Source organism: Amaranthus tricolor, chromosome 4 (genome assembly GCF_026212465.1).
Source record: "Amaranthus tricolor cultivar Red isolate AtriRed21 chromosome 4, ASM2621246v1, whole genome shotgun sequence".
NCBI classification, from domain to species: domain Eukaryota; kingdom Viridiplantae; phylum Streptophyta; class Magnoliopsida; order Caryophyllales; family Amaranthaceae; genus Amaranthus; species Amaranthus tricolor.
The window spans coordinates 28,971,782-29,098,069 of NC_080050.1; the positions used below are offsets into that span (position 1 = coordinate 28,971,782).

Genomic DNA, 126,288 nt, shown 5'->3' on the forward strand with positions numbered 1-126,288 from the left:
AAAAAAGTACAAAATGAAAAAATATATTTGTAACACTCTGAAATTTTCTAACGTTATTAATTGATATTTTAATAGCTTTTGGGAGATTTTATAATTATATTAAATTGTTTTCGAATTATTTTTAATTAATTTCTTTCATATAAAAATTTAAATGTTAACTATATATATAATATATATATATGTACGATTACTTTAAAAAAAGGGGTTTGAATTATATGATTACAATCACATTAAAAAAAGTATGAACAAAATAAATATGAGTTTTTCTTAGTTAGGTTTTGTGAGAAAGTTAATCTAAAAAATAGATAAATAAAATAATAAAATGAGTTATGGTTTTTAAGTGAGGCCAAAACCCTTCTCTTACATCACAGAAAACGCACGCTTCCCTCTCCTCTTCTCCTTCTTCTCTCTCTTTCTTCCTCTTCTCCCCTGTGAAGACCCATCTCCCTCACGGCTCACTCACGGTACACGGCAGCAACCACAACCGGCTGCTTCTCCTCCACCTGCAGCTGCCTCCTCCTCCACGAGCAGCAACCGACACCTCCCCGTCTCCAAAAGTAACAAGCGGCAGCAACCAGCCGTGCTTCACTCTTCAAGCAGCAGCAATTGCCGCATTTTGCCCCCCAACAACAGCAGCAAGCTGCTGTGACGCCAACTGCAGCAACCCACGTAGCCTTCCTCCACCATTTTCGTGCTTCACACCACTACAACAACCACTTATACCCTCACCCTTTACTAGTTTCCCATTTTAAGCCATTTCTTCTCTTTTCTCTAATTAATTTTCTAGTTTTTATTTGGAGTTTTATTAAGTGTATTGAGTTTGATGTTGGTTTTGTGTTAAGTTCGTTGAATCATTTTGTGGGTAAGAGTTTGATGGATGAATTGAACATATTTATGATTTTGGGTTTAAAGTGTGGTTAGAAATTATGGGTTGTGTGTTGATTGTGGGTTAGTTTCTTTGAATTTTTATATGAGTAATAATTAAAGGTGTTATCTTTGAAATTAGTAATGGTGTGGGCCTTTATGTTACATTTTGGTGGTTTATTAGTTCTATTGATTCTTGCTATAGATAACGGTTAAAAGTGTTATCTTTGAACATGAAATGATTAGGATTTGGATTTAGAGATGAAATTAGTAATGATGTGTGTTTTATGTTATATTTTGGTGGTATGATGATTGATTAAATAACCTTAAAAGTTGTTTTAAGACTTAGTCAATTGGTTATTGTTGTGATAATTAGTAATGGTGATGATTTTACTTGATTACGGAAGTGATTTTGGTTGTTAAATTGGGAATAATAGTTTTAATTGTTGTGGTATGATTGTTGCAAATTACAAGTACTCTTATTAGGTTGTCATTGAAGTCATAATTCATAATGTTAGTAAGCCAAGAGCATAATGTCAACTTATCGTTGATGGTTGCTAAAGTTACTTGTCGTGTTGTTTTGATTATAGTTCTTTCTAGCTTTGGAGAAAATACAAAGGATATCGCGATTCAATAACTCTAAGATTTGCCTTATCGTTGTATAAGTGTTATATTAAAATTGTAAGGCTTAGTTGTGATTAGTTACTTTTGGGTAACGCGAACCGATATACTCAAAATTAGTTGATAAAAAGGAACGATTCACATATGCTTTTACTTTTAAATTGGTGAAAAGATTTATGTTGTGTTGAGCTAATGATTATGACTTGTATTGAATGAGTTGTGTGCGTGCTAGAGTAATCGAAAACTCATGTTGCATGGGTGATAGTGGTTACTTGGGCATTTAGTTGGTATGACAAAGTAGTTAAGGGAACTTATTAGTTGTATTCCTAACTTGTATAGGTTCCCAGTTCATAAGAGGAAAGTAGAACCTTAGTTGGGTGACTTTTGTAACTTTTGGTTGTGCAGTGACGCTTGTAGGTACGTACACGCAGTAATTAATTATCATATTCATCGTTTCAAGGTATTATCAATATTTCATGATTATATGCATCGTATTATAGAGCGCCAGAAAGTGGACTATGCTATTCAATAGTCATAATAGTGGTATATGCAAGTAGAATGAAAACATTAAGAGACTATGAGAATAAATTTCTAAATAATAGAGAACGCACTATGGTTGTATATGGTATCGAAATGATTCCCTAGTTATTGAGCCTTGATTATGATTAGTTGGCGTGACTCAACTAAATTATATCTGGTTAATTTAGTAGTCCCCTAGGTGAGATCCGACGGGATCACTGTAAGGGGGTATGAGAATACTTTTGTCATTGGGCGCCAGGTGGCCGATACCGCCTCTTGATGGAGGTGTTACCATGCGGGCCTTGCAAACCCCAATATGGTGGCCTCCTCACTGGATTGGTACCCCAGTTTGTTAGTTTTCCCAATGTAGGACCCGAGAGGGTCAGCTAGAGGGGGTATGAGCTCATACTTTGCCTTGGGCGCCAAGTGGCCGATAACGCCCTTAACCATGTCACTATGCCATGAATAGAGAAAAGATCCACTACTTTTGAATACACTTCTAGGGATTAGTAGCTTGAAAGAGAAACCATGATTAAATAGAAGTGTTTAGACAAATAAGTAGATTCGTATTTGCTGTGCTACGTCGTTGTCTATCCCCTTGTTCTTTTACTCTATTCTTTATAAGTTCTTTAATTACTGACGTGTATTTGTTTGTATTCATGGCTCTCTATGATGTTCCTGTTATGATACATTTGGCTATGGTCATTATGTTGAGCAGCAGGAGGATCATAGTTTGACATAACAGGTATAGGAGCTTCTTTTGCATTACTTTGGGGAAAGAGTGGAGTACGATTGTAGCAATTGCTATAGAAGTAGTCTGATGTTTTGTAGCTCTTATGTTGCTTGTAAAGTTTTTGGGTTGTACAATTCTTTTTTAGGGATCCATGAGACTCCTTGTATGATTATAGTTCCGCTGCGTTTTTTTTTTTTTATGTATGACCATAAGAATATTCCTTTTGTGGCCGTCGAAACCTATGCGTTGACACTGGAACCACGATTCGTGTTGGAGTTAACGATTTGAGGGGCCGACGAGGATTCATTCCGTCGTGACATATTGTTGAAAGGCATTGAAGGCCTCAAATTAGTTTAGTGTTGTTATTCATCTGCGTATATTTGTCATATCTTTAGTTTTTTGTAGAGATGTTGCCAAAATTTTCACTCACCTTTTTAAGTTAATCTTTAATGTTTATTTAAATTTTTTCCCCTATCTTTTTTGTAACACCCGAACTTTCTTCCGTTACTCACGATTTTGGTTTCGTTTAAAGAATTGAAAATTCAGAGATGTTACGATGTTCTAATAACAAGAAAAGATAAACTTTCAAAGAAAGCAAATTATTGTACAATTATTTGACATTTATCAAACTCTTTAAAAATACGTACTCAATAAAATTTCATCAAATCATCTTGCTTTAGGAGACAATCATTGTAAAGAAACAACGTCCTTATTATATTGCATGATCATTTGTTAAAAATAGTTGCAACTTGCAAAGTGTGAGACTTTTATAAATTATAGCCCATAAAATTGTTTTGGGAGTTATAGCCACTCTATATAAAAAATTTTGGTGCTATGAGAATTGCGTGTTGGCTGTTGATTTTTTTAGTTGGTTTATTTGACTAGTTGAAAATATTAGCTGTTTTTTGGCTTTTAAGCTAGTTGAAAAAGTTAGCTGTGTGTGTGGAGATATTTGGTAAATTTGAGTATTGGTTGTGGCTATTTATTAGAGAAAAAGTGGGCCAACGACCTAAAAGCCAACTAAAAAAGCTAGATGGAGCAGCTTTTTTATTTTGGCTTAAAAGCCAGCTTTTCAACTGCTTTAAAAGTTATTTACCAAACACTTTTTTTAATTGTTTGACTAACCAACAAGCTAAAAATCAAAAGTCAACCAAAAAACTAAGCAATAAGATAAGAATCAAACACACCCTAACCAATTTTACTAAGTTGCTACATTCTAGTACCTTTGATCAAATATGATTTATTTGACTTGAATTTTTCCAAAGTGACCTTTTACTTTATTTTCAAATTTAAATCTTTTTATAAAACAAAAGTTATATTCATTTTAATTTATATTTATTTGATAATTAAACTAACGTAAACCTAAATTGACCATAAAAATATAACAAATCGTTTTGTGAATGTCTTTTTTATATAGAGAGATTTAGTTCGCTCTTGTTCTTATTAATGTCCAATATTAACTTCTATCTTAATCTTAGCTTTATTATAAATTGTTTACCTTATTTTGTTCATAGCTATGGGCCTATGGTATTGATTATGATTTTGAGTTTGATTTTTATTGTAACTATATCCTAAGTAAGGCCCTTAGTTACAGCTGGATTAGCTTCACCATGTAATCAATTTAAGTTCACAAATTGTGGTGAGAGACGATCTCTTTAAGTGACTATTTTTAATTAGGCAGATCCAAAAAGAAAAATATATAGTAAGTTTTTCGATGGACATTAAGAATATTGTAGAGAGGCATTTAGAATATTGTAAATACTTAAGTACTTACTCGGTGGGTATTAAGTATATTGTAAGTAGACATTAAAGATATTGTGAGTAGACATTAAGGATATGATAAGTAGACATTAAGAATATTTTAAGTAGGTATTTTGAATACATTTTAGGTGGGCATTAAATATATTGTAAGTAGACATTAAGGATAATATAAGTAGGTATTAAAGATAATGTAAATAGACATTAAGAATACAATAAGTGGACATTAAAATTCAAAAAAGTTGGGCTTAAAAAACGTCTATCAGGAGACCGACCGATTTTAGTTTGCTAATTCTTTTGGCATGATTTGTGACTATAGTTTAGAATGGATTGTGCTAATTTATTAATGTCATTAGGTTGAGTATGATAATCAATGTTTTATGATAGTCCATACATACAAAATGAATTATCTCCCTGAAAACTTAATACACACTTTTTTTAACAATCAATAAATAATAAATATTTAATCAGAAATTTTAGGGATATTTAATACGATAGTACTTAGTTTTAAGAAACATAAGTGGTGACAATTTTTTAAAAAAATTCCACAATGTAACATCGTATTATTGTATGTAAATGACTAGTAACATTATTACTTAGAACTAGATGTTTTTCCGTTAAATTTGTTTAAAAAGTAATGTTAAATTACTGAAGTACCCTCATCCATTCACATTCTCATACTCATTCATCCTCTTCAATTAAGTCTTTTTCGCTCATGCCCTTCCTTAAGTTATTGAAGGTAATAGAAAACTTAAGGAAGTCCAATAATTGTATTCGTCCTCTTTTTCTTCCCCATTTTTACTGTTTTAATGGAAAAAAAAAAAATGCTAAACTCAAGGTTTATATTCTTTGTCGTTGGAATACCACTGTCGAAGAGTCTACTTAATCTGCATCCTTCTAGTCGTTTATAAAGACTCAAGGAGAAGCAAAAAAATACAAATGAAGAATTGGGGATTGAAAACTTTGAGCTCTTACACAACAGATTTTAATGGAGGATTTTCATGGGAAGAAGAAGTATAACTAACGGTCATATATTGATCAGCTGCACAGGCCTACTCTAAAATTTTAAGATCCCTCGGTGAAACTTAAATTATAGCCTTCACTATGTAATTTTTTTTTTTTTTTTACTTGCAACTTTATGATAAAAAAATGTTATAAAGAGGTATAACTAAAAAAGAACATATAAAATATAGACTAAAAAATTATATATCTATAATATTGAATGTACATACCAATAAATATGAAGTTAACACAAATAAAATTAGTCAAATAAACACATAAGCAAAGCACAATAAAAAAGGAACCTAATCGAATATAAGAAAAATTCATATACTTATTAGATTTATATTGTAGAAAAAAAAAAAACTCACAAAAAATAAAAAGTATTTATTAGGAAAATTAAATAATGTTTAATGAATTAAAGTCCACTTAAAATCTTGTGTATGTCCAGTTGTGCACACTATAATATAATTATTACAAGTACAAAATATTTAAAATAATTAAACATTGTACTTAACATAAGTATTATGATCTAGCTCAACGGTTAACAATCCTATCTTTCACGCTATAGGTATGTGTTCAAATTCTCATAAAGGCAAATTACAATATTTTTAGTAGGCCCGTCCTGCCCTTGCCCAGGACCGGCCCAGCTACTGCAACATGTTGCTTCAACGTATGCCACTAGAAACAAGCACCAATACATGAGATTATTCATGGTTAATCAATACTTGAAATTATTGTAGGGAATTAGACAAATATTAAATTACTCTATGCAATTTTTTCTATATATTAAAATATTCGAGCGAGCTTATGAGCAGCCCAAACCCAACAATATTATAAAAATCTTTTAAAAATAATATCCATATACACTAACTCTTTCAAGTTGAATAAGCCGAACATGACGAACAATCCATCTCGGCTTCCACAAACAATTTCTACAAAATCTTGGGTGAGACCGTCTTATATGTAAAATGCATCTTATTGGCCGATCTAATTATAATTATTATTTTACCAATTTCAATTCTTAAAGATAAATTTCAAGACTTAAGATAAATTCGAATGCTTAAAAATTAATAGTACTTTTCAAGATTTTAAAAACCAATTCCAAGACTTAAAAGAACAATCACAAAACTCAAAATTCTTATTCCAACTTCAAAATAGGGTGACTCATTCATTAAAATAAGTATTTAAAACTTTGTAATTAGCTTTTTAAGTCTTAAAATTGACTTTTTAAATCTTAAAATTGACATATCAGAAATAATTTTTTTACTGAACCAGACTAGTCACTCAATTTGGGCTGTGAAGGCTAGTCGCACTATTTAGACTGAAGACTAATCGCACAGCTTAAGTTGTGGAGACTCGTTGAACAGATTTACCTTTTACCACGAACCTATCAAACAACTAGAAAATCTTAGTGAATCATAGTTGTAAATAATAATCATAAAAAGACAACAATAACTAATAAAATACTCAAAATAAATAAAAAAATTATAAAAATAATAAATCTATATTATAGCGTCACATACTAAGTGATTTACAATTGATGCAAGCAAACAAAACAACTAAATGTATACTAGTATAAATCTTCAGACAATCCAATGATTTTTTGGACTCATTACAACCTATTCTGACTAGAGAGCGAATCCATTTTACGAAAACTATACTCTTTCAGTTTCTCTAATCCTCCGTAGCTGAAAGAAACAACAGCTGATCAACTTGAGAAGAAGAATGGATGCTTCTGGTAATCTCACTTCTTTATCAGAGGAGTCGGAACAGGAATCTGTACATCCTTCTTCGGAGTCGGTCTTCTCTAATGTTCCTCCTCTTCCTCCTCTCGAGTAATTCTCTATTTCTCTCTTATGACTATTTTTTCAAGATTTTGTCATGATCATCGATAGGTTTATCTATTAAATTGATCGAGTAATAGAATTTGATATCTTGTTCTATTTTGATTTTGATTATATTATAAAGTGTTATATATTTTTCGTCTTTGATGGATTCTGTCATTCTGTGATGCTTTGAAAGTTTCTGGTTGTTGCTTATTCGTGTCCATGAATGCAATAATTATTATTTGCGGTGGAATTTAAATTATTAACTTAACCAAGGTTTTTTAGGTCATTAATATTCCGGTGACATTGACAGTTTTTTCAAGAAAACGATGTGAGTTAAGAGGAATTCTAGGTTGATAGAAGTAATTGTTATTGATTTAATCGATGATCAAGAAACATGAATATCAAGATTGAAGCATCAAATACGATCAATTAATGAATATTGAGTTTTACTGTTGATGACTCAATACTGATATATGCCGATCAATCAATGACCATAGAGTTTTTCGGTTGATGTATTCAATATTGATATGCAAGATCAATACAAAAATTTCCGTGATTTTAATGTCTTGTTATAATTGTAGTCTGAAGTATTTCACATTGGGGGAGATCCATGAGATGCGTTGAGGTAAAACATCAAATATGATCAATTAATGAGTGAAAGAGAACAAAGTGAATTAGTAATTATAAAATGGAGGTGGAAGAAGCTTCTTTTTGAGGTTTAGAGATTTCTTTACGACATGAGATTAAATTGGTTACCTAATCTCTTGAACAAGATATGACAAAAAAATTTGATACCGGATTCTTAGAAGACAAGCAATAAGCACTATACAAAAAAGGGGGATACATAAGATTTTTCTATTTTAAACACCAAGAAATTAAGCTTATAAATTATAAGCCACACCTTGAAGCTTTTGAAGAGGGTGATAGAACACTGCCACAAGAAGGTGCACAAGTATTTTCCAAAACCAATTTGGAGAGCTAGTGAGGCTACAAATGGATTACTGCAAGGTTGATATTGCGCATATTTTGTATTGATTTGGAGAAGGTTTATGATAAAGTACTAAGAGAAGTACTTTGGTGGGCTTTAACGAAGAAAGGTATGCCAAATACTGAAGTAAGCATAGTTACAAAGCAAGGTGCATCATATCAATATTGTATCCTTTGAGCTCTAAATGTTTTAAAATCTATCAAACCTACAGTATACACATCATAGAGGTGTAAAAGTTGCATTTGAGGGACATCCCATGGTTTCGGCTAATATTTTCTGGTAGGACAACCACGTGAGCTTGCCACCTTATCATTGTAACGATCATTGTCTTTAACACAATTGTGTTCAAAATCACGTTTTCTTATATGCATTGAAGTATATCTGTATAAACCAAGATATGTATGGAGAAATACAAACCAATATTAATATATTATGACATGTGGAGGAGGCTAGGAGCGATACAGTTTTACTTTTCACAATTGTTCTAAAGGTTATGCTTTGAGCTTATATTTAATGTTTGATGACATCGTATGAGTGAGGGAAACTAGTGATAAGGTTAATGTTAAGCTATGTATGTTCAGACACGTGTTAAAGTCAAAAGGGTTCACTCTTAGTTGAAGTAAGGCTAAGTATGTGAAATGTTTGTTTTTGTACGAATGATCTTAGAACATGTGTTGTATATTTGGATACAAAGGAGCTCATTTCAAATGAGTGTTCAAGCATATTGGCTCAAATTTTCACAAGAGATATTTATCAAGAGGTAAAGTATAAGAAAAGTTGTGGTTGAAATATGATGCGAGTGAGGTGTGCCACTAAGTTTGTAGAAAAGTTCTTCAGGTGGCTTTCGAAACATATTGTAGATTGTAGATGGATAGGGGTACGGGGGCTAAAATGCATATGTTTATAAGAATAAATAGGCACACCCTAAGAATAAAATTCAAAATGAAATACAGAAAGGGTCTTTGAGTTGTAGATATTGAAGACCAAATACGAGAAAATTGTTTATGTTGGTTTAATCATGAGGGAAAGGATTGAAAAAACTTTTAGTTAAACAACTAGATGCTTAGAACTTTGAGTAGCTTTGAAAAAAAAAAAATAAGGTTACCGATTATCTTGGTAATAAGAGTGAAGAATGACATAAAAAAGATTTGTAAGAGCATATGACAATAGATAGGAACAGATGAAAGACGAAAATATATGTGGATGATCTTTGGATTGATTTTCTTAGTTATAAGTTACTATTAAACATGGTCGATTAAAGTATATTTGCTGATACCGGCGATCTCTTATGTTGATTTTTTTGGTTCATGTAGCCAACTCCATATGTTAGGATTAAGGCTTTGGCATTTTTGCTGTTGCTGCATGAGTTACCTGCCTATTAGAGTTCTTTTGCATTGTCACTTTAAGAGCTGAAAATCTGTGTTCGTGTGTTTCTTCCTCTCAAGCCTGTTTCTATCTCACTAATATTTGGAAATATATACTATATGTTAATGCAGGTTTTCTTTGCAAAAATACTCGCAGTTAGATTGGACAAGTTATTTTGACCAGGAAGATGATATTTGCATACCAGAAACTGAAAATGTAGGATTGACTCTTTTTTCTTTATGCCTTCTATTTTATGATTGTATCCCTTATACGTTTTCTATTTTTAATTTGATAACAGGTGTTTCATGTATACAAGGCTGGTTCAGAAGGTCCTGTTGTATTTTGTTTGCATGGATGCGGATACGCTGGGTATATTCAATTTCTCGTATTTTGTAAAATGCTTATTTTAATGAATTCTTTGCAATGTGATGACGCCTTTATATTCTACGTAATTTGAGTTTTATCTATCAATTTTTTTAATATACTCCATTCTTATCAAATGCTGTATTCATTTGTTATTGGGGCCTTCAATTATAATAAAGATAAAACTTGGACAACTTCTTTTTGACATTAATTAGGATTAAAATATGCAAAATCCTCTGCCTACGAGAGATTTTGCTGTTAAGCCATGACTAATTGGCATTGAGGTCTTATGCTAACCTTGTTGGGGCTATGGCGGGATAAATTTTCTCCATAGCAGGCCTAAACCTGCACTTGGGCACATAGTGTCACAGCCACAGGTCCTGTTAAAAGGTACTTGTGCACTTTAATTTCATGTTCATCTTGTTTGTTCTGCTGTGCTCATTCCTCTCGCTTCCTACCATTAGATAAGTAGTATGTTGTCACTTACTGAATTATAGTACTGGAAATGGATCTGAGGATTATTTATTATTTTTTCTGTTTTTTTTCTCTTCATTAAAGTTTGTGAACACCATAAATTCTTCTCACATGATACATTATCGGAATACAAATTTTGCATTTTCAGAAGTCATAACTCATGATGTTCAATAGGAGAATAACCAGAGAAGGTCTATCTTGAATAACTTTCAGCTTCCAGGGTAAAGCACAAGTTTATTCATTTTATGTATTTGAATTAAGGTTTGATGGCATGCATCGCCGAAAGTCCAGTAATTTGACTTACCTTTGAGTGAATGTAATCATTTATTAGATTGCTAAATCTTCTCAAGACAGAACATGTTGTGTTTAATGTCTATCAGACTATCCTTGTGCAATTTGTTCATTCAGATATGAATCATCTGAAGTTTTCATATCAAACAATGTTCTCTTGATAGGATGATTATATGATAGAAGTATATTTCTATTTGAGTTTTTCCAGTCCTGATCAATTCTTTGAAAAACCAAAGTTTCATTTCTATTAGATAATATGCCTATGGTAGGGGACTGGAGGCTTTTTTCGGGTGTGAGATGGGGTGGGGTGGGGGTGGGGATGGGAAGAGAATGGGAATAACCTGGACACACTTCAGGTGAAAAAACACAACTGCCAATTCCTTCATGTCGTCCTCTTTCTGTTTTTAATTACATAGTGGTGTCATAGTCTAGTTCCAATCAATGCCTTAAGCACCACCTGCACTTTTCTTTCTGCAGTACCATCCCTTAAGCTAGAGTAATTTTTATTCAAACCCTGTATCTAACGGTGTATGCCAAATTTATATGTGCTTCTTATGATTGTTCCTTTGTCACAAACGCCAAAGAATAGATTGGCTTTGTTCTTTCCATCTGAAATTTGCACAAGTTGCTGCTAGTTTTTACACTTCCTCTCCTCCAATCATTCCTCAATGATGATCATCTTTGTCATTGACGATTTGGCGAATTAACCTATATTCTCTGTTCCATGCAAAAATACCACAGTGAGGATTTTATTGCTTTGATAGACTAGCTTTTCTTTTCTTTCTTTTGTTCTTAGTGGTCCCCGTTCTATTTTATTTTTATTTACTTTTGATTTCTAATTCCTTGGTTGCAACTTGCAGCAAACTTTTGAGTCCCAATTTTCATTTGTGGTGTAATAAGCATTAAGCTCTCCTTTTTCAATACATTAGGTTCACACTTTATTTAGAAGTTTATTGAAGCAAATTATTGTGTTTAACATATTTTCCTCTTTGAATCACATACATGAAATTTTTTTAGGTATAATGTAAACTTTTGGAGATAGAAATTGAGTAATTTTCTTATTTTCCCAAAACAAGTTCCTTTACAGAGCATATATTGATTTGTTTTGGTTCATTTATCGACCCCATATATTAGATTAAGGATTCGGAATTGTTGTTGTTAATTCTTTTTTAGAATGACAAGTTATACTTTGCTCAGGCCTACTATAAAAAAATGCTCTTTTTTTAATTTGGCTTATCTGATATTTTCTTTTTGTTGATCAGGCTTTCATTTGCATTGTCAGCAAGTAAGATTAAGGAAAAAGTTCGGGTTGTCTCAATGGACTTAAGAGGTCATGGAAAGTCTATTACGGATAATGATTTGGACCTGTCAATTGAGGTGGTTAATAGATTAAGCTTAAGATATTCTCTCTAGTATCTTATGAAAGTTATGGTTCTACATGACAGTACCACATTTGAGATATTTCGCTTTTGATGACACAACTTTCTTGTATTAAGTTGCATGTCTTATCTGCAGACTTTATGCACTGATGTGTTGGCTGTTATAAAGACAATGTATGAAGATTCCCCCCCTGCGATTGTACTCGTTGGACACAGGTTTTCCCTTGAATATGAATTTTTTTTTTTTTTTGTTTTTTTTGAAATACCTTGAATATGAACTTAGCTTCTTATTGCTTATATTTACAATTATTGTTGGTGTTCTAGAACTGCATGGTTGGCTTCTTCATCTTGTGTCTTGAGATTCATTTCTGCTGAAAAGTCATGTAAAATGTTGATGTAAAAGTTAGATTCCTATTGCATTGACTAGTCTTTTGAATTTGTAAATATATGATTAACTTAGATTCATTTGTAAATAGGTAATTAACTTGGAATTTCAAGTGTCTTGCAACCAGCATTTTATTTTCTGTTTATGCCTTGGGTTGTAGCTTGCCAATATTTGTTATCAGTACATTTAAAATCACCCCTTGCCCTTTTACAATTCAACTATTCTTCTAATTTTCAATTTTTAAAAATTTTTAAATCTTAATTTTATTATAAAAATTTTGTTATTCTGTTTCTGATTCAGAGATGAATTGAGAAATCAGATAGCTTGCTAGTTGATACACGTGCTCCCTGCTTTTGTATCAACTAATGAACAGAATTTTATGGTATATTTGAATTTGTGTGCTTCATAAATAATAATATCATTGATATGATTATTGATTTTGTGACAGCATGGGAGGTTCTGTTGCTGTGCATATTGCTGCTAAGAGAATATTACACAGCTTGGCTGGACTTGTAGTTGTGGACGTTGTTGAGGTGTGACAGTTATGACACACTTTTTTGTGTGACTTGCTCTGAATTTTTTATTTGTTTCTGACTTAAAATCACCTCATTCAAGGGAACAGCCTTGGCTTCATTGATCCACATGCAAAAAATTTTATCCAGCAGAGTGAAGCATTTTTCGAGCGTGGAAAAAGCTGTAAGTAGCTGACCATCTTAGAAGATCATTTTATAAACTAGAGTGCTTCCCTTTTTTGTAATACATCGACCTAAAAACTGGACCTAATAAATATTAATACAGTGGAGCTTTTATGGTCCCTACAAGTGGACATTGGTGTCTTTATAATTACCCGAATACTTATTGATTTAGCAAGGTTTATCATGAGATAATAGAGATAAAGTAAAGTGGGTGTGTAATAATTTAATAGCTTTTGGACACTAGAAATATACAGAAGTGATCTTGCCTCTGAAAAGACATTTGGTTGAAATAGCAGTTATTCTTTGTTATATTGTTGCTTGGATAGTAGGATATTTTACCTAAGCATCTTTCATGGACATAATCTTGGTGTACATCTTGGTGTACTTGTACCGCATTCTGTTTCCGGATCCTTCAGAAATAATAAAATAATTACAAAAACTAGACATATCTGTGTTTTATACTGTATTATACTTCGGCATCTTTGGTGAGTCTTTACTTACTAAGAACAAATATGTTTCTTGTTTGGATAAAGGTTTATCATGTCTCTGTTGAAGTGTTGATTAGATAAAATGACGAAGTCTCATACATTATACAAAACAGTGCCAAAGCCTTATCCCAACAGATCAGTAACATGTTGAAATTTTAAAATGAAAGAAAATCTTATGAACAAGATCATTAGAGATTGTGATGCACTGATTTAAAACCAGCTAGTATCTGCTTAAACTTTCTTCAGTTATTCTAGCTAAATTGTTGTAGGAATGAACTTTAAGTTTTTTCTGAAGTTCATTCTGCTGGATTTTGTCCTTAAGCTTCTGTTCTAGTTTTTATCATTATTAGTAGTTTCGAGTAGAACACAAGAAAGTTTATAAAAAGATTTTTAGATAGATTATCAAAGAAAAACCATAGATTGGTTGTGTTTACATATCATTAAATAGCAGTGTCATACTTGTATTCTGTTGTTACATTTTTTCTGCTTTTTAAGTTTTAGTTCTCATCTTAAGTCTCTATTCTATTCAGATTGAATGGAGCGTCAAAAGTGGTTCCTTGAGAAATATTGATTCTGCCCGTGTGTCAATCCCTGCGACATTAAAGTATGATGATTCAAAGAAATGGTAAGTATGTTGGAGAAGTTTCTGTCACCTTGCTCTCTATTCCTCCAACAAAAAAAATGATTGCATGTTCTATTATCAGCTTAAAAAAGGAAAGAAAAAGTTGTATGCAATAATAGATGAAAAGGTGCTTAAATGCTATTTAATAGGGTGTAGTTATGTCTTATTGTGTTCTTGTGATGCTACATTGTAGTAATCATGTTTGTTGAAATGATGCTCTGATCTTATGATCATGCAATTCAAAAAATTCAACCTATCAGAATGTTGAGTGAGATTTGATGTGAGTAGGATCTTATGAACCTAATTGGATCAAAGTTTTTGAGTGTTGGGATTTTACGGTCCTACGGTCTTACAATAGTACTTTGAATGTTGTTTTTTACTAGTTAACATGATGTCTTTAAATTATCAATCACTACAGCTAATAATAATGCAAGTAAACCATTTACTTTGTCGATTTAAACTTTTTTGAAATCAATTATTGGGCTTTTGTAATACTTTTCTAGTAACTTGAAATATATAGCAAAAATCATTTTTACTGCGAAAAACTTCCAAAATGGACATTACTATATGGAAAATTATTGTAATATTTCTAGCCTATATACATAGGATTTTACCACCTGATAATTGTTCCGATCCTGCCTTACTATCGGTTCTAGGTGGATCTAAATCTGGACAATCTTGTTTGGAGGATTTTTTATTTTTTTTGAAAGGATCTTGTTTGGAGGATCAACTGAAAGAAAATAGCAGAAAACCTGATTATGTTTAAACATGCAAAAGATGTATGATGATTCGTGTGGGGCATCAACAGATCTATAAAAGTTATTTTATGAATTGCCTATTTACTCTCGTATATTCTATGAGAAGTTTCATGATTTTGGTCTGAAATAAACTGTCTAAAGTCGAAATCATCATTGTGTTGTTGAGTTCTTTAGGATCTGACACAGTGAGGTAAATCAAGGAGTTCAAGTAACCCAGCCTTTACTGTCTACTGATATGTGGTTAGATTCTAAGGCTGCATCATTGAGTTGATATACTTTCAGTGACTTCTCTTGGAGTGCTTGAACTTGCCATGTATACCTCATTGGCGTTGATCCAACCTAGTCATGGACACTGGGTATGGGTGATACTTTGATAAAGAGCGCAAATGCTAGAAACCACAATAATAGTTGCAAGTTTTCTGAAATAAGATCTGGTGAGTTTGGCTAGGTCCAGTCAAGCGACCACAAGACATATCACATAAGGAAAGGAGAACGTTTAGTGTCTATTAGCTACATGAATTAGTATTTATGTATGGAAGTTTAATTTTTTTGTGCTATAAGCCTAAAAATTTTGTTGTCTAACTTGCTGGTTTGGCACTTGAACTTCTTTGCAGTTACATTGCCCAAGAGGGTCTTGAAGAAACAGAAAAATTCTGGCGAAGCTGGTATGGAGTTTTTATGCTTGAAATATCAAATCCTCCTGTTTCAAAGTTCATTTGTTATAGTTTGTGCATTTCATCCTATGTGAAGAAGCATATCAATTTCTATCTCTGTGGTGCTCTTTTTATGATGATTCTAAATTTAATACGAACCTATGTCTTACTCACCTAACTGCAACTAAGAACTGAAGCCTGAAGGTATGTTTAGGGATGGAGATGGAGTATAGTTTTGAAAAGGAGTTAGCTTAAGTTAATTCTTATTAATTTGGCCAACTGTGTCAGGTACTACACCTCAGTGAGGACAGTTCCTTGGGGACAGAGGAAGTTTGAACTTTTGTTTAAAGGGGGTACTTTTATGGAATTATGGATGAATTGGTTGCACATGATGTTTTGCATTGAGTTTTGTTTTTTAATGTTTTTTTGTTGAGGCAATGTGTATAGAATATATTGGTACTTGGAAGTCATAAATGCGTTTAGTATAATGGTTATATAATAGAGATAGAAGTGAGAAACAAAAGAAATGCAAGGGAAGGAAAGTTGATATTTGACCGCAAAATAATTTATGTGAATAGATGACGAAAGAATCAAACTATTGCGATTGATTCATGTCATATATTTTTTTGTTACTCTACAAGCTGCCAAGAATAGACGAACTATGCTATATTTGACTTAGAAAGGGGAGAGAAGAGAGAGAAAAATGGAGAGGGGGGAGAAAGAGAAATTGGTAATTGTTCACGAGAAATAAGAGAAGGAACAAGTAATTGTTTGACTGTTATGCTGTTATTTTCTATTTTGTGCCAAGCCTTTAAAAATTAGATCTGTTTTTAAGAATAAAGGGTTAAGCCTGTTTCAATGGTCGGATCAAAGGCTTTGATGGGGCCTTTCCCCATTGAATACCTCTCACCACTACCAAACATAATGCAAAATCAGCCCATAGGACAACATTATAAAGCCACTAAACCCAAACGTTATACATATCAGGAAAATCGCCTCTTCAATCCTCACCTAAATCACCCCACACAGGAGGCCTTGTTTAGGCAACTGGCATCCTTGCTATTGTAATCTCTTCTAAATTTTTTTTTATCAAGCCTCCCCTTTTTTCATGTGTGTTGGGTAGAGGTTTGTAATGCGGATTAGGGGAATGAGAGAGTAGCAAAGCACTGGCAGTGGGGAATCTAGGGGAGAGATGGTGAGAGGCATTTGCAGGATAATTGGAGAATTAGAGGTCTAACGGCCTGCCTGGTTAGTGGTACTAAATGGTGGTAATGGGAATGATTTATAGTGTAAAATTTCATCAAAAGTTCCATATTATTCCCATGGTAATGAAACTTTGATCACAATTTTTTTTTGTTTACAAATTTCCATTACCACCTAATACCACCTCTCCCAATAGTAATGCATTGAAATGAATTTTATGAAGAAAATGAGATGATTGAAGTTGGACAAACATGGCCATCAAGGTAGCCAAGAGATTTTCAACTAAAATTACACTAGTTTTTCATTTCCATTATCACCATTTATTACTACCTACCAAACGGGTTGTAAAGGGGCAGGGAAATACATGTGAGAGAGAGAGAGAGTAGTAGTCAAAAAAGGTTACATAGAACTTTCAAGTTAGGGTGAGTTCATACTTAGTAGTTGAAGCTTGAAGGTAACTTATGTGTGGCAGACAAGGTGGCTAGAATCTGGATAGGTATTTTGGTGAGTGGAGAGTGTGGAGAGGGATGTCATACTCGGTATATTTATAGGGTCTTAAGTAAAGTAAATAAATAAAAGATTAGTTAATGTTGTTATTTTAGGTTGTTATGTTAGTTTGTCTTTTATTAGCTTTTATTCTTGTTTGTATTTCCCCTCCCATATTTTATAAATAGAGGGGAGTATGGGATGTTTATTGTCATACTTGGTATATTCATAGGGTCTTAAGTAAAGTAAATAAATAAAAGATTAGTTAGAGTTGTTATTTTAGGTTGTTATGTTAGTTAGTCTTTTATTAGCTTTTATGCTAGTTTGTATTTCCCGTCCCATATCTTATAAATAAAGGGGAGTATGGGATGTTTAGGATAGGAAATAATTTGAGAAAGAAGTGGAAACACATAGGAGTATTGGGAGACTCGAACATCCCATTGTATGGTTCTTGTAATTCATCAATAAAGGTTGTTTTTAATTACTGAGTTGGGCTGATCTGTTACAAGGGAGTATTATGAGGGAAAGCAGTGGCGAAACTTAGGTAGTATATACATAATGATACCTTATAATTCAAGTAAAAATAGCTACTATTATAATAATAAAGAGGCCATGAGTTAAAGTTTGAACCATGCCCCTATTTTCGTATCTCAAATTTATATTGTATATTTCGGCACCGCGGGAAAGAGAGAGAATGATATCTTAAAATATGCGTTATAAATAAGCGTTATGTTTAAAATGTGTACAGAATAATACCATTAGCTTTGGGCATGCGTTGGTGTATTTTTCAATGGCCATGCGTGCATCTAGAAAAGTTGAGGGTATGTGGCAACTTTTCTCAAACTTAAGGTTGCCATGGTGAAGTTTCCGCTTTTCTCTCTTTCTTCATGGTCATGCTTCAAAATCCTAAAGAAAATTAATAGTTTTGAATTTGAATAATAAAATGGATTTATCCACTTTAAAGATATGTATAAATATTTTAATATGCTCTAAATTTATGGTGAAAATATTTGTTTATATGCTTAAGTGGCCGATCCAATTTTTTATTTTTTGAAAATGTTCTTGTTTTGCTTTAAGTTATGTTTTCACATTCGCTTCCATATTTGGGAATTGGGCTGCTTTTTTTTTATATATAATGTTGAATCAACTTGACGATGCTTTTATATTGTGAATACCTAAATTCTTTTAGTCCTAATTTGAATGGGTAAGTTTTATTTGTTGTATATTGAAATTCACCAGTTCAGACTTTCTAATTACCCTTGTTACAAGATGCATAACCTCACGAATTGCATGTCCATCTTTGTGTGTCACATCAACTTTTATGCGCCATCTAGTTCAAGCTAATAAGTATTGATGTCTGACACATTCTCAGGGGCCGTGCTAATCATTTTTAATTTTGTCACCAATCACCATTAAATCTTGAAATCCAACAATTTATTACCCCAATACCATTAAAACCATGTTTGGATTAAGGGACTTGGAGAAAAAGGAAGGGAAGAATTTGGAGGGATATATTTTTCTTTGTTTGGATGCCAATATAAGAGGAGAGGGATTTGAATGTTTAAGATTTTAGATAACATTTTAGGAAGGGAATGAAAGGGAAAGAAGGGAAGAGTAGGAGAGAGAAAAGGAAGTTAGATTGGTGTGTTTTCCTTCAGAATCTTTTCTATTTCCCTTTTATTTCCAAAAATAAGTGCAATATCTTTCCTCCATTTCTCTTTCCTTCCTTTCACTCTATTTTCTTCATATCGAACAGAGCATAAATCCTTAATTTTGTTGAAAATGAAATCTCTCATAAAGTGACAAGATTTGGAAAGAAGATGGTATATTGACCAACTTTTCTTATACTTTTTCTTCCCGTTCCTTGCCTTTCCTTACCTTCCCTTCTAAACAAATAAGGGGTACTCCATCATTATTTCTTACCTTTCTATGCGTCCCCTGTCTACCCCTTCTCTTCCACTCCGTTCCTTCCACTTTTAACTTTATCCAAACACAGTGTGAATGACTCCCACTTAGGCTTCTACCTTGGCAGGATTTGGGGGTCAAATGCACGCAAGCTTGCCCTTGTTAGTGATAGCAAAGAGGTTGAATTCGAATGATACTAAGTAGCAGACATTATACATAAATGATTTGAAAAATGTGGCTCACCTTCTACAAGAGAGGTTGAAGGTCATGCTATGCAATAACTTTGTGTAGGAAGTAAAATCATACTTTGTTTGGTCTTTTTAAAAGTTTTATCGTATCTTGAATGCCTTTTGTCTGCTGCTCCTAATTAATAAATGTAATTGATCCTTTCACCCAAGTTTCAAGTATTGAACTGAAATATTTACGGCCCGTTTGGTACATGGTATTAGAGGGCGGTAATGGTAATAAAATTAAGTAATGAAAATTTTGGTTGTTTGGATGCCTTCAATGGTAATGGATGATAATAAAATAAGTTAATGAAATTACCAAAAAGGGCCATTTTCATTACCATCAAACAACATGGTATTAGGCGGTAATGGTAATGAAGTATTACTGTGGTAATAAAATAAGGTAATGTTGTTTCGAGCTGAAAAAAAAATAATGAAGAAAAAAAAGGTAATGTATGTAATTATCCAAAAAAATATTATTATTAAAAAAAGAATCATTACATAGAAAAATTTAGATACAATAATGCTTTTAGATACAAATATACAATAATGAAACTAAGAGTCATTACCATTTTTTATTACTAACAACCAAATGCAATCAATGGAATATTATCTTCCATTACCATTCTTTAGTCATGCACACCAAACAAAAGAATCTTCATTACCAATTCTCATATCCATTCCTTCATTACTATTGCCATTACAACATTTCATTACCATTACTTCATTACCATCAACCAAACGGGCCGTTTAAGGTTTTTCTGCACACTGTCTCTTTAATTTTGATTATATGGGTAATGATTGAATATTGTGTTCCGATTCCTATTGCAGGTATGCAGGCCTTTCAGATAAATTTTTATCTTCTCCTGTCCCAAAGCTTTTGTTATTGGCAGACACCGATAGACTTGACAGGTTTTCTTCAGCTGAACTTCAGTGATGACTATTTTTAAAATATCACTTATGATATCTAGTTTGGTGTTAGCATGCTTGTCAGTATTTATTTTAGTTGCATTTCAGTTTCCAGTTTACAGGGGAAGATAGTGAACCTGTAAGAGACTGAGCTAACAACTTGTTAGTTATTGTTAGGCTTGCGCTACCTGCTTACTTTTAGAAGTATTGCTCCTTCAGCAGGTTCTGTTTATAAGGTTTCCTATCAAAGTTTCTTCAAGCCTTCTTTAGGGATGATCTTTGAAAGTTTTAGGCAAAGTGATTGCAAAGATTCCCAAGAGATTGGATAGGCAGAAGAGTTTTTTTTTGGAAACATTTTCAAGAATGTATTCCCTTTTCCACTTTGCTCTTCCAAGGTGCCATTAGGAGTAGCTTGAAAATTGAAGTAAGCTCATGTCAAACTTTCTTCGCTGGGATGAGAAGGCATCTTGTCGCATTTTATTGTCATGACACGTAAAAACATTTGGAGCATTGAACCTCCACAAAGAAAAAAGGAAAGAAGAAAGATAATAAAAACCAACCAATTTAATTTTCAAGATGAAAATAAGGGTAGAAACATCTTAGCTTCGATTAGGTTAGTCCTGAATCGGAAAATGATTTTCTTTACGCATATATTGCTGTAGGAAAATCTTGTTATTTCTTCACCACTGTTTCTCTTTTATGTTTCTTTCTAATATATACATCTATGTGGGAACTTTATGCTATGTGGCATGGGTACTTCATTTATGCCTGTCCCCATACCCACAATGTTCCCTGACAAGGTACTTCTCTTCTATTAAGAAATAATAATGCAAATACAAATTACAATATGGGAATTTATACTTCCCTTTGTTGATGGCTAAAATAAACTTACACAAAAAACACTAAGAAATAACTTGAAGATGATCTTTGTAACGACAACTATTACCCGGAAACATGATACTTGTTGTAGGCGTGTAATCACTTTCCTTTTGTGATATTTACCCCACAAAGGTACTTGGGTTTTGACTTGGAAATTCACAATGAGATACAAACAACACAACACACCCTTAGTACTTAGGGTATGAAACTTAACAACAAAGTGTTTGATGAATTATAAACTTCGAAAGTTCTAACAAGAAATTTATAACTCTTTTTAAAAGAACACAAGTAAGAAAGAAAACAAGGATAAAGAATTCAAAAAATTGCTGTAAGTGACATTCTTCCCCAAGCCCCTATTTATATTAGTTCAAGTATATCTATGGGTCATGGACATTTAATCACCCGTTGATGATCAAGTATAATGACCATCAATCAATACCATTATAATTGGTATTCATGAGCATTATTCACACAATTAAGTCACATGTAACTCCATAATCAAAGTTGAACAAGAATAGAATCCAATGCTCATTGATCAAAGAATACGAAAAGACACATATTTGTTCCAATTTGTCTTTTGTCCTTCCCTTTGACCCCTTTGGACCTTGTATGTTTAGTACACTTTTTCCCACTATTATTTGTAGTATTTTGTGATAATTTTTAGGATTTAATATACACTAAATCTTAAACAATCCTTACCCATTTAGAGTAATATTAAAACCTCTTTCTCAATTACAAAATAAATTTTATAATTCCATTTCATGCATCAACGCTAATGTCCCTACGGATTGATCTTGAGAACTTTCCAAGGAGGACTACCGCGTTCATCACGGTCCAAAGCAACGATGGGCCATTAGAACTTGTTGCTTACAAAAACCAAAAGGAATTTTACCACATTGAACTCAAGACACGATGTTACTCATGTGTGAATTGGGCTTTTCCAAATGACTTTTATTGACATAATCCGATTGCAATTGACGCTTGTTCTATTGAATCCTTACTCATGGCTTTCGTAAAAGAATCAGCCACATTGAACTTAGTGTTCACATAGTCAAAAGTTATGACCCCATTAGTGATAAGTCCTTGCACTAGGCTGTGCCTGAGAGCAATATGACGAGACTTACCATTATACACTTGACTATAAGCCCTACCTAAAGCTATCATGCAATCCGCATGAATCGCCACCAGTGAAATTGGCTTAGGTAACAAAGGTATCTCAAAAATAAGAGCTATGAATTCCGTTGATATAGTGTTATCAACTATACATGTTTGTTTCTTAGAATACCATGATATGGCACCTCCCCCATAAACAAACACCCAAAAATAATTGAAATTTGGTTTTCTTTTTGCACCAATGTTCATAAGGAGTCTCCTTATTTGTTCTCGTTGGAACCCGGTTAAGAATGTGACAAGCCGTCAACATTGTTTCACCCAAAATCCTTCACTCAAGCTTGAGTAGGATAATATGGAATTTAACCATCTCGCATGATCTTAATACCTAAGATCACATCGACCTACTCCATATCTTTCATTTGAAGGTCCTTGACAAAAAATCTTTTGTCTTTTGAACTTGTACTAAACTAGTACCAAAGATGAGCATGTCATCTACATATACATGTCATCTACATATAGACAAATGATAACCCCATATCCATGGGTATCAAAGTTACTATATACATAACAAAACATTGAAAAACATCAATAAAAGTTATGACATATCTCTTATTTACCAATGATGGTGTACTATGAAAGTCACAAAAATCACTATGTATTAATTCCAAAATTTCAGATTTTCGTTCAACACTTTTAAATGGTGTTCTTGTGATCTAATTTAACATGCACGTTTTGCAATTTTTAGACATTTCAGTGCACATAGGATTCAAGTCATGTTTAGACATAAAAGCAATTTTATCAAAATTCACAAGTCCTAGTCTAACATGCCACAAGTAATGCAAATCAATTTTTTCATTACTCAAATCATGTGAAATATTACATATAACATCTTGATTCAAATCCAAAGATAACTTAGAAAGATTATTACATAAATAAGCACGTCCTACAAACAAGTTATTCTTAGAGATAATACACCGAGGGATGGCAACGGGTCGGATCTGCACCAGGTCCAGGTGTACTCGAATCCAGATCCGTTTTCAAGAGAAGGACCCAGATCCGGACCCAGATCTGCGGGTCCAGTTTTGCAAGACCCATATTACCGGATCCGGGTCCAAGAAAACCTAAGTTGTTAAAAATTCTTTCTGGTGGGTTTATCTTTTTGACTAGGTGAAGACTCACCTTGATATTTTTTGCTTTCTCATGATAGTCTATCCTTAATTGCCATGGCTAATGAAGTGAAGTTTTCATTGCATCTCAATACATCCTAAAAACTGAGAAGTGGAAACTCCACTTTTCAGTACCGTCTATTTCTAATCCGCAACACATTCATGCCTTCTCAATTAATTACTTTAGTATAGTTTCTTGTGAGGAATTATTTGGATCTCTAACTTTTTAGGATATATCCTGATTCTTTCATATCAAAGTTCATTCGAATCTTCATTCTACTTTAGATTGAAACATGGTTACCAATGATGCCGGCAAAATTATCGTGTTTGTTACTGCAATCTCAACCGTTACCACATTTTACTTTATGATGATCATTATGGAAATATGTCCTTTATGTGTGCTAATGGAAGCTTTGAGGTGAATAACTGAAACTGTTCCATGCTTGGTTGTTACAGAACTCTCACTATAGGTCAAATGCAAGGCAAGTTTCAGATGGTGGTAGTCAGACACACCGGACATGCCATACAGGTCCAACGCTAATAATGTTTGCGTTTTGGGTTTTGACTGTTATGGAAATAGAATTTTAGAACTGTTTAATTTTTTATGCAGGAGGATGTCCCTGATGAATTTGCAACACTCATCCTCAATTTCATCTCTAGAAATCGGATAGGCCCCCATGGCATTGAGGTATCAAAACTGTCAGACCTTTTTGGCTGCTCAATTATTGAAATTGTTTCATCTCTCAAAACCTAGTTATGCCTATGAAAAAGGGGCGAAAAAGCATACTGAACTTTCATTTAGCCTCAATGAAAAATCACTTGCCCGAATAATTCTCCGACAAGCAGTTCTTGTTTGAGAATAATACTAGCTGTTTGTCTGAATTATTGTTTGAGAGTTATAATTACAATTTACAACATAGGAGTAGCATTTTGAATCTTCAAGTGCTTCATTGGTGCCTACTTTTGTTTTGTTTTTCCATTTTCATGGCTGCGTGATTAATAACCTTGCTTGACAAAAGTGTGTGGTTGTTTTACTTGCAGATACCTGTTCTTCGTAAGCCATCTAAATCGGATGCTTGAATTTCATATGTTATTAGACGAAAGAAGACAGATACGTATATAAACCTAAGCATGGCATGTCGGCATTTGAGCTGAACCAACATCGAGGGAAAAATGTATGGGTAGCATGTGTACCAATCTTTACGGTTTTTCAAAAATGCCCTACTAGCATTTTCCATGCAGTATACATGTCATCTTAGTTACTTTATGCAACTCTAGCTAATTGTGAGAATAAATAAATTTTTGCTCCTAGGTGATGTAATTCTTTTCCCATGGATACATCGCTTATAAGATTTTCGTAACTTCTAGTTGTTTGTTCGTGATAGTTTGAGATGGTTTCTGTGTAGGATATATGTGATTTTGGTTGCCCTTATTTTTATGTTCCTTAAAGTGTATTTGTGGAGCCAAAAATAATGCCAATCTGTCTGAACTGACAATGCCATCCGAAAGAATCGGAATAACTTGGTGCAGGATGCTTCTTCCTGGTTATAGTATTACAGGTTCCTCATTGTTGCAATTGATAATCCATTAGGTATAATTGGAGGAGCCTACTTTTTGGGGATAATCTAAATGTGCGCATTTTTCCTTGCCTACTCATTGGAGGAGTCATAAGTATAATTTGTTTGTTACCCTTCTCCCCATCAGATCCTAACTTGTGAGATATTGTGTTAGTGACTCTGACTTTAAGTATAATTGGAGGAATAGAACAAATTTAAAGTTATTCTTATTATTAAGATACTTCTATAAAACAAATTCATAACTCATCTTTGGAATAACTAGTTTATATTTAAATGAAAAATAATTAAAAACAATTAACTTTGTACGATACTTTACACAAATTTCAGTATGTGAAACATGCCCACTGCCCAGGTTTCGTTGACCTTCGGTCAAAATTTACCCAAATATGTTGGGCCATAGATATTGTAGCGTTTATTTGTCCTGTTTTCCCTATTTAGATAAACATTACGAAGATTAGCTTATTAACAAAGAAAAAAAGAGATTGTATTACTCAATACATTGCCAATGAACTCCTGGACAATTCAGTCCAGTTTGGTTTCATCACCAATAAACAGTAAATGAATTAATGTGATAAATAATAAAAATGAGATTGTAATAAACAGACAAATGCAACAATTTCACCTTTTCGTAAGATAAATCTGCGGCAATGTTACTCATTTTTACTCGACAGTGGAAACGGGGAGGGAAAATAAAACAGTTATGAGACTAAAGATCTATACTTTTATGTACTGTCAACTGTGAAGGCTGTGTTACAATCAAAGTTGTATGTTCTGGCGTCTCGAAGTCTAAAACATCGCCAAATATATGCCATTCAAGGGCTTTATGGTTTTCACTTATCAAAGCCGATTGGGTTCAGCCATTCAGATAGCATTCATCTAATGTACCGATTCAAAACTATGGATCTATATTTTGATCCCCTCCAACCTTCATGGATGATAATCTGACAATATCACTACTCTTGAGTTGATCAAGCTGTTTTTTACCAAGTCGAAGCAAGTATTCTATGTAAACAAAATTCTTACGATCAATTTGCTTGGAATTGCGGTGGAACTCTTCAGACACAATTGATTCGATCTGATGACGATGTTCAGGTGATTTAGAACGGGCTGCTCGCAGAAACCCTCTGTAAAGAATAAGGACTTCCTTCTGTAACCCTGAAAGCCTTTGTCCGCTGGTACCTCCCATGGTATTCTTTATATGAGGTATAAAACAAATGCTGTACAAGAGTCATAATGATGGCATTAATAACTTACATGCCACTATCTAAAAGCATCAGGTAGAAAATTCTCACATAGGTTCAATCTTCAAATACTCTTCTGTCCCCGCTCATTTTGCAACATTTAGGTTAAAATCTCACATGGAAAACCGAAATGTAGCAAATTGAGTTGGATGAAGGATTATGACGCTAATTTATTTCCAAAGCATAGATAATATCAGTTGACAAACTCAAGATGTACAAATATGACAATCATTTCCTAAATTTAAAAAAGGTCATATTGTTTCCTTGATAGTATACTAATACTCCCTCTAACCCCAAGAGATTGTTACCGATAATGACAGTGAGGGGAAATGTCACTACTTATAGCAATCTCAAAGGCATTTAGGAATATTAGATATGCCCACAATATATGCAAAACCATACTGTGGCCATCCCAAACCAATTCCCTACAAGTCTGCTTTTGTGAATAATACTCACGAAATGAAAGCATCTCTAACTTGAGCCATATATAACTTTGCTTCTTAGGAAGAGATTTGAATCAACAAAGACAAAAGGCAAAAAATAGAACGAGTTGGGAAACACTAAAAACTACTTCATGATCAAGTTAGCGATCAAAAATCAAGAATCATAAAGAAAAAAGTGGTAATAAATCCAGTGAGTGTAACACCCCTGAATTTCAGACCCTTCAAGGGTGTCACTTGTAGAAATAAATAATTATTTAAATAGGGAAAAGAAAGAGATGACGTTTGAAAACTTCCAAACAAAATCCTACGGAAATTTCGGCAGCATCTGCCTTGAAATTTGACGCGCCGAAGATTTAGACAAACGATAAATCATCATAATGAAGAGGCATCAATGGCCTCGTAACAGAATCACGGCGGAAAGGTCATCGCCAAAACCTCTGTCGACATGCTAAGCATGGATCGTGGTTCCCATGTAAACGCTTGGGTTTTCCAAGCAAAAAGATAATCCACTGTACAAGCCATTCAAGATACTATAACAAAATATAAAACGATATAAATCTTTGCAGCGGAACGAATTACATCAAAAGGAGGACTCATGCCTCAACCAAAACATACACACTTTCAAGTCGAAATCACATGTAGCGTCAAAAATGGTTCGAACAGGGCACGCGTCAAGGTTCTCACTCGATCCCCCCCCCCCATATGCAATACAAGGAAACTCCAAAACCTGCAAGACCTATCTACGACGCCCCTGCTGCTCAACGTAAAGTCATAGACCAAACGTGTCATAGCAGGGCCATCAGAGACAAGCCGTCAACAAGGAAACAAGCAGTACACGTCAGTATCTAGCAACAAGTTATACATGCAACCAACAATCAATTCAACAAAACGAGGGAAGAAAGACACTCCAATGTATAAAAATCTACTCCAACCATTCCTCACTTCTGTGCACTTCTCAATGCCTTCACCATTTTCTATTTCTTCCTTAATTCCACGTATCATCTTTTGTGACTAGAGGCCACCATATTGGGGTTTGCAAGACCCACATGGCAACACCTCAGCCAAGGGCGGTGACGGCCATGCCGGCGCCCAATGGCAAAGTATGATCATACCCCCGTACAGCGACCATATATAGATGATCCATGCCTCCGGGAACTAAACCAACTGGGGTACCAATCCAGTGGAGTCACAGTAACATCCAACTTAATATCTCATCAATAAGGGACTCATTCCCATTCCATCTCATATAATCCAACATTCTACTCTCGCGATATCAGAACTCAATCTCTACCATCTTGACAACTGATTTTCACTTGTAACACAAACTTAACAGTATTTAAATAGCAAATCATATTCAACCTAGCTCGTATAATATTATCACGCAAGGAAAATATATTGAAGATGCATGCAAGAATTAGTTACTGCGTGTACTTACCTGCACTGCAAGATGACAAGCCACAAAAATCGCTTCGAAGGGGTTCTTACGCCCCTCTTATGAACCGGGCACCTATACACGTTTAAAGTAAGACTAATAAGCCTACTTCACATCATTTACGAAGCACCGACTCCATACAAGCTACGCTATTAGCCAATTAAGTTTCGATTCAAGCTAATACGCATTCTACGCATACTCATGCAATAAATTCAACCCATGTTCATACATGAACTACGCCATCAATTCCAATCAAACCATAACATTAGATTCTAGTCAGGTTTATATCAAGATATGTTCAAGAACACGTAATACATGACGTTACACTTAATAACAATCATATCACCTATGATAGTAGTGGTTTTTATTATTTTTCCAAGGTTTTTAGAGTGAAACGATTAAGAATAAATTAGATTTGTAGCTTGGCGAATCAATAACGATTCGTATAATTTGGGTCAAAGTCACCCAACTTAGCGACACAATTGAACATATCAGTATAGCAACCGAGCTCAAAACTAACCACCTCATCAACGACTATAACCACGATAATACTTTCATTAATGACAATCGCTACCTTAATCCGTCTCAGTAATTATTATTATCGTTTACTCTACAACAATGGATATTAACAATACTAGTCACCATTCATCCAAAGTGTCACATACACAAGCTTATACAAGATTTCCAATACAAAACATCATCCAAGCCACAAAAATAGTATATACTACTTTTAATTCATCCACCCCTAACTTATTCAAGTTCAATTCACACTTTCAAATGCTTACCCACTTTAAATCCTATTAAGATATAACTTAATCCAAGCTAAGATTCATGAATTTACCCAAATTACTACCTTTAAATTCATCATAATATAAACCCTAACTTATCTAATTTCAGATCACCATAATAATCAAACCCATAACAAAATCAAGATATTCATACTCCAATTTAACAAATATGAACTCTAAATAATAAGAAATCAAATATCAACACATACAAACTTAATTTGGGTAAGAGATTGCTCACAAGGGGAACTAGAAATGGGTGAGGGTATAAGTGGTTTTTGTAGTGGTGTGGAGCACGAAAATGGTGGAGGAACCACCTCTTGCGGCTGCTGTACCTGCTGGTGGCTCACGAAACAGCCGCTGCTGTGGTCGTTCGTGGTGAGGCTGCTGCTTGTAGTGCGTGGGGGAGGGAAAACGCGGCTGTGCTGCTGCGGGCTGCTCACGGTGGTCTGCTGGTGGTCTGGTGTGCCGGCAGCTGCTGTGGGCCGTGAGGGAGAGGGAATTGAGAGAGGGAAGGGAGAAGAGAAGGAGGGGAGGGAGGAGTGACGGCTCAAGCAAGAAGAAAAAAAAAAAAAAAAAAAAGGGTTTCATGCCTTTTATCCTTGTTATTATTATTATCATGTTTATTTATTTATTTATTTAGATTTATTTTTTTTTCTCGCGAGGCCTAACTAAGAGAATCACCTTCGGGGGCTTAGACGTTTTAATAAAATAATCATTTTAATTCGAACCTCTTTATTTTTGAATCGTAATTATATTTTTAATATATATATATAAGTTAACATTTAAATTCGTATACGAAAGAAATTTATTAAAATAATTTCATAAATAATTGTAAAGTCTTTAAAAACTATTAAAATATTAAATAATTACTTCATTAAAATCTCGGGGTGTTACAGTGAGACTATAACTCGATGACTGATACGTTATGTAGACTCGTACTGTTCCTCAAACTTCCTCATAATTCAAAATGACGGAGAAAATTACAATGTACATGGACCAAGAGTACCTAGATTTTGTTTTAGTACAGTAAACACACAATGGCTAAATGCTCTTTCCATTCATGTCAAAAACACAATGTAGTGCCCTCCGATTTGATCTCTAATCCAATTATACGACCCGATATCATCATCATGGAAATGTATACAATTGTTTCTACTTCCTACATCATGTGGAGATGATGTTATCACCCACAGGCCACTAACAAAGAGATATCATCCAAATCTTGGAACTTCTCACATTCTTTGGTGAAAGAATCAAGCTTGAAGCCATAAATTGAACACTATAAAAGTAAAATGCTAGTACGATAGAGAAGATTTAGAAACTTTTACTCACTCCCCAATGATAATTACAGGATCAAAATCACCTTTGGATTGTTGGGTTTCCAAAACCAAAGCTAAGTTTGTGTGACAAACACCCTAATTGTAGAAACTAGAAACTTCTAATAAAGTCAAAATATAATTGTATGACTCAATGATACTCGATTTAATTGAGTTCGAATCTGTATCAAATACCACTAATTCAAAATTTTAATATACCGATTTCAATTCCTCAAAAACTAACAGAAACAAAGTATAATCAAAAGTAAAATTAAACCCTATTTATGAATCCAATGTAACATTTCTTCAAAATTATAAGAGAACATGCATCCGAAATGAGTAAAATGGAGAAGCAATTAGCCAATTACACAGCATCATTAAAAAAATTCAAAACCCTAATTTTAATCAATACAATTGAAAATTAATGAAAAAAATCACCTGAAAAGAAGTAGATAGGAAATCGTGTGGGTTAAATTCAAAGCTTATTTGTAAAGACTGCAAATGGAGGAAGCCTGCTTCCGTTCTCTTGTGTAGAGTCTACACCCCAATTCTTTTTTGTTGTTTTTTTCCTTTCTTGTTTCATATTAAGTTAGTAAGGTCAATCGTGGAAGAGAAAGTTTTTTTCTTGGGCCACGGCTTAGGTAGACTTGGTTAATGGGCGGGCGGGCGGGCGGGCTGGTGGGCGGGACAAATGCGGGTTAAAGACAAATTACAAGTTATTTACGAGTTAAAGACGGATTGTAGAGCAAGTTAGTTGTGATTAGCGAAATTCTAATTAATAGCAACCCAATAACATAGTTATAATTCAAATTTATAAAAAAATACGAATTATATGAGTACTAATTAAATTACTATATTTGATGCATAACTTTACTGGTTGGAAGAGAAGGAGCACTTCATAATATTATCCATTTGTTGATCACTTTAAGTAGCACCATTTAGGGTTTCAATAACATGGTTATATGCATAAAAAGTACAAATCATCGGATGATAATCTTTAACGCATGACTTGACTGGTCTATAGAAAAAGAGTACTTCAAAGTATTATCAATTTGTCGATCACGTTAATTACCACTCATTTAGGACTTCAATTGTAGTCCCTCTAATTAGTTCACTATTTTACTTTTATGAAAAATGAAATATGGAGTAATATATTAGGTTTTCCATGGACTCCATCAATTTCATAACCCTCTATATATAACTGTAAAAGATATTATAAGGTTAGGAATAAAGCGGTCTTACATATAGCCTAGTCGAATAATTCTTAGAATCAATATAATTATGTGTGACCTCTTAAAAAATGAAAACCTTAGTTATTCACCAATTTAATTGGTCAATTATAATATATTTCTAATTATATTTTGTAATCCTCGAGAATAGTTATTGATCACTTTAATTGGCCAATTATAATATATTTCTAATTATATTTAGTAATCTTTGAGGATGTTAAGTTGCTTAATGTCAGCATTTGACAACATGTTCACCGTCATTGTTGTTTATGATGTTTTCCCAAATTCTATTTCTCGATATTTACTTGTTAATTATAATGTAACTCTTTTATCAGTTAATTAATAAGGTCAATTACTCCCAAATTTTATAAAACTTAAAAGGAGAAAACTAATATTATTTACAAAAGTAATAATATTTTACGCATTTTTTTGTTATTTTTCATGTAAAATCAATTTACTGAAATAAAACTGTTAATTTTCAAAAAAAAAAATAATAATATATCAATAAATCTAACAAAAATCAATAACATTATTAGAGATTTTCTTTAATTCGTCATTCCACTCAAATACCTACAATTATCTTAATGTATGTTACATGATGATACTCCCTCTTGTCTTATAGGTATTTGGTGGGAATACAAAAAAAAATAAGTAAATTATTCATATATATATTCACCATCTAAAAGATTCTATTTTTATTAACTCAATTTATTAAAATTAAATTTATTATTTAATAAAATAATATATTTACTATCTAAAAAATTATATTTTTCTTATTTTCTTCAATATTTTTTATGGGAACAACTTTAAGGAACAAAAAGAGCAATATTTTATAAGGAAATGAAATAAATGTGTGAATGCCATGAAAATATAACTTAAAATGTAGATAAAAATTAAAAAATTAAGATTTAATGAGACTAATAAATAAAAAATTACAGAAATTTTATGGTACAAACCAATATTGAAAATTAAAGTTTTTCATTTTTGAAATTTGATTAGAAAATTAAATATAAGTTACTTCATATAGTCCAAAATAAGATGTACAAGAGGCAACAGCTACTGATTGGATGCATTGTCCATAAAGGTCCCACCTGTTCTCCTATAATTACCAAAAACGACAAATCAATCCATATTCCATACAACACTCGGATGCAAGGGAAGCTAAAATTTTGGATAACTTTAGTTCTGAACATGTGTAAAATGTCTGAAATGTATATTATTTTTAAAATTAAAATGACTTAAATTATTTTATGAAGTATATTTTGTAGTATTTTTGATTTAATTTAATTATTTTTTATTTATAGATTAGATCCTAAAATATTAAAAGCATATAATATAAATATTACCTAAATTTTTTGAGAAATTGTGCTCCATCTAAGTCATTAGTTTAGTAACATAATTTTTGGTTTTTTAGAACATCTCATATGTATTGCTTAGTAAATAAACTCATATTTATCTTTTTATATCATTCAAAGAAAATCATTCTCACCGATTTGTGGTATATATAAATTTTCCCTACACTTATTTTCAAGGCATTAATCTAGTAAATGTGAGTAGTTACATATAGTTGTAGCAAAGACATAAAAATTATTAAGAATATAATTTAGAATAACATCATAGAATTTAAAATTGGGTGTTTGCTAAACAGTTGATAGAATTTATTAGTTTATTGGATGAATCAAACTAGTTAAACATATTTGATAAAATAACTTATTTAAACAATTTATTGAAATCAATTAGTCGAATTTCTTCTAAAAAAAATCAATTAGTTGAATTATATATTAATATCATTTGGTCAAATTAATTAATTACTTTAATCAGCTATTAGCTATTAGCTATCTCTATATTTTATTCTCTTTTTCTCAACACCAAACTTTAACACCAACATAGATTTATCAATGGAAAAAACTTCATTTTCATAAACCATGTTACCTCAATATAATAACACCCAAGTTATCCATTGCATTTTCATACATATATATATATATATATATACATATATATATATATATATATATATATATATGTATATATATATGTATATATATATATATGTATATATATATATATGTATATATATATATATGTATATATATATATATATATATATATATATATATATATATATATATATATATATATATATATATATATATATATATATATATATATATATATTTTAAAAATTTTCAAAACCAAAACGTCATTTTCACTTTGCCTATATGAAGACAAAGTATTTACCTTGGAGTTTGTTTTATTTTCTTTTTTAATCTATTATTTTATTTTATATTTTCTCAGTTACTCTCACTACTATACATATTTAATGTAGTGGACAAATTAACGTTTTTTATATGCATATTTCTCTAAATTTAGTATATATTCTACTTCTCGTTTCATTATACTTGCTATTGATAGTGATATTTCCTTATACAACATGTCACAATTCAACATGTTACAATCGGATGCGAGTATTTCAGAATGAAAGAGGTGTATTTCTTTCTTGCATGCCTACTTTTTTTTAAAATTCACTTTCTCTTCCTTTTAGAATAAACACTCAAATTTTTTAGTGTAAATTTTATTTTGTAATTCAAAAACAAGAAAAAAATATAAATGACTGAATCAAATAAAAAGAATGAAAGTGAAACTTCTAAAAAAAATAAAAGCGTACAAATTGAATACAACAAACTAATTATTCTCATAATGACAGAGGGTATATAAATTTAAATTTTAAGTCATTGAGAAAGATGCTTCCAAAAATAATTTCTTTGACATGAATGTAAATGGGTGGACAACATCTAATATATACAAACAATAGAGAAAAAAAAGATAAATTAAAGAATTTAAATACTTGAATTTTCACAATTCTACGCAAATTTATTTATTTATGATTGAATCAATTAAATTTATTTTATTTATTATTTTATATCGTTCGGTTTGCTTTGCTACACTTTTGAAGTCTTGAATAAGTTGTCACTGATCTCATATTTACTTTTATAATCTTATTTAAAAACTAAATTTTAATTTTTGGCATTGATATTGTTCTTCCTTTTTATTATTTTTTTTCGTTCTTTTGCTATTTTATACCAAATTAAATAAATAAACAATCTTGAATTCTAGCAGTTTTATAAAGACAAAGAGTACCATCTTATTAATTAATTCGAATGATTTAATTATGAAATTAAAGTTGTTTTTGGAGATGAAGTAGTTCTTAGTTCATTTGATTTGCTGATAACCAAAAATATTGGTTGATTTGGTAATAACAATTGTTGATTGTTTAATAAAAACTTTTTACTGTTTAAATAACCAAAAAAATAAAAAGTGAACTAATAAATAAAGGGAGTGATTGACAAATAACTTTTTTATACTTATCATTGACAAGTTTTCTTATTTTTTTGTTGGTTAAATAACTAAAAAAATATTGTAAATGGCTTTTAACTAGTTTTAAGCCACTAAAAATAGATTTTTAAGTCAAAATAAAAAAGCTACAAATTACTCTCAAATTTACTCACTCTGTCAATTAACATTTTGTAAGAATCCCTTTTCGGGAAATGTTCATCTATTAATTTTATTTGTATTTTATTTTTAATTAATCTATAAGTTAATTAAAACATAATTAAATAATATCTTATTTAATTCATCTCTATGTAAGAATTATTAATATTAACTTTTTATTATATATATTTAAAAATATAATTAAAAAATTAAATTAATGTATTAAATAGTGTAGCATAATCTGACTACATTATTAATATTCTATTAAAATATTACCAAATAAATGTTTTACTACAACAATAATGGCATATAAAAGGACCATATGTAGTCCTCCTTCACTTGACAAACCAACGGCTGAGATCCACTCTTTGATTCTTTCATTTTCTCACTCTATTAGACTACTCTGTATCTCCATTTCCACTTTCTCTCCCTCTCTCTCTTCCCAACCCATTGCTTTAGAGAGAGAAAGTGAGGATCCAAGATGATGCTGGGAAAGAGGCGGCGCTACCCTATAAAGAGGACTACCAGTATGACCAACTTCTCTTTTGATGATCTATCTGTCGTGCTCCCTCCACCATCAGATCAAAATCATCATCATGCAGTTGTAGATCATCAAAAGGTGATGGGATTTGCTTCACCAAGACCCATACATAGACGAAATTCAGCTGATTTTAATATCAATAATCATAGTTCGTCAAATACTTTTCTCAGAACTTGCTCGCTCTGCAACCGTATGTTGGCACCTGGCCGTGATATCTTCATGTACAGGTATACTCCTACTAGTTACTACTGCTCTGTATGTCAATTTGATTTGAATTTATGTTTAGCATATGGATTTTATGCGGTATACCTCCATTACTGATTGTCGATTTGATTTTTATTTTTTATCTTTTATTTTTGGTGTTTGTTCGATGCGTAATGATTTGAAATTTCGAATCCATGATTGTTCATGTATTTATTCATTCACCTGCAGACTACAAGTATGTTATATGGATTTGAAATTTCGGTAAAAAAAAAAACTCCGATGTGGTTTCTGAAATTTAATTTTAAGGAGTTTACTTCTGTTTTGCGAGGGATTCTGTAATGATTTCTTTTGCTAGAGTATTTATTAAAAAAAAAAAAAAGATTTTAATTGTTGATTTTTTTCGACGTTAAAATATTTTTTAATTTTACAATTAGATTTTTGGAAATCTACTACTCAAAAATAATGGACAATAATTTTAAATTTGATGATAAAATTTATTAAAACGAATATATAAATTTTTTTATTTGATTTCAAGACAGATCACTATAGAATTTTCGGTGCTGTAAATGGTTGCGATTATTCCTTGATTTTTGGGTCAAATTATGCAAAGGATTCCTATTGGTTAGCTTTAGATTCCATGATTCCATCCCTATATTAAATAAAGAAAATAAATAGATTAATTTCGTCGTTTTGGGGAAGAAATAAATAAGTAAAACTCAAAGGATTAGAGTATTAAATTTGGCCTGATGAGTTCATTCATTGATTCTCTCTGTAACAAGTGGAGTGATTTTCATGTTATTGATTTGTCTTCGAATACACAACTTCTTGTGAGACGGGATCTCTTTGTGAGATTATCTTTAATTAAGTCGTGTTTTTAAATATTGTATATAAATATTAAGAATGATGTAAATTGACATTTAAAATATTAAAAGTATACATTAAAAATAATATAAGTAGGTATTAAAAATATAGTAAGTAGGCATTAATCTTTAATGAGTTGGACTTGAAATACGTCTCTCAAAGAGACGGTCTCTCAAGAGATTAGCTGTTTTGAATATTAATGACTTTATTTTGATTTTGCTATATAATATATAAAATTTTAATTTTAATTTCAATACTTTAAATAATTCTGCAAATAAAAATATTTTGGAACTAACTTATTTTCTTTGATTAAATAATGTAAAACAAATATTTTAGTCCTATGGGGTGAATGGGTCTAAAACGCAATAATTAGTGTGATTTTAATGGAAGAATGTATATTAATTTGTAAGTGTCTTTATGTGCCAAAAATTAGGAGTCATTTTCTCACTCTCAATAATTTCAGACCCCATTAGTTTTGATTTGTACAAAGATTCATAAATTGCTCATTATTATTTTACCAAAATTATGATTCATTATTAGCTTTTCTTTTTCCACAAATCACAATACTTTCCCATTCATGATGTCAACTTTCATTGGAGAAATTATGTTTTTTTTCCTTAAGTTTAAACTAATTTTTTGTTTTTATAAATTTAAACATTCACTCCTCTTGCTTGGCTCTTTGTGTAATTTTTGTTTGCAATACCAAAATAAGGGAGGGTATTTTCCAAATTAGCAATCATATAAATGTCAAAGGCCTAAGGTTAATATAAAATAGAAGTACAATATTATTTGATAAATAGTATTTCCGACATTCAATATTCAAGAAAGAAATATAATTATTTGTTTACTTCTCTTATTGATTATTTGAGATTATGTTGATTAATTTAAGATTATAAAAAATTACTTTAAGACTAAAAAATGATTATTTAAAAACTTACTACTGATCAGGATCACTTTAAGACTACATTAATTCTTAAATGAGACGGTCTCAATGTAAGATTATTTTTATTGGGCCGAGTCAATACACACTTTTTGTTTTAAAGTGATCACTTATAACGTTAGAGTGAACACTAATAATTTTAAGAAAATCAATTTTTATAGTTTTAGAGTGATTACTTATAACCTTAAAACGATCACTTACGATTTTAAAATAATCAATTAAAAAAAGGAAAATTATCAGGAATAATACAACTTTTTGCTTATTTTCCTACAATAATACTAACTTTTGATTAACCATGAATAATACCAATTTGAGGGGTGTTTTCCTAGAATATACCTAACATGTTAAAAATCAAACTATAGGAGATTATATGACAAAAAGATTTTGTAAATTAGTTAATAAACTAAAATTGGTATTATTCTAGGAAAAAAACCCTTAAGTTGGTATCATTCATGGTTAATCAATAGTTGGTATTATTGTAGGAAAATTAATAAAAAGTTGTATTATTTACGGTAATTTTTCCTTAAAGAAATGAACTAATATATGGGTCATATCATGGTGAGACAGTCTCATAAGTGGTTATAATTTTTAAGTGATCACTTTAAGACAATAAATATATATTGAGTCAACCCTATGAAAATTGTCTCACCATAACACTGTCTCATTTAAGTGATTACTTTAAGACAATAAATACACCCATTAATTTAACCAATGTTGATTGCATCCAAATTTTGTATCCTTTGTCTCGTCTTTTTTTTGTTTGCTTCCAATTGCATTAAGTAAATTATAGAATATAAAATATATCAAATTAAATAAAATAAGGACGTCCATTTACTTACTCTATAAATTGCTACAATAATATTGAACACAAAAATTCACACACAAAGGTACTATTCCATTGAGTCACCTATTTTAATTTTTAGCCATAAATCAAAATTTTTCTTTAATTTTCATTTACATATTTAATTTATATTTTTATTTCATCTCTATATTTCTCCATCCCGTTTTCACTCTATTTGTAATCGTACAGAGGGGATACTGCATATTGCAGTCTGGAGTGCCGGCAGCAGCAAATGACACAAGATGAATGGAGGGAAAAAGATTCTAAGTCTGCAACTAAATCTCACCATCCTCCTCCAGTCTCTTCTACTACTGCCGAGTCCATCGCCGCGTTGTAGGCTTTTTTCTTAATAAAACGACGAGTTTCATTCTTACCTTTTTTTTTTTCAGAATTATAAATCAAATGTAATGTACTCAATGTTTCAATATTTGGGAAGTTTGGGAGGGACAAATTTGTCAAATATCATTGGCATATGGTCCCTTAAACTTTGGCCAAGCCTACTTCATTACTCATTACTCATTATTGTATTTGTAATGCATGATTTTTGGATATATTTTTTAGGTTTTATTTTGTGTATATATTTATGCTCAATTCTACTTATTGCTTTGCTACATACTAGAATAAACACTCTAATAAATAAAGGTCTTTCTCTTCTGAAAAGGCCTCAGAGATATTGAATTTATTACTGAATCGGTTTAGTCACGTGTGAGGTTGCTGGACTTGATGTTAGGTACCGACACGTCCATTTAAGTATATATAAATAAATTGTAATGTGAAAACAATCATTGGACGTTTTTGGGCATTATATACCAAAATTATATAGCTACTAACTTACTATGTCAATCGTAACCTAATGAGCACCTTACCACCTAGTATATATACTCCAATAATGCAAAGTTTTTAGGTAAAAGTAAAACAAATTTTAAATGCATTGTAACGGAGAGAAGTAAAGAAAGTAGTAGTAAGTAATTTAGTATATATTTTTTGAATATATTATTATTATTATTATTATTATTACTACTATTATTATTTATTAAAAGATAGACTGAAGAAATAAAATGATTACATGAGAATTAAATATATGATCTTTCCTAGAAATTTAGTAGCTACGTCTCTTTTTTTTCTCGAGTCGGGGGACTCCTTTGGCCGCGCTCTCCTTTATGGGTATGAGTTGCCTCCGCCCTACCCTCTTCAGACTCTGTCCATAGTTTTTCTAGGTATCCAAAAGACATAACAAATGCAAATTCCATAACACATGCATGTAATATTAAGTCATACATTTCATCCAAATAAAAGGAGAGTATTAGGTTTAGGTCATATAATGTAACCCTACCATCAACCCAACGGTTGCTTAGCTAATATTAGTAGGACCAAATGAGTATTACCATTAATTAATTCCATGTCATCTATGATTATTTTGCTAGGAACATATTAAATTTTAAAAATAGGTCAGTGCAATTCAAATTAGGACAAAATTAATATGTATCTTATAAATTACTATTAAAATCAATTATACTGAAATAATAGGCATAAATTACTCCATAAGTTTATAAATTAAGTAATATATTCTTTTTATTCTTTGTTGTGAGACAAAACACATATGGAAGTCAATAGACACTTTACCACTTCTCCTCACATTTGGGTATCTAAGAATTTTAGCCCAATAGAAAAATACAAACTTATTGAAAAACACAAATTGTTGTATGAGAAGGTCTGATCGAGAGAGACGCCTTATATATGTGTTGGGATGAGTTATCCCACATCGATAAATTGAAAATGGTGTGCACCCTTTATAAGCTATTAGAGACCTTTTTCCCATTGCCATATGGTTTTGGGATGGTATATATCTCCTTGGCTTATGAAGTGTGTGCACTTGTGTCCCCCTGTTAATATGCTGGCATTCACAATAAGTCTAGCCTAATTTAACATGGTATCAGAGCTGATGGTTCGATCAACAATTAAAAAAATGGTAGGTTCCAAAAGAATGGCGTTCCTACCCTAATTGATTACTCCCACATGCGAACTTGACGGGGGTTCGCATGTGAGGGGGGGTGTTGGGATGAGTTATCCCACATCGATAAATTAAAAATGGCGTGCACGTTTTATAAGCTATTAGAGACCTTCTTCCCATTGTCATATGGTTTTGGGATGGTATATATCTCCTTGGCTTATGAAGTGTGTGCACTTGTGTCCCCCTGTTAATATGCTGGCATTCACAAGAAGTCCAGCCTAATTTAACAATATGAGTTAAATAGTCTATCTAATACATATTATATACATATACTCTCACAAGACTAGCTTTTGAAACATTCAATTAAAGGAATCTTAACTAGTGATTTGATTAAATGTCGAGTTATAAAGGCCTAATTAAGAACAAATCGAGCTTTGACATTATGCTAGAATTTTAAATAGACATCTGGGTAATCAAAACAAGAAGGAGAATAAAGAACCCACTTACAAGCCTAAAAAAGATTCACAACAAAAATTAATTTATAGTAGTATAACTTCTCTTTCTCCGATATATGATAATTCAAATATAGGCAACAATAAACATTTTAACGACAACAACAAAACCATGCATAAATTTCATTATAATTTTCTAATTTTAGATTATTTTTAGAGCAATTTTTGTTGACAATAATCAGGATTATAATAAACATAAATTACTATATGCTATACGTTTTGATACATGTATATTATAAAGTCAAAAAAGAACACTGAATAACAAGATTTTAACCTGAATCTTAAATAGTATCTCCAAATAAAACTTGTTCAATTACATAATCAGATAATATTATTGATTTAAAAATGTATCATAATTCATATTTTAACTAATATTTTCAATTGTCTCCCTCTATTTCTATCTTAAAATAATATTGGCTTTTATCAACTATTTTATTGTTATTTAAAGGGTGTTTGGTTTGATGAAAAAAAAATTTCGGTGAGAAAACAAATGATATTATTTGGTTTTCTTTTGTTTAATTTTTTTTTTTGATAGAAAACCTTTTAAGGAAAATAAATTGTTGAGAATGGAATAGTGGAATTATTAATTTCCTTCGGAGAAAATTGTTTACAAAGTGATAAAAATACTTTTTTACATATTAATTTTTTCATTAAAACGTTTTCTTCGAAATTAAACACTCCTCATGAGCTGATCCCATAAACTAGTTGCCATTTCCTTTGAATACAATCTAGACGAAGCATTAATTTTTGTACTTTCTATTTCTTTCTATTTGTCCACTAAAATAATTTTAACGCAAGGAGAGAGAAAATTAAATATAATTTTTGAGGGATATAGTGAAAATAATATATATTTTCAAATTTTCATATAATTAAAATATTTTTTTTATGATACATGTTTATTGATATTGAGGTGCAAAATTTATTACTTAAAAAACGTAAAAAGTAAGGTGAACAAATAAAATGACTGAAATATTATTTTATAAGGGGAAACAACTTTATTCTGAATTTGCTTACATTTGACAATTTCATAAATCTTTAAAAAGATGGTCTATTAGGAAGCAACTTAAAGCAAATTAATGGTGATATTAATTATATGTTTGCTTGTAATTGCTGAAATCACATTCTACTTTACTTTAATTAAATTAATTAAGCATGATTAGTATCTAATTGTATACTCAATCATCTTATCTTAACTTTAAGAAGTCATCAAAGTGACTCAGCTAAGAAAAGGAAACATTAAAAGGCTTTTACTTGAATAGAATAGTAACCACTATTCATCAATCAATTTTATTTTTACAATTTTTTTCGATAGGCGACAACATAAAGAAAAATATAATTAAGCGGAATCTTGTATGTAATTTGCAAATATATATAAAATGTAATATAATTTCCAACAACTAAAATGGTCGAAATTATGTACTTTAGCCTGATAGCAATAGGTTTTGATACTTTGATAGCTGTAATTTGCAAATTATTAAAAAATATTTTATAAAAATAAAATGACGATGTATGCAATTGTCTCCTGATTCAATAGATTCTGATCCTATTAGTTGTTAATTATATTCCTATGAGCTAAGCACAAATTAACTTTAGGGTTTAAAAAGGATTAATGATGTTGAATCAACTATATAAGTCTTGATATATGTATTTAAAAATCCTGTATTATTGGAAGTATGATGTCAACTTTGGAGGAGATTTTGTATTACTATTAGGAAGTGGTGTTAAGTCATAAACCTAAATTACAAAACTTAATTGTTGCTAATTTGATGGTTAATGATGTATGAACCGAAAAAAATAGTATCATATGTCGACATTTACATTAACATAATTTATATCAAATATAATTTACAAATTAATTAAAAGTATTTTAAAATAAATTTATTAATATTATGATGTAACATTGGGCCCTAAATTTAAGATTTGAACAATGCAAGGCTTTCAAAATGTGGTTGTATGACTAATCAAAAGTTTATAAAAATATTTGGTAAATGACTTTTAAGTCAAAAATAAAAAACTTAAATTTTTTTCTAATAAACATATTACAACTCAAAAATATTTTTTACCAAACATCCTTAAACAATTAGCTTATACAGTTGGCTCATCAGCCAATACTTTAAGCTGATCAAATAAGCCAAAACTTTTAGTTAATAGCTTCAACTAATACTTCAATTAATAGTCATTTGTCAAACAATCAGTAAATGTAAGTCTCCTTCCTCAAATGATATAGTTAATGGATTTTTATTTAACTTTATTTCTTTAAGCTAAGCATAATAAAACTAATTAGGGTTTAAAAAGGATTAAAGATGTTAATCCAACGATTAAACTTGTCCTATGTATTATTATTTTTTTAACTTTTGATAGGAATGTAATTATATGTATTTAATAATCTTCTACTATAATTGGAAGTATGACGTACGTCAATTTTGGAGGAGGTGGGTATTAGCCTATAAACCTAAATTACCAAAATGGATGGCTGTTATTTTAATGGTGAAAGATGCGATGATGCATGCATGCATGCTTACTAGGGAACAATATTATGTCCACATTTATATGTTTTGAATATATATAGAGATTAGAGATGATAAAGAAAAATGATGGAGATAATTTTAATGAATTTTTTTAATACCATTTTTGCATTTAAGGAAGATAAAAGTTTGAATTTAGACATTACACAAGAAGATGAGAAAGAATGAAATGATCTAAAGGGCAGGCGTGGAAAGAGATATGAAAATTTTAGATTTATATGTTGAGATGAAACATTAATATGAATGGAGAAGAATTCATATGAATGACTACTGGAGTCTGGAAATGATCTATTGGATAAGACAAAAATCTTGGAATGTCGAGTTAAATTATTGACTCATTTAACCTAATTCAACACGACCGATTTTGTATAGTGTATTTGAAAATCGAATTTGAAAATATTATCTAGAATTAATATGAATCTAGAATAATAATCTTTTAAGTAAATCTAGTAGAATAATATTTATTAGATAATAGATTAGATTAAGGAAATGAAGAATATGTGAGAATTAAACTAAAAATCTTATAATTTTCTTTAAATTAAGGAAATAAAGAACAGGTGAGAATCAAACTAAAAATCTTATATAATTCTCTGGTGGAAAATTCAAACAATCGTTAATATATATGAACAAACCAATACACTCCGATGACATGAGCTGTTTTATGAAGCATATGATCATTTATATCAATTGAAATAATTACAAAATTGTTAATAACTATAATATATGAGATAGCGTCGAGGCTAAGAGAATAATGTTGATGTATATTAAGGTTGTACAAAATATGTATTATGGAGAAATAACTAGGATTCAATCATCTTAGGGGTAACTAAGCCTTTTTCGATTTAAGATGATTCGCATCATAGATTGACATTAAGCATTCTACTATTTGCTATAATACTTGATGAGTTTTCCTTATTCATTTGCGAAAATGTTCCAAGTGCATGATATTCACGAATGATATTGTGCATGAAGCGAAAACTAGTGAAGAAATCAATATCAATCTAGACGATAGGATCAGGGCGATTCTAGAAGGAAAAGGGATGCAATTTGTCACTCTAAAATAGAATACTTACGATGCAATTTTAGTTGGGAAGAACATATAGAAGAAGCTCAAGTGACCATAGAGGAAGATGTTGTTGCATCAAAGACCAAATTTATATATTTAAGATTAATAATCCACTGAATTCAAGTTGAATTGCTTCAATGGAGAGCAACCACTTGGGTGATGTGTTATAGGAGAGTAAATTCTACGGAGTTCTACTCCGACCTCCCTAGTTGTATGGGACAAAGTGTTGACCACTTAAGAGGATATATAAGCATAAATCAAATTGAATGTTAAAGTGAATGTGTGGACACATAATGATGGATAAGGTTACCTATAAATCTATTTTAGATTCTAATTAGTAACTGAATATGTAAGCAAATAGTAGAATAAAAATTATTAGATTTAATTTTATTCAAGATCCTTGATGCACCAAACTTGTTGGGGCTAAGTTTAAAATTTTCAAATTTTATACATTGGAGTTTGAGTCCGAGTAAAATAAAAAAGTCTAGATATGCCTTAGTGAAACAGTTTTAAATTTTGGAGAAAGTTATGCTTAGCTAAATTCTTCATCATTATACCCAATGTCCCGCTTGGAAGCAGAGTATGAATGAGGGGAGATGACGTATAATCGATACCCATACTCCCTTTACATGAAGGACTAGAGGAAAGCAGTCGATTTTACCCCAAACATGTAGAAGCCCTACATAAAAGGATATGAATGACGACATTTTCACAAATAAACAACTGCTGAAAAGAAAAAAAAAGAAGGTAAGAAGCAACAAGAAGACAACTAAAGAAACTACCAGTAATCTAAAATATGAATCTGACGTCTCCAACTATTCCTATCCCTAATCAGGTCTACGGAGAGAAGCATCTCACTTATATGATATGAAATATCAAGAGTTGGTTTAGGTTTTGGAAAAACAAAAATGTTGAAATGTGTAAATGTGTGAAAAGATATGAAATGTGTGAGAATTAGTGGAGACTAACTGACTAAGAGTGTGGGATGATTTTTCAAAAATAGAAATGTATTAGTTATTTTGAAGAAGGCTATGCTTAGGTGAGTAATATCTTACAAATTAAGGTACAGTCAGTCTCCTGAGACGTCTCTCAGACCTAATCTATCAAAACTTATTGCCTATTATTATTTAACATTTTCTTTTATCGGCCGATCAAATTAGAGATGGTCTCTCAAAAAGAGCGTCTCTCACAAGAATTTGTGTTTAAGGTATACTCCTTAATGCGTGCGTGAGCCTCGTGTATTCTTGATTCTTGGGACAAGTTCTGTCATAAAGTCAGGCCTTGCAATATTGAGTTGAGTGTTGATTATACAAATAATAACTTAATTCATTACATTGACATGATTCATCAACACACCAAAACAAAGGGTCATGGTGTAGATTTAAAGCCACATCCTATAATCTAGAGGAGGAAATCTACTACATGCCCCAGACTCCGCGTGCCATTCCTTGTTTGTTGTTTGGTCGAGATGTCAATTCGTACAATATCCTTGCGAAAGTATCAGCATGCTTACCCTCCGAGAAAAGAATCTCTGCAAACGCGTTCTCATATGCAAGGAGAGGACCTCTGTTTTGTGGTTCAGACACGAGGCTTTCTAAAATCGTAGCTGCCTTTCGACAAATTTCTGGTACAGGGTGTGGCGTTTTGATAACTTTCAACAATCGATCCACAGCCCTGGAAGAGAAGTTTTATTAAAAACACCGTAAAGAGATTAAGGAAGCTGTTGACGGAGATAACCAAAAGTAAACTCACCATCGTTCACTTGCTAATTTTAACCTGCAGTCCATATTGACTTCCACGAGATTATAAAGTGCACCTACAGCAGCTGCCTGAGCATCAGACACCGGTAAGCTCAGCAAATCAACTAAACGCTGGTAAATCTGTAATAGATAACGAGTAATTAAAATCTTTCAGAAACTTCAATAAGAAACTAGGGTTAAATCTGTTTTTTTTTTAGTCTAGTAGCGACCTGTGTGGCAAATGGAAGAAGAAATGTTTCATTGTCGGGATTTATAAACATACGGCCAAGGAGTTCTGCTGCAGCACAATGCCATGCTTTGACCTGAGAATCAAGCATGCCCATGATAGCTTGAACCGCACGCTTTTCTCTGATAGCAAGAAGAATATTAGTACTGTGGATTTTTCAGCACTCAAAACAGCGAATTTTACAAGCATAAAAACTCACGTTATGTTAATATAAGAAGGCTTCGATGAACTAAATATTCTCAGATCAAGCAATGGGCCCAAATTCACAATTGTCTCGACAGCATTTGTGACAAGTTCTTCATCCTCTGAAAAATACAATGCAGCTAATAAATTTCACAGCAGTACTTAAATAAAACTTCACAGAGAAAACTACCCACCAATCTTTGGAAAACAGAACAATAGCGTCATTTAATAGATAATTTTTCCTGAGTGGAAAAAATGTCTTACAATCACTATTATTAAACCATGGATCAGATAGTAGGATCATATGGTTCTAAAATTCAAATATAGGAAAATGATCTGGATTGTGTCAAGAATTGGTCAGTTACAAGGACAATTCAAGACCACGAAGGATTATTCAAGTTCAATTATAAGCATAGGATAACACAGATTATTGATGATGGGTCGATCCTACATTTTATATCATTGTTATTAATTAGAACTTAATACTTGGGAACCTCAATTATTCGGAAAATGAATACTGCTAAAAACAAAAGCACCTATATTTTGCTATAAAAAACCAGTGCAATCTCTCTCTGGTTAACATAAGTTGACATCAATTTTATGCCTCCCTCATTCGACACATTCTTGTCACTTTTAGATCTCCATCAAGTTTCTTTTCACATGTTACGATCCAAAGTTCTGTAGCTATCAAATAAGTTGTTATACTGTATTACATACCTGACATACCCAGTGAAGTGTTTGTTGATAGAAATTGTAGGAGTTGACATGTTCAATTGTAAGTGGAAAGCAAACAACAAATTTAAAAGTTGTTAATACAACATGGGCCACAGACTTATGTTATCATTTTCTGGAATGCTTATTAATTATTTGATAGCATTATTACAATCTGATTCTACCATCCTTGTGGATCAAAGGTAGGATCTGATTTTTTAGCATTGCTTATAATTGAATTGATCATGAACAAGCACACCTTAACATATTTTTTCTCATCTGAAGAAATTACATCAAGTCTTATATTTGATTTTGGCGACAGATCTGAATTCATTCGCAAATGTGTAAAATTGTTACTCATACTCACCAATAATCTGATCTTCTATACACTGGAATACCGTTTCCAAACAGTGGCGGTGTTGAGCCATGATGACTTCATTTTCAGGCATGAATGAGAAGTTACGTAGGATATTAGATGCAGCAACAGCACACAGCTGCTTTTCTGCACGCCCATCATCATCTAAATTAAATAAGCCATCTTCCTCAAACCACCAATCAGTAGGTCGATGTCTTGCTGCACTTTTTTGTGATGAAGGATCAATACCAGAACCAGAAACACTACACAAACATTTTTCACAATCAGCTGTAGTCTTAAACTCGAAAATGAAACTCAAAGTCAGTAAGCACAGGGGAAATAACTAATAACATTGAATTAAAATTTACATTGATTGTGAGTTATTGTCATTGGAGGCCAAAGCGTCATATTCATTTCCAAAACCTGTTACAAGAGCATTCGATCCCAACAACCTCACTCGTCGATTCCTTGAAAAATCCCTAGGTACAGCTATGTCACGCCAGTCATCAATCTGTAAAATTGAAAAGCAAGGTTCCAAATCGCCATTATTGCCTTTGTCAGAAGCCAGAAAGAAAGCAGAATTCAAAACCTGAAATTACATACAATTTGAAGAAGAGCATCCAGCAATCCAGGTATCTTAGCAAGTGGGGTAGCATCTTTGCGAATTTCATCCTTTTCTTTGAAAGAGAGTACAGTAAGAGTATTTAGTGCCCATGTAAGATCACTCTTTAAGCCACTTTGCAGAGCTAAAACAATCCTTTTCTGGTTTTGATCTGAGAATGAAATATAAAATATTCACATATATATTACATTGACAAAAAATAGGATATCACTATTAAATTTTGTAATGCGTGAAGTTTCCATGTTATTTGAGGAAAAGATGCATGCTCTAAACCTTTCCAAAATTTCATTATTAGCATTATACAATCACTACATAAAAAAAGCTCTCACATTAATATCGAACTAAGTGAAAGGTGTGAATCCATGAAGAGATGCACTCCAGATTAGATCAGGCACTTCTTAGAGCATTGACTTGCAGAGGCAAGACTCAAGCTGTCTAATGAGTGCGTGATGCAATTCTTGCTAAGGTGTATATTAAGAATAGTGCAAAAATACGATTTCAGTCACTGTCACGGTAACCGGAAGTTTCACGGTCAATGCAGATGATTTTGCGGTCAATGCGGCCTATATTACAATTGCGGTAAACTCAAAAACCTTTACAATACGGTCGCGTTACGGTGATTCAACCTTGTTTTTGCACTTTGGTAGTAAGGAAATGGTAACAAAAAATAATTGTTTTAGAAAGATGGAGTAAGGAACTGAAACCCTCATCCTTGATTCTCTTACAAGATAGCATCACAAAACCAAGTGTGAGCTACTATGTCTTCTCCATTAAAAGAAATTCCTACTTTTGATCTTACAAATAGAACACCTCCTAGTCTCTGTGGAATTCTAGAGCTTACTGAGTCGCAGATATTGACAACGACACTTCTTGTTTCTCAGATTCCCCCCGCCTCTTGCTGGTTTGCTCTCTAACCGATTTCTTTCTTTCTTATCATCTTCCTTATGTTTTTCTCTGTTCAATTTTCCTTTCTTTCTTATACTATTCATCTCTTTTAGGCTCTTTCTATGCTCTGCTCTCGGGATATCTCTTCAAGTAACATAACTCTTATCGATGATTCTCCCTAATCAAGTTGTAAACAAGTTATGTAGACTACATGATGGAATTGCAAGGTTGGTTGTTCATCATTCAATATTTTAAAACAAACTTAATGCAATATTGGTATGCACATGAAAATGTAAAGAGGCTATTTCGTCAATTGTCATTCTCAAGGTAAATATGCAAAACAAGACAACATCCAAAAGAACAAAAATTAGAATTCAAGGAATATCTAAATTTCCAACCATTATTGTGAAAGTAATTGTGTAAATGGCAATGTTTTCTTTACACAAAGGTAATTTACATATGGGTCTCCACCTGTTGTACTCCAAAAATTTGTTGTAAGGGTTCTCGTTCAATCTTAGATTGAAAAAAAGTTAGGCACACCAAACCCCAAGGTTGCCCAAGCTTAAGCGCAATGCACAAGCAAAATCATGGTCACTTTGTAGGCAAATTACACACCTATTGTTTATTTATTGGTATATAGTAATTTAAAAAATATGTGCCACAAATATAAGATTCTCAAGGCATGAGGGAGGCAGACACTCGATTCCTTAGGTTTATACTTTAAGATCATTTGTAGAGCTTAAAATTCATGGAAGAATTTTGGTCACATATGAGCCTCAAAGCTTGAGTCAAAATTATGAAGATATTATCTTTGATTTTCTAGGTTGAATTACTCAGTTGTCTCTTAACTACCAAAAGCACAAAAAGCTAAAAGCACACTTTTTAGACCTTCTTGTGAGTTGGGCTTCTATGCTCCAAAGCACAATTTTGTGAGCCTTGGTGGACTTTGAGCATAGGCTTCTTTAACAAAGTTAAGCAAACATAAGTAGTGCACTTGCTGAAGGGTTGATGAATAGATAAAAGAGTATCAACAATCAATCTCGCTAGACTGACTTTATATTTAAAAGATGATAAATGGACATAGATTGTAATGGGTACTATATTTGAAGTCTATGATCCAAGTTATGTCGAGCACAGGCTTAATAAACATGGGTACAAGTGCATCAAAAGCTAATGAAGGAAAGGATCTTGTCGGTAAATCCAATTTCAAAGCATCTCAAAAATCCATGGCAATATTTGGTGGATTGGTGAATAAAGGGATGAAAGAGCGCATTTGGAGGGATTTAGTTGATGTACTTGCTAGCTGCTACCAAGCCCTTTCGTCTAGATCCCAAATTAGTTCCAATGAAAGATCTTGAACATCATCTAATGGGGACCAACAAAATTCTAAAATGACATACAAAGACCACTAACTTAATATTAAAAAGCTAAATACTTTATAAATTTGAGGAGAAGAGTAGATATGAACATTGTTGGATCAATAAATATATTTCATGTAAATGAGAATTCTTCCAGGAATATATATATCAAGGGTTTAAATATATCAAAGTACAAGTTAAAAAACAGGTCACTATTATTGCTCTTCCTGGCCTTCCAATTTTGACCGTCATAAAAAACAGATGTTCCTTCCAACCTCTTCTTTTCCCAACTCCCTATCTATTCATTCTTTAATACTACTATATCATTAAACTTATACAGTTACAGTAAATTACATGTGTCGAATCCTTAAGAGTATACAAATTGATTTACACATCTATACACAACAACTCAGAGTGCCACATTTTGAAGTCGTTTTCCAGTCCAAAACCCTAATTCCAAACCTATAGTGATAAGATACACAATGCCAAATGATTCAAAAGCCTAAACAAAACAAATACACAAAACCATGACTATGCGATATGTATATGACAACAATATACTATTCAAAGCACTAAAAGAAACTAAAATTAACAGCGGCAGAAACTATATTTGTAAGAAATTGAATTCAAAGATGAATTAGCTCTTGTTTGATTAATAAATTATGAACAAACTCACGATCAATTAGACAAATTAATAGTTCAACAAAGAGAAAAGAGAGGCAAAATCAAAATTAAAATGTGAAAGAAAAGGGAAAAGGAAGGAGAAGACAAACCAGCAAAAGCGCTATGAACCTGAAGGGTAGGGCCAAGGAGAGTATGAGGTGCGGCTGAATCTGCGGCGGCAGCTACAGCAGCGACAGCGGCACTGTTGGTACCACTTCCGATGGGACGACCTCGTTTAGGCGCTGGAGTCGACGCTCCCCCTCCTCCTCCTCCTCCTCCTCCTCCCCCTCCTTGTTTCCCTTGTTCTCTTTTCTGCATTTTTTCTTTCTTTCTTTCTTTCTCGTGTTTGATTTTTTACTCGGAACTCGGAAGATTTGGATGGTTTCGGAGTTTTTGTTAGTTATGATTTTGTCTATTATTTTAATGTACATCAATTTAAAAAATATGTTAAAATAGTTTGACGGTCTTTGGACCCGGATTCAGATCCGTTTTCAAAAACAAGATCCAGATCCAGATCCAGACCCAGATCCGCGGGTCCAGTTATGCAAGACCCATATCCGGATCCGAGTCCAAAACGGGTCTAACTTGTTTTTGCTTTTTTTTTTTGTATTTTTGAATGTGTTGAGATTGCAATAAAGTGATATTTATAGACTAATGTTAATAATATATATAATTTTACAATCAATCACCCAAAAAAAAGGGTTTATTACCCTCAAATCCGCCACTCCAGCCGCCTGTGAGGAGAGGAGAGAAGATCTGTCGCGGTGGGCCGATGGTTGTCGAGTGTCGAGTCGGTGGGAGTGGGAGGCAGTGTCGAGGGTGATGATGATGAGTGATGTTGTGCTGTTGATGAGTGATAAGTGAATTGATGTGAGGAATTGAGGTCGTGAGGCAGTAGCAGACTAGTAGAGTAGTAGTATTCAAGTGAGGGAGTCTGGGTAATCTATATTTTAATATATTTTTTAGATAAAATAATAATAATAATAATAATAATAATAATAATAATAAAATGGATCCTCCAGATCCGCGGGTCTGGATCTGGGTATGTTTCTCAGATCCGGATCCGGACCCGTGAAATTTAAACGAATTCGGATATGACTCGGATCTCGGATCCGACGGGTCCAATTTTTTAGGACCCAGATCCGTGAAAAAGGATACGGATTCGGGTCGGGTCCAATACTCATTGCCATCCCATTTATATCTAAAGTATTTGAGAGTTCTCCATCTGTTTACTCCCATATCATACCATTTGTCCATTCATCAATGATTTTATAAACCATCCATTTTGATTTGGACATTTGGGGAGACTTGTACCAACAAGTTATGATCTTCCAAGCATCTTTGAGGAAGAAGTTCATAAACCATTCATTTAAGGGCGAAGTAAAAATATTTAATAATTTTAAGATTCTATTTAATTTGTAATTTTCTTAAAAATTGGAACTTAAAAACTAATAATAAAATTCAAAAAAAGAAACTAACATAAATACACTTTAATTTATGGGCTGTGTCTAAGCAGTTTGATGCCTTTTGCATGACTAGAACAACTATGCAGAGATTTTCTCCTAAATTGACCAAATGGCTACAACCTAAGTGGAACGAGGATTTAGACACCAAGATTAAGAATTTAATTTGTGGTTAAATAATTATATAAATGACTATAATTTTTGGATAAAGATTCTGACATTTATATTGATGATGATGAAGAATTACACCACAACTAGAGTGTGGTTGTAGTTGCCCTATAGTTTTAAATACAGCTTTAGTGTTATAAAGTGGCCATGTTGGTAGAGCTACGCAATAACTTCTATCTATAAAGTTTGGACCTCATAGGACGACCATGCTTGTTATTCCATGTCTATATCATTTTATTATATAATAATAACTTGAATAATTTATTCATGCAATTTCTTAGGGGTGGATATGGATCTCAAAGCCCTTTACATGACTCTCATTTATTTCCTCATAATTCTTTAATTAGGCAGGTCCAAAAAAAATATAGAGTAGGTTTTCAATTGACATTAAAAATATTATTAGTAGGTATTTAAAATATTGTAAGTACTTGAGTACTTACTCGGTGGACATCAAGTATAGTGTAAGTAGACTCTAAAGATATTGTAAGTAAACATTAAAAATATAGTAAGTAGGCTCTAAAGATATTGTAAGTAAACATTAAAAATATAGTAAGTAGGCTCTAAAGATATTGTAAGTAAACATTAAAAATATAGTAAGTAGGCTAGTAGGCTAAGTTTATCGAAAAGCATTAAGAATATTGTAAGTAGGCTCTTTAAGTACTTTTTCGGTGGGCATTAAATATACTGTAAGTAGACATTAAGGATATTGTAAGTTGGCATTAAGGATATAGTAAAGGACATTAAGGTTTAATAGGTTAGGCCTGAGAGACGTTGTAACAACCCGACTTACCGTTGACTGAGTAAACAGGGTCATCACAGGTTTTATTTCCCAAGAAACTTAAATCTTAATTCCAAAACTTGAGCTATGGGGTCACCAGTTATAAAACATAGCTAAATCAGCTAATTCTCAAATCAAACACCTAATACAATGTAATCATAAAAGTCATTCTAAAAGTTCAATATAACAACACAACGAAGTCTATTATACATTTACCAAAAACCTAATACAATACTACAACTTCTCACGAATTCAGCTCAATATAACATCCATGTAACTCTAATCATCACCGCTAAGCCATCGTTCCCGATCGGTTCCGATCTGTAAACAATCTAAAAGAGGAAAACAACAAGGGGTCAGGTTAAACTGAATGAGAAGTAACAATCCAAAACAACAAAACACAATAATTCAAAGCATAGGTTTAAAAGCAAAATCAGTTTCCTAGATCTATGTGCGCACATGGAGTCTAGTTGAGAGAAACATCCATAGCTCTAAGGCTATGTCACCTTCGGGTGTAAGGCTATGTCATTTTCGGGTGGTGCTAGTCAATATTTGAATGACAATTCACCTCAAAACAGGGGAATAGGAGACAGTGTCCCACCACTCCATCAATGACCAGCTCATAAGCCCGATCCATTGACCATATCAATATCAGCATAATCATTCATAAAAAAATTTTCTCAACAATATAAATTTCAAAAACTTTAATAAAACACTTTTCAAAAACTGTAGTCTGGCCAGACCCTTTTTAAGGGACTATTACTACTCACCAAAAACGCTTCAAGAAGCTAAATCTGGTTCTCCGCGATCACTAGAAGGGTTCCTCGATGATGTCGCCTCCTGAAGCATAACAAATATAACATCACAACAAAGCATATGGTACTACAAACTAGGCTCATATAACTTATTGCATCTCCTCCTACAACAGTATCTTAGTTCAAGCTTCGATTCTAATATTTCTAATTTCAAAGCTTGCGCAAGTTCTAACTCCAACCCCCAATATCATCAATATATATATATATATATATATATATATATATATATATATATATATATATATATATATATATATAAAACTATGCTTTAGACTAGCTTATATTCTTATAAAGATCATACGACTCCACAATTTCCTTTGTATTTCCAATTCAAACACTTTTATGTTCTTCTAAGCTCAAAACCAAGAATATTTAAAAGAATCCAAGAAACAAAAACAAGAATAAAACTATTTAATTAGAAACACGGCTAATTTATCCAATCAACTAATGATTTCCACACGAACTCTAGATTCTTTCAAGAACATCCCATCATTCATTATTTATCCATTACCATAATTTTCTAAACCAATACGATGATTTCCAACAATATATCTCAAAGTCTTCATTTTCACTATTCTAATTTCTACTACAAAATCCTTATCTTCCAATTAAACAACATATCTAAAAACACTAACTAATCAAAAGCAAGTCATTCAAAGAATCTACTACTAAAATTGCAAGCCACCCTTAAATTCTCATCATCCCATACCTTACTAGTAACATATTTTTCATAAATTTTTCAATTAAAAATTCATCTAATTTACTCATACAAATTTCCAAGATTCATCAACATTAAGGTTTTAGCACATGAATAAAAAAATATACAAGTGGATATATGCCAATGGAAGTAATCTTATATGAACAAGAGCATAAAAAATAAGGAGAAGCAAAAAAAATCAAGAAGGGCTACCTTCTGTTTGACGACGACACTGATATGGAACAAAAATTAGATTCCGAAATAAATTTCCGGCTTGGACCTCGATGCTTAATCAAACAGAACCGAATCTCATTTGTTTTTCCCCATTCGGCAGAATTTCGAAGGACTTGGAAGGAAAATCGATCGCTGCTTTATGAATTCTCCTTCAATGGAGGAAAATAACCACAAAAAAATGTTGATGTTACTTAAAAATCTAATCAAAGATGGGCTAAGGTTCGATTCTTGAGAGGAAAATCAAAAGAATGAGAGAAGAATGGAGTAAAACAACACATAGAGATTGAGAGATTCAAACCTTAATTTTGTTTACACCAATAATCAATCAAGGAGAAAAAGAACATTCATGGAGTGTCTAAGTTTATCCAAAAATGGCGGTATGAGAGGAGAGCTTGCAATGGATCTTGTGAGAACTCAAGGTAGAAGATGGTGATAGTTTAGTTTTTGCCCTAAATTCGCATATCAGAAGAACGAAAGCTTCAACCCTAATTTCAGAGTGAATGTCGACAAGAAAAGCAAGAAAGTCGATTCACTTGTGATTGCTGCTGTTTGTTCGAACGTTTGGGGAAGAAGACGATGTTTGTTGCTGTGTGTACCAGAAGCTAGGAGAGAACGCAGGGAATAAGGGATGAAGAAGGAGGTGTTGTGTGTTTGTTTCTGAAAAGAACAAGAAAATTATAAATTTGGTTGAGGTCATTTTGGCGGCAATAATTCTCTTAAATTTACTCGTTATAAATTATTAATTTTTCAAATGTTACTGACGTTTTTTAAAGATACAGTCTCTCGGGAGAACGACTGATTATAGTACAAGCAAACATATTGAGATATAAAACCATCTGATCCTATAAATAAACTTAAAAATGATACTCCCTCCGTTCCTTTTTTATCTTCCACATTACTATAACGGGTAGTTTCAAAAGTTCTTCCACTTTAGAATACTTTCTATTTTTGGAAAGTTTTTATCTCACTTTTACCCCTTAAAATCCCCCTTTTCTTTTAATGTACCCATTTTCTTTTATTTATAATTATTTTCTCTCTCATACTTTCAATACAATCATTACTTCACACTACTATTTAATTAAAATAATACCCACTACAACCTTATACTTCCAATACAATCATTACTTCCCACTATTATATAATTAAAATAATACCCACTACCACCAAAGATTCTCTTTTTCTTATTCTTTGTGAAATACCCAAATAGGAAGAACAAATAGGAACGGAGGGAGTAATATTTAGTCTTTATCGATAATTATTTATTTTAAAAGTTTTGAATTTGTACTTTATTTATAAATCTCTTTGGTTTGTTATTAGTTTTGTCTTGCATTGCTATTTGTCTTGTGTTTGTATTCCTTTACAAGTTTTGATAAGCCAAATGTTTCACTGGTCTCAACCTTTATAATTAGGATATAGTATGCGTCTTTTGTTCTTTCGAAAATTTGATTATAATTTCTATAAATAAGATATAATAAGTAAGACAATAATAATGAAAAGTTTTAAATTGTAATGTAAATTACTTACTTAAATTACTTTTCTAGCATAAAACGGACATAAAAACTTCATATACATCAATAAATAGTATATCATTTTTTGTAATTATGGAATAATATATATATATATATATATATATTTGAAATAAAAAATATTGTAAGATGGTGAATTAAAATAATAGAATCAATTATAAGTTTCTAACTAAGATCAGATTTGTTGAATTGTATAGTTAAATTGTAGGACTGTAAAATTTCATTTTGATTATCCTAACTTCAATATGAATGAATTTTTTTTTTTGAAAATTGCAAGTAATTAAGAATTACCAAATAGAATAGATGAACTTTGAATTTATTGACTTTTGCCTTTTTTTTTATTTCATCATTCAGGCTCTTATAACTTATTTTATTAATATTTAACAAAGGTATATTGGAAAGCATACTCTAAGGAGATAGTAATATTTTTTAGATTTTAAATTATTTAAATTGCAATACATAAAAATAACACATAAATTTATTTAGGGAAATTCCATGTGGTAGACAAACATTCTTTTAATTCACGTGATGATCTTGACCTTTCAACTCATCCACATGGTAGATAAAAGAGAAGTTTTTTTGTTGACTTTATTCTATTTTTACCCAATCTTGTAGTGACATTTTTTTCAAAAAACAAACATTATATTCACCCTAATTGACACATATTTTGAAATCCAGTCAAAATTAGTACGTAATTTAACCAAAAACTTAACATTTTGTTTAACACAAAAAAAATTAGAAGCTTAAGATCATCACGTAAATTTAAAAACTATTTGTGAAAAAGCAAAAAACTCGAAGTTACCACCTATAATTTCCTATTTATTTATTTTTAATTACTTGAGTAACTCATATTCTGGTGTATTTATTACTTGGGTGGAATAACTTTATCAGCTGGCCTTGGACGCGACTGTCTCAATATGAGACGGATAGCACAATCAGCCTAAAGATAGTTTTCCTCAATATCGCTCGGTACTTGATCTATTTAAAGTCATAATTGATATCTTTAAGGTCAAAATAGAATTTTCAATTAATCATTTTAAGGTCTGAATTAATCATTTTTAGATCAAAATTGAATTTTTTTTAACAAAGCGGCCATGAACTCTTGATTATTTCCAAAAAATATTCATTTATTGGATCATTTTAAGGTCTGAATTGATCATTTTTAGATCAAAATTTAAATTTTTATAACAAAAACGACCATAAACTCTTGATCATTTTTAAGAGCATTTATCAAATCATTTGGCAAAACATAACCGAAATGGACACTTCCTCCGCTTTCACATCAAAGATAAGCAAACACTACACCTACAACTTTATTTTCAAGTCCATTATGAACAAAAACTATTGAGGAAAGAATAATATCACTATTATTAATCGATGATTAAAGAGTACAAGTACTCTTATGTTCCATTAAGACCATCATGTTACATTGAATAAGGGTGCTTGTAGTGTATAATATTTTAACACTATTATTGATAATTTTATTGACCATTCATTTGTTGTTTGAAATTCATTCATAAAACGATTGAATAATACCATTTCATTAAACTTCGTTTTGAAATTGTGAAAACAGATCCATATTTAGGTAGAAACTGATCACTTTAATATCAAAATTGATCACTTATAGGTTTAAATTGAAATTGATACATTAAAGGTCAAAATTGATAAATACCTAAAAAAATATAAAAAAAAGGAAAAACATATAAGTTTATTACATACGCGAATTATAGACCGATCCAAATTGAAATTCTTATAATAAACCGTTTGGTCCAAGTTTTTGTGTAACTTTATTTTGAGTTAATAGGCTAACATCGTTTGCTTAATTCTCTCGTCGGAGAAATTTTGTATCATCGAATGACACTTGTGCAAGTTACCCAATTTCTAGCTATTGAAACGCATTATTTTTTTTACTTGAAAGTTTTAAGGACAATATTTAAAGTTTTTTCTAACTAAAAATAAAAATGTAAATTTAATCAAGTGTTTTGGAGATCTCTTGCAACCATTTAGATCATAATATAGCCTTCATATAAAATCTTATTAACCTTTTTCCATTTATGCATTAAATTGAAAAAACTCATTATTCTCAAAAGGGTTTGTATGAGAGTGTAGGGATTCATCATGTCTTCTATTCCTCTCAATGTTGTTAATCATGTTTCATACTCAAAAACCTTTCCGTATCATCCTGTTTCATTTCAATATTCTAGAGGCTTTATGAATTTTCAATTCAGAAAGAGGTATTTTTTTTATTTTTTTTTTTAAATTTAACATTCATATTGAATTTCTTTTGTAAATCTCATTTTTGCATAATAATTCATGATTGAATGATGAGACAATTTAACATTGTATAAAGTATTTTATATCATATGTGAATATATTGCGTAAATTGTCTAATAAACAGATCTTGTTCAAAAAAACCTATTCAAAAAATATATTCTTTAACATAAATTACCTTGATAAAATGATATATAATTGATTTTAGCATGGATCTCATCATCATCACATATTCAATATATCCTTTTTCTAAAAACTACTTTTGAAATAGTTGAATATCAATAAATAAAGGTAAATGTAAATGATACTGTTTCAGTATCCCACACAAGGCAGGGTTCAGGTGAGATTTTTTTTTTTCATGAAAAATCAATCTCCTATAAAATTAGATAAGAAAGTTATGACACGTGAGATCTTCGACTTGAAAAATCTTGACGAACATCTAACATCATCATCAATCATCATATTTAATATATCTTTTATAAAAACTATCGAAATAATTGAATGACGACAAATCATACCCTTAGAAATCAAGATAAAAAGTTACAAAGCGTGAAATTTTCGACCTGAAAATTCAGATCAACATTTAAATGGGGAGTTGTTAAATCAATTTATACGATTCCATTATGATAATATACCCAAAGTAACATCAAATTAGAATTTAGAATAAGAAACAAAATTGATGATTTAGATTGATGAGTAGTTGATCTACTTGTTCTACTTCTATTTATATGATAATTGACAAGAAGAAATTGAAAAGTAAGACATTAAAAATGTGATGGTAGATGAAAGGTGGGTAGTTGGCACGTGGCGATCCAAATAAATGTGCCGTTAATAAAATGAGGAGACATCTTGTGCCTCTAACCAAACCAAACCAACCTCCTTCTTCCTCCTTAAACTTCTCTTCTTGTACTCACCATTTTTTTTTCTCATTATTGATTATTTATTTTAAGTATACCTTAAATTGTAGGAATTTATTGAAATTTTCATTAAATTGTGATAAAGTTTTGATTTTTTTAGTGTATGAGATTTTTCAGAAGTACCCAAATGGTATTTTTCAAGTATAATCAAGTTTTTGAGTACCCAAAGCTCTAAATGTTACTTAAATTTTGATCTTTTTCAGTGTATCACATTTTTTTTAATGTTTTCTTCTATTTAATCCAATAATTTAAAGTACCCAGATTTCAATTTTTAGAATAAGTTGAATTTTTGAATTGCCCAAGTTGTAACTGTTGCTGAATTCTCTTGCTTTGATTTGGGTTTTCTGCTTCTATCCCTTCTGATTCATACAGGTATTCTGATTTTTTCTTGCTTGCTTACTGTTTGTTAGTGTGTGGTTGAGCTAATTCAGTTTATAGTAGTGTGAATTTTATTTTATTTTATTTTATTTTCAATTTTTTCAATTATTTCAATTTATAGATTCTCCTATTGTGATTTGTTTTTGTAGCTGGGTTTTATTGTCTGATTTATCTTAGTAACGTTTTTAATGTGTGTGCAGTTTTTCTTTGGTGTGTGTTTTAGCTAACTCAGTTTATAGTGTGTTTTAGCTAATTCTATTTTCCAATACTGACCCGATTAACCGAAATTGAGTATGATCCTACCAGGAAAATCCGAATTACAAAAATCAAATCAGATTGTCAAATATTTACATATACTCAACTACCGAAATCAACCTGACCCCACATAATATACCCGAGATCCACTAAACACCCGAATGAACACTTCTGATACCCTAGAGAGGACATAAAAAAGTGAAACTAGAATGTGGAATTTAGTTTATTTGAGCTACATTGAGCAAAAACTTCCTTTAGTGACTGATTATTGTAGCAGTATTATTGGATTGTTTTGATTTTATGTTATATTGTCTATATAATTTAAGTCTTGAATCACACTTGACTTTTAGTTTCATTTTCATCTTCACAAATTCTTGTGAGAGACGGTCTCATTGTAAGATGCTCTCTGTACATGGGTTAAATAGCCCAACTAATACAACTATTAGCATATGAGCCCCTTGTTTTGAGGTTGTCCTACCGAAAGACGGTCTCTCAGTAGCTCTTTCATCTTTATTTAGAGTTTGACTTTCCTGCAATAAGTTCTTAGCTCATAAGCTTAACCTTACTTTACCTAAAAATTGACAATATGTTTCTAGCTATACTTTCAATAAGTATTTATGAATTCATTTTCTTTTTATCTATGTAAAGTTGCAGATGATGTTTGTTATAAAGAGTCAATCGAAAAACTACCTCTTTGTTATCAGTAACAAAGGTAAGGTTGTGTACATTCGACCCCTCCAAACCCTTTCTGGTTGGGAGCTACTTAATGGCGCTGGGAAAATGGAAGCTGTTGTTTGTCGAATTTAAGCGGGGAAGTTTGTTTAGAGTGAATGTTATTTCTAAAAATAGATGGTATAAGTATATTAATCAATAATTAATAATTGAAAACTGTTTTTTTTTGTTGGTGTGATACAGTTTCAGGAGCAGTGGTCTCATTTTCAAGCAATACAAAAATTGCCGTGCTTCTCTAAACAACGACGATCCAGACATGGCTTCTCCTTCCCAAAATAGTGAATACCTGAATGGATCGATGATGCCGCTCCTGAGGAATTCATCTATATTATCCATTGTTGATAAGTTCTGTTATGCTCTTGGAGGGAAACGGCCAATCCATAGTATTTTGATAGCAAACAATGGAATGGCTGCTGTCAAATTTATTAGAAGTATCCGAACATGGGCTTACGAGACTTTTGGTACAGAGAAGGCTATATTATTGGTAGCCATGGCTACTCCCGAAGACATGAAAATCAATGCCGAGCATATTCGAATGGCTGACCAGTTTGTTGAAGTCCCCGGAGGGACTAACAACAATAACTATGCCAATGTGCAGCTCATTGTTGAGGTAATGTATTGTGAGATTAGAAATCTCTAGCCTGTTATCCATAGTTACATGGAACGTGGAATGTAGCCACGTTCCGCGATCCGGGAACATTCGTTCCCAATCACCATGAAACGCAACCTAAATCGCTCAAGGTGACGTCCTGGTGTAGAACACCTTTGTAAAAATGTATTGTGGCCTTCATTTACAAATTAACTAAAAAGAAAGGAGGAAAAAACGAGATGTAACCCAAAAACCTAAAAATTATCCACTTGAAAATAAGTTCTTAAAGCAAATTAATCATTTTAGTTTAATTTTGTTTCAAATATATGTTTTATACATAATGTATCTCGGACCCAATCGTTCCCGAGTCAATCTAGTTTGCGTTCTGTGTTCCCGTTCCCGTTCCCCATTCCAAACCGAATGTCATTCCAGGTAACAATGTTGTTATTGCTTTACTATAATTTATTAAATGTGTCCTCTGAAAAAATGGCAATATCCGAGCGACTTGACGCAGTTTGTCCTGGCCGGGGACATGCGTAATTTGTTATATGAGATTACAAATTTATAGCCTTTTATATGGTAAAATCTTGTGGTGGGACTAACTTAAATCCTTTTTCTTTCAGTTAGCGGAAGTTACACGAGTTGACGCAGTTTGGCCTGGTTGGGGACATGCGTCGGAGATCCCCGAGCTGCCAGATTCACTAACTGCGAAGGGAATTGTGTTTCTGGGTCCCTCAGCTGCTTCTATGGCTGCTCTTGGAGATAAAATTGGTTCATCATTGATTGCACAAGCTGCAGATGTCCCAACTCTTCCATGGAGCGGTTCTCATGTACGTGTTACACGTCTCTTAAAAATTTCTGATCTTTAGAATTTTAGTGATCGATTTATATATGTCTCTATCCCTCAGGTGAAAATTCCTGCTGAGAGTTGCCTAGACGTGATTCCCGATGAAGTATATAAAGCGGCATGTGTTTTTACTACAGAGGAAGCAATTGCTAGCTGTCAAGTTGTTGGTTATCCGGCTATGATCAAGGCTTCTTGGGGTGGTGGCGGGAAGGGAATAAGAAAGGTAAAGTTTTTTTTTTGGATGATGATGTTCTTAAAAGACTAAAAGCTAGCTACACATATCCCCATTACTTCTTTATCATTAAAGGCGGAGCAAAAATTGATAGAATTTTTTAGAAGCTCTGTGCGATTTCAAAAAATATGATATATTTCTAACAACTTTGTATCTTTAAACACTTAAAATATACTATGTAATTTAATATTGAAGCTCCAAATTTTTTGAGGACCTGCGCGGTCGAACATATTGAACATGATTAGAATCACCCTTGTTTATCATTAATAGGCCATCACCATTGAACCTCTACTTTTGCACCAAATTCCCTGAAAAGAATTTCAATAGACGCGAGTTATGGTCAATTATTAGCAATAGCGAAAGCTTCTTAATAGTTAATACATTCTCAAACACTTCCATCATGCCAACACTTTATGAATACTCATGGTTTTCTCTCTTTTAGGTTCATAATGATGACGAAGTACGGGCATTATTTAAGCAAGTGCAGGGTGAAGTTCCCGGCTCACCTGTATTTATAATGAAGGTGGCTTCACAGGTTAGACTTTCTTCAATATTGTTCCAATATTCAAGTAAATTGCATTAAAAAAAGTCAAATATTCTATTTTTTCGGACAAGTATTGTTTTAGAAGCTACTACTAAGATAAAGTATTATTAATATGTGCAGAGTCGACACTTAGAAGTACAGTTACTGTGTGATGAATATGGCAATGTTGCAGCATTGCATAGCCGTGATTGCAGTGTCCAAAGGCGGCACCAAAAGGTGGGTCCTTAGTAGATTATGGTTATGATCTATCTTTTCTTATTGTTTAAGAAAAATATTTGATTTTAAGGATTATTTAGCAAGCTGGGTTTTGAACTTTTTTGTTCATCATATTAACCGATCAGATCATTGAGGAAGGCCCAATAACGATAGCTCCACCAGAAACGGTGAAGAAACTTGAGCAAGCAGCTAGAAGATTGGCTTTGTGTGTGGGTTATGTTGGAGCAGCTACTGTTGAATATTTATACAGCATGGAAACAGGCGAGTTCCATTTCCTCGAGTTGAATCCTCGGCTACAGGTATGGAGCATCCCCAACTTCTTATAACTTGCCAATTTGTAACTGCATATTTATGTAATCCCTTCCCACAATCTCGAACTGGGTGGTGGTCGACCCACCCCACTCTCGACCAACTTTGAAAAATGGGTTGAAGAGAAATAAGATTTTTGGTTGGTAATGGCATATCAGAGATTTGAGTTTTTGGCATTGGCATTATTTTGGTGTCGATTTGATGAAATATCCTGGATTTGCGAATTTGGAGGGGATTCAATTGGTTTTTGAGGAATTTATGTAATTATGCCTTTAATCAGTGATCATTGAATTGATTGTATATTTGTATTGTGTTGGGGAATTAGACCCGTGAAGAAAAAAATGATGGGTTTAGCTTTTGGATTAGTGAGTGATTATGTGAGTTTAATTTGTCTTTGAATGGTCAATTTCAAGCAACATTTTCTGTTTTAGCTTAGTAATTTTTGGGATGCGATTGAACATTTGAGCACCTTCTGGATTATCAACAGAAATGATCATCGAAATTGATTTTCTTAGTTGTTGACAGTAGAATAGTATCAGATAAGGTAGAATAATACAGTATAATCTTTAGTTGCGACAATTTCCAACATTTTTATAATAGCTAAAGCTACATTCTCATGTTGCTTGATGAAAGTGACCTTATTTATTCTGTGTGCTTATACAGGTGGAGCATCCTGTTACTGAGTGGATTGCCGAGGTAAATCTTCCAGCTGCTCAAGTTGCAGTTGGCATGGGTATCCCACTTTGGCAAATTCCTGGTAGATGTCCAGTACTCTTTTTTCAGTTATGTAACTTATATATTACATCTAATTCTTGTTTACGAGTCGAATTGATCACACATTTTTAAAACAGAAATCCGTCGCTTCTATGGGAAGGAACATGGTGGGGGTTATGATACTTGGATGAGGGCATCTGCTTTGGCTACTGCTTTTGATTTTAACGAGGCACAGTCGGTGAAACCTAAAGGTCATTGTATTGCTGCGCGTGTGACAAGTGAGGATCCCGATGACGGGTTTAAGCCTACAAGCGGGAAAGTACAGGTTAGACCATCCTGGTTTTGTCGATTTACTTCCACAATTGGTCTTGTTTGTTTTTGCCTTTGCGGTGAAGAATTTTCTTTAATGGGTGCTTTGTTTAGGAGCTGAGTTTTAGAAGTAAACCAAATGTGTGGGCCTACTTCTCTGTTAAGGTATTTCCCATATTTCTTTAATTTTCGCGTTTACAATTTCGATTCACTCCATTATGGGCTTCATGATGATAAACACTTTTATTTGCAGTCTGGGGGAGGCATTCATGAGTTCTCGGATTCTCAATTTGGTAAGTTAATGGTGCAAACTCTTGTCTGTAATGTTAACTCCAGTTTCACATGATTTGCTAATCTCTTCGTGAACCGCAAATCAAAAAAGAGAATTATTGTCGGTCTTGGGCTAATTTTTTTTCCATTTTGAGCCAATGGGAATTCAAAAAGCGAATAGCTAGCGAATTTTTGTTGATATTCTGGAGGTGTATATTGATGAGAATTTTACAATGAATTGCTGCTGCTGCACTGTGTTATTTTTCAGAAACACTGGGTGGCTTTTTATTGTTTGTAAAACTTGCATATTCGAGTCACAACATGATGTCATAATGGAATGCGGGTGGTTTTTATTAAATAATAGAGCCATAGTGTAAAAACAAAGGCGCATCGCATCGTGTTGGCTGCATTGTAAAGGGTTTTCAAAAACACTGAACTTATATTTCCCGCATTATAAAGGTATAAAACATCGTGTTTAGGGCAATATTAAGGGATATCTTAAGATTTTGACCGATATTTAGGTGGTATGATGACCGCATCACTCCCGTTACCGCATCACCGTTCCTTACCAAGATCATGATCGTTACTGCATTTTTACACTATGGATAGACCTTTAGTTCACATTTTATGACGGCTAAAATCAATCACTTGGTTAATGGTATATCATATACGAAAGCTAACAAAAGAATTTCTTTACAGGCCATGTTTTTGCATTTGGTGAAAATCGAGGTTTGGCCATAGCAAATATGATTCTTGGATTGAAAGAAATTCAAATTCGTGGAGAAATTCGAACTAATGTTGATTATACCATCGATCTTTTAAATGTGAGTTTGAATTTAATTATTGTTGTCTTTTTTTAGTTTTCGCCTATCTTCTGTTAAACCTTGAAGTTCTCACACTTAACATATTTTTTCCTCCAGTGTTTGGATTATAGAGAAAACCAAATTCATACAGGTTGGTTGGATAGTAGAATTGCGATGAGGGTCAGAGCCGAAAGGCCACCTTGGTACATCTCTGTTGTGGGAGGAGGGCTTTACGTATGTACAACTTTTTCACAGCTATATTAATTTTTCCGTTGTTATGATATGTTTTACTTGGACTCGAGTACTAATGTCGGATACTGGTACGTGTCCAAGTGTCGGATACGTCTAAATGTTTAATTTTACGCCTAAAATGAAGTGTCTAAGTGTCATATCAATGTCCGAGCATCAAGAATTGGACACGGGTATGTGAAGCAAAATAAAGAGTCCGAGTAACATACTTATGATTGAATAACTTATTGTCTTTATTGTCTATATCCAGAAAGCATCAACTAGTAGTGCAGCGACTGTTTCAGAGTATATAGGCTATCTTGAAAAAGGTCAAATTCCTCCGAAGGTGTGTAATATACCAGTGGTTGGTGGGTGTTGAGATTAACTTATTCTATTAATATCAATTATACTTTCAGTGTTCTGCTTTAATTCTGGTTTCATGATTGCAGCATATATCTCTCGTCCACTATGAAGTTGCTCTAAATATTGAGGGGATGAAATATACTGTATGTTCCATGCCATTCGTACTTTCCTTGAATTTTTGTAATGGATGCTATTTTTGACATTTTTCTTTCTGAATATATTTTCCTGATATAAATGAACATGTGGTTTCGGATTGCCAGATTGAGATGATTAGGGGTGGACCAGGAAGCTACAAATTGTTGTTGAATGGGTCCGTAATTGAGGCGGAAATACATACTTTAAGAGATGGGGGTCTCTTGATGCAGGTATCAGATGTTTTTTGATTTTTTTTTTCTGATACACGGTATTTATATTTTATATCCAAAGCATGGTGATAAGACCCTGGATTTGAAAAGCATTAGATAATATGCTATCGAACAAGTAGAAGGTAGTTTTGTGAGATTGCGAAGCATTTAGTTTAGACCCATTGTTAAGGTTACCTTTTACATTTAGTACTTCTACAATGCTTGGGATATTAATTATGCTTCTAATAATAAAGAGAAATATTGTTTATGTGAAGTTCGAGATGGTGTTTACGATCAACGTTTGAAATCAAGGTCATAGTGCAAAATCTCGGATGTGGTCACCTTTGCTACAACAATCTCAAAGCCACTTTCGTGGTCAATGTAGAAGTATTCATTTTTATCGTGGTATAAATATCGGTCGTGCAGTCGTGATACGGTGACGCAGCTGATATTTTGCATTATGAACAAAGGTGAATAGGAGACAATAACTTGTTAAAAAGGGAAAAGGTTGCACACATCCGATATCCCCCTTTATGTTGTCTAGATGTGAGCTACTTGGGGGTTTTGCTATTGAAGTTAAAGATACAAGAAGGAATACTGCTTAAAAAAATGCAATATTTGAACTTCAAAAAAGTAATTAGTTTATACACTAGTTTGTTTAAACCCATATAGTACATTTAGAAAAGATATTTGAGAAAGGGCTTTTAATCCTATGAATGGAAGGGAGCAAATGGACAGCGGAAGAGTTAACAAAGATTAAATATAAATTCTCTTTCGTTGTTTTAAAAAATTTAATATTTAAACTACAAAAAAAGTAACTAGTTTATACACAATACACTTGTTCGTTTAAACCCATATAGTACATTTAAATAATTATTTGAAAAGGGCTGTTAATGCGTGCTAACTTTCGATATATTGATCTGATTGGATATGTGTCATACCTTAAAATGTCACGCAGTTGGATGGAAACAGCCATGTGATATATGCTGAGGAAGAAGCCGCAGGAACTCGCCTTCTGATTGATGGAAGAACTTGTTTGCTTCAGGTAATCCCGTGCAATTTTCTTTTACTTTTTTTATTTTTATTTTTTTAGTTTTTTTTTGAATTCTAAACCTTAAAAATCATTCTTCACCGGATTTGTTCATTTTTTTCATATAGAACGATCACGATCCTTCAAAGCTGATTGCGGAGACACCGTGTAAGCTTATGCGGTATTTGGTACCAGATAACAGTCACATAGATGCAGATACTCCGTATGCTGAAGTTGAGGTCATGAAGATGTGTATGCCTTTGCTTTCCCCTGCATCCGGTGTTTTACAATTTAAGATGTCCGAAGGTCAAGCTATGCAGGTATGCATCATTAAAATCGTAAATTTAGCAACCTTGTTTATATTGGATTCTATGTAAGGTCTTCTTGTGTAGGCTGGTGAACTCATAGCTAGTCTAGAGTTGGATGATCCTTCAGCTGTAAGAAAAGCCGAACCTTTCCGCGGAAACTTTCCTGTCATGGGCCCACCAACTGCAATATCTGGAAAAGTTCATCAGAGGTGTGCCGCAAGTTTAAATGCCGCTCGGATGATTTTGGCTGGTTATGAACACAATATAGATGAAGTAAGTTTCAAACCACCATTTCATTTTTCATCAACATAGTTTTTTAGGCTAGCCTCTTAATGGGTTGATGCCATAGTGTAAAAACAAGGCCGCATCGCATCACGTCGCCGCGTTGTAAAGGATTTCAAAAACAACGAACCAATATTTCCCACGTTGTGGGCCGTATCAATGGATATGTTATGGTTTCGACCGGTATTTAGGCGTTACAATAACCGCATCACTGCCGTTACCGCATCATCGTTCTGTTACCGCGATCGTGACCGTTACCGCATTTTTACACTATGGGATGCCGAACCTTGAGATGTATTTCCCATTTTTCAATAGAGCCCCTAGTTATTTTCTTCCTGTTTGGAAATTTTTTACATGTGAGCCTTTTATTTTCTCAGGTAGTACAGAGTTTGCTGGAATGCCTTGATAGTCCCGAACTTCCATTCCTTCAATGGCAAGAATGCTTGTCTGTGCTGGCAACACGACTTCCCAAAGATCTGAGATACGAAGTGTGTATTCTATCATCTTTTCTTTATTTAGTTCTTTATATTTTCCTTATACTAATTTTGAATTTTTTCCTCGGAATTTTCAGTTGGAATCAAAATATAGAGCTTTTGAAGGGATTACCAACACCCAGAACGTAGAATTTCCTGCTAAGTTGTTGAAAAGTATTCTTGAGGTCAGTACCTCACATTGTTAGCCTTCTGTAAATTATTCACTCAGCGAGTTACTCATGTTAGCAACATGTTTATTCTTCATAGGACCATTTAAACTCATGCCAAGAGAAAGATAAAGGAGCTCAAGAGAGGCTTATTGAGCCTCTTATGGCTCTTGTAAAGTCTTACGAAGGTGGGCGAGAAAGTCATGCTCGTTTTATTGTTCAGTCTTTATTTGAAGAGTATTTATCCGTTGAAGAATTGTTCAGCGACAATCTCCAGGTTTGTTCATTTATGTAGAGCAATTTTAATTGTGTATTTCGTTAGTTTATAAATTTTAGCTTGGTGCCACACCATGAGTGGCTGATAATTGTCGGTTTGTGATCATTAAGCTTTTAAAAGCTGTCTCCTGCTCTCCATCACTATTTTTAGAATCTTTGAGTTTTGATGTATATACTCGGTAGCCAAGGGACTTTTTGGCCGCATTCTTCATTATGGGTATGAATTGCCGCCTTTCTTCCCTCCCCAGACCCTGATCATAGTTTCTATGAGCGGGATAGATTGGGTATGATGATGATACAAACTGTCGTGAATTCATCTTATGTCTGTAAAGAATACCGAGGCACCTGATTTTACATTTTATCTTTATTTTTTTCTGTTTGAAGAAATAATAAATTTTATTCTTCAATAGTTGACTTGGAGTGATGTTTGTAATATGTTCAGAAAAAATGTTGGACCAGAAAGGTCTGCCTATATGTTTATGATTGTGGCTTTACTCAGTTTATGCTTTTGATGTTAATCTATCCAGGCTGATGTGATTGAACGTCTCCGCCTTCAGTATAAGAAGGATCTGCTGAAAATTGTTGACATTGTACTGTCGCATCAGGTATGTATTCTTGATCTACTGCTGTTCCTTTTGTTCTCTTCGGCATTTCTTTTAATAATATATTTTATGGTTTTCAGGGTGTTAAGAACAAAAATAAGCTGATTCTACGACTCATGGAACAACTGGTTTACCCGAATCCCGCTGCATACAGGGGGAAACTTATCCGTTTCTCTCAATTGAACCATACAATGTATTCCGAGGTTGGTGATCCTCGAACGCCCAAAGCTATGTATTTCTCATAATGCTTAAGTAGAGTAAATAATTAATAATTGTCCAATGATTGCAGTTGGCACTTAAGGCCAGTCAATTGCTTGAACAAACGAAATTGAGTGAGCTCCGTTCGAACATTGCTAGAAACCTCTCTGAGCTAGAAATGTTTACCGAGGATGGTGAAAACATGGATACTCCAAAAAGAAAAAGTGCTATTAATGAACGTATGGAGGCCCTTGTGAGTACTCCTCTAGCTGTTGAAGATGCCCTTGTTGGTTTGTTTGATCATAGTGATCATACACTTCAAAGGCGGGTTGTTGAGACCTATGTTCGGAGGCTTTATCAGGTGAATACATACTTTAATCGCAGACTCAGTCCTATTCGTTGCAGGAACTTCTCTTGATCTTTCTTGAGTCGAGGGACTTTTTGGCCGCACTCTCCTTTGTGGGTATGAGTTGCCGCCTTCCTTCCCTCCCCAGACCTGCTCATAGTTTTTCTATGGCCGGGATACACTGGGTATGATGAGGATGATTATTATTATCGCTATTTGAACAATCTTTCTTCTTATGTTATTTAACTCCGTTTTGTTTTTTGGAAACCGCTTTCTCAGCCTTATCTAGTCAAGGGAAGTGTCAGGATGCTGTGGCACAGATCGGGCTTCATAGCTTTATGGGAATTTGTGGAGGAGAATATTGACCGAACAAAATTTTCTGATGATCTGACTACAAACAGTGAGAACCATTGTGAGCGAAAGTGGGGGGCCATGGTCGTTATTAAAACTCTTCAGTTCTTGCCATCCGTGATTGCAGCAGCGTTGAGAGAAACAACTCATAGTTCCGATCAATCAACTTCCACTGGCTCTATAGAACCAGTCATCCATGGAAATATGCTGCACATTGCACTTGTGGGGGTGAATAACCAGATGAGCTTGTTGCAGGATAGGTAAATAAGACTAGCCTGTAACATATGGTTGATAATCTTTATTATGTAACAGTGTGCTTCTAATGTCCTTTATTTCTAAGGACTATATTAAAGTACACTTCTTGTTCATGTGATGTTGATGTTGATAATTGCTACCGGGTCAACCGAAAACAACCTCTTTGTTATCACTTCACCCGACTTCAAAATAGACCTGTAGTTATCACTTCACCCGACGACCTATTTGAGAGGTGTCCAAAATAGACCCGACGACCTGATATTCATCCGATCTTATAACTTCACCCGACTTCAAAATAAATTTAAAATTATATAAAAATCAATGTGGACACAAAATCCGATTTCAATCCGACCCGAAACAGTTGACCTGAAATCAACCCAATGACCCAAATGAACACCTGTAGTTATCACTAACAAGGGTTAGGTTGTGTACATCAAACCTCTCAAATCCTGCTTAGGTGGGAGGTTGTCAATGGCATTGTGGTAACGGGAATGTGTGTGCTATGTACATGGTGCATCTATTCTTATACTTATGTTGAGTTTTTTGGATCAAATATAAAGAGCTTATCTTTTGTATTTTTTTGATGTGGTGTAGTGGTGATGAAGATCAGGCTCAAGAGAGAATCGATAAGTTGGCCAAAATTCTGAGAGAGCAAGAAGTGAGTTCAGCCCTTCGTGCGGTTGGTGTTGGTGTGATTAGTTGCATCATACAGAGAGATGAAGGGCGAACTCCGATGAGGCATTCATTCTATTGGTCAACAGAAAAACAGTACTATAGTGAGGAGCCTTTACTACGTCATTTGGAACCTCCTCTGTCTATGTATCTCGAGCTGGTAAGAGTCTCTGAACCGATTGCCTTTCTTCTGCTTGTTATTTGTGTTACATTTCGACTTAAGTCTAATTTACATCGTGTACTTTTGTTATTCAAAGCACGTTAAATGATACTTCCTTTGTTTTCTTACTTGCACCCAAACACCTTTTTACGCAGTCCAATGCGTTTGTTGGCTACTTTTATCTAGAATTATACTCAGCTAAAAATTATAAAATTTGATATTATGAAAGTATCCGACGAGACAAATAAAACAAGATTCCATATGACAATGTTTATTTCTCGTTTAATAGCCGCAATATGTAAAATACTATCGAATGATGAATAGTATAAAATATGGTTTGGAAAAAACGGAGGAAGTATAATTATGCAGCCAAAACTGATGGGTTCTAACTTTTCGTCGAATCAGGACAAGCTTAAGGGTTATGAAGATATCAAATATACTCCTTCCCGTGATCGTCAATGGCATCTTTACACGGTTATTGATAAACCATTCATTCGGAGGATGTTTTTGAGAACCCTTGTAAGACAACCCATCTCCGAGTTCACAGGCGTCGAACTAAGCACTCTTGAAACACAAAAGCCTATCTCTTTTACTTCAAGAAGCATCCTAAGGTCCTTAACAACCGCCATGGAGGAGTTGGAGCTCAATGCACATAGTGCTTCTCTAAAACCCGATCACGCTCATATGTACTTGTACATTGTCCGAGAGCAACAAATATATGATCTTGTGCCGTATCACAGGTATCTATTGCTGCGTGCCTCATTTTTTTGGTTTGTTATAGGTCATGAATACACCTTATTCTTAGAAGAAACTTCTTTCGGCCAATTGTTTTCAGGGAGGTGAACGTAGATTACCAACAAGAAGAGGCTCCTGTTCAATTCTTTTTGGAAGATCTCGCGCATGAAATCCACAGTCTCGCTGGTGTAAGGATGCATAAACTAAATGTTTGTGAGTGGGAAGTGAAACTTCGGATATCATCTCCCGGGAAAGCTAATGGTTTATGGAGGGTGGTGGTTACAAATGTGACTGGTCAGACCTGTTCGGTACATGTAAGTTATAATTTTGAGAACCTCTTTTTTAATCTAGTCACAGTTTTAATTTTTCATAAACTCTTGTATGAGACGGTCTCATCGTGAGACACGCCCCATACTTGGATTAAATAGCCCAATAATAGAAACTTTTAGCATAATGGACCTTTTGTATAGACTCGTCTCACGGTGAGACGGTCTCGTACAAGAGGGGCTGTTAATTTTAGCTTTTTATCGATAAATTTGGTCTCATACAAGAGGGGCTGTTAATTTTAGCTTTTTATCGGTAAATTTGGCATAGTACATAGTTTTGACTTTTGAGAGGTGAGTCTACGTGACAACGGATATTTAATTGAGTACAATGCTGCGTAATCCAAATATGATATAAAAGGGTGTGGCATAGTGATTGAGCATTCTGTTTTCTTTTCAATGGGAAGTTAAAGGTCTAAACCTTGGTATAATTTACTTCAATGATGTATTGGAGAAAACAATTAAACTAGAAAATGGGGAAAACAATTTACCTTTCAAACGTTTTCCGCCAAAACAAGCATTCCCAAATACATTTCGTAGCATCTACAAAGGCAGAGGTATTGCAATGGAACTACAGATCCTCCGTTCTTCAATGTAGAAAAGTATATAATTCTTTTTTGCACGATATCATTAAGGTTAATTGACCTGTTTTTTCCCTGAAATATAATTTAATTTTTATGCTCTCTAGTTTTTTGTACTACACATGAATAGTTTTGCTATGAATGATCATTTTCTTACATTATTGATGCCCAGGTTTATCGTGAATTGGAAGATAGCAACCTACATGAAATGGTCTACCATTCAGTATCTGTTCACGGCCCCCACCATGGGGTACCTGTGAATGCACCCTATCAACCACTCGGTGGCATCGCCCGTAAGCGACTTCAGGCCATGAAAAGTAGCACAACTTACTGTTACGATTTTCCACTGGTACGGAACCCCGTCTTCCCCTTGATAAACTTTGTTGCACATTATTTCATATTCTTTTATCAACCATAACAGCACATAGACACCTTTTGTTTCAGACAAATTTACTTTTTTGACGCTGGTATTTTTAGGCTTTCTCGACTGCCCTGAAGCAATCATGGGCGTCCGAAGCTCCGGATGTGAAGAAACCCTCGGACAAAGTACTTTTGAAAGTAACTGAGCTAGCATTTGCTGATCCAAAAGGCACATGGGGAACACCGCTTGTTCCAATAAATCGCAAGCCTGGTATTAACGATGTTGGTATGGTAGCCTGGTGCATGGAAATGTACACCCCTGAGTTCCCTAACGGAAGAACAATAATGGTTGTAGCTAATGATGTTACTTTCAAGGCCGGATCTTTCGGACCACGAGAAGATGCTTTCTTCCTTGCAGTTACAAATCTTGCTTGCGCGAAGAAACTTCCTCTTATTTATCTGGCTGCAAATTCAGGAGCTCGACTTGGTGTTGCTGAAGAGCTAAAATCCTGCTTTAAAGTTGGTTGGTCGGATGAGTCAAACCCCGAGAGTGGATTTCAGTATGTGTACTTAACCCCTGAAGATTATGATCGTATAGGATCGTCAGTCATAGCCCACGAGTTAAAACTCGAAAGTGGAGAAAAAAGATGGGTTATAGACACCGTTGTCGGTAAGGAGGACGGATTAGGTGTCGAGAATTTATCAGGAAGTGGTGCTATAGCCAGTGCATACTCAAGGGCTTACAAGGAAACATTTACTCTGACTTTTGTAACCGGTAGAACGGTCGGTATTGGTGCCTATCTTGCACGTCTTGGGATGCGTTGTATACAGAGGCTTGACCAGCCTATAATTCTCACGGGTTTTTCTGCGTTAAATAAACTTCTTGGTCGGGAGGTTTACAGTTCACACATGCAACTTGGTGGACCGAAGATTATGGGCACAAACGGGGTAGTTCATCTTACAGTTTCCGATGATCTTGAAGGCATTTCATCTATCTTGAAGTGGCTGAGCTATGTGCCACCCTATGCAGGTGGTGAACTTCCGATTTCTCGGTGTTTAGACCCTCCAGAAAGACCGGTCGCGTATTTGCCTGAAAATTCTTGTGATCCCCGTGGTGCTATATCTGGTATACTTGACTCCACCGGTAAATGGCATGGCGGTATTTTCGACAAGGATAGTTTTGTGGAAACCTTAGAAGGATGGGCACGAACAGTTGTCACGGGAAGGGCCAAACTCGGAGGAATTCCAGTTGGCATAGTTGCCGTTGAGACGCAGACTGTTATGCAAGTAATCCCAGCAGATCCCGGTCAACTCGACTCACACGAGAGAGTCGTACCACAAGCAGGGCAAGTATGGTTCCCAGATTCCGCATCAAAGACAGCACAAGCGCTGATGGATTTCAACCGGGAAGAACTTCCACTTTTCATTTTAGCTAATTGGAGAGGTTTCTCGGGTGGACAAAGGGATCTCTTTGAAGGGATCCTTCAAGCCGGATCCACCATTGTCGAAAATCTTAGGACTTATAATCAACCCGTTTTTGTTTATATACCTATGATGGGGGAGCTTCGAGGAGGCGCATGGGTGGTCGTGGATAGTCGAATTAATTCCGATCATATAGAAATGTACGCCGACCAAACAGCTAAAGGAAATGTGCTTGAACCCGAAGGAATGATCGAGATTAAGTTCAGAACCAAGGAACTTCTCGAGTGTATGGGAAGGCTTGATCAACAACTCATCGGTCTCAAGGAAAAACTAGCGGAAGCCAAGAGCTCTAATTCCTACGATAAAATCGATCCCCTGCAGCAACAAATAAAAGCCCGCGAGAAGCAACTATTGCCTCTATATACTCAGATAGCCACCAAATTTGCCGAGTTGCACGATACGTCTTTAAGGATGGCTGCCAAAGGAGTCATTAGGGACGTCTTAGAATGGAAAAGCTCGCGTTCGTTCTTTTACAAAAGATTATACAGGAGAGTTATGGAGGAATCACTCGTCAAGACTGTTCGAGATGCTGCAGGTGAACGGTTGACCCATAAGTCGGCTTTGGAGTTGATCCGGAAATGGTTCAATGAGTCGGATATTTCCCGAGAGGCTTCCGATGCTTGGGCTGATGATGCGGCCTTCTTTAAGTGGAAGGAAAATACCGCTAACTACGAGGAGAAGTTGAAAGAGTTGCGCGTTCAGAAGGTATTGGGTCAGCTGTCGAATATTGGAGATTCGGTAACTAATTTGAGAGCTCTGCCTCAGGGTCTTGCTGCCCTACTTCAAAAGGTAATCTGATTTATTTTATGTAAATTCTTTGTTACTTTCTCGTTTGGTTCGGATGTTGTTTTTGTAAAGGGTTGGGTCGGCTCAAGATTTAAATGGACCGGGTCATGTCAAAGTTGGGGTGGGTCAAAGCCTGTTTAAACCTGACCCACTTTAACCCGTTTTTAAAAGTTCATATAATAGTTTTTTGTTTTACTTTATGGCCCATTGGGTCGACCCACCTATGTATATAATAATATATAAAAATCTAAAATAAAAAGACCTCTAATTCTGATTGCACACAAACTATTTGGGAGATGTTTTGATATCACACCTCCAATAAACTCGGAAAAACTCAAATTAATTCCTACGATAAACATACATCCTCGATGCCATGTATATATTTCGATATCTACTTGTTTTGCTATTGACATTTTGCTACGGAGAAGTGACGTTTTAAATTGAACGTAGGTGGATCCATCGAGTCGAGATCAACTAGTGGATGAACTCCGAAAAGTGCTCACTTGATTTGGGGACCGTTGATGGTGAAGTGAAACCTTCTTGGTTTCATCATGGTAGAAATTATTATTAGGCAAATCTATAATTCTAGTTAAATCAATTGTATTAGACAATAGTATTGAACTAATTTATTTAATTAAATTGTATAAATAGGAGACCTTGAATTCATTTGAATTAAGTGGCTTATGCTTGCATTATTTTGTATTGATTCAAATAATAATTTACATATTTTTGATTATTAATAATGGTAAATCCTCAAAGTTTGAGGGGGTTGTTTCTAGTTTTTCCTACATTGAAATCAAGGACAAAATGGATAGTTGAGGAACTACTCAATGGGTAGTGGCAATGGTGTTTATACACTTGTCTTAAAAATGAATGATATAAGTATAGAAAATCAACAATAACGTTAGAACCTTAATCTCTAAAGATTATGGTTGGCTATATTAACCAATATATCAGTTCTAATGGTCGTTCACATAAATTCTTCTTATCCCGATCACACTAGATTCGCTAAAGTTATCATGTTTCATTATCTCAATAAGTTTGTTGGATTTCATTATGTGCTTGTAAGTTTCACCTTTTACACCTTTCATATCTCCTTTTCTCCTTTTCCTTTTATGTGGTTACTCATTTTCTACTCTATTAATCTTGTCTATTATTTATTTCTAATTATTTGATGTACAATAAATTTATTTTAACAATTATACTCAATAATTAGATTTATTTTAAAATAAATAATATATGAGTTTCGAAAATTATATTACTATTTACATTTTCCCCATTTAGAAATATAAAGAATTTCAAATGTTTTGTTAAATCATTAGAACTTCATTTTAAATATATTTTAATCACACACATTTTCAATTGTGCCTTCAAATTCAAAGTCTTGCATTTCAACTTTTAAACTTATTGAAATTTTGGATGTTTATATAACTTGACTTAATAAAATTCAAAAATTATTTTCTTTATTTCTTTAATTTTGCTACATAATATACAAAAAAATTTCACCGTAACTTTTGCTATGCAGCAAAATCATAGAGTCAGATGATCAAGTAATAATTTGCACAACTTACAAGATCAAATTACTAACTATGACAGTCACAATTCACACTACATGAGAATGGATCGATAATTTCCTTAGCTTAATTTATATTCCATTGAAGAGGATGCCAACTAGTTTCATCGATAAAATTATACGCCATATACTAAAATATTTAAAATCACGGATCGAATCTCATCTAAGTCACCGGCTTACCCGGCTTCCAAGCTTAGCCTTATTATGCTACACACTCACTCATTTCTTGTTACATATAACCATACAAAACAAGCCATACATGATACATTCTAGTATTAGCAACCTCATCATAAATACTTGCATATTTCCCGAACAATGTAACATGATTTACTAATTTCCTAATAAATCACGAATTAAAAAAGCGAATTATGATTGATTTTGGGCTTTTGGAACCATTTTAAGCAAATTGTGATTCAAAAGACAAATTAACTGGCGAATTATGTTACACTGTTCCAGAACTTGACGATCAAGCATCTTCGACGACTTTAGGAGAACAAGAATGAACAGCATGAGCAACTGTAAGATAAATGTTGTCTTCCCCAATTAAGGTAGTGAAATCAGATGCATGTAGCTTTTCAATTACCAATGGCCCTGGATTTGCCAAAGCAAGCTGCATCATCACATAAAGATAGAACAAGTAGCTAGTATCAGATTCTCTTTCAATGTTATATGTTGATATTTCCTTAAACAAGCTCCATTCTTTTGTTGATACCAAAATACTACTTTCTCTGTTCCATTATACATGCAACTGATTGCAACATTTTCCGTACAATATGTCACAATCAGCTATATGTATTTAAAAAAAGAGATAATATACGTTAGGCTGTGATAATTCATCACATAATCACCTCGTGGACACATAGTACACCTGTGGGCACGGGTCCACAAACCCACAAATAGTGAGCATCGACTTGCTTACATACTTAATGAGGTTCATTCTTTACCAATATGGTATTAAGAGGATTAGCCACTTAGCATTATATACAAGTTCACAATCCATTATTTTAGTGATATGGGATCTTCCACACATGTGAAGTATTTCACAACTCATTTTAAATGCAACTGATTGGGATATTTTTTACACAATAAGTTATAATTAACTACAAGTATTTCAGAACGGATGTAATATATATATATATATATATATATATATATGTATATATGTATGTACCTGAACATTTCTTTTTTGTAAACTTTTGTATAGCTCTTCTAAAGCATGTATGCCACTGGTATCAATATCAGTCACAGCTGCATGGATATCAAGTTTGATATTATTTGGTCATTACTTTTAAGCATGTGTTAGTTTGTATCAGAATTTCGAAATTTATAAGTCATTTGCTATTTATAATTTTTTTTTTTAAAAATGCCGGGTTTATGATTTTGTAGAATTTAAATCGATATTTAAATTAAAAAAATTATAATTGATGGTTAATTTTAAAATTAACCACTATATAATTTCGCTTACGTGACATCTCGACTACTAGAAACTGGATTCTTGGTCTGTATAGTTTTTTTCTTTTCTCTTCTTCATCAACAAGCCATCTCAATATCCTGTAACACAAAAACCATCATAATATTCATCAAGAACACTAGATTACGTTACATACAATGATGGATCTTCATCTGTAAGTTAAAGAGATTAAAGTTATTTTTTTTTCGTAAAAGGAAATTAGGGTGATCAAAATTCAAACTCCTAACATCCCGTTTAAAATTTAAACTCTTAAGCAATAAACCACATATTTTATTCTACAAATTGGACGACATTTTAGTTTAACAAAATGATCCAAAAATTATCAAGGGGGCCTAGCCCTTTTGGGCCCTAAGAAAAATACGTCGTTGACTAAATACTTTGTCATTTAAATATCTAACTATTGATTCAATACTTACAAGGTGAATTCAGAATACTTCTATAGAATAAGCCGAACACTGATCTCTAATAAGTATAGAATCAATTTAGCTCTCATTTTTTGTATTATATGTTACACAGTTTAATATTTATAGCGATTTCAATCAAATGATCTGGTCATAACCTAGGTAGGCCCAAGCCTATATGTCTGGCCATTACGAAATGCTTTTTTCTTAGGCATTTGCCAAGGCAAAGTTCAAAAGGATTGTACATACGCAATCTAATCATTGTAATGATAAAGAAAGATAAAAGTTAGTTAACTAACCTCTCCTTGATGTAATTTGAATTGGAGAAATAGATAGCTGAATCCACTCTGATAATCAATATTCCAGGAACATTAGCAGCTTCTGGATATTGCTGAAGATTTCTATAAATAGATGAGCCTGAAAGGTTGCCTAAAAGAGCAGTCCTTGGCCTAGTTACTTGCAGGAGGATTTTTGCAAATGATATAGCAACCTGTTGTTAAACAACATCAACATACTTCTACAAGGGAAATATATTGGGTATGTTCGGCGTAAGTTAGTTGTTAGTTGCCAAATAATTGTTGCTGTACAATTGTAGTTGCTAGATATTTAGTTATATTTGGTAAAATTACCGATTAAGGTAGCTATTTGGAATATAATTTATTGTGAAAAATCTGAAAACTGTTACTTTTGATTTTGGAATGCTATAAGTAGTCACTGGGGCCTCAAACATCAGGTTAAACTTTTGGTTGAGTTTATTTCTTGACATAATATCAGGAGCCTACATGACGGAAGGTCACTGGTTCGAATCTCATTCACCCCTCATTTCGAAGTGGAATATATCGCGCCAAGTATAAGAAGAGTTTATGCTGCATTCAAACTTTTAGCCCAAAGGGTTTTCGTGTGAAAGGGCGTGTTAGAGTGTATAACATATATCGGAGCCTCAACCATCAGCTTAACCTTTTAATTGAGCTGGTTCCTTGACAGTAACGTTTTGAAAACAACTACTTACATCACTAAATGTAACTGTTACTTAAACTGTTACGCCGATCATGCCCAATACAAGCTAACAATAAGCAAAAATGTTTCACAGAGTACACTTACAGCAATCAGAAGGCCAATCTCAACAGATGCGAAAATCACACCAAAAAAAGCGCCCATACAAGCAACGAAATCGAACTTGTCGATCTTCCATATGAGAATAGCAGCCTCGTAATCGATCAGGTTGATTACGGCTGATATAATAATGGACGCGAGTATGGCATTTGGTGTGTACTTGAAGAGCGGAGTGATGAATAACAACGTTACGAATACAATGAACGACATAACAATGTTTGAGACTGCTGTTTGACAGCCCGCTACATAATTCACTGCAGATCGAGAAAACGATCCTGCGATACATATGTAAACTCCGAATTCAGCTTCTTAATAAACACTAATCCGAACCATTCATTAATCTATAGTATGTACTTTTTACCTGTGGCGACATAACAGGATGTCATTGATCCAACAACATTCATTGCCCCAAGAGCGACCATTTCTTTGTTGCCATCGAGTTGATAGTCTTTCATAGCCGCGAATGTTCTTCCTATTGCTGTCGCTTCCTGTGAACAAAACCCGAGTTTGAAGTACACACGACACAAGCCACAGACTAGTAAAGACTGATGTTTTGAAGAGAATGACTTACGGTTAGAGCGATCATGCCAGCCACAGCTCCGATTTTAAAACCTCTAAGCAGATTCTCTCCTGATAAATATAGTTGATGAACTGATGATGGGTTAAGCCCTTTTTCCAAGTGATTCACCTATATTATTAGTCATAGTCATAGTCAGCAACCCAATATTCCGCACAATTTAGGGTACGATTTACAATACTTTAGTTTCAAACTATAGTAAACTAGTGAATCGTCATGTTAGATCAGGTATACTTGTCGTTCATGCAGACGATGCTTGTTACCATGAGTCAAGCAGAAATAACCTCTCTGTTGTACACAAGTCGGGTTTAATTTATGTGACCCCACAATTAACGTAATGGAGTGTTTCTTTGGTTTTACAAGAACCGATGCAACAAGTGTACCTTTTGCTTCGATCACCTTACAACCAAAGCAAAAGGGCGATGCAAAAGACCGTTTATGTACTAGTGCGATGTGTATCACGACAAATAGAGGCAAGTCGACTTACGATTGCTACTCCTTTCTTATCAGCACGAGTTATAAACACGAAAAGAGTGGAGAGAATGACCGAAACCAATGGAGCGATTGCTGGTACCCAAAACAATTTCTTGTTTTTCTTTCCCTGTTGATCAAATTTGTTAATCTTAATTATGAGTATAAACATAAATAATGAAAAAAGACTATATATGTAAAATGTTGCAAATTAAACTCTTACAATAAGCTTTGCAAAAAGTAGGAAGGCTAGAAAGACAGCTCCAATTAGTATAGTCTGCCAGTTCCACTTCAAGTTGACAGATGAATATAATTAGACAGTTTACATTAGCTTAACGTAAAAGGATATAACACGAGCTGAGCGCCATATAATGGCTCCCACGTACCTGCGTGGTGTTTGGGGTCAGATGTACGCAATCTAATTAGGGTGTTCCATGGGCTGGGCCCCTAATTTTAACCTTATCCAGCCCGTTTTTTAGAAGAGTTTTGTAACGGCCGGGTTGAAAATGGGCGGGTCAAAAATGGACTCTACTAAAATTAAAATTGAGCGGGCTATAAAAGGGCTTAATAAAGGCTGAACACGGGCCTTTGAAAATAGAAAGATTCTACTCAAGATTATCTCCTCATAGAATTAACGTTTCTACAATTTAATAATTATAAATGATAATTTAATTATTACAGATTGATCAATGATGATTATAATAATTTCTAGTAATAAAAACCTCAAGATTATCTCCTCATAGAATTAACGTTTCTACAATTTAATAATTTAAATGATAATTTAATTATTATAGATTGATCAATAATGATTATAATAATTTTTAGTAATAAAAACAAGGCCGACAAGCCCACGGATGCAAAGGCCATATTAAGTTTAAAGGGCTCTTATACAGTCCAACCCATATTTTCTTAGGCTCGGTCCGGACCGCATCCGACCCATCGAACATCCCTAAACCTAACCCTTGTTAGATATAACAAAGAAATAGTTTTCGATTGACCCTTTATACCAAATATCATCTAGTCTGCAACTTCAAAAAATAAAAAAGTGCACGCAATTTGGTGATAATGATAAAAGAGAATTTACCCCATGATGCATGGTATTAAACACTGAATGTAAGACAGATATTATATCTGACTTCTTTGTAAACTTTTTGGTTGAGATGCCAAGAAATCCTTTAAGCTGTTGTAGGGCAATTGTAATTGCAGCTCCACCCATGAAACCAACAATAGCAGCATGGGATAGGAAGTCAATTAAGAACCCTAATCTGATCACACCAAAGTAATGGTTAGATATTGTTTTAGTTCTTCAGTGTGGATGCAACACAAACTTGTTAGAGTATATATAATATATTCTAGGTCTCAACCATCAGCTTAAACTTTTGATTGAGTTGGTTCCTTGACATGGTATCAAAACCAGGATTACAAGAGGTCACGTGTTTTCAAATCTCAACCGCCCCTCATTTAAAATGGAATATTTAATTATTTAGCGCCATGTATGAGGAGAGTATATGCTGCATCCACACTTCTATCGCAAGGGCTCTCGTGTAAGGGGGCGTATTAGAGTATATAACATATCTTGGCCTCAACCATCAGCTTAAGCTTTTGGTTGAATTTGTTCCTTGACAAAACTCTTCCCATACATGACGCTATATATTCCACTTGAAATGGGGTTGAATGAAAGTCAAACCCGTGACATGTTATAACGTTAACCCTGATATCATGTCAAGAAACCGACTCAACCAAAAGTATAAGTTAAGAAATGAACAGAAAAGAACCTGAAGAATCCAAGGGTCATTTGAGTGATCCCAGCAAAGAATGTTGCAGTGAATGCAAGCCTTCGATACTCGATAGGATTAGTTGTAGGATCAACCTCATTCTGAATAAGAGTCCCAAGTAAAAGAGAAACAACAGCCACAGGTCCAATGGCAATATCTCTTGAACTACCCATACATGCATAGATTAATGGTGGAACAAAGCTTGAATCTACATCATTTCACACCAAAACAACAACAGGGTAATTAATAATGACACATTTTTCAGCACTGAATTGGAAATGAAAAAGCTTTGAGTAGCAGTTGTTCTTACATAGACCATATTGAGGATCAAGGTTTGCAAGTTTTGAATACCCAATATCCTGATTTCAAGTCATGAATTTTTCATCATAAAAGCACCAAAGTTAGACAAACATACAAATAATGGGTAAATTGTAGGGGTGTTTGGTAAATAGAACTGTGACTGTTGATTGTTGTTTGTTTGCTTTTATGTTTGACTTGTTTTATTAGCAGAATTATTGACTGTTTTTGTTGACTTTTAAGTTAGCTGAATAAGTTAACTATTAAGTAGAAGTTTGGTAACAACAAAAACCAGCCGACAACCAGCAACTTCATTCAAAAGCCATTTACTAAAAAGAAACTATTAGTTGTTGGTTGTTGGTTGTTGGCTGTTTGTTTTTTGTTTTACTTGTTTGATCAGCAGGAGTGTTGAGTGTTTTTGTTGACTTTTAAGCTAGCTTAAATAAGTCAACTTTTCTCGAAGATGTTTGATAACAACTAGTTGATCAAACTAGCCGACAACCAACATCTTCATTGAAAACCCATTTATAAAAAAACCTATTGGTTCTTGGCTCTTGGTTGTTGACTGTTGGTTGTTAATTGTTTGTTTTTTTGTTTTACTTGTTTGATCAGCCAGAAGTATTGATTGTTTTTGTTGACTTTTAAGCTAGCTGAATAAGTCAACTTTTCACGAAGATGTTTTGTAATAGCTAGTTGATCAAACCAGTCGACAGCCAACAGCTTCATTCAAAAGCCATATACCAAAAAAAGGCAGCAGAAAAGGTAATAGGAAGCACACCTGAGGGATACAGAGACTAGCAATAGTAAGACCAGCAATAAGATCACCTCTAAACTTAGCAAGATTATAACCTCTACCCCATTCTAGGATAGGAAACACAGCTTGAAGACCAAGAATAAACTTCCTCGATCGAGATTGATGCTTAAAATGTCGTAAAGGATCATCGGCAAAGAAAGTTTCCTTGACAGTATTAGTGAACTCTCTAAACAAATTTTGCTTAGATGGTACACCAACTTTGTGATACACATTTAAGTCCGAGTTTTGGTTGTAACGTTTAGATGATGACACGCTAGCCATATCGATCTCTTTAGTGTCCGCGGCCTCCACATTTGGTACAATATTAGCCATTTTGAAGTGTTTGGGAGAACACAAAAAAGGGTGTTCAATTCAAATCTGTTAGGAAGAAAAATTCATTACAACAAACAAAAAGTTAGTTGCTTAAGAATATATAATTTTGAAAAGTATGACAAAGGGAAGAAAAATAAGTGTAAAATGAAGTAGAAAACAAAGAAATTCACTTGAGAAAGTGATTGATGGAATGGAAGTATTGGGAAAGACTAAGAGTATCTCATGGATTTATAAGTTCTTGTTAAGGATCACCTATAGTTAGTCAAAGTTAATGGTTGGGCTAAGAAATGTCAACATTATGTAATGGGTGGATCAAAAATGAATGATACACAAAGAATAACCAATGTAGAGCCCTCAAAAAGGAACAATCTAAGTAAGCAATAATTGATCATATAAACTACTTCAACACAGTGTCGGTGTCTTGATTTCAAAAGATTGGGTCGACTATATGTGTCAATTAGCTTGTCTTGTATCAGATCGTCTCATCATGAGACGGGTCCTTATTATTTGTCCATTTCTATAATTGATTATTTTAAGATCGTAAGTGATCAATTTAAGGTTATAAGTAATCACTTTAAGACTAAAAAGTGATCAATTTTAAATTGTTAATGATCACTTTAAAATTATAAGTGATCACTTTAAGACATAAATGCACCCTGAGACAATCTAATAAAGATGGTCATACAGTGAAACCGTCTCATTTAAGAATTTGTGTGAATTAATTAATCAGTTTCAGTAGCCATTCACATGAATAACATTCATTCATTTCGATTCTCTACCAACTCAACCTGAAAGTCATATTCAATTTTTCTTGCCCTCTTATTTTAATTCTTTGATATCTTTCAAACAAAACATATAAGGTCTTTTTCTATCTAGGGAGCAGGGAAGGGGATCATGGTATTGACCTAAACTTATAGGCCAAGTTATTGGAGAACTTTGTGGCTTATCTCAACAGTACTTACATTACTGTTGGTCTGGTTTTTAATAATTGCTACAGTTAATATAATAATAAATGATATTTTCTATCTCTACAAAGGTGGTAATAATTATAAAACTATTTGTATTGACCGGAAAAGTGATTTGACGACTGTTATCGATAAGATAAGAGAATATACATTAATTTGAATAGTAAACCCAAATTGGAGGGTTCTCCAAGTACACAAACTATATATCAAACATTAATTTGAAGTCAAAATAAATGTCATTTTAGATACAACCTTCCCCATAAAAGCGTATTAGTTGTGCAACCCACCTAAGTCCTAAACACATGTGAAATGACAATTACTTCATCAGAAATTGTTTTTATTGGAATATAAAATGCACCATTTTCTATTTTAGGTGAATATTATTTTCTCTGTTTTTTAATGAAATTTTTAAAAGAAATATTTATCAAATTAAGAAAAATATAATTTTTAGACAGTGTATATATTATTTTATTAAATAATAAATTTGATGGAATAAATGTGGAAACTATAAACATTTAAAAATATTAAGAAAAACATTTAAATATTTATAAAATTAGTGGGAAATATGTGGGAATCATAAGGAATATAAACATATAAAAATAAAGCTAGTTGAAGATATGTGGGGATCATAAACATTATTAAAATATTAAAATGAGAATAAGTAAGGTTATTTTTATCCAAAATTTGTGATATAATAGAAAGATTCTTTATGATAACGACAAATAAAACACCCAAAATGACAAATAAACTTCTTTAAGGAACAGATAAAATAAACGGGTGATTAAGATAAAAAGAAAATAAATTTGTTGATCAAATTATAAAAAAAAGGTGAAACCATAAATTGGTGGAACAACCTAAAAGAAAAAGTGATACTAATTGAGGGGTATAATTAAAATTTATAATAAATTGTTGTGTTTTTTGACATTACCATCAACTAATGATAAAATGTAGAAGAATAATTTATTTTTGATGACCTACTTAGTGAGGTACTCTTAAAGTCCTACTGTATCAAATAGATCAGCAACTAGGAGTAACTCAATCTCATACAAAAAAATTAATCCCAACACAATAGGAAGTCAAACAAATCAACTAACAATAACCAACATTAAAAATTATTTTACATGTTTATCGACATACTGATTCAATACTTAATAGCAATAATTATATATAATTAAAAATTATAAAAATTAAATATTAATAAATTTTTTGTTAAGATGAATCAAACAAGATCTCATAAAAAAATATTTGAGTAGAATTGTAATCATTACTGAAAGTAGAAAGTAACATAATGTCAGCCTTTCATTTAAGGTGAGATCTAAAAGTCGAATTCAACAATTTGACCTTTATTATTATTTTATTAGTAATAAGAAAGAAGTTGTTTAAAAATAAAAATAGAAAGTGAAATATAAAAATAAAGGTAAATAAGTAAAAAAAGCGAATAAGGTAGCTAAAAATAGCATATGTTCTAAACTAGAAAGAAGGGAGAAGGGAGTAAATTTTGATGGAGAATAAGAAAAGAAAGAAAGAGACAATGACACACCTGTTTTGTGTTTACTGTTGATTCATCAATGCATAATTCTTTACATGCAAACCATTGAAAGTGGACAAATTCATTGAGAGTACTTCCTTTCATGGCTTCCCTTTCTTTCCCTTCCACTACCCACTAACTACTCTAAGCCTATAGAATAATATTCATTCTCAATATCATCATAATATATTCTAAAGAAATCTATAAATAATTATTTAATTATATAATATTCATAAATAAGGAGGGAAAACAAATAGAAGTACCATTTTTTTAGGCTGAGAAAAGAAAGGACTAAAAATCACGAGGCATCATGAATTAGCCTCGTGAGGTCATGAGAAAGTGATACATACTATAACTGAAATAAGATCTGATTTTCGACAAGAAATAATAATGTGTTATATCGGTTAAAACTTACCACATTATTGATGTAGTTTTTGAATCATAAGGTAGACCGAGAGAAAGAAAGGATTAATTGAAAATCGAATTTAAAATTGTGATTTTTAGAGTATGTATTAGTAATGATAGTGTTGTAAAAGAAATTGAAGTTTTAACGATGAGAAAAGGTAGTTTAGAAGGTGAGATATGAAATTGGCTTCTAATTGTCTAGGTACAATGAACCATTTAAAGATTAAAGTAGGTTTTTTAGAATTTAAAATTGATTTTGATTAAATAGGTTACGGTTAGAGCATAATAGGTCATGATTGATTAATAAAAAATTGTCGAATAGAAGTGATATTTGTTTGTTTGATGATTAATTCTATTGGAGAAAATAAGATAATTAAAGTACAAAAAATATTTATTAAATTTGTTTGGATATTTTTCTATCAAAATTATAAATATTTATTAATATTTTTATTATTTAATGTGGATGGATTCCAAATAGGCAAAGAACCCCAACAAACCAAGAGCCATACTAGGTATTACTCCCTTTAATTCTTTTCAATTTTCTTATTTGGGTTGGGCACGAAAATTAAGAAAGTTGAATGACCACCTTAAATAGTGTACCCATGTGATGTAGTAGATATTGGTAATAAAGTTGATTAAACTCTAATTACTCCCTCCAATTTTTGTTGAATGGCATGGATAAATTTGGAGGGAAAATTACAAATTGTTCAATTACATAATTAAAAATACAAAGTCTTCATTGCCATTAATTAAATTACATAATTAAAAATACAAAGTCTTAATTGCCATTAATTAAATTACATAATAAAAAATTACATCCCCGAAAAATTAACATTACATTTCATAAAGGGGGTTTGTATCTATACTTCCACTTCTTCCTCTTCGATCTCTTCAACACTTTATTCACGGCTACAAATAACGAACACTTTTCTCGAGCCATATGAATACGGATATCATTTCGTTCATTGACTTCAGAAAAGAGGTCGAACAAACAGAATATGCATTTAGTGTATACGTTAGTCACTTGAAAAAAATGTGCCAAAAAACGAAAATCATTAATGCCATCTAAAATTTTAAAACTTTTCCAAAAAACTAAAATCATAAACAGCCCAAAATCCACACATAGCAATTATCACTGTGGGTCACAGGAAGAGGCAAAATGATACACTTCCTCGAATGAAATGGTCAACCCAAAAGATCTGCGCCAAAATGAAATTGTCAACCCAAAAGATAGGCGTCAAAATAGAGTAAAACAACCCAAAAAGCAGCACAGCATCACTGACCATTATAAATAGGGGGTATTTATTGCAAACAAAATTAATTTTCCAAGTCATTTATTGCAAAAATAATATGGTGAAGCAAAAAGAAGTAGATACTTACATTAGGAATGAAATAATGCATGAGTTATTGATTGGTGTTAACAAAAAGGGGAAGCCAGCACATGGATTAATAGGGAAAATCGCTAAAAAGTACGATGTTCACTTTCAGTAGAATATGGGCTAAAGTTAAAACTTAGCAAAAGGAGGGGGCCACATTGGATGCAAGTAGCAAAAAGTTTGGTAGAAACAACAGGACAATCATTTGATGAAAGCAAATTCCAAGCCTTAGAAAAGGCCAAAAAGACAAGTCAACAAGCAGTTGCAAATGTCATGGGTGTTAGCCAATCAACTGTATGGAGATGGGAGAAAAAAACACGTACGCAAGCATACAAATGCAATCAAGTCACTGTTAACCGACACTAACAAGAATGACACTAACCCCAGGAGAACCTGAGCCACATAGGGAAATACAGTTCAAAAGATTTGTTCCCAAAATTATGTTCATGTGTACGGTTGCGAAACCGATGTATTCTGGTGAAGGTCAACCAATTTTTGATGGAAAGATAGGTATCTTTCCTTTTACAACTCAAGTGCTAGCACAAAGAAGTTCCAAAAACAGAAAGGGAGGGGAACTAGAAACCAAACTCATTCAATCCATAACAAAGACACACATAAGGTCAATGCTAATTGACAATATCTTACTGGCTATTAGAGAAAAATGGTCATAAGGTGCAAGCAAAACAATTTACATTCAACAGGATAATGCAAAACCACACATTCTAGACAATGATCCAATATTCAGGAAAACTGTAAATCAAGATGGATTCAATATCTATTTAGTTCAACAACCTCCAAATTCCCCAGATATGAATGTGTTAGAGTTAGGTTTTTTTAGGTCTATTCAATCGTTACAACACCAGAAAGCAGCATACAACTACACACAATTGGTTAAGGCAGTGACAGGTGCTTTTGAAGCTTTAGAACACCACACATTAAGGTTTGTTTGAATAACCTTACAAGCATGTAAGGTTGAGGTACTGAAATTTCTTCATCATCAAGTCCCAAATCAAACATAGCTGAAATTTCTTTATTATCACTGTCCATGGTTCTTCCCCAATTTGGAGAAGTTTCAACAGAAGAATATGGTGAGGAAATATAAGAATCCTCATCTTCACAATCACCAAACAACAACTTCAGTGCAGGATGAGAGAGAGAAAAAATTAGGCGACTCTGTTACTGGATCTTCTTAAAAAAAAACAAACTCAGACGAGAGGAGAGAAGAGAGAAGAAGATTCAAAACCTAGATCTTCTTTAAAAGGACAAAGAGAGGAAGAAGATGAAGATCTAGGGTTTCAGAGGGGGTAGGTTCAAGCCATTAATAGTAGCGCCGTCGAAGAAGAAGATAGGAAGAAGATGAAAATCTAGGGTTTCAGAAGGGGATGGGTGAATTACATCAACAAAGATGGGTTGGGGTATATAATCAGCGGGAGGACAGATTAATAAAGGGAGGAAATGATTTATAGGTTAATTAGGATTAGGGGGGTTAATTAGTATAATTTAGTTTTTAAAATAAGGGTGTTTTGGTAATTACATGAATGGTACAAGGACAATTTGGTCCATAAATTATGTTTTAAAATGTGAGACAATTAAGATGAATTGTCCATATAATAATATCGGACAATTGAAAAGAATTGAATGGAGTATAAGGCATGAGGCACGAGCATTTGTCTCATCTCATGACATAGATTACGTGATTTATTACTTAAATTTGGTTTATATGAAAATATACTCCCCTTGATTTGATTTATTTAATAATAATTATAAATTCTTAATTCTGTGTCATACGTATGGATGATCATATGTTAGGTTTGGATTGAATCTAATTAGTCCCAGATTCAAACTCTTAAATATTCTAGATTTAGATTAGAACTCAAACCTTTTAAGGTTTGGAAATTTGGACTCAAACTCAGATCAAGATTTAGATCCACCAAGTCTGATAAATTTAGTGTCTGTAATGAGTCTTAGATAGGTTTTAATTTAATTGTTTATTTTCTATTTTTTTACATTTTAAAAATTAAATCTAAAATGGTTTATAACTTGTAGATAAGTCTAAAATGATATAAATATGAAATATCTAGGTTAGAGTTAGATTAAGATTTAATTTTTGGTTTTGTAATTAGTCGAGTGTAGAACGTGCTTGAGTTTCAAATTGGTCTAAAGAGAGGGTCCATTAAATATTAATATATTAACACTGACCCTCAAATTAATTTAATTTTAAATCTTCAATTCTCAATCATAAGCATTTCATTGATCAATTTTTAGTAATAATTAATCGATAGACCTATTAGATGAGTTGGTGGGGTCGATTTCAGATTAGTCAGATTAGACCTACTTATTATTAATATTATTTTATTTTTATCTTCATAAAATAACTAGATAATACAGTGTAATTTGTTTTGTTAAAATTTTTTAAAATTTTTTTATTATACTGTGTCAAAAAATTGTAAGTCATAGTTGTGTGATATTAACTCAAATATAAATTATAATGAAATAATAGTAGCTAGCTAGTAACTTGAAAATATTGATATAAAACTCAAAAGTTCACCAAATGTTAGAAAAACTAGGTGGGTCATCGATTGAGTTTCAGTCAGGTCGAAATCTGTTGTGTTTTCTGGTCGGGTCAATTTAACAAGTCTATTGGTCGAGTTGTCGGTAAAAGCTTAGATCGAGCACATTTTACACATATCTTTAGACATAAGCAATATTCCTTCAAATTCTACCACATTTTGCTTTGCACGCTTATCGATGAATTATTTTAATCTTAAATATCTCTTCTAGTGATTAATTTAAATTATTAAAAAGTTAAGATTATTGAAATTTGCATTGAGATAAATCAAACAATATATCATTTTAACTATATTTTAACTTATAGATTAAAAATAAATGTATATTAACAATGATTGATAAATAGTGCAAAAAATTATCTTTAATTTCAACTTGTTTATTTGCTCTCAATGATTTTTTTATTGTAGAAACCATTTGGAACAAACTCTAAAGTTATAATAATAGCTACTATCTTATTGTTTAATTAAATTATAGTGTGCTTTTATTAGAAAAATTAAAAGTTAGCTTTTTGGTGTTGCTTTTTGTAATAAAAAAACTTATAATGTTTTGTATGTGGACGATGTGGCTGATACATTCATCCAAAATTATTGGCATTCGGCCTGCCCATTAATTTGGATTTCATGAATTTTCTACACTAAAAATAAAATAACATCAATGGCATTGTTTGGAGGCTTAATAACCATGCATTCCAATGGTGATAAAAAAAAAACCCATGAATTCTAATGGTGATAAAATAATGAAATTGTTAATGGACCCCACTTATTCATGAAAATTATATGTTTAATTCTAAAATAATTAATTGATAATAATTATAAGATACATATACTATTAAAATTCATAATTTTTCTTTTTCATAAAATAAAAATAGTTAAAATAAGAGAAAAAATGCGTAAAATGAAGTTTTATGTTCATGAATAGGATAGAAACTTTTAACCAAGAGGCGATAAAAAAATCGTTAAAAGAAAAATTTAATAATTTTTAAAATCTATCATAACAGTTGTTCTTAATGATATGGATCACATTTAGATTATTGAAGTAGGATATTGTCGTATCATTTTTAATACCATTTGGTCGAACCAAAATTCTGATTTTTAATTATGTCAAATTTGCAAATATAATTAAGATTGATACGTGTAATCCTAAGTAACCATGTATTAATTAATGCTACACTTCAATTTAGAGAGTTTACGCATACATTACAATCGTTTTCATACCAAGGTAGTCAATATCCAAGTTTCATACTAAACCTTTTTTTTTTTTTAAATGTCATTGTAAAACTTTTGAGTTTTGAATTATGTTTTTGTTTTCATATGGAACTTTTTAAGTCAATCTTTTAATTAATTTGGATGATATTTGATTTGTATATTTATAGTTTGGACTTATTGTTTTTATAAAATTGATTTGACTTACACAAATTTTCAGTTGATATGATCTCACGATGAAATTATTTTTATTGGTCTAGTCCAATGGATACTTGTTGTTATAAAGTAGTGACTTAAAGTAATTATTTCTTATAGTTTTAAAGTGATCACTCATAATCTTATAGTAATCATTTACAATCGTAAGTAATTGATCAGAAAAATAAAATAATTATATGAATTTATCTCATGATGAAATAATTTGATACGTGTTTGGTTTATGGGAATGGGTAAGTCAATAATAAAGGTTCAACTACTAATTATTAGGGATACCAATATAGGGTATGGTTGATGACATGTAACTAGTGAGGTCCAATTTACTTTAGTAAGTCAAATGACATTGGCGCTAACGTATGTGTTTACGTTGTGAACCTAGACGCCATTGCATCTTTATTACCTTCACTTTGTTTTGGGTAGTTACCACTTTCTAGTTAGACCGTCACCTACTTTTGGCAACTCACTATATCACACTTATTTAAACAATTTCAATCACTTTGTACGGATTGCATTACTTCATAGGCTCATCATCTATCTATAAGGTGCGTCTCACAGTAAAATTATCTTATACAACAATTACTCCCTCGAATTTAATTGAGCATTCAACTCCAATTCATCCCTTTCCCCTCCAACTCCATTCTCATGCAACCCTATTTCTTGACTGAGAAAAACGCACTAGACCCACATAAAATACATAATCAAAAAAGAAAAAGAAAAAGGAAAAGAAAAAGGAAAAAGACAAGCAGAGAAATTTTATAAATTAATAATAATCTCAAGTACAAAAGATACAACTCCAGAGTTCCCATGTAGAGTTGTATCAACAGCCACAGTTCCCAAATTTTATGGGTAGAACATGTTGCAAGCCAGAAACAGAATCCAGATCCTATCTGCACAATGTTAGTTTCAGCAACACCCAATACTAAACCATTTGTATTTATAAGGCTACTCATTGTTTATCCAATATGTGGCCGCGACATTTTTCTACCTTTCTATTAATCTTACTTCACTTGGCCGAGTACACCAGAAATCCTGTCCTGTGTATACAATGAGACTCTAAAAAGATGTGATTTCCGCCACCAGACTTTCAGCTACATTGGGGGGTTACCACTTCCCAAAGCAGACATGTTAAGGCAGCTACATCATCACCACGACTGATAAGAACGAACTGCTTCTGAAAGTGAGGAGTCCAAAAATAGGAAACTGTGTTCAGAAACTTGTAATGACCGCTACCTTATGTGCCAACTGATTTGTTGGACAAACGCCGTTTGTAGCGTTTTAAGACAGAAGCTAGGTTCTCTTTCCCTTTGGGGAAAGCAACATCTCCGGCTGCAGTACCTGACCGACCCTTCCTACATGATATTGCAATCTCAACATCCTTGATCATGTCTAGAAGCATTGCTGAAGTAGTAACTTTCCCTTTGCTGGCTGGTCGGGAAGCTGGAGGTAACATGCCATTTGAAACAGGTAGACTTGATCTCATCTGATAAGAGGCTGGTATTTGAAGGCAAATGCATGGGGACATCGGAGTTCGAGGTTTGAAGAAAGCAACTTCAATAACACCCTGATATTCAACAAAAAATAATCACGATAATATTCTTGCTATGTACAGATATCTGGACGGGATATATGAAATCTATAGCCTAAAGGCTCCACACTAAGCAACACATTCCGCAAAGGTATTATGAACCAGCGACAAATAACTGAAAGGGAAAGGAAAGAATCTAATTCATTTTCTTTCTCAGAAATAAATCATGATTTTAGTGATGTGTTTTATTGAATTCAGGACCATTAATATTGTTTCTAAAACTCATTTACTCAATAACTGAATCTCTATCTAACAAAAAGTTCCAGTTAATCAACATATTGATATAAATTGGCTCACAGAACCACCAAGCTTAGCAGGATTTGACATCATGGTCGGCTTGACAAAAAAAACGCATACCAATTATATCCGATGCTGAGATCACGTTTGGAAAAGCACTATAAGTGGACAGCCATCATTCATTGGACATATTCAGATGAGAGAAAGATTGTCCAAGCATCGAAGACAGATTAGATGAGTTACCTGAAGACGGTTTAGGACGTAAGTGTATTTGCCCCAGAGTTCTGGCCGACTTTCCATAAGTGAAAGCTCTAAAATCCGACGGATACACCACACGCCAAAGCTTACAATAAGATCTACTTTCCAAACACATCCCTCTCCACACTGCGGAACCGAGGAAATCACATAAGACGAAACTGAGTCTCCCCCTTTGGATAGAGCACCGGGACTCCTCTCAGAACATTGATATTGAGAGTCACCAGTGAAGGGTGATTGTTTATTATCTTGGGAATCAACTTCATAGAAGAATCTCTCCCTCGTAGCTACCCGATCAACCAGATCTTCATCAACACCATCATTCTGTCTGAATAACCATTCAGATCCCTCCAGTTTCAGGAGCTTCAGAATGCAATGCCTTAATGATTGCAGCAATTTTCTCTCCATATCTGCGACTGAAGGAAGCTCTTGAGTCATCATGGTAGATCTATTAATAGTTGCCTGAACTGCAAGATTGCTATCCTTATTAGCCACACCAAAATGTTCAAATGGCTGTTTAGACCAAAGAGAACATGTATCGGCCCCTGAACTCGATCTCAACGACATAGCATCTCGGTAGGCCCTAGAAGGAGAAAGTTCATCAAACGCCAGTGGAGCTGCCAATCTGGACCTTGTACTCAAAAGTGAGGAAGGTTCATAAGAAGTCCGACCAACTTCTGTTCCATAACCCACAGAGGTGTTGGGACTGTCCAAACGGTCACTTCTGTTGGAAGAATATAAGTTCCGCAAAGGAACAGATAGTCCAGAAATGTCGGGTAAACTGTGATATTTCTTGGTGTTGTTACTTTCAACTGATGCATTAAAGGGAAGATCATAGCCAATTTTTTCAGATTGAACGACACTATTTCTTTGTACAGCAACATTCTGAATATTAGATTGATGTACAGAATTATACCCATTTGATAATTTTTGCCCTAAAGCAAAAGCAAGAGACTCTCTATAGTTGTTCGGGACCAAAGATGGGGATTTTCGAGGTTCCGTCTCTAATGCGCCAACCCCATAATCAGATCTTTCCTTGGCTATTCTATCTAAATAAGATGCAAATTGATAACCATGAACTGTTGCTGGCTGATACTCCAAGGCATCAGAACTTGGAGGCAGGCATAAACTCTGATAACGCCTTTCACCAGCATCAGAACTTGGAGGGAGACGCAAACTCTGGTAACGCCTTTCATCAGCATCAGAACTTGGAGGGAGGCGCAAACTCTGGTAACGCCTTTCACCAGCATCAGAACTTGGAGGGAGGCGCAAACTCTGGTAACGCCTTTCACAGGCATCAAGCATATTGCGACTAGAACTCTGCACATTGCTGTTCAAAAACTGCATCTGATTGGGCCATAATGAAACCGATCCTTTATGTACCCTATATGCTGAGTCCATACTGCTTTGCAACTTCTGCTGATTTTGAGCATCAGATAAACCTATACTCATTGGATTATCAGATAATCTACCACCTAAAGAATGGAATTGCATTCCATACTCCTTGCCAGAAGAATCTGCATTTGTCAACGATGTGATAGGCTTAGAATTTAAACCAAGCAATAAATCTAATTTCTTGGATTGTGCTTCTTTTGTAAGTTGGCCATGGAAATCATATAACTGTCCCCAAAATTCATCAAGGGCAGCAGCCAATTGGCGTCTTGCTGCACGGCCCAACCCTGAAAGTCTTGAAAGACTACCAGCACTTGGCCCACCTTCATCATTTTTTCCACTAAGACTTCTAAATGATCTCGGTCCATCTAGAGTAGCAGGTGGGCCAACTTCAGCTACACCTTTAGATACATCCGCAGATTCCCAAGTATCAAGTTCATCATCCTTATCCACTGTAGTGTCACTCTCAATTCTCAAGGTTTTCTCAACTGGATCAGCTGGTTCATTTATTATAGGACTAGATGGAAAACGTGAATCATGAGATGACTCAATTACCACATTAGAGACTGGCACTAAATCAACTGAGGCATCTAATTTCTCCAGATCAGGATGGCATTTAGATAAACCATCAGGCCTATTCTCTACAAATTTTTCTTCCATAGCAATTGCACAAGGCTCTTGAACAGTGTCCATAATTGTCTCGGGCAAATTAATTTCGTAATTTGGAGATGTCATTTCCATATGGCTATGCAAGGACTTCTCCTGGAACGGCAAAGATTCTGGCTTAACAAGAGGTTCTTCTTCGTCAAGAAATCTAGTTTCAATAACATCATTTCCTCCCCCCTCAGTAAATAATTCAGGAGCAGCTTGCTGAGCATCCCAGTGCCAAGGATGAGAGTCCAATTGAGCAGTTGCAGATTTGAGAGGAGTAGCTGCCAGCCAAAGCATGAAACTAAGAGAGGTGCAAGCAGTAAGAAGGAGAAAAACATAAGCCATAGATGTAGCAGTATTCCCCAAACTCCAACGCAAGGTACCAACCCAGTCGCTCTCCCCAAATATCATCTCCACAACAAATATAATCTCTAAACCAAGCATTCCAATGAATGTCAGAAGGACTACAAACTCCTGAATAGGTGAAATCTTGTTCAGACTCATGATAGGTCTAGATGTAGCAATTCGGAAAAGAGGTATTACAGAAGACGGTAGAATAAGAGCCACCATGACTTGTGTACATATTAGCATATGATACAATCCTTCAGCTCCTGACTGCCATAAACAAAATATTGCAGGCACGACAGCAAAAATTCTAATAGTAGCACGATGAAGCCACTCAGGAAGATCCATGCCAAAAAAGCCATGCAACATTGATTCACCACCTTCTCCACAAAATTCCCAGCTCAACGCCGTAATTTGATTGGCCAAAAACAAAATCACAAATGAGGCAAAGGGTATTATCAGGTTCCTGTATGCCTGCATTGAATACAAAAGACAAATTTGAAAAACCTGAATTTTCGTTGGATGAGAGAAAAAAAAAGGGACAAAGAGAACCTGATCCAGTAGAGAGACTGCCTCTTGAAAGGTAAATAAACCAAGACCAGTGCTGTAATATACATTCGCTGCAGAATTCATCAATATATAATTCACAATGAATACGCCACTGGAAATGACAAGGCTAATAACAAAATGATCCTGAGACCTCAAACCCTTTATCATTGCAGGCCCTTGATACCGCTGTAACAGATTAATGTTAGAAGAGAGAGACAATCCGGGAAGTCCATTGAGCCGAAAAAAGATTATAAGATACAAATAGAATATATGGCAAATAATAGAGACTAAAAATGTTATACAAGGCATGCAATAGAACCATATACACACACACACAAAAAAAAAATAAAAAATAAAAAATAAAAAATAAAAATAAACAAGCAGGAACTGCAAACAAATAAGTTCTAAATATCCCACAATGTAACATGGACGGCTTTCTTTCTTCATTATTAAACATTTAACGCTAGCACAACTCAATGACTAAAAATTAACTAAAGCAATTTTACTAAAATCTAGATATCATTTATCCCCAGCATAAAGTGACACGTATTGTATATGTGTATTTTTTTAAGATACTTTTTCAAGTAGTAAACTGCTGACTTAGCTTGGCATGAACAGAGAATTAAAAGATATTGTTGAGTCCAGTGTACGAGCACATGTAATTCTCCCATGAACCACAAAAACTCTGAGAGATGATAATATAAGAACAGGCATTCCAACTTCATGAGTATCAATTGTCAGCCTTTCTGCCTTCATATTTAACATACGAGCCATTGAACAATTATAATCAAAAGGCAAGCCATAAAAACATGAAGACTCAAGATTCAAAAACTCTAAAAAGGATACACAATAGAATGAACACAATATAGACTTCCTCAATTTGGTTTAACTATGATTTGGGAATAGATAGAAACGGATGGAAGTGCATGGATGATAATTGGAATCGTTGTAGATTAGGTTACAAAGATATGGATTAACAAAGCATAATCTTTGATGATGATCTCTCATGTTGATTCAGCTGATGTAGCCAACCTCATATGTTGGGAATAAGGTTTTTGGCATTACTGTTGTATGAAACGGAAATAAAGAAACAACCCCTTATTGCTGCTTGTTTTTTTTAATAAATAAGAGAAAACCATGAAAAAATTTTCCATAGTAATTTATCTATGTTACTAAATGGCTTTTAAATTAAAATGTTCACCAACCTTTGGTAAAAAAGGGAAACTACTGAAGAGTGTTCTTTCTAAAGTGCTTTCTGGATTATTTGGAATCGGTGCCTTAAACTCCTAAAGATCCCCATTTTAAGAACATTAAACCAAACAAGTTTAAGAAAGCTATTGACTGTGATCATAAAGGATAACAATAATCCAAACCAAATAACATCAGCTACTTTTGCCACATTCAGAAACTTTAAAATGATTCTCAGATCTCATGCAACAAGAAAAGTACAACTCCATATGCAACTTCCCATTATTGAGCTTAAATGAGAACAAATCCAAGTATAGTCAAAAACAATTCGAATTAAAAAATTCCTTACAAGAAACATTTATAATACATGTAAGTCATAAGTTGATATTCAGATCTACAATACCTGTATAATAGACGAATGAAGGTAAAAATTGTGAGGCATAACATTTGCTCCAAGTAGACTCATCAAAGCAAAAGCACTCTCGCCACTCAACTTTGACAGCACACTATTTGAAGGAACTGGAAACTCCGGTAGACTGAATAGCATCCCAAGCACATAGAAAACAAGAGTTATTCCTGCCAAACAAACTACAAGGAACTTCGCTTTTGCACTTTCCTGAAAGAAAGATGGCCAGTAGAAGCTACAGTCAAAATGTCATACTTTGGCTCCATCCAGGACAAATATAATTTCAAAAGCTCACCAGCAGGGCGGAAAAAAGAGGATAAAGGACAACATTCAGTGCAGTCAAAAGGATACTAGAGAACATATCCAAGCCAAAAATTGTGTTAAGTCCATGTGCAATGCCAAGAATCTGGATGGAGAAAAAATTAACAAGTTATACAAAAATAGACGTCCAAGATGAAGAAGGGTCACTCTGGCTGGAAGCATGACTATACTCACAAAGTCAGCTCACTTACCATAGTAAGATCCAAAGCAATAACAGAAAGCTCCATTTGAATTCCCAGAAAAATACATGTGAGCTTGTCATACTCTTCACTGCAAATCTTCAGCATCAAGAAGACAGAAATAACAAAATCAGAAACAACTTATCCACAAGATTGAAACATAAACTAGCAGTTAACTTAAAGTAGGCTTGTTTCTTTTCTTTCACTTTATCACTTTTATTTGCTTTCTATTGGCATTTATCAAAAGATTCTGAACCAAAACATTCCAACTTTGAAACTATGCCAACTTAACTAATCCTTTCAGCCATTTCACAAACAATAAAAAGCAATATTATGAAAAGAACTACCAAAATCAGTGAACCTCAGACACAGGGGGAGAGGCTCGCAATAAGTTTTGAGGACTTGTTTATTTTACATTTTTTACAAATTTGGGTACTAAAATGAAGTTACTAAACTAAAGATAAGGTAATCTAAACCAACATAAACTTATATTTGAGATCCCTTAATTCTAGGGCCTTCGAGACACCTTTCACATACACAAAACCACCCCTGCTCAACTACAAACAAAGGGAACCAAAACGCCTAGAAAAAAAGAAGCCACCAAAAGATGAACATAAGGCTGCATAATAACAAGTATATTCCCATTCACAGTTCACCATCCACCACAATTAACCAAAACAGATATAAAGATTACCTGGGAAAGATTTTTTCCAGTGATAACAGTAACACGAGCAGTTAAGTAATGACACAAAACTGCCACAAAGTTAAAGGCCAATGCGAAAACAGCTAGATCAACCCCAAAACGAGCACCAGTATCAATAGAAGCAACCCACTTGCCAGGGTCAATATACGAAATTGAAATGAGGAGAACTGGAGTGAGAATAGGAAGAATCCCGGTCAATGTTTTCGGCGGTGAACTTTCAGACTCCATTTTCAGTACTCAAAATATGATTCAAGTTACACTGAAAACTGTAAACAAAACAATTAATTCAACTAAAGTCTGCAAATATAACTTAAAATAACCAAAAAGATCTGTTCCAGCTGAATGAACTCACATTTGCACTAGTCAACACAAATAGCGATGATCATCTCCTTCACCTTGGGACTTCCAAACTGAAACCTCGGATTTCGACAATGAATCTTCAACACAGATGTAATCTCGAATTAATAACTCCATCTCCACCACAATATAATCCGCACAAAATAATTAAATAAATTTAGGGATTCTCGAAATGATCAAATCTCCGAAATAAAAGCAATAAAAAGTATATTATAATTCACAGAAACGTAATCATACCTCGATTAAACTCAATACATCCCTAAAAAGAGATAAATTTCCAAAAAAAAAAAAACTTTATGGTCGATCTAAACTTTAAAATTAATTTGAAGCATAAACTTAAAGAAATAACTGCGCCTATAAGTACCACTATTCAACTCCCGTCTGAATCAAACGAAACCGCAAGATTGAATTCAGTTCCGTTTGGACAAACTTTGACAAAAAACGACAAATTTGGATGTCCAAATCAATCTCGAAATTCTAAAATTAAAGCAAATGATTAAGCAGATTTTATCAACTACACTAATTAGGGTTTGATAAAGTGAGGAGAGAGAAAGTGTATCAACAAATACAGAGAAAGAGAGAGAAAGAGAGTGAATAAGTGAAGCTTCCTTTCTCCTTCAATGGATTCCAAAGGTAGAGTAAATAAAAAAATAGAAAAAAATAAAAGGAGTAAGAGAGAGAAAGGAGGAGGAGAGAGAAAATGAATAAAAGATGAAGAAGATGATGATCATGAAAAAGAGTCATATGGGAAGTCCAGTTAAGTAAGTAAATATCTTCCACCTTGATTTTGGGGTTGACTCCATACTCTCCCAACTTTTAGGCTATTTTTCTTTTTTTTACTTTTTAATTTTGATTAATTTCTTCCTTTATCTTAGATAAGATGAGATTATTTAGGAAAAGGAAAATTATTATTTTCAAGATATGATAACATGATTGAGATTATTTTGTTAACAATATTATTTGTTGGTCGTTAGTCGTTAACTTTTTAGTTAATTTATTTAACCAGTTAAAAATATAAATTGTTTTTTTGATGTTTAAGCCAATTAAATAAGCAAATTGTTTGCGTAGATTATTTGGTAAATTAAGTAATGGTTGTTAAAGAATTGTGAGTCAATGGGCAAAAGTCTTGGAAAAGGAAGTTAGCCTTTTTTATTTTAGTTTAAAAGATAATTTTCAATTGGTAAAAAAGTCATAATTAAAAGTCAAATGTCAAATAAAAAGCAATTGCAAAACAACTCCGGTTCTTAAATAGCTAAGATTTTGGAATATGTTGATTTTTGAATTAGTGCTCCAATAAATTTATATTTTTTCAAAATATGGGTGAAACATTATGATTTATAAGTAGCAGGATATCATTTGAGAGGATTAGGTTTATGTAGTGAAAATAAAGTCTGTATATTCCTTGAATTGTCAACGGCCTACGTGTGTAATACTTCCTCGTTCCATAATATCCGCTACATTTTCAATTTTTGACAATTTCATATTAATTGTTACATTTTCGTTTGTAGTAATAAAACAATCATTTAAAGTTCTACCAACCCCTATTTTTATCCTACTCTATACTCTATAATAAAATATTATATTATACTCTATAAAGTAACTTAACAATCTATTTTTCTTTTTTCTTTTTCAATTAACAATAATAAATTATTATACTCTATAAAGTAAATAATCAGCTACAGTGTGTAGGTGAATCATTTTTCTTAGCATTTCTAAAATTAAAATCACAAAGAACTTTAGTTTTTCTTAAAATAAAACAGCCGACAATTTCATCAAATTTTTTCCTATTAAAGCTAAATAACTTTATGCTATAACAAGGACAATTGTTGATACTATTATAAAAATTACTGACAATGTTGATGGATTTTTCTCTAATATAATAAAATTAATTTACTGTGATTATGGAAATTGTGAGGATTAATAGTTGTTCGTTGTCTTCAAACATTTAATGAGGTATCAATTCCTCATTAGTTTTTAACTAAAATGCTGTGAAATAAATATTAATTCTGTAGACGATATATTTAAAGAAATAAAATTTATTGAGCTTACTTTGAAAACTTAAAATTATTGGAATTAAATTTTAAGAGAAGCGAAATAACTACTTTAAAAGTGAGAAAAACATTCACATGTAATTAAAAACAAATAAAAGTAATGTAATTTCCGATCAAACAAGTAAAAGTAACAATGTAATAATGATCACTAATTGATTTGCATTTTAACTATTTTGCTTTAAGTAAAGGGAACCTTATCATCAGTTAAAAAATGACTAACAACTTAATCTGATATTGACTCCATCTATAGTAATTAGTAATTCGTAGCCAAATTCTACTTGAAAAATACCCGAACCCAATATGTACCCAGTAAAACGGAACCAATTATTAACCAATGATAACCCGAGACCGATTGAAACTCGACACTGATGCTAACCCAATAGCTCGAATAACCGATCTTCAACCGCACTGTGACTAACCTACCCGATCCGAGAGTGACCCGTCGTAACACGCATTTGAAATACAACTGAACCGAATGACACCCATCCGAAACCAATCCGATCACCCGAATGAACACCTCTACTCATAGGCTAGCTAGATGGCTTTGTGTGGCCTATGTGATGAGGTTTGGGTGTCGCTAGGGCTGAACAGGGTTTGGTCTAAACCGTAAACCAAACCGGACCAAACCTTAATTTAAGTATTTGGTCTGGTCTACGGTCTGAATGGTCTGGTCCGTTTTTTTTCTTTTAAACGGTTTACAGTCCGGTCCCGGTTTTTAAATTTGTAGACCAAATCGGACCAATAAACCGTAATAGACTCTAATATTAGGGATTAGGGCAAACACTTTCTTCCTATTCTCCTGATCCTGCTGCCGTAAATTAGAAAAGGCAAAAGCTGCCCAGGCCCAGCATCCTCTCTTCTTCTTCCTCGCATCCTACCCAGGTCTGAGACGCCACGCCATCGACTCTTCTTCTTCCTCGCATCCTGCCCAGTGCCCAGCAGCCCAGGTCTGAGACGCCATCGACTCTTCTTCTTCCTCGCTTCCTTTAACTCTTCAAGCTTCAACCCATCGACGACGCTCTGCTTCTGTGGTTCTTCGACGCTCCTCCTCCAATCTTCATTCTCCAATCTCACCATTCACCACGGAATCAAGTGTAGAATCTCGTAATGTAAGTATATTGGTTGATTTTTTGATTTTTTAGGGTTCTTTTTATCAGTTTTTGTTTAAATTCGAATTAGGGTTCTAAATATACAGTTTTCAATTTTGTTTATTTGCTTAATCTCTGCTTTTGGTTGATTTCAGTTGAATGTTAAATGAAATAATCTCAACTTCCTTCAAAAAGATTGCTTAATCTTCATTCTGTTTATTTGCAGTATTGGAATTTGGAAGAATCAACATTTTATTGGATTGTTTAATTGGTTATGGACGAATTAGGGTTCTAAATTTATGCATTGAAATTTACGTGATTGATTATGTGAAATTTATGCGATTTAGAGCATTTTGAGAGTAATTTGATTGGAAAAATTGTTAGGGTTTATGTTTAGGGTCTATGTTTGATTGTTTTTGGATATGATTTGCATCTGGGTGTTTGTTTTTGATATTAAATTTCATGTTAATGAACTGAAATATATGTTTGGCATTTTATGAGTTGTAAATTGAGAATGCGATCATATGTTAAACTAATTACTATTGACAATTTGGCATTTTATGTTAATAATTGGTGGCCTGTGTTACAACTTGACTAAGTAATCTTGACTCTTTTAGAAAGGGAATGTGGATAAATGGGGATGATACTGATAACATACAAGAATATAATTCACATATATTTCACAGGATATTGCTAATGTATTTGATGATGATGTATTTTGGATTCAGATTATCGTTTATCTTAGATTCTCACTCAATTAAAAAAATTTCAAAAAAAAAAAAAAAAAACCGTAGACCAGACCAGACCAGACCGTTCTAGAACGGTCTGGTCTGGTCCGGTCTGGTCTTTTGACTGGTCTGAAAAATTTCCAGACCGGAATTTCTGGTCTGGTCTGATTTTTCTGTCAAACCAGACCAGACCGGACCGTGTGCAGCCCTAGGTGTCGCATACCCCGACCTGGCTAGAGGATGCTTTGTATTCTGATTTGATTTTATCCCATAAAAAAATTAAAGTTTGTGTGTTTTCATTTTTCCAGCAATTCATGGCTTAAATCTTCCCAAAATAACGATCCAATATGCCTAATTTCCAATCTGATACTCAAAAAATACACCTTCAAACTCTCATATCTTATCTTTCAGTCTTATAGTGTAAACTTAAACTTATAGTGTAAACTTAAAGCTACATAAAGAATATACGTCCAATATTGTCTATTTAGAATCTAGTTTTTGTTGAAAACTCAAACAAAAAAAATTATTGAGATGGTCAATGGCTATCTTTAAGGTAACATAGTTGAAATGATTATTCTTGTTGTAAGGAATTGTGTACTATAATAACAAGGAAAATCATTAACAATAATAGGTCTCCATAAAAAATGAATGAACAATATTTTTTACCTTACTAAATTTTTCTTTAATTGAAAATAGTAACTCTATTGAGAAACCGTCTTTGTGAGAGACGGTTCTTTAAGTTCAGGCCCATCAACAATTTAGAATTAATATAAAGCAAAAATAAAAAAAAAGGCAGCCTCAGCAGCCAAACATTCCCCAAGGTAAGAATTTGTGTAAATCAATAAAAACTAGATCGGTTTTTTCATGTTGTAGTATAAATCAAATTACCTCAACAAAGAAAACGATGAGCTACTATACGGTTCTTTGCCTCTAAAAGATAGTAAAAATGTTAATGGTTCGTTGTCTCTACATGAATGTTTTAGTAACATGTTAGATGCTTGGATAGTATAAACCTAATAACATAGTCTGCACTCTGCATTTCGAATTGTAAGTGACCATAAGTGATCACCTTAAGATTATAAATGACCATTTTAAGTCAATAAATGTACATTAGTCAGCCCAAAAGAAATGACCTAAGCATAAGATCGTCTCATTTGACAATTTGTGATTGTTCATAACTAATCAAAACATAAACACCATCATAGAGCATATCATAAAAACTACAGGGGGGAAGTTTACACAACATGCCCTTTTCCTTTCGGTAGTTCACGACTCAAGACAAGGATTAAGCGAGAGGCATGTAAAATCAAAGAGTACATTACACAATGTCACCGTAAAACGGAATATAAACGACATAATTAAGTCCGCTAAGCCATGTTTAACTCAAGAGGTTTCAGAAGCAGGTTGAGTCAGTCCAGACTTTTCCAACAAGGTGTTCAACGATTTCGGAGTGTGCACCTGGTAGTTGACTTTTCCAGAAGGCGTAAGGTAAACTTCCGCCAATTCAAGCTTCTCGGAAGTAAGACTAGTGCTATCCATGGTCTTACTAAGAACCTTCAAAGCTAACTGAACGGCATCTTCTCGGGTAATATCGTCTTTGTAGTCCTGTTTAAGCATAGACTGTGCAGCTTGATTGTTTGCTCCAATTGCTGTAGCTTTCCATCCACCATAGTTGCCACTTGGGTCACTCATATATAGTTGGAACCCGTAATTTTTATCCCACCCGGCAAAGAGGAAAGAAACACCAAATGGCCGTAGCCCACCAAACTGAGTGTAACCCTGCTTAGTATCACAGAGGGATTGAACCAGCTGCTCGACTGGCATTGGCTCTTGGTAAGCAAAAGTGTAACGCTGAGCTTGGACTCGAGCAGTGTTGATTAGGATATTGGCATCCGACATAATACCAGCAACAGCACAAGCTACATGGTCATCTATCTTATACATCTTTTCGCTCGAGGTGGAGGTTTGGAGGAGCTTAGAAGTCACCTTTTTCTCACCAACCAAAACAACTCCATCTTTTGCCAATATCCCTATGGCACTTCCAGCATTTCCAATGGCCTCCATGGCATACTCCACCTGGTAAAGCCGACCTTCAGGAGAGAAAATAGTCGTGCGGCTATCATACCTACGAGACATTCTTCAGTGCTGCAAGAAAAGTACTGATACCATTAGAGAATCATTTCATAGATTTGTAAAAAATTTTAATTGCAGTTAATTAATTTAATGGGACCAGTATATCTTAAAAATGGCCTGTCAACCAAAATCAACAACTTGAGCTATATTTAATTCAGTTGGCAGAGACTAAGTATTGCCAAAAGATCCAGAGAATGAAATTCTTTGCTCACGTTAAGCAGAACAGTCATAAGGTATACAGAGATATTGCTACTGTTGCTGTAATACCATAAATCCATTCAAAATTTAAAGGAGGAATTGTGAATAAAAACCCAAATCTGCAAACACTGTTATATCACAAGTTATATTGCTTTGTCTTTGCAAACCACCACCATATAACGGAAATAGTTTTATTTTCTATTATGTTGCACATTAACCTATCTTTCCTACGAAGGGAGGGAAATGTGTTATGACTTATGATCATGGTGACAAATAAGTGGGAATGTATCTAAAATTCATCCTTCCTGGAATCTTGGATCAATATCAAATCACTTTCACTATACTTACATAGCTAATTAGGAGAGAAAAAAAAGCGTGCATTTTGTTTGTTTAGAAGGGAAGGAAATGGAAAAGAAAGGAAAATGAGTGTTTTCCTTCCAAATCTTTCCACCTTAGGAGATATTATATTCTTAACAAAAATTGTCCATGTTTTCCCTCCAAACCCCTCCCCTCTTCATCATTCCAAATCCCTCCCTTTTAGTGTTAGTGCCAGTGCTCCCATTATATTCTTGACACCCCCATAATTGTCTTATTAGCTCAAAATGTGCTTCTAAAGTCTCCTTAATCTCTCAGACACTTTCATAAAACAACTTCTTACTCTATCATAAGCTCCTTAGTCCTTATGCCTAATACATACTCCCTTAAATATGTTAGGAGGTGTACAGCCCCCACTGCAGAATTTCAATGCACCAATCCAATTTAACAATTTAAGTAATTGCTCTTCTCCGTCTGACCGTCTCCCACCCTCAACTTTATTAGGTAGTAAATAAAAACATAGTGTATCTAAAATATTAGGTTGTTGTTCACAACTCTTGCTCCCTAAACCCCAAATTTACAGGTAGACAAACAGGAACATATTAGTTGAGATAAAAATAAAACACGATCAACTTACACATTTAGCCTAACTAAAACAAAATCATAACACCATTTGCATCACAAATGCCAAAAAAAAAAAAAAGATTCATTAAATTCACATAAACAAGAACTAAGAAACTCAATTATGATTCCAAAAAGCTAAATCATCAGTCATCTAAAAAGCTATCGCAAAACCCTAATTTTAAAATTTAAAAGTTCAATCCACAAACAAAGTCACTCGATACTGAAATTGCGCACACAATTCCACAGCAACCAAAACAAAATACGAATGGAGTATAATCACTCAATCATGTGATTAATGACTAGCGAAAATTGTAAATTTGTATAAGTAATCAATTAAGCAAAGCAATAGAAGTACCGAAATAACGAGACTGTACCACAACAACAAATGTATTAGAAATTACTGAAAGGGAAAATCGAACCTTGAGAAATGCAGAGAAATCGATCGCAAAGGGAGAGAATGCTGCTAAAAATTGCCAAAATGGGCAGAAAGATGAAAGTGCGGTTCGCAAGTTCACACTGGTTTTAAAGGCGTCTCCCTTTCCCCTCAGCCAAGTAACCAAAAGAATACTTGTGTGTTAGTGGGTGAAAGTTTGATTTTTGGTTTGGATTCATATATCCAAATGTAGTTGAATAAAATTTGGTTTTGGCATTTTCAGTCCATATCTAAATAATATTTAAATTGAACCGAATTGAATTTTAAAATACCAATTTAAATTGAATCGAATAGACCGAATTGAATATTTTGCACCGAAAATCAAATTTGCATGTATTATTTTAAAATTATTCTTTCTAAAGCTCCTAAATAGATATTAATAATTTTAGGGTTTTTAATTTAAACAAGTAAAAAACTTTTAACAAAATCTAAAAATAAGGGCAAAAATTCAAATAAATCAAATGAAAGATATAACATAACTTTAACATTTCGATTTTCAATTTGGACTCGACATACATCGTACAACAACAAGATCAACTTCGAAATTTTCAAGCACTAGTGACTGAAAGTATATTGTATCCGGTGCATGTGAACCACACACACCATATTTCGAAGTTTTCTCCTCACCATATTTCAAAGTCGTCCAACGTAGTTGTTTCCCATAGATAGCACCACGTTGATCCTCAAAGATTTGAAATGTACAACCAATAAGTTTTGAAAAGGAAGCTAATTGCATTTTTCAACTAAAAACTACCCAAGTTTTAACCCAATTATAAATATAACATGTTATAGGAGTGTCATCAACAAATTAGGTAGAATCTCAAAATGTTGCTCATTAAATATTGAAGCGCTTGTTTAACACCAGTTTATTGATTTGTTCTATGCCTATATCTCATACTCAAGAATCAAAGTAGTTTATATCGTTGTCGAGCTGGTATTTGAAAGATGAATGTTGGCTGTTGATCCTACTAGTGGTTTGATTACCCATTCGTGCACAATTATTGTTGCACGCATGCACGAACTTCTCCTTGTTTGATCAATGTTAACATAACATTGTAAACCTTATGTTTGATCAATATACTGTAAATCTTAAATAGATTAATTACTAATCGCATTATAAAAAAACTATAATTAATACGCTTGGGCTATCTGTCTCGTATTGAAACTGTGGTTCACAAGTGTGCTGTTCAATTAATTACACCCAAATGCCCAAACTCCAATAGTAGGCATAAAGTGAAATAGCAATATTGAATAGAATCCTCGAGGCTAGGGTAAGGAAAATGGGAGAAGAAGGGGATCAAACACCAAAAACCCATGATTCTAAGATTCCTGCTCCGATTACGCACACCCAATTTCTTCTATGGAAACGCCAGAAGGTTTGTTTCTCCTTATGTTTACCCCTCGAATCCTTTAATTTCATTGTTTGCCCATTTTCCAAAACCCTAATTGTGTTTTTTGTGCTACTTAATTTAGTTACTATGTTTGATATCTGTATGAATAACTTCCGTTTTATTGAAGATAGCTTCTTTGCTTAGCTGAAATCATACTGATACTTGAATTTAAACTGCTGTAAAATTCATATTAGTATAGTTTAGACCTTATTTACAAGATTTCATCATTTAGAAGTGAACTAAGTCTTGAGTAACATTTGTGCCGTCTTCATGGATTCAGGCTAAGCTTCAGGAATGACAAACTTTATGCAAATCTTTTATATATGTCCGCACGACTGTCCTAATGGTTGCAAAACCACTTATTCAAGGCAATGCCATGCTTTTAGAATTGTCTATTTGGGTGATTGGGGTGATATTTCGTGTTGGGTAGTTTTTGGGCTTTGTGTGTGATTAGTCAACATTTCATTCGGTTTGATTTTTATGTAGTTGTAATTTTCTAGTCGAGTTGGGTCTCATGACCAGATTTGTGTCAATTGAGTTCAAATTGAACAGTTCTAGATGTTTGCATTCTAATATCACCGTAATTGTTTGCATTGGCCGAGAAATCTTCACACTGCTTCCACAATGTGGTGATGCGGATAAGGTTTACTCACATGACCAATGGCACTTAAAAATGCTAAGGAGAAATCAATTGAGGATAAATCATTTGTATGCTGTTCTTCAAATGACCAATGGCACATAAAATGCTTAGGAGAAATCAATTGAGAAATCTTCAAATGTGAGTTGTATGCTGTTCGTCAGCTGTGTTGGGCCTGTAGGTGTATTCTGATTCAAATGACCTTCTATGTTCAAGTTGTGCATAGTGTTGAAGGAGAAATCATTTGAGGATAAATCATTTGTGTTCTTTTGTTTGTCCTCTATTTACGGTGAAACAAATTTCTTAGAGAGAGATTTTTAGGTCATTGACATGAAATGAAATGCTCTTTTTTTTATGTGAAATTTTCAGTTATCATAGAGTACAAATGAATGATTTTTATATGATCAATAGAGTAGATGTGTAAGAAGTGAGTATCTAGAAGGCTGATAATTGGATGTATAAGTACTCATTAACTAATAAGGAAGTTAAGAAGGTAGACAAACATCTGAAGTAGGGAATACATACAAAGTCAATGGGAAAATTGGAGCTTTTTCTATATACTTGGTGTTAAAATGATCTTGCTTCATTACTTGTTGAGAAACATGTAGTTTCAGATATAATTGATTTCTATCTATTCTTGTTCTGTCTGAGTTTCATTACATGTACCATAAGGCTCGATCTTCTTGTTCTCTCTTTGCTTGCTGGCCATTTCTATGTGACTATGTTCCTTTGATTGGTCATTGGTTTTGGACTTTATCAACTGCCATGTTTGCAATATTTGGTATGGCCACAACATTTTTGACTCCTAGTTAAGTAGGACAATTACCCCAATCAGTTTACCGATTAGTATACACATTCTTGTATGAGACGGTTTCACCAGCAAGCTAAGGGCAACACACAGTTGAAGCTACTTTCATGAAACTGTGAAAACTAACTCTGTAAAGCTTACCAGCAAGCTAAGGGCAACACACAGTTGAAGCTACTTTCATGAAACTGTGGAAACTAACTCTGTAAAGCTTACCAGCTGCATGCCGGGTAACAAAAATTGGAATATGTTGCATCTGCGATCCATAAAGAGACTTCACCATAGAAATGTTCTTTGTTAGATTACGATACAATTATATCACTTAGTCTCAACTCCCAAATTAGTTAAAATCAGTTTTAATTAGTAAAAACTAATTTTGACTAATAATTATAATCATTTTCGATCAGTTTTAATCACTAAAATTCATTTACAATCAGTTTCAACTTCCAATCAGTATAGATCATTTTCAATCATTAAAAATAAGTTGAGTAAGTAAAAATCATGTGAATAAATCAAGACCCTAGTTATTGAAATGTACCACGGAATGCCTTTTAAATCTCTATATCGGTATTGTTACGACATTTGAACCAAATCAAGCAGACCCAAACTTCTTCACATGTGTTGAAATTATAGTGCGAAAACAAGGCTTTGGACACGATCACGATAATGATTGTGAAACGTCTTTCACAGTCTAGGCGAACGGTTTTGCGGTTATTTCAGTTGCGGTAAACTTAAAACCTTTCCAATACGCTTGTGAGTGGGCAATATTTTGCACTATGGTTGAAACAACGTTTTCTGGTTTTTTTTTTTTTTGTTAAAACTATATATATATATATATATATAGTTCAAGTGAGAACCATGAGAACCGTGAGAACCAATCTGTCTGACCAAAAAGTGTAATTATTAAGAAGGTGTTATTTTTGGGCAAAAAAGTGTTACTTTTTTGAGAAAAAAAAGATACTTTTAGGCAGATAAGAGTTATTTTAAGAAAAAAAAAAACTCACAAAAGGTGTTACTTTTCGAAAAAAACGTGTTACTTTGTATTTATATTTTTTTCTGAAAGTAACGCTTTTTTGCTAAAAAGTACAAGATTTTTTAAAAACAAAAGTAATATTTTTTTCCCCAAAAGTAACACATATTCTCAAAAGTTACATTTTTTGAGAGATTGGTTTTCACGGTTCTCATATAAGCTTGGTTCTCACTAGAACTTGACCCTATATATATATATATATATATATATATGATTTGGATCATGTGAAAATCAATTAAAATGGTGAAAACTAAAAATAGGGGTACATAAAAGCTCAAATGGAGTACATATTTGGGTGGCAGTTTTGTAAATAATTAGACATTTGTTAAATAATGTACATATATGCTTAAAAGGGGTACATATTCAGATGATATTTTTGTAAATAATTTGAACTTTTTTCTTCACAAAAGGTTTGTACACCCTATAAGATAATATGTACCCCTTTTGCTACAATATGTGTACCACTGTCTAGTTTTCAGTTTTCACTTGATCCTACCCCTATATATATATATATATATATATATATAAAATAACTTGGCTGAAGCTGGGATTTCTTGGCCTATTACAATTTATAACTGAAAACTAATGTATATTCTTGTGTGACTTGTCATGTGTGTAGTTTACTGGTATTTCTTTTCAACAGTGTCTTTTGGCTGTTGAAGTTATAGAACAGTTTTGTAGATATTTTATTGGCAAATCAGACTGTTACTGAACAAACACTGAAAAAATTGTTCGGTCTTGAATTTGATGTGTTCACATTTTTTACAGATTTCACCCTTCCTAGATGTTACAACTTACAATGCAGTAGTGTATTATAAATGGTACTTAGTACTAGTGCTCTCTGCCAAGTGCTCCTTGGTAAGACTGATTTATGACATTATCGCTAGAATTTTATGTTTTATTGAGGGATTTTGCATTCCTTTTTTTGTTGTTTTTTTATGGGGGTGGGTGGGGTGTGAAGGAGGTAAGGCTGTAAAAAGGAAGCAGAAAAGATAGGTATTTGGGAATGCTACCACGACCCCACGAGTGTATAATGAGTAAAGTGTAGTAATGAGAATTAGGTTCCGAGACATTGTAATACTTGTGACTTGCGTGATGTTCCGTTTAGTGTGTAGACATTACAACTCTAGCTTGCTTGGAGATACTTTGATACGTTGGATGGATTTTCAAACTGTGGATGGTATAAGGCGCGATGCCATTCATGGAAAATGCATTATCTATCATCTTTATCTAGTGTTGACTGCATGCATTTCTCTTGCCTTCTCCCTCAAGTAGCTACGGGTATTATTTGTCCGCTACCTCTCCCCCCAGACCTTGACTTTGTGCGGGATGCTTGGTTGATGACCATGACCATGACATTTTATCTAGTGTATACCATGCATCCATACCTAAGATGGCTTTTTAAATATTACTCTTGTCTTCATGTACTTTCAGTGTATTACGTTTGTGCTTGATTGTTTAGCGTTTTATACCTTATAAATCAATGTGATACTTGATAGCTTGTGTATCTTGTTCACCGGATCACTGACGAGCACGTGTTGAGTCTTTCTGCACTTGCAGTTGGTGCTTGTAGAATATATTCCATAATTGAAGATTCATACAAGCTTCTATGTTAAATTGTTATGTTGCAGGATGCTGATGCATCTGCTAAGAGAGCTGAAGCTGCTAGGAAGCGGGAAGAAGATATAAGAGCGGGAGTAGTGCAAATGAATGGTCGAGAGCTTTTTGTGAATGAGCCTTGGGTTTTTGATAACAATCTTTACTGACTATTTCTGTTCTCTCTCAATTATGTTGTCTTGTGTATAGAGTTAACATGTTATGTAATCTTTGAATACAACTCGTCTTATATGAGACCGTATTACCACGAGACAGACCCATATAATATCATTTTAAAATTATAAATGATCACTTTAATGCATTAAATGTACATGGATCAGCCCAATAAAAATGATCTCTTGAGAATTTGTGCTTTGAATATGGGAAATCATTTTCCTGACAGATGATGCTTATAAGAAATAATTACTGCATATATTACTCTACCAGTTAGAAAATGTTGTTGATGGCTATACAAAAATGTTCTAAGCTGGGCAGTAGCAGTGGATAACTGTTAGCAGTTGCCATACCATTTATTTAAATTATTGATGGAGTGTAATCTATATACATTTATTACTAATTGCATTAAACGGAATTTGGAGGATCAAATGTATGTGCTTTTACTCTTGTAAAATGGTGTTTTCATTGATCCTAAATTAATAGGGGTATTTAACAACAGCTAACAGTTGGTGGCAAATAGAGGTGTTCAATGGGGCGGGTCGACCCAATGGGTTAAAGATTGGGTGACATTTTAACGGATTATTGGTAGGTCGGATTATTAACGGGCCTTGGTGTACCGGGCCTTTGTGACATTTATATCCCCATATATTAAGCCCAATTTATTTCTCACAAAATGGAACTAGTGGATTGTGTTTGTTTGAGCATTAAATGCATAGAAGGCAAAATGTATGAGCATTTTTTTTGAAGCTCCAAAGTACGAACATTAATTAGCTAGCTAGTTTACAAAATAGATGGCATATGAAACCATTGGTGGATTAATCAATAATTGTTTGTGGATCGTTCATAATTTCAGAAAATATATATATTAACACGAATTTAAAACAAAAAAAAATTTATTTTTTTAAGTCTATGCAGTAACTTTTATTTATAATTTATAATGATTTTATAAGAATATATGTCTATGCGGGATCGTTAAGTGTATAAGTTAATTATTTATAAATGTTACTTAAGTCACTTGATATTTTTGGCTTGACAGACCACTATAAATTAAGATCCAACATACACCCTTTATCAAAATTAAAGGGATAATTTGGCTTAAAAAAAATAAAAGGGATAATTTAGTTATTTTAGTATTTTTTTTGTAGGAATACTTGAACTTTAAAGGAACCAAACTCTAATTAATACACACAACGACTCTTCCAACAATATACTTCCACTAAAACGGAATTGAAGGGGTCGAACTCCTGATAAGACTACACTAAGACTCTTCCCTAAACAATACATACAATATGAAGTACACATTATAATAAAACTCGTCTTGTATAAGACCGTCTCACCCATTTCTCTAACTAATCACTTTAAAATGTAAGTGATCACTATAATAAACTAAATGTACACGAATCAGCCTAATAGAAATAATCTCACCATAAAACCGTCTTATTTAAGAATTACATAATAGCACAAGCTTGAGGATTTTCATCACTAAACATGGTGGTATATTGTTCTTCTAAAGGAGTCATAGAGTCCTCAACCTTCCTAACAAAATTGGGAGGGGCTTTTTTGTCATATGCACCAACTTTATAAGGATGTGCCACCATATTGTAAGGCACATAAGGCCATAATTCAACCTTCTTCTTTGTTGCTTTTGCTGCTTTCAAAACCTTCTTTTGATCCACAAATCCTGTCACTGTCACCTTTTGTTGCTTCATATCCACATCTACTGATTTCACTCCTGTAGAGGTTTTTTCAAAAGTTACTAATCAATAACCGTGATTTGCAAATAATTACAAAAAGATAAAAAGAATAATATTAAAATAAACAAAACCCTAAAAGATAAATTAATATAACAAAACTCTCAACCTATCATATCCTACCACATAAGGATGATTTACTAGACCTTCTCCAAGTTTTTTTACCCTTAAATTATATAGTAATTTTTGTCGGAGTAATAGTTATAGTCATAATCCAGTATTTCGGTACAAAATTAGAGTTTGAATGAAGAAGGCATAAAGTTAGAGTCTGGATGAAGAAGGATACCGAACAGACTATATCTGTACCCCTTCTCACGTGAGAATCAAATATTTGTTTATTATAAGAGTAGAAAGAAAACCTTCGACAAAAGATTGTTCTCATATTCACATACATGGAATTTGTTGATTTTGAATTATAATAATTAAATAAATATTTTGAAGAAAAATTTTCTTTCAACAATGAAAATTTATTTAGTTTTCTAATAGTGATTTTATGGATTGTAATACAAAAATGTTTTATATATATATATATATATATATATATATATATATATATATATATATATATATATATATATATATATATATATATATATATATATATATATATATATATATTTCTTATTAACTTTATATGTAAGGTGATATTTTTGTTAAAATACTTTCTACGTCAAACAAATAAAATTCATCAAAAAAATTCTTGAAAAAGAGAATTTTAAAAACTTTACTTTGTACGTGAAACAAACAACAAAATCAATAGAAAAAAGAAATAGTACCTTTAACACCAGAGAGAGCATTCTTAATCTTCATGGCACAACCCTCACAATCAATTCTAGAAACTTTAAGATTAATTGTATTAATTTGCTTTCTTTTTTTTCCTTTCTTTGCATTACTAATCACATCTGATAAATACTCTAATGTTCCTTGAACTCCCATTTTTTTCTTCTCTTAAATACAAAAATATTATTTTTATGTATTACTAACACTCACACTATTACTACTATTAGTACTTCACTCTCTTCCTCTCTTTCTATTTATAGACTCTTTTTTAAGAAAAAAAAAAAATTCTTTTGGTGGGTTTTCAAAAATATTTCATGTAAATTTGTTTGTTGCTTGTTGTGTGATGAGAAAGATTATTTTTAGGGTATAAATAAACCAGGTAGTGGGAAGAATTATTGATGAAGATTAGGGCAAAAGAAAGAGACAAGACAAGAAAGTCTAGTTGATGTGCTAGATTTGGTGGTCTTCTTTTTTTTACATATACTTATAGGCAATACTAAGTTGTGGTCCTACTTAAGTAATAGAAGACATTAACAAATATCCATTAAGAGATTGTCATATTTTTCTTTTAGTCTGTTGTTTTTACTTTGATATAATTTTTTAATGAAAATGTCTCTATTACTTCTAAATTTTTTTTAATGTCATTCACACAATTTAAATAATTCAGTTATTTCTTAATTTTTGTACAATATACATGTGTGATGATATTGAAAACGAAGAATTTTTTTTAATGGCTCCACCACTTTCAACTTTTCTTTGATGTCATCAACACAGTTTAAATAATTTATTTCTTAAATTTTTGTGCAATATACATCTGTGATGATTTTGAAAATAGAGATTGTAATATTAAAAAATTATAATATTAAAAGTAACGAGAATTTCATATTGAATATTCTTGTATTATCGTCATATTTCTTTTATTTCTATATAGCATATATTCGATGTGTAAGTTTAAAATAGATTTAGTCTATAATATTTTTGTGCTACTATTGTAAGAGTTTGACTCTTGGTGAGACGACCTTAAATAAGAAGCTCACATTCTCATATTATATATTAGATGGATTATTTAACTTTTTATAAATGCGTCTCTCAGTAGACTGTCTCATACAATAATTTGAGATTGGTGTATACTATTATAGTTTATACTAGGTCCATGCAAGATCAACTCATGAATTAATTAATTAAATTCCTCGATCATTCTAATTATGTTTGCTTTTTTAGCATCAAATATGAAGATGACGTATCTTGCATCCAAATTTCTAATTTAAGAAACTCTCATATAAGATTATGCATATGACACATAGAATACCTAACATATTGGTTTTAACTATTAGCTTATTAAATTTTAAATTAAATTAATTTTTTGATATTTTTATCAAAAAACTATCATATAAAAATAAAAAGGTAACAAACTTGAAAAAAATAGTAGCACATAGTGACAAAGTATATATAATTGATTATTTTTAAGGAAAGAGTACCAAGCATAAGGTTGTTGTTGTCTTAGCCTCCTAGAAACTTCCTTCTTAATATAAAATGTTGTCTTTTAATTAGGATGATTAAATTAAGATTAATCTGATCTTCTTTAACAAACCTTTGACTTTTATCCGCAAGTTTTCACTTATTAGGCTGACTTATTATACACATATTATCTTAAAGTGATTACTTATTAAAACTATAAAATGATTATCTATAGTTTTAAAACGATCACTCTTTAGTCTTAGAGAGATTATTTATAATTTTTAAGTGATTACTTATAATTTTTTAAGTAATTAATTAGATAAATAAATTAATTATATGAACTATTAGTCTGTTTTTAGTAACTATGAATTCTATTATGATTTTAGAAATACATTAACTAAAAATTTACCTTTATTCCACAATAAATTTGAAACATTTAAATTGTAATAAATGTAGATATTTCCATAATTACAATGTAAATATTTCAAATTCATTGTGGAATAAATTTAAAATTTTAAGTTAATGTTATTTCTAAAATCATAATGGAATGGAATTCAGAATCATTGAAAATGGACTTAGATATATAAATGAATAATATTTCTAATTATAAATGTTGTTAATTGACAATTGTTCTTTTGATAACAATTATCGAAGATTATTTTTTAGCATTATTATTTTATTATTTTTCACTTATATCTAATAAATAATATCTTATAAAATTATTTTACCACAAACTATTCTATTATTGGCATAAGATCATGACTTAAAAATCAATCAAAATATTGATATCTGTGTTCATTTTATGATTAGGAAATCAATCACAATTGATCCCTAATCAAGAATCTCATCACATTTATGTGACATTTTAAATTTTAATGTTAATGTGAATTATATAATATTTTAAAAGATTTTTAGATTTAAATAATACAAATCAATGTGAATTAAATCACATTAGGATCAGTTGACATAAAGACTTTGTTTAGTTCATCTTAAAATTAATAAGTAAAAATTAGTTTAATCCACATAAATTAATTTTTATCAGTTTTAATCAGTAAAATTAAAATAACTACAATAGATTAATATTTAAGATCCTCTAAATTTGATTTCATGTACGGTCAGATATATATCTTGTACACGATCAGGATTGCCATTTTTTTGTTGCTCTACTTATTTCTTCCACAAATCTCTATTAAAGAATGTATACTTTCATGCTATTTAGAAGACATATTTAATTTCTTAATATGATTCTAGAAGCTTTTTTTTTTTATAAAAGTGTAAGCTGAGAAAAGGGATAATTTAGTTTATAAGTACTAAACCCTAAAACTTAAGGAAAGTTATACTAACTCTGATAAGAAAAAAACCTGATTCTCAATTAAGGAAAGTTATACTAATAAAAAAACGACTTGATATATGTGTTACGCTATCATTAAAAAATTTTCTGATTTTTTCTATTATTAACAGAGAAACTTTTAATATTTGACTTGATATTTAGGGAAACTATTAACTTATCAAAATATGTAATATTTATTGATTGACTTTAATTATATGTGATGATCTATTGAAATACTATATTTCCTTATATAAACAAAAAAATAATATATATATATATATATATATATATATATATATATATATATATATATGTAAATCCATATTTTAACTTTGATAATAAATCATCATTATATAATGAACAAACTAACTAATTTAGCTATATTTTCAATTAAATCCTCCCTCCTATCTATCATAGTTGAAGACCTTTTAAAATTTATTTTTCTCAAATATATCAATAATTACTATGAGTATATGTTTTAATATTATTGTATAATAAATTATTTATTCATTTTGATAATGATAATGTCATAACAAATATAAAGATTTAATAGTTAAATTTATGTTGTAAATGAATTAATTCTATAAAATAATATTATTATTCATATCAGTAAATATTAATAGCATCCGTACCCGAAAATGGAATCTATCTAGTACATCTCTAACAACAAACAAGCTAAAGATATACTACATAATATATAATTACAAAAAAGATTGAACCCTTAGATTACCACTCTTAAAATTTGTACAATTAGAATAATAGCTGTCACTCAATTACATTTCTTAACCACCCTAATTAAATTTTATTAAATTGGTCAACTATGCTTAATTTTTTGAAACATTATTTATTAACATATACCGCACATAAAAGTACAGCTTTACATTACCACGATTAAACAATGATTTTAGTTGAATGCTGTCATAAAAGTATGCAAAGTAGAATAAAGTTGGTGACTCTCTCTGTCTTTTCTTCTAATTTGTATACATTCTCTCTTCCGTATTACTTGCTATATTGTATGAAAAAATATCGCTATCAGTAGCAAATATTATAAAACGGAAAGAATATATAAAACTTCAAATATTTAATCAAACTTGAATCAAATAATTATATGAGAGCGTCTTTTTATCTTTATAAGTATTAAATTAAATAACAAATAGTCAAATCTATATAAATTATCAAAATATAAGATTTTATTAAAGACCATTTCACTAAAAAATATTGCTCACTAGAGTAACTATATAAACTTAATATTAAAAATTTACAATAAATAGTGAAAATATCAATTTAATATTTTTATCGATGTCGATCATGTTCATAATTGAATTGTCAAAATATTTTTTAAGAACTTCCATTGATTAATCATAAGCAACTTGTTATTTTTATCTATTTGATAATAATAAATCAAAACTTATGAACGTTTTTTAGTTAAATTTAAGTGGGTTAAAAACAGACCTGACAATTTGACATTTACCCGATCTAATAACTGAATTTGAATTTCATTCAACTTAAAAGTAAATTTAAAATTACATAAAAATCAACATGGACACAAAACTTAACTTTATATATCCTTAATTATGTTCCTCCAAAATAACCGGTTGAAAATAAAAGGCATAGTGTTTAAGGTTAAGTATACAACTATACAACTTTATATATTTATAGTCCATAATAATTTAATTATTTGTGTAATAATTTTTTTTTATATGGGTAGGCTGATTGAAAGGAAGGTTAAGTTTGAATTAAACTCAAGATCTTACCTTAAAAAAAAATAGTATTTACTCCGATTCATACGAAATTTAATTTTGAAAATAAGTCATAATTCTAACATGAGAGTTTAAAAAAAAAAAAAAACAAATAAAAAGTTATAGCTAGCTCCTTAATATTTTTGAAAAAGTTACAGCTCCAATTCAAAAACCCTATAGTGAAATAAAACTAAAGTGAGATAGCATGCGATAAAAGGCCAAAAAATATCATATATTCCTCTGTTCCATTAAATTTGTCTATATTTTTTTAGTTTACTTTGTTTAAATTGCTTTATTTATATTTTTTATCATGATTTAAAATTTTCTTTAAATTAAATCTCACATACATATCTAATAACTTACTTTTCATTTTATCCTTATAATAAGTATTCTACTACCCCACAATAATTATTTTTGTTTTTTTTTCTTAATTTTTGAGGAGCGGTTTGAAATGAAGAATGAAAATAAAACATAATGAAAAGAACTAAGAAAAAGGAAATATATTGCCTCAATTATTATTTGTTCACTGATTTTGGTAAAAAAAAATAAAAAATAAAACATGATAGAGGGGACAATATTTGTGATCATGGAATGAAGAGATAGTAGCCAAGTCAAAGTCACTATTTAAGATAATGACACGTGGAAGTAGGGGGCAGATCAATGGTGAATTTATGTCCCATATGGCTCAAAAGAAATGGAAAAGTTGTCACAATGAAGTTTAATTAGACATTGGTTTCTGGAAATTGTATCCAAGCAAGTGTATTGTGGGTGCCTTGTTTTGTAGAGATTACCTCATTGATAGGGGCGGTGGGATTTATATTTATTTTAAATTTATTTTAATATTATATACTTTAGTTATTCGGAAAAAATTGACTTATGAGTTATTTTGCCTTTATTTGTCTTTGAGTTAGAGATTAAAAAATTAGATATAATAAGTTAAATCAGTGAAATGCTGAAAAGAGTAGATCTTAGTAAATAATAATAATTTGTGAAGTTAATAAATTACCTATATGTGGTAGAATTTGATAGAGGCGTAAGTTTTCTAATTTTAATTTACCTTTTTTGTTATTTATTTTATTATTATTATTTTTGTCTTTTTGTGATAATTTACAAATTATGGTGATTAATTAGGAATTTTCTATTGAAAAATAAGAGTGAGAATATGCTACTAGGAGATAGTTCATATTTGAATGCATGTTTCTATTTAATTAATTGGAGTGTAATTCAATTTCCAAAGAGAGAATATAGAACGTAAAAGTAATTGAACTTTATCCAAAAATAAATGTGGAGTAAATTTATTGAGGCGAATTAAATTGAAAAAAAAAAGGCAATTTGAGTGAACATAGGATTAAATATTAGTCAATCGATTTAAAAATATATCGATATATAGCAGTCGTAATTGAATATTTTTTAGGATTATTTAATGAGGATGTGTACACTTATAAATCATTGATAATTCTGTATAGAATTATGATTCCAATTTACAAGTGATTATTTTTTAGTAATTGTTTATCCGCATCCATGAATACTTAAGATATTATGCACACTTTATAAGTCATTGGAGCTCTCCTTCTTATTGTCTTATGGCTTTGGGATTGTATCTCTTTGGCTTATGAAATATACACTTAGTGTTTTCTCGATTATATGATGACATTGACGACAACTACATTTAAATTTAACATGGTATGTATTAGAGCTGAATGTTCGATTAAAAAGCTAAATGGTATGTCCGAAAAGAATGGTTTTCCTACCATAAATTGTTATTCCACATGTGAATCTCCAACTTGACAGGGGTTCTTATATGAGGAGGGGTGTTGGGATAGTTTATCTCGGCCACATCAATGAATTAAGATGGTGTGTGCACTTTATAAGTTATTGAAGTCTTTCTTCGTATCGTCATATAATTTTTGGATGATATTTCATTGGCTTATAAAGCGTGTTCACAACTTTAAGGTTAGATTAGAGAACTCCTATAGGATCGGAAACGGGGAGAGGAAATTAATTAATCTTGTGAGAATAAAACCTTTCTTACAAGAGTAAAAGAAAAAGTTTCCAACCACTAAATTAACCCATAATTATCTACATTTGATTAATAAAAATGTCATATGTATATAAAAAAGGCAAATATTAAATCCACACTTCTGGTTCGAACTGCTCTCATGTGAAGAAACGTGATAAAGCATATAACATATATTGTAAAACTTCAACCTTCCATTCAAACTTTTAATTAATTAAGTTGGTTCTTTGACACCAGGTTTTCTATGATCTAAACTATATTTTATTTTGTTTTTGCAATCATAAAACAAAAAATAAAAAACAAAAAAAGGAATGTGAAGAAACGTAAGCCATTAGATTGAATCAAATGTAAAGAGACAAGTGGCGAATGAATTTGGTGAAAGGGGTGTTTTCAAGCGCAACAAATCCGGAGAAATAAATAAAAGCAGGTCCATTTCTACTATTTGATAGTGATTAGTGAAGCTCTTGGGCTTTTGCTGGCATGATCGAAATATTTGCTTCAATCATGCACAAATTTCTACTATTCACATCCATTTCCCTACTATTTTTGTTTCTACTACTCATAGATCATAGATCATAGATCATAGATCATAGATCACTTATTCTAACGATATGGTAGACTGAGAAAAGATCAATATTAAAAAAATCGATAATTAAAATATAATTCAAAACCTTCTTTGAAAAAAAAACGATGCAAGCTTTAATTAAAATAAAACATGATTCTCATCATCCTTCTTTACCCTCAATTACATCTGAAAATGACCTGTAAACTTTATTATAACCATCCCTTATTGGTTGTCCACGAATTCTATTATCAAGAAGTGTATCTACTGCTTCTTGTACCAATTTCTCCTGACACATTACTAAATTCTCCCGGCGTAGATCTACTTGTTGATAATAGATCAGTAAGAGTATTGTTCCAATAGATAACTCTTCTATAGAGTTCATTAATATCTGAACTCATTAATTTACCTCTATTTATTTGAATGATCGATCTCAACTCAGGAGGAAGAATTGGTAATAGACATAAAACCATCCATTCTGATTCGATATTTGTTCGAATAAAATGCTTAGCTAATTCCATGCGTCTAACTAAGAAATCCTTTCTTCTTCCAACTTTTCGGTCTTCCCATTCATTTCCAATCGGTCCTTCTTCCCCTAACTCTTTCCATTCTGCGAATGAATAATCTATAATAATTCGCAATCCAAATTGGCTAATTGTTCTCGAATAGCACTTGCTCCGGTCGTTATTTCTCTATTTCGAAATGTATCAAACCCTTGGGTGGTAAAAAAAAGCGAGATGTTGTATTTCCAGGATTGGATTTCATATTCGAATAAACCTCGTAATCGTAAAAAAGTAGGTTTCCTATAAGATCCTATAAGATCCCCCCCCCCCCCCCCTTCAAAATCGGACGTGAAAGTTTCCCCTCGTCCGGCTTATGTAGTTGTAGCAAACAAATAAAGAAAGGAATTCTCGTTTTCAAATAAATTAGAGAAAATGCCAAAACAAAAGATCTACTCCTTACTCAAGTTTCATTGAAGACTAAGAATCATTTCCTTGATTTCTTCATCTTTTCATTTTTTGCTCTTATTTTGTGAATTCTTTATTTTTATTCAATTTAATTCCAGCAAAAATGATCTGTGAAATTCGTGAGTAGTCTCTTTCCCTTCAAATGATGAATCCCCTTAAAAAAAATAAAACTTAAAATTCAGAAGGAATTTACTTGTCTATGTATTGGTCTATTCGATCTTTTAGGTCACGACTTCACCTCGACGGTTATACTACAATGCCTTTAAAGCCTATATGCAACGGATAGACTCTTGTAACCATAACATATTTGCTTGCGTATATGAACCGAATTTCTTTCTAAATGAAAAAGAATGGTTAATTCCACAAAAAAAAAAAAGATTTCTTTCTTTTTTACGAGGTACAACTAGAAATTACTATTTCTTTGTCACGAAATTGACCATGGACCAATTCCTTTTTCATTTG

General features: G+C 32.6%; 10 protein-coding genes, 1 long non-coding RNA gene and 1 pseudogene across 18 annotated transcripts; 4 read left to right on the top strand and 8 right to left on the bottom strand.

The window, feature by feature from the left end:
• Positions 1-7,060: 7,060 nt before the first annotated feature.
• LOC130810055 (uncharacterized) lies at positions 7,061-25,248 on the top strand. The gene is made up of 13 exons (XM_057675984.1): positions 7,061-7,332; positions 9,811-9,895; positions 9,978-10,048; positions 12,070-12,184; positions 12,323-12,402; positions 13,020-13,104; positions 13,187-13,267; positions 14,285-14,379; positions 15,749-15,799; positions 20,440-20,520; positions 24,132-24,204; positions 24,286-24,363; positions 24,717-25,248. The coding sequence occupies exons 1-13, from the start codon at positions 7,223-7,225 to the stop codon at positions 24,753-24,755; spliced, it is 1,044 nt and encodes a 347-aa protein (XP_057531967.1). The 5' UTR covers positions 7,061-7,222; the 3' UTR covers positions 24,756-25,248.
• Positions 25,249-25,391: 143 nt separating this feature from the next.
• On the bottom strand, positions 25,392-29,709 carry LOC130810056 (succinate dehydrogenase assembly factor 1, mitochondrial). Of its 4 annotated transcripts, XM_057675985.1 has the most exons (4): positions 29,395-29,709; positions 28,372-28,443; positions 27,552-27,690; positions 25,392-26,469 (listed from the first exon to the last, which is right to left on the bottom strand). In XM_057675985.1, the coding sequence occupies exon 4, from the start codon at positions 26,436-26,438 to the stop codon at positions 26,148-26,150; it is 291 nt and encodes a 96-aa protein (XP_057531968.1). In that variant the 5' UTR covers positions 26,439-26,469; positions 27,552-27,690; positions 28,372-28,443; positions 29,395-29,709; the 3' UTR covers positions 25,392-26,147. The 4 variants fall into 4 exon arrangements, with proteins under 4 accessions (XP_057531968.1, XP_057531971.1, XP_057531970.1 ...); XM_057675988.1 differs by lacking the exon at positions 27,552-27,690 and having other exon boundaries at positions 29,489-29,709; XM_057675987.1 differs by having other exon boundaries at positions 25,392-27,690; positions 29,489-29,709.
• A 5,841-nt stretch (positions 29,710-35,550) lies between these two features.
• On the top strand, positions 35,551-39,131 carry LOC130810057 (FCS-Like Zinc finger 5). The gene is made up of 2 exons (XM_057675989.1): positions 35,551-35,961; positions 38,770-39,131. The coding sequence occupies exons 1-2, from the start codon at positions 35,675-35,677 to the stop codon at positions 38,915-38,917; spliced, it is 435 nt and encodes a 144-aa protein (XP_057531972.1). The 5' UTR covers positions 35,551-35,674; the 3' UTR covers positions 38,918-39,131.
• A 6,764-nt stretch (positions 39,132-45,895) lies between these two features.
• Positions 45,896-52,320, bottom strand: LOC130810058 (armadillo repeat-containing protein LFR). The gene is made up of 8 exons (XM_057675990.1): positions 51,508-52,320; positions 48,473-48,642; positions 48,238-48,380; positions 47,882-48,132; positions 46,820-46,925; positions 46,604-46,742; positions 46,387-46,514; positions 45,896-46,308 (listed from the first exon to the last, which is right to left on the bottom strand). The coding sequence occupies exons 1-8, from the start codon at positions 51,713-51,715 to the stop codon at positions 46,053-46,055; spliced, it is 1,401 nt and encodes a 466-aa protein (XP_057531973.1). The 5' UTR covers positions 51,716-52,320; the 3' UTR covers positions 45,896-46,052.
• A 1,400-nt stretch (positions 52,321-53,720) lies between these two features.
• On the bottom strand, positions 53,721-56,214 carry LOC130810059 (uncharacterized). Its single transcript, XR_009040981.1, has 4 exons — positions 55,851-56,214; positions 55,532-55,701; positions 54,577-54,646; positions 53,721-54,138 (listed from the first exon to the last, which is right to left on the bottom strand). It is a non-coding gene; the product is annotated as an uncharacterized LOC130810059 (long non-coding RNA).
• A 3,923-nt stretch (positions 56,215-60,137) lies between these two features.
• On the top strand, positions 60,138-77,526 carry LOC130810060 (acetyl-CoA carboxylase 1-like). The gene is made up of 32 exons (XM_057675991.1): positions 60,138-60,638; positions 61,815-62,241; positions 62,844-63,050; positions 63,129-63,290; positions 63,742-63,834; positions 63,964-64,059; positions 64,185-64,358; positions 65,032-65,125; positions 65,220-65,407; positions 65,506-65,556; positions 65,645-65,684; positions 66,361-66,485; positions 66,582-66,698; positions 66,964-67,038; positions 67,142-67,198; positions 67,316-67,420; positions 68,358-68,444; positions 68,558-68,749; positions 68,822-69,010; positions 69,397-69,507; positions 69,591-69,677; positions 69,760-69,936; positions 70,463-70,540; positions 70,618-70,740; positions 70,827-71,096; positions 71,361-71,692; positions 72,282-72,519; positions 72,925-73,259; positions 73,355-73,568; positions 74,331-74,507; positions 74,636-76,789; positions 77,237-77,526. The coding sequence occupies exons 2-32, from the start codon at positions 61,888-61,890 to the stop codon at positions 77,291-77,293; spliced, it is 6,759 nt and encodes a 2,252-aa protein (XP_057531974.1). The 5' UTR covers positions 60,138-60,638; positions 61,815-61,887; the 3' UTR covers positions 77,294-77,526.
• Positions 77,527-78,416: 890 nt separating this feature from the next.
• LOC130810061 (sulfate transporter 1.3-like) lies at positions 78,417-88,194 on the bottom strand. 2 transcript variants are annotated; one of them, XM_057675992.1, is made up of 14 exons: positions 88,096-88,194; positions 85,243-85,635; positions 84,478-84,526; positions 84,168-84,375; positions 83,477-83,657; positions 82,616-82,681; positions 82,409-82,522; positions 81,916-82,032; positions 81,706-81,832; positions 81,333-81,619; positions 80,531-80,721; positions 79,825-79,910; positions 79,531-79,607; positions 78,417-78,969 (listed from the first exon to the last, which is right to left on the bottom strand). In XM_057675992.1, the coding sequence occupies exons 2-14, from the start codon at positions 85,588-85,590 to the stop codon at positions 78,826-78,828; spliced, it is 1,995 nt and encodes a 664-aa protein (XP_057531975.1). In that variant the 5' UTR covers positions 85,591-85,635; positions 88,096-88,194; the 3' UTR covers positions 78,417-78,825. The 2 variants fall into 2 exon arrangements, with proteins under 2 accessions (XP_057531975.1, XP_057531976.1); XM_057675993.1 differs by lacking the exon at positions 88,096-88,194 and adding an exon at positions 85,761-85,833.
• Positions 88,195-94,581: 6,387 nt separating this feature from the next.
• Positions 94,582-102,754, bottom strand: LOC130810062 (ethylene-insensitive protein 2.1). 4 transcript variants are annotated; one of them, XM_057675997.1, is made up of 9 exons: positions 102,380-102,754; positions 102,011-102,095; positions 101,650-101,924; positions 100,968-101,054; positions 100,751-100,861; positions 100,453-100,665; positions 98,865-99,047; positions 95,913-98,786; positions 94,582-95,408 (listed from the first exon to the last, which is right to left on the bottom strand). In XM_057675997.1, the coding sequence occupies exons 3-9, from the start codon at positions 101,884-101,886 to the stop codon at positions 95,079-95,081; spliced, it is 4,035 nt and encodes a 1,344-aa protein (XP_057531980.1). In that variant the 5' UTR covers positions 101,887-101,924; positions 102,011-102,095; positions 102,380-102,754; the 3' UTR covers positions 94,582-95,078. The 4 variants fall into 4 exon arrangements, with proteins under 4 accessions (XP_057531980.1, XP_057531978.1, XP_057531979.1 ...); XM_057675995.1 differs by having other exon boundaries at positions 102,253-102,754; XM_057675996.1 differs by having other exon boundaries at positions 102,011-102,132; positions 102,253-102,754.
• Positions 102,755-107,061: 4,307 nt separating this feature from the next.
• Positions 107,062-109,763, bottom strand: LOC130810063 (proteasome subunit alpha type-4). Its single transcript, XM_057675998.1, has 2 exons — positions 109,572-109,763; positions 107,062-108,027 (listed from the first exon to the last, which is right to left on the bottom strand). Exon 2 carries the CDS (start codon positions 108,016-108,018, stop codon positions 107,266-107,268), a length of 753 nt encoding a protein of 250 aa, XP_057531981.1. The 5' UTR covers positions 108,019-108,027; positions 109,572-109,763; the 3' UTR covers positions 107,062-107,265.
• Positions 109,764-110,794: 1,031 nt separating this feature from the next.
• LOC130810065 (uncharacterized) lies at positions 110,795-115,350 on the top strand. The gene is made up of 2 exons (XM_057676000.1): positions 110,795-110,961; positions 115,080-115,350. Exons 1-2 carry the CDS (start codon positions 110,866-110,868, stop codon positions 115,212-115,214), a joined length of 231 nt encoding a protein of 76 aa, XP_057531983.1. The 5' UTR covers positions 110,795-110,865; the 3' UTR covers positions 115,215-115,350.
• A 966-nt stretch (positions 115,351-116,316) lies between these two features.
• On the bottom strand, positions 116,317-118,195 carry LOC130810064 (heavy metal-associated isoprenylated plant protein 24). The gene is made up of 2 exons (XM_057675999.1): positions 117,749-118,195; positions 116,317-116,953 (listed from the first exon to the last, which is right to left on the bottom strand). Exons 1-2 carry the CDS (start codon positions 117,906-117,908, stop codon positions 116,670-116,672), a joined length of 444 nt encoding a protein of 147 aa, XP_057531982.1. The 5' UTR covers positions 117,909-118,195; the 3' UTR covers positions 116,317-116,669.
• A 6,826-nt stretch (positions 118,196-125,021) lies between these two features.
• The window catches only part of LOC130810932 (uncharacterized), a 7,329-nt pseudogene continuing 6,062 nt past the window's right edge, over positions 125,022-126,288 (bottom strand).

Bases quoted from the DNA above. Each gene is read 5' to 3' on its own strand.
- LOC130810055 (XM_057675984.1), top strand. From the start codon at position 7,223: ATGGATGCTTCTGGTAATCTCACTTCTTTATCAGAGGAGTCGGAACAG. The intron at 12,185-12,322 runs GTGGTTAATAGA...TCTTATCTGCAG, and splicing joins ATTTGGACCTGTCAATTGAG to ACTTTATGCACTGATGTGTT. The intron at 15,800-20,439 runs GTATGGAGTTTT...TTCCTATTGCAG, and splicing joins GAAAAATTCTGGCGAAGCTG to GTATGCAGGCCTTTCAGATA.
- LOC130810056 (XM_057675988.1), bottom strand. From the start codon at position 26,438: ATGGGAGGTACCAGCGGACAAAGGCTTTCAGGGTTACAGAAGGAAGTC.
- LOC130810057 (XM_057675989.1), top strand. From the start codon at position 35,675: ATGATGCTGGGAAAGAGGCGGCGCTACCCTATAAAGAGGACTACCAGT. The intron at 35,962-38,769 runs GTATACTCCTAC...GTAATCGTACAG, and splicing joins CGTGATATCTTCATGTACAG to AGGGGATACTGCATATTGCA.
- LOC130810058 (XM_057675990.1), bottom strand. From the start codon at position 51,715: ATGCAGAAAAGAGAACAAGGGAAACAAGGAGGGGGAGGAGGAGGAGGA. The intron at 48,643-51,507 runs GTTTGTCTTCTC...TTTCATTCTCAG, and splicing joins GGTTCATAGCGCTTTTGCTG to ATCAAAACCAGAAAAGGATT. The intron at 46,515-46,603 runs GTCGCTACTAGA...TATCTATTACAG, and splicing joins TTCTTCCATTTGCCACACAG to ATTTACCAGCGTTTAGTTGA.
- LOC130810060 (XM_057675991.1), top strand. From the start codon at position 61,888: ATGGCTTCTCCTTCCCAAAATAGTGAATACCTGAATGGATCGATGATG. The intron at 64,060-64,184 runs GTGGGTCCTTAG...TTAACCGATCAG, and splicing joins TCCAAAGGCGGCACCAAAAG to ATCATTGAGGAAGGCCCAAT. The intron at 68,445-68,557 runs GTAATCCCGTGC...TTTTTCATATAG, and splicing joins GAAGAACTTGTTTGCTTCAG to AACGATCACGATCCTTCAAA.
- LOC130810061 (XM_057675992.1), bottom strand. From the start codon at position 85,590: ATGGCTAATATTGTACCAAATGTGGAGGCCGCGGACACTAAAGAGATC. The intron at 84,527-85,242 runs GTGTGCTTCCTA...ACTTGAAATCAG, and splicing joins CTAGTCTCTGTATCCCTCAG to GATATTGGGTATTCAAAACT. The intron at 78,970-79,530 runs GTACATACATAT...GTGATGATGCAG, and splicing joins TACAAAAAAGAAATGTTCAG to CTTGCTTTGGCAAATCCAGG.
- LOC130810062 (XM_057675997.1), bottom strand. From the start codon at position 101,886: ATGGAGTCTGAAAGTTCACCGCCGAAAACATTGACCGGGATTCTTCCT. The intron at 101,055-101,649 runs GTAATCTTTATA...TTGATGCTGAAG, and splicing joins CTGGAAAAAATCTTTCCCAG to ATTTGCAGTGAAGAGTATGA. The intron at 98,787-98,864 runs GTTCTCTTTGTC...TATTCAATGCAG, and splicing joins CAGTCTCTCTACTGGATCAG to GCATACAGGAACCTGATAAT.
- LOC130810063 (XM_057675998.1), bottom strand. From the start codon at position 108,018: ATGTCTCGTAGGTATGATAGCCGCACGACTATTTTCTCTCCTGAAGGT.
- LOC130810065 (XM_057676000.1), top strand. From the start codon at position 110,866: ATGGGAGAAGAAGGGGATCAAACACCAAAAACCCATGATTCTAAGATT. The intron at 110,962-115,079 runs GTTTGTTTCTCC...GTTATGTTGCAG, and splicing joins TTCTATGGAAACGCCAGAAG to GATGCTGATGCATCTGCTAA.
- LOC130810064 (XM_057675999.1), bottom strand. From the start codon at position 117,908: ATGGGAGTTCAAGGAACATTAGAGTATTTATCAGATGTGATTAGTAAT. The intron at 116,954-117,748 runs GTACTATTTCTT...AAACCTCTACAG, and splicing joins TGCTCTCTCTGGTGTTAAAG to GAGTGAAATCAGTAGATGTG.